At 45.3% G+C, this 142,291-nt stretch overlaps 4 protein-coding genes across 4 annotated transcripts in view; 2 read left to right on the forward strand and 2 right to left on the reverse strand.

The window, feature by feature from the left end:
- The first annotated feature begins 11,379 nt into the window (after positions 1-11,379).
- On the forward strand, positions 11,380-62,398 carry SPRED2 (sprouty related EVH1 domain containing 2). The gene is made up of 6 exons (XM_065739606.1): positions 11,380-11,740; positions 39,949-40,126; positions 41,362-41,530; positions 43,763-43,827; positions 58,119-58,268; positions 58,867-62,398. The coding sequence occupies exons 1-6, from the start codon at positions 11,694-11,696 to the stop codon at positions 59,515-59,517; spliced, it is 1,260 nt and encodes a 419-aa protein (XP_065595678.1). The 5' UTR covers positions 11,380-11,693; the 3' UTR covers positions 59,518-62,398.
- Positions 62,399-82,814: 20,416 nt separating this feature from the next.
- Positions 82,815-102,452, reverse strand: ACTR2 (actin related protein 2). The gene is made up of 9 exons (XM_065739604.1): positions 102,319-102,452; positions 98,350-98,460; positions 94,266-94,481; positions 90,868-90,940; positions 89,375-89,511; positions 88,482-88,631; positions 87,639-87,784; positions 87,085-87,217; positions 82,815-85,858 (listed from the first exon to the last, which is right to left on the reverse strand). The coding sequence occupies exons 1-9, from the start codon at positions 102,364-102,366 to the stop codon at positions 85,688-85,690; spliced, it is 1,185 nt and encodes a 394-aa protein (XP_065595676.1). The 5' UTR covers positions 102,367-102,452; the 3' UTR covers positions 82,815-85,687.
- Positions 102,453-125,474: 23,022 nt separating this feature from the next.
- Positions 125,475-137,026, forward strand: RAB1A (RAB1A, member RAS oncogene family). Its single transcript, XM_065739605.1, is given in 10 exon segments — positions 125,475-125,534; positions 125,536-125,673; positions 125,676-125,756; positions 125,759-125,821; positions 125,824-125,891; positions 131,781-131,853; positions 133,450-133,545; positions 134,835-134,930; positions 135,936-136,067; positions 136,212-137,026. Coding segments are annotated over 10 exon segments (1,005 nt in total). The 3' UTR covers positions 136,410-137,026.
- Positions 137,027-139,132: 2,106 nt separating this feature from the next.
- CEP68 (centrosomal protein 68) overlaps positions 139,133-142,291 on the reverse strand; it is a 3,968-nt gene continuing 809 nt past the window's right edge. The window contains exons 2-6 of the mRNA XM_065739364.1: positions 140,844-142,211; positions 139,999-140,121; positions 139,809-139,905; positions 139,388-139,545; positions 139,133-139,183 (exon numbers count right to left, since the gene is read on the reverse strand). Of these exons, the coding sequence (XP_065595436.1) occupies positions 139,133-139,183; positions 139,388-139,545; positions 139,809-139,905; positions 139,999-140,121; positions 140,844-142,211 (1,797 nt within the window). The remainder of the gene's footprint in view (positions 139,184-139,387; positions 139,546-139,808; positions 139,906-139,998; positions 140,122-140,843; positions 142,212-142,291) is intronic.

Raw genomic sequence — 142,291 nt, forward strand, 5'->3', positions numbered from 1 at the left:
AGCACTGGGCTAATGGGGAGATGGATGCTGCAGCTCTCCCTGCCACTCTGACTGGGAGGCTCCAAGGGTAGCACGCCATCTTGGGCTTTCTCTATCAGATATGATGCTCAGCTTGCTGGGAGCACCACAAGAGCAACTGGAAGCTTCTATCTTACAGAAAGATAAGAGTACTGCCAGCAGTTAATGGCGTGTATCTCATTCTTGTACACAACAGCCCTCACTCCTGGTGAGACAGGAATCAGGCACGAGCTGGAGGATTCTGCTTCTTGCAGGTCCTTCTCTCATTGTGGCAGGGTTCCCAGCTGCTGATCTTACCATGCACCAGTCAAAATCCACCCTGCTGCTATCTTTGGCCTCTGTGCTATCAAATGCTGATTCTGATTCAGAGCCTCACTGCTCCCAGAGACAGTCGCAAGGCAGCAGGAAAACCCGACTGTGTGTCCACCCTCATCCATAGCGTGCTTCAGGTTGCGTGTAGAGCCTCTGCTACTCCCAAAGCTTTCAAGGCAGAAATCACAAAATGTCACCACCATAGAGAGTAAGAATGTAACCTCAGCCCCAGTGCGCAGGCCAGCGTCCCCCCTTCCCCCCTGAGGAAAATGGTTTCTGTGTTAAACTTTCACAACTAAACCTGAAACCCAGCGGTGTTTGCTTTAGGTTTTGTTACAAACCTAGAACACGGGCCAAGTTTGAAAAAAAAAAAAAAAAAAAAAAAACCCTGGGCAAAGTTTCAAGCAAATCAAGACCGATTTATGGTTTCAAGTGGAAACCATATTCACTTCCCTACTTTCACAAGGGTTTGATCTGAAACCAGGCACAATCTGGCAGCTGGGAGCTGCCTTTTGTTTGGAGGCCCAGGTTAAATGGGAGCCTAAAGCAGCACATCCCCAAGCACCAAGACTCTAGGATCCCTGCAGGAAGGACTCACACTCGCAGATGCTCTGGGGATCTACTGCACAGTCTCAGTCACACCAACTGTAACTCATCCCATGCTCAGAGAAACCGCAGATCTGCCTTCGAGACAGCTGCAATGCACACTGAGAACTTTTGGTATCAAACACATGGCAGAATTCAGATTCAGGTTTGGAATTGTCCGCTTGTGTTGTGGAGGTTTGGGTTGTTTTTTTTTCCTGTTCCCCTTAATTGTTTGTTTTGCTTTTAATCTCTTTGCTGTTTTGGTACAGTTGACTTTTCATCAGATTGCAGACCAAAATTCTGCTGGTCTCCTACCAAGGGCAGTAAGTCATCACAGCAATTGAGTATGCTGCTGCAGCACTGATAGCAACTCACCAACTTTACCGAGCGATAAGGCAAGTGCCTTATGGTGTGCACGTACCACATTATCTTTGGGCTCTCTCTCCCTCTGCCTAACACTGATACTTATGTATGTTTTAGGCCTGCTTTTGAAATATAAAACAAAAATCTATCTGAAAAATGTGACAGCAACTGTACCATTGCTGAGGGACAGTGCAGCACAGGCAGAAGGCTGGGGGAAATAATGGACAACCGTTACTTAACAATCCTGTGCCTGGCTCCAACAATCATGTCACATCATTAAATATAATGTCTTGCTTGTCCCTGCCAGCCCTCCATTTCCCAACTCCTACTTAATGCCTTGTAGGTCTAGACAGTGGAGGTTTATGTGTCCCTGAGTCTGCTGAGATGCTGTGGACATGCAACGACAACTTCAACACTGTTAGGGTTGTGCCATCCGTGTCACATCAAGATGTAGATTTGTGCTTGGCTATACACTGGCAGCAGATTTCATGGGATTAGCTACTGGGAATGTTAAGTGCATACTTTAGTTTCTGTGGGACTGGCAGGCGTATCGAAACAGATACATAAATGCTGGTTTGCATGTACCCCGTCCCCCATCCTTGTATTCGAGATTAGACTTTGCAGAAGCATATTATTTCATGGGAAAAAAAAAACAAAAAAAAAACAAAAAAACTCAGCAAGGAACAATCCTTTGTAGAGGAGATCAAAGAACCAGCTTGAGACGCGGTGGCAGACAAGTTGGCAGGGGAGAGGTGCAGCATCCCCAGCCACAGACACTCCCTGAGCCAGCAGGAAGCCTCCCAGTTCTTAAACAACACTGTAAAATAGACGGAGAAAGACTTTTTACACAATGTCAGTGATGCCACCATTCAGCTTGGGCAAGTTAGCAGGCCGAATTCCAAGAGAAAGGGAGGTTATTCCAGCAGGGGCAACTCTTGCTCGCTTATGCCAGCCACTTCTCAAATCCAGTTTTCCACTGATATTTTAAGTATCTTCCTCAGAAGAGAAGCAAATGAGGCTGTTCTACTAAGGCTGACCGGAAAAAATGAAAAGAGAAAACTACTCCAGATGATGCACAGCTGGACCGCTTCTCTTGCTTGTATTATTGACTGCCCTCTGGGACATAAAGAAAGTTCTTGCTCCATTGTTCCAGTGACAGAACAAGGCCTGCTGAGACCCCACCACTTCATCACAAAGCATTGCATGCTGGAGAGACTGTAAAGGACAACAGCTGGCCAGCTGTGGGAAAGCCAGAAAGAGAATTAGCTAACTTCAACTGGCACAGATTCAGAATTTCTTTCTCCTGCTACTTGGAGTGCACAGCATCACTTTTTGTAAGGACATGAGCACAGTTTAGAAGTAGGATTCAGTAGGTCAGGTTGGTGGGTGGACTTGATGATGTTAAATGTCTTTACCAACCAAGGTAGTTCTGTGATTCTATGATGTGACCATCACCTGTGCTGCTGGTTACCTAACAGCTGGTTTTAAAGTGCTACTGTGCTCACATCAGGTATTACAACTGGAAAGGGAAGCCCTAGGACATGGCTGTCCAACCAAAGATGTGTTTGCTCCTGCAGAGGCTCTGTGGCCAGGTATTTGCTCTGGTCCCCCCAGACCAGCTTCCACCCACCCATATCCACAGGTGCTAACAAGCCTGGAAAACACTTGAGCTGCAAACCACGCGGCACCTTCAGTCGTTTGCTGGGGATGTTCCCCTCTCGCCTATCAGCATCACGTCTCTTATCTGGGGTGAGCACAAGGCACTTTCTTCCTCTGCCCATCCCCTGCCTGTCTGCTGCTGGGCAAGAAAGCCCCCAGCTCCTTTCACACGACCGTGCACATCTATCCGTGCATGACCCACCAGCAAATCAGGAGAACCTCAAGGATGCTGGGACTACAGGCAGTACTATGAGCCCCATCCAGAGTGTCCAGGATACAAGTTGAATGAGGACAAAAAAGTGAAAAAAATGTCCATTAAAAATTGCAAAATCAAACCGTGCAATTTTGGAGCTTCCAAACTGAATGAAACATCACAAATGCTTTCAACTGTACCCCAAATGTAAGGGGAAAAGGCATTCATATCTACAATCTTTGGAAAAAAAATGGTTTGAAAATGCCACAGCATTTTATGGCAATGCTTCTTAAACACAACCCTTTGGTGTGCTATTTTGAAGTGGCATTTTCCACTCAAAAGAGACCTGAAATAAAAGAAAGTGTGAGAAGCAAGAGGGGTGACTAACCTCAAAACAAAGCATTGCTTTCAAAACATGATTTGGGTTGACCCCAAATAACATGTTGGGGTTTTTCTCATTTCCCCCGAATAAAACAGAAAAACGGACATTTATTTCCCTTTGACCCAATCCATTTCTTTTTCTTCTGTTTCCCAACCCCTGGAGGCAGCTATTATTTTCCTCGGATTTTCCAGGCTCTTTATGCCTCCCTGACATGCAGTGCCCGGACAAACATAGGACAAGCAACAAAGACTTGTTCTGCTACTTCAGGGCAAACCTAGACTTCAGGTACCCACTTCTACTCCATGTTAACTTTCCCCATAAGGAGCTAATCAATATTATCAAGGCTGCCTGGCTCATGAATTTCAGGAGCATGTACAAACCACAGCGCTGGTGTACGTGTGAGATGCAGACAGGACAGGGAGAATCTGTTCCTATTTAATCTTCTCTCTGACTGTGGCCTGAAGATCTGCTCCCAGGGCTTGGTTTCCCTGACCCCAGGGCCAAGACAAGCTTTATCAGCACTGGAAGCTGCTGTGTATGCCGATGGGTGCACACTCCTGAAAACAACAGCTGTGCCGTTGTGCAGCAAAGCCTTCCTCTGCTGCAGCATCTCCAGATCACAGAAAGGCTTTTAGGGTCTCCACCTAACACGTGTCTCTTTCACCGTGTTATCCTGCTTGTAAGATCAACCAAGCATCAATAAAAACACCTTCTTCCTTCCCCCCTTTCCCTTTTTCACACTTTTGGTGTTTTTACATCCTCCTCAGTGGGTTTCCGGTAGTTCCTTCCCACCCCACAACAGACAGCCGTGCTCACTGTACCTGTGCACACTCTGCCTTTTCCTCCCCGCTTTGTTTCATCTAGAAGATAAGCACGAGTGCTCGGAAATCCTGTTCTTACACCATCCTCAACAGCCAGGATCTTGATGGCATTTTGCCCTTCTGGAGGTCCCACCAGTAGTTGCACCCATGCCTTCTTCAGCCCACCCAAACCTGAAGCAAAGCCTCCCCCAGCACTGGAAAGTCGGTGGTTTTGCTGTGGCTGATCTCACTTTCATTTTCATGTGGCACATCCGAATCTTGGCTGGGGAGCCCTCACACCAAAAGTCATGGCACTGAGTATCCCCAAGAGTTATCACCCCAAGAAGAGGGTGCAGAGCCCCCTGGGGCTGGGGTTTCAAAAGCACCAAAGGAGCCTCCTGAGGGTCTGATTCGGCCATCTTCTCCTTCACATCACAGTAACACTTCCCAACACTGGCCCTACTGTATTCATCACAAGCATGTGCAAATACACATTAAAAGACAAAGCTAAGTGCTCCTTTCCCCACAGCTGGCACTGAGTACTGTGTGTCAGACTGTGCCTGTTCCACTCCCACCAAAAGAATACATGTATGCATTTTTTTCCTAGTTTAGAAAAGCAAAAAAATATTTCTCAGGCTTTTGTTTCAAAAATCACTATGCTCTGGCATTTTTCAGCAAAATATTTCAATTAGAGCTTTATTGTTCTTTCTGTTCTTTTCCTTTTTCTTTTTATTTAATAAGACAGATTTAGCAAGGGACAGACTCAGCAAGGGACTCAATCAGAATTTATAGGATGCTGGCAAGTATTAAGGTGGACCCACCCAGGTGGCGAGCAAAGATTTAAGACTTATCTGAGGACATGGAAGTAAAAATAACACAACCTTTCCTTTGGCTCCCATATTCACAGCTTCCATCTTGAGCAGCAGTGCCCTCCTGCAGCAGGTCCACATGGCAGGGGACCTGGGAGATGAAGCTGGGGAGGGCAGGAAGGGAATGCCAGGGACTGGAGGACCAGAGGCTGTCATACAGGAAACAAAATTCAAAATAGGAAAAGGGCAAAGGGCAACAGTGCCTTCCAGTTCAGAACTGCCTGTAACCACTGTTCTGCAGATGAAAATGTCAAAGGAGGCAGTGCCTTCCTGCAGTATTCCTAGATTGACTTGGTAGTGAGCATTCCCATACTTCCTCTTCCTTGTGAGCTTGGCCAGCATCTTGAATCAAGCCATGGGTGATGGGCCAGCATCTATCATCATAGCACACTGGAGAGCACCGCTCCTCCAAAATGAGCCCAGGGTGCTCTCCAGCCATGGTGTTCCAAGAGAAGGACACCCCAAGTCTGACGCTTGAAATGGAGATTGCAAAACCCTCCCAACAGCAAGTTGTGGGTGAGGGCTGCCCCGAATAGAGGCAGAAGAGGAAGGTGACCCCAGTGCCAGGCAGGGGTCTCACAGCCATAAACATCTCTCAGTCAGGGGGAATTCACACGGAATGACCATGTGGTATTTGGGCATCTTTCATGTAGCAGTGCAGTTGCCAGTATGAACACATATGCCACACCTCTTTATGGTAAGTGTGCTTTAATTTAGGCCCCTGTGATGCAAGGCACTGAGAAGAGCATTTCAAATTGAAAAGAGGATGGTCCTGGGCACGAAAGGCACAAATATGATACCACAAAACACTTTCTGAAGGGTGTGCCTTCTTCAAAAACACCTTCTTTAGAAGGAGTAAAATTCAGAGGAGAGATGGTGTGTGTCTGACAGTCATTATTAAAATAATAATAAATACAAAAAAGTGGGGGGGAAGTGTTGTAACTAGGAATCTAAGTTTAATTCTTTATCCGAGTTCCATGTTGGCACAAGTGCAAAGGAAAGGGCTCTTGTTTAGGCAGCAAAAAATATCTGAAGGTGAAAACACTTCTTCAGATTGCGAAAAAAGAATGTGTTTCATCTTTTTGGAAATCAAGATGTAAAGGATTTTTCTTAGGGTGACAATGCAGACTCGAGCAGAATCACTCAGGCAGAACCAGGTAAAAGATTACAGCCATGTACAGTCTGATGGGGCAGCTCCACAGCACAGTGCTGTTTTAATCTATGATGATAGAAACCGTGTAAGAAAAAGCAGTGTACTATTTAGCTTGAAACACTGTGTGATTCCAGAGTCCTCCTAAGTTTGGAGTAATTCAGGTATTTCTCGAAAATATGTTGGAATATATTTCTGTCCTTTCTGGTAATAAACTGAAGAGAGGATTTTAGGTGATTAAATTTGAACCTCAGTAATTAGACACATGTAAAGGAGCACTGGGACTCAAGCTCCAGGTTTTCCTGTCCTAGATGACTCCTGGTGCTCCAAGGCTGTCTTATGCCACTAACACCCAGGCATTTCCTCGTGCTCTCATTTATCCTGCTTTTCTTGTCCTAACCAAACACCGTGGGAGATACAAGTGACAATCAGTATGTGACACCTCATGTGAAGCTGCATACCATTTATGACCTGAGTCACTATCTTTTCTCAATATCTCATGTTCCTCAGTGATTAGCTCCCCGTGATACCTGGAAAATGACAATGAGAAAATGCTATATGTTGGATTTTAAGCACCAAAATCTGGATTGCTATCTTCCAGAACTTTGATCAGTTTGCCCAAGTCATGTAGGAGAGATTTCATGTTCATTACTTCCTTGGAAACAGAGTTGTCAAAGAGAAGACCCGAATCTCTTCAGAGCAGAAGCTGATCCAAAGTCACTGCTATCCAGAGCGCTTAATGTGGCAATAAAGTAAAAAGCATGGTGATGATTTTGGTACAGAAAGCAGCCTTTATACACTAGGCAATGTGTACAGAGTACGGGAGGAACACATCTGGAAAAAGAAAAGCAGCAAGAAAGGATAAATAAAGGAGGGGTCCAAACTCTGAAATACGTCTGTTGAAGACAAAACCAATGACAGCAGTGGGGCTGAACCAGGCAGCTATGGAGCCACGTGCCTCCTCCTGCACAAACCACCCCTCCAGCCATCCTTCACAAAGCTGCAGCCAAACAATCGTCACGTGTCAGAAGTACGTGCAGGAGGGGATGAAGTTCTCTCTTCCTAAACACAGCTTTCAGCACATCCATTTAACTGTAAGTGCTGGAGTTTATAGACTTGAAGAGAAAAACAGAATCAAAGGCAAATGTTTACCTGCCGTGGACCCAGGAGGTCACCTTCACAATCCCTGAAACATAAACCAAATTATTCCAAGGGTGGAAACAAAGCTTGTTCTCCACAATAGCTTACATCTGAAGTTTTTCAGCATATTCTGGATAATTCTTCTGCCACAATCCTTCAATGAAGTTCAATTGGCACTTTTAGCACAAAGGATACAACAGCAGGAAGAAAGAAGGCAGCCCTTTGGCAACCACTTTGGCACACCAATGCCTTGGGTTATCTCCCCTTGCTGGCCCATGCCTTGAGTTGTTTCATTTTGCTGCCCCAAAGCTTCCATCCCCTGGACTTGCAATTACAGGCTTCATTCATCACACCAGCAAGCGCTGCTGAAGATGTTGCTGGTGGTAAGTGCAAGAGGTTGCAGCCAGCTCCTGCAAAAGGCAGCACCTAACAGACAAAAAGGGAGCAGAGCCATGCGTCCCCATTCCATGTAGGCAGAGCTGAATACATACCAAAGCACATGTGCCACCCCAAAAGATTTGTGTGGGGTAACTAATTACGTTTTCTCTTCAGAAGTGGGCAGGGAAGCATAATGTGTTCACGATTACAAGGACATAAAAGCAGCCTGTGATTATTTTTCATGGGAATTCTTGGGAGCTGCGATGCAGGTGTCTCAGAGGATAGCAGGGCCAGGTATTGCTTTCTCCATGGGACTCAGACCTGCCCTCCCTGCCTCCTCAGTGTGTGCTGTGGTTTTACCCCAGCCAGAGCCATCCCATAGCAAGAGGGGCTCCCCAGGATCTTATTTCCTGGGCAATACCTATGGAGGGTACCTCCCCAGCTGGACCAGGACAGGGTGAGCCCCCCACTGAAGCTGCTCAGGCACTCAGCCAGGAACCTCTAAGTTTGGCCTGCAGGAAGGCAACTTTCTCAGAGTCAGCCCCTGAAGGGTTCAGGTGGAACTCAATCCCCCAGGAGGGGAAGAAAACATGAACACAGTTCCAGTGTCTTTCCCAGATTCATCCATTTCTGTGCTCTCTGAAGGCAGACCGTTCAGCATCTGTTTTATTCGACTCCCATGAGGCTCTGGGAACAGCTGTAGCATAAACGCAGGGAGGTCCCAAGGGTGGAAAGGCATCTCGAGGGAGGGCAGCCCTTCCCTGGTGCCACCACAGCCCGACTTCAGGACTAACCCCAGGATTTCCAGCGCATCAGTGGCAGTGGTTGCACACTCTCCTCTCTTGATGCAAAGCTCTGCCCACCCTGGTAGCGCTGCCTTCTGAATTCACCGGGTGTATTTTGGGGGGTGGAAGGAGGCTGAAGCACTGAACTCCAGATCAGAGCAGTTTCCTGCTATCTGTGCCACAAAGACAATATGTCATGTGCTCAAGAGATTAGAATTTGGGTTTTGTTATCATCCCCTTCTATCAAAAGGAAGTTATGCACACAAAGGAAACACCAAACCAGCGTGAAAGGAGGGCTATAAATCATTTACCGCTGAATGCTAAGAGAACAGCACAGAACCCAATAGGAAAGCAAGGGTTTGGAAAAGCCCCCTTTAAATCAATTAATTTCAACAACCCTTGCTTTTATTTTGGGAGAGGCTGAAAGAGAGTGCATGGTTTCAGAACTCAGAAAGCAGTGTGCTTCTTGTTTATTTGGGGGGGGTAAAGCAACAAGTTTGGCAGTGAGGACCCCTCTCTGCTCACTCATTCTGGTCTTGGTGCCCCTCAGAAGAACATCCTGGCAAGACTGTAGTCATCGCACATTGTTTCGGCACTCTTACATTCTGAGCTGTTGCAACAGGGGGAAAAAAACTGGGAGTAGATGCGGCACTGAGGGACATGGTTAGTGGGCACAGTGGGGATGGGTTTGGTGGTTGGACTAGATGATCTCAGAGGACTTTGCCAACCTTAACGATTCTGTGATTCTGTTACTGTTGCCTTTAAAACACGATTGCTGCTCAGAAGAATTATTGGGTGAGGGGTAATCGTCAGGAGAATGGTGTGATTCAGGGCTGCCAACTTCTGCTCTTCCCTCATTCCAAGTAACAGAGTGAGTCAGTGGAAAAGGCATTGAAATCAGTGTAGTCACCAAGGTGCCAGCACTCAAATGGGGGTTCTTACACCAGCAGTGTGGGAGTCTTCAGCCCAGGAAGGACACGTCGTCGAGGCAAGAACACAGGAAGGCAATGGTAAGCCTGCATTCCAAGCTCTGCCATGCCAAATTCTAGTGCTTTTCACCCCAAATCTGTGTCAGCTGCAGGTATAACAGCCCACAGGGAAGTCTATTTCCTGCCCAAATGTCCATGTTCTCTGCAACAGCTAAACTACTACTCTGCAAAAGGAACTTCCCATTCAAACATAAAGTGCAGAATATTCACAGCATGCAAATCATTAGTCTTGAAGCTCTGCCACCAACGGCTAATTAACTGTAGGTGCTGTAACGATCACATCTCGGGGAAAGGCTGTGTATGAGCAGTGCACGAGCAGAAGTCGCCCCTTGGCGAGCTGTTCCATTCAGAAAAAAAAAAAAAAAAGCAGTCATTCTGAAAGCACAGCTCAGAGGAAACAGAGTGGTAACCTGAACAATCAGAACGTACCATGCAATTCTTGTTCATACGGACGGCACATATGCAATCACAGGAGGGTTGCGCAGAGAGATGAATGGATCATTTAGCAGCACCCAAATTAGCATGTGAGTGAAAGCAGAGATCAAATGTGAGATCTCGCAAATCCACAGGAAATGACTCACGAAACGAGATCGGGTAAACCTACAGCTGCCACATCTGGGAAAGGGTGGCTGCTCAACACTGGGACACAAAATACATCCCAAGCACTGGGACCAGAATGCCAAGCTATGAGTGAGCTGCATACCCCAGTCCTGCCCAGTGGGACATGCACTACAGTGATCTTTTAGAGATGAGATTTTAGTGGTGGGACTGTACTCCACTGCTTTTACACGTGACCACGATTCTCCCCCTGCTGTGGCCCTGTGGGAGGCAGCAGCTAAATGCTCACTGCTTCACATGTATCCACGCGATGCTGCAGTTGAACGCTGAGGACTTGGGCATGGAGTTCACGAGAAATTCGGGATCCTGTGTAATCCCAGTGCTATCTGGAGACAAAAAACAACGCAGAGAAGCCCCCAGCCATGAAAGTCTAATACGGTGAGGCCAGCATGGCCATGGTCTCAGTAACACCTTCTTGGGGCAATAGCCCTACAGAAGGCCGCGGAGCTTGCAGGCGCTCTCAGGAAGGGGTGGCCCCCATGCTGCCGCCACACCGTCCACCCAGTTTTTCCAACTTCCCATTTCTGTTCCTGAAAAGAGAATTGATGCCGTCTGAAAACCGCGGCAGCAGGCATCGCCCCACGCGCGGTGGAGAGGCTGCGGGTGGGACAGGCAGGTCTGCAGGCACTGCTGGGCGGCAGCAGACCCACGCATCACCCGCAAGACACTTTGCTGTGGGCCTCACCCCACACCCACCGCGGGCTTTCCGCACGCCCCGACGCCTTCCAGCACGAGCCAACCAGGCTTACGTGCCTCCTGGGGAAGCGCCGCGCGGGTAAGGCCCCACAACGAGGGGTCGCAGCTCCACCGCCCGCGATCGCTGCCGGGCTGCGGGAGCCGGGAGGGGCGGGGCCGGGGAAGGGGGACGAGGGGAGCGGCCGCACCCCTCCGCCTGCGCCGCGCTGCGGGGCTCAGGGGGCCGGGCCGCGCCGCCACGGGGGAGGTGCCAGCAGCAGCCGCGTCCCCTCCTTCCTCGCCGCCGCGGCTCCCTCCTCCCTCCGCAGGTCCGGCGCTGCCCTGCCCGCTGCCGCTCGGCAGCGCCGCCGCTTCCTGCCTTCCCCCCCTTACCCCCCCGCCTCCTCTCTCCGCCGCCGCCCGCGGCGCCCCGCCATGGCGTGAGCGCGGCCATGGGGCTGGCCCGGCGCCGCCGCCTGCCCCCGGGCGCTGCGCCGCTCCCCCGGGCCCGAACCCCGCGCCGCCGCCGTCGCCGCCGCGCCCCCGCGGCGCCCTCCCCGCCGCCGCCTCCCCCGGCCGCCGCCCGCCGCCCAGCGCGGCCGTAGCGCCGCCGGCCCGCTCCCCCCGCCCCGCCCCGCCTCAGCCTCCCGCGCCGCCGCCGTCCGTCGGGCCCGGCCCGGCGCGGCCGCCAGCCCCGGCCCCGCCGCGGCGCGGCCTCTCCCGCCATGTGAAGCGCAGGAAGATGCGGAGGCGCAGCCCGGCCGCCCGCGGCGAGGGATGAGCCGAGACGGGGAGAAGATGACCGAGGACGCCTACCCAGACGAGTGAGCGGGGGCGGACGGGAGGGGGGGGGTTGCTCCGCGTGTGTATGTGTGTGTTTGGGGAGCGGTGGGCCGCCTCTTCTTCTCCCAACCGGGTACCCCCCCCTCCTACCCGCGGACGGACGGACACACGGACACGCGCGTGCGTGAGCGCGCGACCGACCGCCCGCACATCCGCCGCCATTTCGCGCTCCCCCCGGGCCGCGCTCATTTGCATACCGCGTCTTCATTCATAAAAAAAGATAAATAATAATAATTTAAAAAAAAAAGAAAAAAAAAGAAAAAGGGGGGGTGGGGGGATAATAAAAATAAATAAATAAATAAATCCCTCAAACCGAGACGTATGCGGGAGGGCTCCCACCGCTTCCTCTTTCCCCCTGCCCTCCTCCAAAAAGAAAAATTAATAAATAAATAAGCGGGGGAGGAGGGGGCCGCTGCGTGCAGCGCTGTGCCCCCGGGACTCAGTATTTTTCGGTGGCTTTTTTTTTTTTTTTTTTTTTTTTGGGGGGGGGGGGGGGGGTGGGCCGGAGCCCCGCCCCGGCCGCCGTTTTGTGAATAGGAGGCGGCCGTCACATGACGCCGCATTCATAAATCCGGTCACCGGCGGCCGCCGGCTCTCGGAGAGCCCCCCCGTCCCCGTTCCCTGTACCCGCCGCGCACCCCGGGCGGAACGTGGGGAGCGGTTCCCACCCTCCCGAGTTGAGCGACCCGTCTGAAACTCCCCCCACGCAGATCAGCGATGTGTGAAGGTGTCGGTGCAGAGCGCCGGGCTCGGTCCCCGTGCACCCTCATCCCCGGTTGTGTCTTGGGGGTTCTGTGACAGCCAGGGAAACGAGGCACTGCGTTGAGTGGGTGCCAAGTGGGGGTGGGGGGCTGAGGGTTGGCACCCACAGAGCCGGGATGGCTGGGGAATGGCCTCTGCCTGCACTGCGTGTGTGGGGAGGAGTGGTGCTTTGGGCAACTCGTAGGGAAGAGGCTCTAAATGCGCGTTTCTGCGACGCTTCTGACATTGTGGTTATTTTGAAGCTGGTGCAGTCCTTCCAGGAGAAGGAGCAGGTTGGGAGGTGCGGCGGGCTCGCTTCCAGCACGCCCTTTGGAGGGCTCATGGTTCCCTCTCCGATGGGATGGCACAGAGGTGGCTCTGGAATGTGTGAAGCCGGCAGCTGCTGAGGGACGTGGGCAACAGGCACAGTGGGGATGGCTTGCTGGTTGGACTACATGCTCTTAGCAGCCTTCCAGCCTCAACAGTCCTATGACTCCATCCCATGCCAGCAGGTGCCACCCCCTCGGTGGGTTTGGGGGTGAAGGATGCTCTGCATTCCAAGCAGAGGCCGTGTCAGAGCTGCTGCCCGGATCCTGGTGCTGCTGCGGGTACCGCTCCCTCCCATCCCTTCCCTGTGCTGCTGGATAGCACTGCTGCAGGTGACTCATGCGGCGGTGGGTGATCTTTATGGTGTTAGAAGACATAAGGACGGGCCCTCTTGATAAGTTCTCTCGGGCTGTCAGAATAACGGCAGCATCGTGTGCTATTTGCCCCAGATATCTGGCTTTGATTTGCATAGCTCTTCTCGTTGCATCGAGTGCACTGTGAGCAAATGTTAACAGGCAGATTACAGAAGAATTGCCGCGGCCAGCACTTGTTTAAAATCACTGCGTTGTCTTTTATCCTCCCTCCCGGTTGGCTTCCTTCATTTTGCTTGGGGAACGCTTCTCCCATATTTAGAGCATTGAACTGTTTGATGAAACCAAGGAGGAGAGATGATGAGGCTCTGGCTGCCCGGGCTCCTTCACGACTGCACCATTTCCGATCGATAGCCGGAGGTCGGTTTGTCATTGCTGGAGGACGCCTCGTTCTGCCCCTCAGGCTGCGTGCTGCCAGGGACCGGGCGCACGGCCGGCGTGTCGCGGCCGTATTTCTGGCTGCGAGTGGGAGGATTCAGCCGAATCGGAAGGCATAAAATGATTCAGTTACGCCCGAAGGCGGCCGCGGCACATCATTACGATGCAGGCTTCCAAGAAAGTCACAGGAAGTAATTAAATGGAAAAGGTCAGAGAATGAGGAAGTGTCGCTCCGCGGTGTTTCGGGATGGAGCCGGGAGCCCTGTGCAGGAGCTGGAGGCAGGGCTGCAGCAGGCGATGCTCGTCTTCCTTCCAGCAAAGGGCATGGAGCTGAGCTGCTCCCCGGATCCCACCTCCTTCCTTTGCTGCTCCAAGCGCTCATCTCACTAATGTAGCAGCTTGCCACTTACACTGAATTTATTTTTTTTCCCCCATTTTGCCCATTACTGCTGGTTTGGTTTTTTTTGCTAGCTGTCATAAGCCATCCATTCAGCTGTTGGTTTTTTTCTTTTCTTTCATGCTTGAGCCAGGGAGAAAAGCATGGGACATACTTTGTGTCATGACATTATTGCTCGCAAATAGGACAGGAAATGAAGGGTTGCCAAAATGTAACTGTTTATTTCTTGGCCTGAAAACACAGCTGTTTAAAATACTACATGTAAGTAGCTGCTTTGTTCGGTTACTTGAAGAATTTGCTGTTTCTAAGGGAATAATAGGTCTGTCAGATGGAAAAAGGGAGGGAAAAAAAAAAGAGCAACCCTTTCTGCTTCTGTCTTGGAAGCAGCTTGAAAAGCAGCTGTAGGTAGAGAGATTTTGGTAAGCCTTTTGTCGATCCACGTGGAGAGAGACCTGGGGAACGGGATTGCACTTCAGCCCAAACCCTGAGAAAACCCCAATCCTGCTTTTGGCTCAGAGAAACCTTAAAAAAAAAAAAAAACTTGCCTTTGGGCCAGAAAGTGGGGTTTTCAGCCAGAAGCAGAGGGTGATGGATGGTGCCCGCCCGTGGCATGGATGCAGCCGGGAGCTGCTTCGACCTGTTTCTGCAGCGTGTTGTAATCTCAATCTGGCGCGCCCTGTAGCGTGGGTTAAAAGGTGGCTTTATCTACCCGCTTAATTAAATCCCGAGGCTGCAAACAAAAGCACATTGCGCAGGGGAGGCTCTTCCTTAACGTGGACTCACTTGGCTGGTAGCTGGCTTGAAACCACAAAATTGTTTCCTTGGGGCCACCAAACCGCAGGGAGATGGAAGCTGTTGTCATTCTTCAGGACCAGGGTGGAAGGCAGGAGCTCGGGAATGAGAGGCAACATCACCTCTGGCTCAGTCACTCCATCACATACATGCTGGTGTGCTTGAAGAACTGGTAAATTCAATCCCATTTCCTCAGCAGAATAAGAACAGACTATCCTCTGGAGATACTGAACCTGAGAGAGATGCACTTGCCAAGCTCTGAGTGTCGTGGTTCTGTGCAGGGTGTCGGGTCCCAAAAGAAGTGCCATTGCTGGTGAGTTCCTCCCATTGGGTGGCAGCACCGGGGTTCTGTAGTTCAGGTGCCATGGCTCACTGGCCGGGGTGCACCATGCTCTCTCCCAGCTGCTGAGGCCAGCTTCGGCTGCAGGAATTGCTCCTTTCACCGAGCCCATCGAAAAATGTGCTTCGTTTTCTTTCTTTTTCTCCTCTTCTTCAGCTTTCTTAACAGTAGAAGATGGTCCTTCTTGTGAGAGATACTCAGGAAAAGAGAGGACAAAGCTGAGTAAAACCATAAGTACAGCTCTGGATGCAGCACTGATGAAACGTACCCTCTTCACTAAGCAAAGTGTTTGGTTTTTTTTTTTGGAGGACTTGACGCTCCTAAAGATGCACAGAAAATGGAAACAGTAGTTGGGAGATTTGTTGTGTGAGGGGTACAATCACATTACTTCTGCCCGTGTGCAGTTGCAAGAGGCTCTCTGATGTATCAGGTGTCGATGGAAGGAGCACAGGACTCATTATGGATGGGATCAGCATGTCAGTACCTGTGAGCATCACATCTGTGCTCTGTGCCTCCTCAAGTCAAACGAGCAGCTGAAGCACAATGCTGTCTGCCTCACACATCAGAAGTAGGTGCTTCCCCTTAAAAGCAAGCTGTGTTTTATCAAAAACAGTATTACAAAGTGTGCTTTCAAGGCTTCAAAGATAAGCATGCCAACAGCCAGCAGGTTCTACCTGTTGCAGGAGGTCTCGGGGAGATTTATCCCAAATTATTATTTTTGTCTCCAGTCTCCTTGTTCTTGGGCTCTTTGAATAACTTTCTTTGACTTTCTTCACTTGCAACTTGCACTTCAAGGACTGTTTTGGTTTTATTTCCATCCCCCCCCCACCCCCCGCTTTGTTCTCAACTCCTACATGTGCTGTAATCAGAGGAGAGATCTTGAGGCTGTCAGCTGAGCCCGATAGCTGATGGCTATTCCATCAAGGAAGGAAATTTCTTCCTACTGGCAGATGTGGGGAGGAGCAGTTGTAGGGATCCATAGCAAAGCTCTTTCTTCCCATATGTGTGCTAAACCTCCTTCCAAATGTAATGCTAGGACTTGCTACTGTGTACATCTTCCTAGGAACAAAATTGTGCTGGTAGCAAGCACTTCTTCCCCATTTATTTTTTTTTAACAAGGTCACTCTCATCCCTGTACTGCTGATCTGTGGGAGGTGTGCATCAATATCACCGAGAGGTGTGCTCTAAAACCTGATGGTGTTTCTTGATGTAGTGCACAGGGGAGAAAGGACCGTGGTGCAAATGTAAGAGCCTGCACTATGTGGGACACATGCATGTTGTACACGTGTTCAGATCCCAAGGAAATCCCAAGTGCTTAGGCTTTGTGTTGTGCATCTGTCCTGTGTGGCTAGTCCTATGGCTTCTGTTATTATTTTGCAGTCCTGAAGCCATTCATGCCTTAGCTTTTATTTATTTGTTAATTCCCCTCCTGGTGGAGGAAGGCAGTTTTGGGAGGGACAAAGAAATCTACCATGTTGCTAGTAAATATCATTTTAGGAGGGACTTCCTCCCTCTCAATATGCTGAGAGATGTAGGGCAATGCTGGCAGCTGGAGTGGCCTCCCTGCAGCAAGTGATGCTGCCCCCAAACCACCCATCCCTGTCCTGTGCTGGACACAAGCCAAGGGCTCAGTTCCACCTCTGTGTGCTGTATTTCTTCTACCGACATGCCTCAACACTCCCACCTGGCTTCTAAGCTCTCGTAAAGCCAGCTGGCTGCTTACATAGCTTGGGAGTGGAAAGGTATGCCTCCGAGCTGATAGATAGAAATGTGTATGTATGTGTGCTTGGGCCCCTTGTTTGCAAGATCTGTGCAGGGGCATGCTCTGGGGCTGAGGAAGGAACAGCTTATCCAGCTGTGGACATGGAAGGTGCTTTTGTATTTTCCTCGAGTCAAAGGGATGCAGTAAGGAGTTACTGGAAGATGGAAGCAAGACTGAGGAGTAAACTCAGCCGCTGCTGCGGGGCTTCTGCATCTGGCATTGCAAGTTGTTTACAAACAGTCTGGTTTCTCAAAATTACATGGAGATCTGAGAGTATCAGTGGGGCTCCTCCACAGCATGCTTGGAGTTTATTTCAGCTGCTTACCTCAATTTAGTTCACAGAACCACAGAAAGGTTGGAGTAGGAGAACACGCCCAGGTTCATCAGGCCCAGCCTTGCTCCAGCAGAGCCACCTGGAGCTGATGCCCAGGGCTGTGTTTAGGCTGCTGAAGTTCTCCAAGGATGAGCCCCCATGACCTGCTGTGTGCCTGTTTGTGTCTGTGGCCTCACGTCCTGGCACCACTGAACTGAGCCTGGCTCCATCTTCTTTGCACACAGGTCAGTGGACCTCCTTTGGGCCTTCTCCAAGCTGCTCCTCTCAGCCTCCCCTTGCAGGAGACGTGCTTCAAGCATTTGATCATTTTGGTGGCCATTCATTGTGCTCACCAATTTGTTCATGTCCTTTGTACTGGGGGGGGCACAGGGCTTTTGTTCACTTCTGTGTCACGATTCCTTTGACACCTAGGCCTTTGCATCTCCCCACTGTTCATCCATACAGCCTGGACAGGGCCCACAGATGTGAGTACAGAAGCAGGATGGGAGATGACGGTCTGAACCCTCAGAGCACTTAAGAGCTATGGGTCCTCACAGTACCAGAGTGCCAGGCATGATGAATGTGTTCCTTGTGCACGCCAGCACTGTTGAGCTCAGGTTAAATCCACCATGCTCCAAGCTGTGCCTGCAGCAGAAGAAACCCTGACCAACTGGATATGGGAAAATGCTGCAACCTGGCAAAGCATGCCAACTTTCCTCCAGTGGGGGAAGAGAGCCAGGTCCATCCATCAGAGACCCAGGTCCAGCATCCCTGTTAGACAGCAGTATGTATCCCTGCGTTTCAGAGCTGGCAGGCTTAGCCTTTTTAAGGCACGGGTATAAATTACATTACATAAAAACCACTGATACTTCAGTGATGCGTGCTGAGCTCTGTTGTGCTGTGTTTTTTTGCTGGTGTTTTTATTAATATTGATGAAATTACAGCAAGAAACTTTAATCGCTCAAGGTTTGCAGTGCTGCCAACGTAATTCATTCTTAACTGCAAGTTGGAATGGGAGGTGTTGGGTTGGTTGCAGCCAGTCCTTTCTGTGTGCGTTGCTGCTGGATGCATGGGTTGGGTGGCTGTGCAGACAGAAAGGTTACCGAGCTGGAGGGAGTGCTGGAATAGAGTGATCCCAGTGTTTGCACTGCCTCAGTGACCTGCTGCTTTTAAAAAGATATTTGGTGTTCAGTTGAAATAGGAAGAAAACCCAGTGCCAAGCTTGCTTTCTGTGGTTAAAACATTAATAAGAGGCTGCAGGGTCATTAGCCACTAGAGCTGCTTAAGAGAAAAAAATTCAGCTTTTTTTCTTTTTTTTTTTCCCTTTGTTTTTCTGCAGCTATTTAGTGTTTGGGGATGTAATACAGCATAAGAGTTCAAATGTTAAATGGCTGGAAGCTTATTAAGGAATGCTGAAGATGAGCTTTTTTCGCTTGTCTGAAGGCTGCAGTGTAGAAAGCTTAAATAGCTCAATGTAAAAATTTAATTAAGGAGGGGAAGAAAGGGTTCTAAATGCATTTTAAAGGTGTGCTTAAAAAAAAACTATACATTCTGCAGATAAGGACAACTTGCAGACTTTTTCCAAGAGAACTATGTCGTTAGAAGCTGTCCCTCTTCCCTTGCTCCAGTGGCTGGGGGGCTCAGAGCTCAGTGCCGGTGAGACCCCCACAGCCCACGTGCTCCTGGGGCCTCTGGGTGGGGGCTGGAGGGAGGCAGGCTGGCTGGGGAGGAGCTGGAGGCGTGCAAGGAGCAGGAAGTTCTAGAAATACCCTTTGTAAACACCGCATCCTGCAGGAAGGGCGCCCGAGCCCAAATAAACCGTTTTCCCCTCTCTTTCTGCATACGCACAAACTCTGCAGGAGCCTATCGGATTGGCAGTGTGTCTCTTTTTATATAAAGAGAGCCTCAGCCAAGTTAGGGGATAAAACTTCCTGGGTCAGCAGGCTTGTTCGTCACGATAAGTTCCCATTTTTGGTTAAAATGCTTGAAAACACGGCGGTGCACAGCTCGGAGCTGAAGCGAGCAGGGGTAGGTGGGCACTTTGTCCACTCGATTTGATGCAGGCACTCATAAAAGTTGTGTGTATGTGCAGAAACAGCTGACAGGCAGGAGAGAAGGGGGAGCAAGGGCAGAAGGAGGCTGTTTTGCTGCTTGGGGTTGAACTGCACAAGGGTTTGTAGGTGCTGGGACTGGCCTGGCCTGGCTGCTAGGCTGGGCAGTGCTAAAATACCTGCAGATGTAGCATGGTGGGCTCTACTGAACTTCTGTGTTTGCATGCTAAAAATACTCTTGCTTCTCTCACAGTTTTGATGCTAGGTCCTAGAAATGCTTGTGTACTCAGAGGCTGAGATGTGGCCGAGGTCTTCCATTCAGTTTTGGGGTTGGTTGCTATAGTGCAGAGCTTCAAAATCACAGCCCATGAATGCAAAAAAAAAAAAAAAAAAAAAAAAAGACTGCTTAAAAATCTGCCACCACCCATTCATTTGGTTTCATTCTGCAGGCAGATCTTTAAAGAAGGTCATTGAAGTAAATCTCCAGAGAGGGCAGAAAAGCCCCCCTTTTCACTCTCAGCTCCCGTGGGTGACAAAAAAGGCTGTTCCCCAAAGTCAGCAGCCTTGTGGATTATTTCAGAAATGCTGTACAGGCAGCATAAAGGTCTATAAATTGAAGCATAAAAAGCCATGAGTGAGACATCTTATTTAGTAGGAAATATTTCTACTGACTTTATTGCTGGTAGGGTTGTTTTTTTTTTCCCCTCCCCTCCTTCTGTGCTCTATCTGTAAGGAAGTGTGGGCTACTTTTATCGGAGTATTGGTGGAATAGCTTCCCCAACCTTTCATAAGGTCAGATAAAAAAACAAACACTCCTCCTCGTGGGAAGGAAGGGATGGGGAAAGAAGGGTGTTTTATGTACACTTTCCCATTCATATTTTGAAAGGTAAATATATAAACTTCTGGAGCCAGAGCCGCCTAGCTTATGCAATTGTAGGAGCTGAGAATGAGAAGCTTAATTGCCGTCTCACTGCTGACTTAAAAACAAAGCCAAAGTGGAAAAGGAGTGAGTGCTGGCTGCTCTGCTGCTGTTTTGCTAGACAAAATGTGCATCAAGGTCTCTGGTGACTTCAGTGATATGGTGGCTGGGTGCTGATTGCAGACGTCCGTAGGGTTTACGTGTTGTCTGAGCAGAGATGATGAGGAGATCTTTGTGTCCTTTGTTCCTGCACTTAAATTTTGAGTTTGCAATGAAACGCAACTTCTCTGGAAACTTTGTCTGAAGGAAAAAAACAGTTAAATATTGTTAGATTGTTTCCTTCTTTTGCTTCCCCTCTGCTGCAGGAATAGGAGGAATAGTTATTCACCAGATTGTTGCAAGGTTGTGATTCTGCCATTCTGAAAACACTGGACCACAAGCGGAACAGCTAGATCCAGCACTTCCACATACGTGTATTTGGAAGGAAAAGAGCTGCTCTGATTTATTGCTTGGGGTGTGAGTGGTTGAGGTGGGACTGGAAATCAGTCTCTGCTCAGACCTTCTCCAGATGGTTCTCCCCCTCTCATGGTAAGCCCTCCTCTTGTGCTGCAGATATTTAAAGCAGGCAGGTTTTTTGTCCAGCTCTCCTAACCTTGGGCACGCGGCAGGCTGTCTTCCACAGTTCCCTTCTTTGTATGAGAAGGGAAATGCCTAAAACCCAGTAATGCCCGGGTGTCCGTGGGACTGGTGACAAACAAATCCAAATTAATGGCCATAACTCAGGATAGCCGCCTGCTCTCTAGAGAGCACTTTTGCAGCTGCAGCAACTGCTTTTACCCTGTACACAAAAGAGAGAAAAGCATCAGCATCATCCTTAGGCTTGGCGTGTTCTGTCTCTGGTGGGATGCTGAAGTCATTTCCTTGCACGCGTGCCACTGGGCAGGTCTGTGTGTCCGCTCCGGAGCAGTTCACGTCCGGCCAGGAGGGCTGCTGTGACAGAGGCTTTCAGAGAGGTGAGCAGGGCTTCCTCGGGGGTGATTCTGACTCCTCTTGACTTGAGAAACCTACTTCCCAACAACGCAATGCGTGCTCAAAGTACGTGTTTTGCCAGCATGCTCTCATGTCAATATATAGCACGTGTGGTGTGCCTCATCTTAGTATGGCATATTAGAACTCTGTAGGGCATCAGATTGTCTTTAAATACCATTGAGTGTTTCCCAGAGTTCTCCCTTGTCCAAATGCATTGCCCTTTCTCTTGCCATCTAGCTGTGCGCATCTGCACAAGGACGACCCTTCCCCTCTAAGCTGCCGTGGAAGATCTTGTCTGCTCCAGCACAGGGAGCCTGGATCTGCTCTCTGATCTGCCATCTACAGAGCAGTTGGAAATAATGTACAACATACGCTGAGTGTCTCAATGAAAGCCAGAAAGGCTCGTTCAATGGACTCGCATGGATCAAGCTGAAAACGCTGCTGGTGTTTGCGAGGAGTATGTCTGTGCCTGGAAGAGGTTGTCTCTTCGGATCATTAACTTTGTCTGGCCTTCAGCTGTGTGCTCTGAACCGAGCGTCAAAGAGAGATCCTTCATGTCCTTTCTCATCTTCTCACAAAAGTGACAGCCCAAATATTAGGATGTCCTAAAAAAAACTGATAAATAGCTTCCAGCGTTGCTTTTTTAGTAGTCAGTACTGGATTGTTTTGGAGTGTATAAGGAAGCAGCATCTGTGTGTAACGAGGGTGGTGGGGAGAGAGGGCAAGGGTGGGATGGCAGAGAAATTTGTTGACGTAAATGGTGATGGGTCAGCAGAAAAAATACTACTGTACTGATTCATTCCAGCTTGTGGTTTTACAAACTGCCGTAACGTGAACCTGGACCAATCAAGTTAACCTTTGCTTCAAGGGCCATGGGCAGGTGGTGACTGTGTTTTCTTGGAGCCGTGGAAGTGTATCTTCTCGGTGTCTGCAGACAAGATTTTCCAGTGTCAGAAGGTACACACCTTCCTCAGCTCTTAGTCTAGAGGCATTTTTCTTTCCAGAGGCAGAGTCTCTGCCTTTATTCTTCCCCATTGTGCCTAGTGGTATGCTGTTTTCTGGCTTCTGGTGGCACATGGATCCCAAGCAGGATGGCAGGGATGTGCTGTATGCCTTGTTACATGAAGGAGCCCTGTGCTGTACACAGCCTTAAGCAAATAGCTGGGAACCTGTGACTGAGGCATGAAGGATGGCTGGACTTGGCAAGGAAATGCATAGGGCGTGAATTCCATGGTGCCAAGAAAACAGTACAGTGAACAATGCCACAGAAAATTCTGGGCAGAAAATATATCTAAAAGTTTAAAAGCCTTTTTTTGAGGAAGTGTCACACAAGCTTCAAGAAAGTCCTTCCAATGGCTTGCACTTTGCTAGGGTGTTGAAGAGACAAGAAACCTGGTAGAGTTGTCCTTAGGTGGGTCTAGTGGGCATGTGGGGAACCTGAAAGCTGAAGCTGAAGGAATTGTACATGCTCACAGCAGTATTTTATGTTTAACTTCCACTGAAAACTGTAGACCTTAAAATTTGGGAATGGAAATACTGAAAGGTTAAAATCCAGTCTTTGTGTATTCATTTTATTTTGGAACATCTTGAATGCAGGAACTTTCCTGCAGGAATGTGACTTTGTCATTCATGATCTAATTGAAATGCTAAATACTGACCTCCTTTGTGCTTGAGGAAAATATTTGCTGCTATATGATGTAACTTCCCATTGCAGGTTAGCCTTGATTTTGTCAGCCTGGCTTGTTGCAAAGGTCAGAAGGTGGTTACTGTCTTCCCTCTGATCAAACACACACAGTCAAGCATGGAAAAAGTCTCTTTTAGGTTGGGCTGTTTGGCAGTTTGTACAAAAGCATGTGCCAGCCTGCCATGGGGTTGCTATAGCTCAAATGTGGGTTTTGCAGTGAGCTTCCTCAGTGTGTCAGTGCCTGATTTTCCTCATGCACTAACATAGGTGCCTGGTGCCTGCTGGTCAGTGCATGTGAACTCTAAACTGGTGCTTGTTGGGTCACAGCTATGTGGTTTTGATTTTCTCGCTTTCATCTCGTATGCAAGCCAAGAAGTGAAATGAAATCATTTGCTTTGCCGTGGGCACAGCAGATGCACATCGTCATAACTGGGATGGATTTGGTATCTTCAAGCGTCATTGCATGGTGCAGCGGTTTTGCATTACATCGTCTATGACTGTGGCTCTGATTTTGTGAATGCTTTTTGCCATTTGGAGCTCTTCAGTGTTGCAGATCGTGCATAAGTTAATCCACCCATGTCGTGTGTCAGGACCGGATTGTGACAGGGTGGATTTTCATTTTATTTTTATTTTTTAGGCAATGTGCTGAACACATTCCTCCTCTCAGCTAAAATTAAACCTTCTCCCCACCCCAAACAACTCTCCCACCCATAGACTTCTACCACGCAAGGCATGAGAGACATGCAGAGCACACCGTAGGTTGGCACAGTGTTTCAATTAACCATTGAATGCTTCAGCTTGGTGCATGTCCTAATTAAGCTTTAAGAGCTGGCTTGCTCCGAGGCAAATAGAAAGCTTGCCCTAACAAGCACTGGGATGCTAACCCCAACATTACTCTGTATCAATGGAAAAGCTTAACTTCAGTCTTGTAACTTAGCATAGATGTTCAGCTCTGGGACTCTGGGCAAGGGAGGGAAGACTCCAAAACCTGAATGTTTGATAAAATGGTGGAGATGAGTTCTTTTCTCAAATGGTTAAAGGATCAGCCTGTAAAGGAGAGCATTCCCTTATCTCCTATCCACCAGCTGGAGCTCCTGCCTAATCTTGCCTGCTGATTGCTTGCCAAAAGGTCACAAGGAAGCCCCAGACATTCTCCAGGAGTGAGATTTTTGGAATAGTCCCTGTACCATCCTCAGTACTGGCAGCAGCTGCTCATTGCAGACATGATGGACATTGGAAGGCCCTGGCAGCAGAGCTCAGCCTCTGTGTTTACTGCCTTGGCTAGGTGGAGAATCTGCAAGCTGAAGGTGTCACGAATGTTTTCAAAGCCATTTGATTTTTGTGCTGAGTTTTTTTAATATGAAACTTAATAGAGAGCATCCTAAGAAGAGCTTGTGAAGATGGCAAAGCATCTGGAGGGCAAGACGTGTGAGGAGCAGCTGAGGCCCCTGGGTTTGCTCAGCCCAGAGTTGAGGAAGCAGAGGAACCACCAAAGCTTGGAAAGCTGCACTGGAGACAGCATGTTGCTCTCCTGTCAGAGTGTACCCATGGTTTTATTGTGTGTGGTGGTGTTGCTTCATGCTATTTTTATGTGATCTGAATAAACAGTTTTAAAGAGCCAATTTGTGACTTCTAAAAGTGTTCATTGGTTCTTGGCAGATGATGGAGGAAAAATAGATTCTCTGGCATACACTTGATGAAGTGCTGTAATGGCAGAAGACTAAGTTGCATGTTTTTATGGAAGTGTTGTCCAGTTTGTGCTGGAAGACTGTTCCTTTGTAGCTAAAGAGGTAAAGCCGGAGTGTCACTTCAGGGTTAAAACATCTTGCAGTGACAGGGTTGAAGCGTGCGTTCATAGGATGTGACTTCATTCTTACTTCCAAGCCCTGTTTTCAATTAATCAGATGTAGCATGAACCTGGCTAGTTCTCAAGGTGACTGGAAGCAAGCATTGGGTGCACAGTGCAGCAGCCTGGGTCAGTGCAGTGGATGCAGGTCCTCACGACCACTTCAAATCCTTCATTAGCCACAGAGTGGCAGTTTCTTGATAGCTGCTTCCTAGAAGCTGATGCTCAAGGGCTCTGTCTGTGTCTATTATTATTATTCCTGTTTCTGCCTCTAATTGATTTGTTTAATTACCAACATTGTCAGTCAAAGCGGAGAGTTACAGGGCAATGTAAAACATTTCATTGTGCTGCATGTGTGTGTGAAACTCTGCTAATGTGCATGGGAGACAGAAAAAAATGAAAAGATTAACAGCTGGTCTACTTGACCATGCAGCAATAAGGCAGGATTTTAATTAAAATAATCACTTGAAAAGGGAAAGTGAATTAGTGTAAGGCAGGTAGCCATAGCTAGCCCAGCTAGCTTGTGTGTGCTTCTGGGAGCAGACCATTGCTTCTCTCTTGTCCCCAGGGAGTGTGCTGTGTGATGCTCTACAGCATTGCAATGGCACTAGTGTTTCTCTGATCAAGAATAATGTGGGTGAATTGGACTTGGAAATAATTGTGGAGGTGTATGGACCTTTGTCTTTCTATTTAATTTTACTGCAAATTAATCAACAGTGCTGTCGTTACTGCTAGTTGGTGCCATGTTTGATGCAGGCAAATAGAAAACATGCAGCTCAATGTATGTTCTCTATGCTGGACAAGTAGAAAATGCTTAACATTTGATAAAAAGTATAGAGTGATATCTATACAAATGTTCCATGAAGTCAAGATACAGGTAGCATCTAGTTCTTCATTGGCATTGTGGAAGAGATAAAACTCGAAGTGGAAAGTTGAGTTGATAGTACTGCTCTTCATTATTTTTTTTTCTTTTTAAAATGTAGATCATTTTAGCCCACAGTGGCATCCCTTAACACCTCTTAACTAGCGTGGAAATCTAATTATATTTCTTAAGCGGTGAATGTCCTAGTTCAAAGTGATTACTTGTAGCAGACATAAATAATTAGGCAATATATAGCATTAAATATAGGACTTACAGGAATGTTTCAGGGGGATAAGTATTTAAGCAAACCTTTTTGAAGTTTAAGTTGAATATCATTCATGGCTTGGGAATTCTGCAGGTAGAGCTCAGCTTAATTCAGCTTTTGGAGTAGCAGTTCAGTGTTTATGTGTGGCACTGGTTGTAATGAGAGTTGTCCAGGCTTCTTGCATGCTTTTGCAAGGAGGTAGAGAAGTTGCTTCAAAGAATTCTTGGATGAGGACAAACATAGGCAGTGTTCCCTTTCCCTCCTCTGCTCACTTCCTTAGGGGAAAGCAGCAGACCCTGAGCATCTCCATATCTCAGCCCAACTCAAGGGCAGTCCTTGAAGGGACAGTAATTCAAAAAGATGGTAGTTTCATTTTCTTTTAAACAAAAGCATAGGCAGGAGAGTCCAAAGCAACTTTTCTTTATAGGGTTTTTGTTGATGTGTTTTTGTTGTTGTTTTTGGTTTTTTTTTTTTCTGTCTGACAAAACTTTCCACAAATATTGCCTTACTGCCTTAATTGGGTATTGTAATGAATATACTGAGGTGTATCTAGAGGAAGGAATGCTTTTCTCCAGTGGTTTATTGGTATCCCCTTCAGAACATTGTGCGTACACTGGCATCCCTTTCAGTGCACTGAAATGACTTTAAAAGGGGCAAAAACCTAAAAAACAATGTTGGATAGCATAACATGCAGGATGGCCTCACCAGGCTGACAGCTCTGGGGACCTGGGTGAGGAAACTCTGTGCAGCTGCTTTTGTACAAAGAATGGTGTGACCTGCAGATGGAGGCTTCTGCCGGTATCTTGAGCTTCAGAAAAACAAATATTCACTCAAAATAACATAAAAAAATAAACTTCCACTTCTTCCTGTTTTTATAGTTTGCTTGTTTCCTCAATGTCATGGTTTTGTCTCCAGTACTGTAGATTATTAATCTTCAGAGGATCAGGACCTTCATAGAAGTATTTCCTGTACATGTTTATCTGTCTTTTTAACAAATTAGTATCTACTAGTTCTCTTCTGAATTTTCATGCAAATAATAGAAAGCTCTCTCTCAATAATAAAGCTTTTTGCTAGAAAAAAAATGTCTAGATGAATCATTGCCAGGGGTTAAAGTACCTTTTGTATGACTGAGTCAATGGCATCCTTTAGGACATCTGCAAGTAGCCCCACATTCCAGAGGTCACTGCCTTTGTGTTGGTTTTGGCAAGGCATTGTTTCAGCTACGCTTCATTTCTTTGGTTATAAGTGCATCTGGAAGTCTCCTCTCCAAGTGTCACCTGGAATGCTGGAAAAGGGATGCTGCAATGTCTAGAGCCACGCATTTCCACCCTATCTCTTAGAGGAAGAGGTCTGCAGGGCAAGCGTTGGTTGTTGGTCAGCGGAGGAGTCCCTACTTTGTATGTCCAACCATTGTATTCACTTGCTACAATGGGATGCAGGAAGTCTTTGAAGCTGCTACACTACTAAGTTTGCTACTTGTAGCTAAAGTTATCTGAGTTTTTAAATACATGTATTAAGTATGTTTACTTAAATAGATTTCTTCCTTGAATGAACGCTAGTGGTAGGTGAGGACTCAGTCCCCATGTTCTCAGCAGGCTCACTGTGGTTCAAGTACGGGCTGAACAGGCTGAAGCAAGGATGTGGTTTCTTCCTTCCACCCTGGAATTGATGGTGTGAACATTGTGGGTCACTGCTTGCCCGCTGGGATTGCCATGAAGTGGGGGGTGAGTTGCAGTTCTGAATTAACCGTGATGTGCAGTGACTTAGACTGGAGTGGAAATGACCTTGAGGAGTGTGGCTGCTTCAGAATACAGTTGCCCATCCTCAAACCAAGGCTCTTCCTACCTAAATCGCCTCGTATTCCAAGATCTTAGTGAGAATAACTTAAAATGAATCCTAAACAAGCAAGTCAGGTGCTCATAACCTAGTTGGATGAGTCTGCCTTCAGCAAAAAGAAAACCGAGTTCTTAAATGGTGCATTGAAGGATAAGCTTGCATCCTCTGGGGTGGCTTGTTGATTTTGTATCCTTGGTAAGCTGGAATTAAAACCCTAGTTAAATCTGAGTTGAAGTGAGGGGAAAAAATAAATTATGGTGGAGTCAGATAAATGCTTGTGGTTCCGTTATCATCTGCTGCACACACATCTAGTAGCTGTAACACAGCTTGAGAAACTGAAAAACAAGTGGGAACTTGGAAATAAAAAATCAGTGTGTGCCTTCATCCTCCCTTCCTTACCTGCATCCTTTATTGGGGGTCAGCAGAGTATTTGCCCAAATATAAAAGTTAAAAACCTTTTTATCACAGGTCTTCAACAGGAGGACAGTACAGCTTTTCTCAACTATTCTTTTTTTTTTTTTTTTATGTTCTTAAACTTCTGGGGGATTCAGCATGCTTAGAGGTCCAGCTTCTCAAGTGAGTAGACCTGTGTAACCTGTTACTCGCTGTTTTCAAAACTTGGCTTTTGGTGCTCTGTGGGGCACTGTTCATGGGCACTGGTCACCTCTAAGCCCAGGAGATGGAAGTTGCAGACCCCAGCCAGTATTCACTCCAAATCCTGGTGGGAATGGGATGAGAAGCTTCTTCATCACCTGCTCTGCAGAAAGACCACCAGAGACTTCAGTTAGCTTCGGATGGGTCTGGGACTCCTGAAGACTTATCCAAAACTTTCTTGGAAAGGGTATTAGCATGAGAATAGGAACATGCAGCATGTTGGACAACTCAGCCTTATCCCTCAGAATGGTAGAGGATTATGCTGAAACGATCTTGCCTGATGTCCTATCCTGCTGTATGTGAACAGTCTTTCTCACCTATGATGTTTTCTGCTGGCACTCCCCACCATTACATCTCAGAGCATTGAAAGCAGTTGCCCATTAAAACACACTGTTGGAAGTACTAAGCTTTTAAATGGAACACAAAATGGGGCTGTGCTGAGGACAGCAGTGGAAGGCAGGCACACCACTTGAGGAAATGTTTGTTTGTTTGTTTCAAGCGCATCCTGCTTAGCAAGGGATGCAAAGGCAGAAATGTGAACAGGAAGGCCAACTGTGGTGAAAGCAACGTAGAAGTTAGGAGATGCACAGAGTTGGCTGGAGGAAAGCAAAAGTGCTGGTGAAAAACTGCTGGCTTCTCTAGGACATAAAGCCATCAGAAAGCTTACAGATAGTTAATGGTGGACATAGAAGTCCTAAATTAACAGTATAATAGTTCCCATGCTGCTAAAAATCGAGAGAGAATTGCTTCAGACATCTCGCAAGTCTACAAAACAGTAGCTTGCTCTCAGGGGCACTGAACAAAGCTGACTGTTGAGCGCTGCTGCCTCTGTCCAGCCTGTGAGATATCAACCTTGGTACCAGAAAAACACACGTGGACATGAAAAGGATATCTCCCTTGAACTAAATGTTTAAATTCTAAATGAGGAGGAAGGTCTTGGTTTTTACCAAAAGTTCTCAAGAAAATGAAAGTATGCAGAAAAGAAGAATTGACGTTACAAGTTGTAAATCTTGTTGGCCTTTTTCAGTCAGTTTGCATAAAGAACTTCCTTGGTTTGCACAGTTTGAAGCAGAAATGCAGCCTCTGTATTGCCATGCCTGTGTAGCATCTCCCTGTTTTATGAATGTGAGTGCAGTGATGTGGTGCTGTAGGATGCCTGTAGTCCTCCAGCTTAAATGCTGCAGTCTTTCTGTGGTTTTATTGCAGTAGTTGGGATGTGTTTGTATTAGGAAAGCATCATGTCTAGTGATACTTAATATTCGTGTGAATTCCATATTGATAGATGCATAAGCACAGTCAAGCTGTGTCATGGAGCAACCTGATCCAGTGGGTGGCAACCCTGCCCACAGCAGGGCATTGTAACTGAGTGATCTTTAAGGTCCCTTCTGACCCAAGCCATTCTGTGCTCAGAAATGGACATTTGTAGGCTGACCATCCTTGTCACATTCCTTGTTTGCAATCTGGACCAGTATGGGAGACTTTAGCATTTGTTATACATACGGGATTTGCCACGCTGCAGCTGGAAGAATCCGTTTGGCTGTTCTTTCAGTGGTGTCCCTTTCTGCTGCATTTTTGTTTCCTCTTCTCTCTAACACCAACTTCTTCTCTCTATCCAACTTGGATGAAGGATTTAAAACAGTGTTGTGGACTGAAAAGGTGGTGTGAGTGAACTGGGTCTGTCTGAAGTGCTAGATGGAAAGAAAAAGCTATGCTGAACATGTTTATCAAGTCTTGATTTTGCTGGAGAAAAGCAACCTCCTTTGTGCCTCACATGGAGTGACTTCTTGCTGGGTTCATGAGTTGCTGGGGCTTGGTCTTGTGTGCTGTGCTGACCCTGTGCTGCTGAAGGTCAGCCTGTTAGGACTGGCTCAAGCAGGCCAAGGGGATTTCATCCTCTGAACTGCAGTTTCTCTAGTGGCTTCTCTTGCTCTGAGCACGGTCTCAGCTCTTTGAACTGTGCTCACAGTTGGCCAGGAGGCAGCAGGAAGCAGATCCGCAGCCTCGTTGGCCCTCTGGTTGCAATGTTTGCTAACAGCAGAAGCCTGCAGCAGCGTGCAGGCTCCAAACTGGGGAAAATGTTCCGGTATCAGAGCAGTTTCTCACCGGTTCAAGCCAGGAAATGCACAGAAGCACTGGAGGATATTTCACTGTAGCACTGAGATAGCAGCAATAGGCATGCTGAGGTGGTCTTGGACAGCGTGGAACTCAGGGGAAAAGGAGGGAGAAAAAAAAGTGCACCAGCATTGACACACTTGGATGCGAGGTTTGTTAGCTCAGCCTTAAGTATGAAGAATCCTCGCAAAAGCAAGAAGCCAGACAGTGATTCAGATTATGCTTACAAACGTCTTGTGACTTGATACTGGCTTCCTTTTGAAGAAGGCTCTTGGGAACTGAGCTTAAAGTGAACTGAATTAGGTGCTGCTGCTTCTTCTTGCCTGCGGCACTCACTGTGCAGAGGGAATGCCAAGTCACAGCATTGGTTGCAGCTGGGAGTTGAGCATGCTGACTTGTTGATAACAGGGAACTTTTCCACATTGTGTATTTTCACAGCATTTCTCCCTTCTTACCCCTGATCCATGTACAACAGCATGCAAGTGACATTTCAGAGAAGACCCAAGTCATGGCATGACCCCATGATGCATTGTGAGTTTTTAAGAGGACCTCTTAAAAAAAAAAAATAGAGCAGGAAGGCAAGAAAATGGGCAAATACCAATGAGATGTCAGTACTTAAACCTCTGTGTCAAAAACATGATTACAACATGGTTTATTCAAATATAATTTTGTCTTACACTGGGAGGCTAATTTCATCTTCCCTTGTCCCTGGAGAGAAAAACTTTAGAAACTGGGCTTGCAGCAAAACGGGTAAAGCATCTTTGTTTAATTCTTTTTCTGGCTGACTCGCTTTGAGCTCATACGCTGAATTGTGGCTGGAGGCAGCTGAGGACAGAGCTGGCATTTGCTGCATGGAGCATCTGAGGGTAACAGCAGCACTGCTACAGAGCTGGGAGAGGAGCACAGTGAGTTCGTAAAGTCATAGAATGGTTTGGGTAGGAAGGGACCATAAAGATCACCTAGTTCCAACCCCCTACTGTGGGCAGGGTTTCCAACCACTAGATCAGGCTGCCCAGGACATCCAACTGCTCTGCATCCTTGTGCTGAGGTTAGGGTAGATTAGTTCAGAAATCAGGTGAGTATTTTTCAGAGCTTGTTTCAGAGACCCAGTGTCCCAGATTTCGCCCATGCACCTTGTGCTGAGGCGATTCTTGAGCAGTGTTTCTTGCTGTAAAACACAGAGAAAATTCAAGGATGATAGCAAAACTTGTTGGGCACTAGGTGAGCTCCCCAAAAGCTTCCACGGGGCTGGATCTAACCTTCTGAAGAAGCTTTTGGGGTGTGAAGTGCAACTAAGGTGACACCTGTGCTCAACTTTGTACCTGTTTTCCATTCTAGATATATCAGTGACGTGCCCCAGGGTCTGGTGTGACTTGTGACAGCCCCAGCTTGTGACAGCCCCAGCCCCAGCTGCTCTTACTACTTTATGACAGCCACACCGCCATCGTTTGATTTATTTTTTATTATTATTATATCTTGTAGCCTATCACCGGGGTGGGGAAGCAGGGATCTTTGGCCGGTCGGCACACCACGAGCAGGAGGATGTTGCCAGTGAGTAATGATGCAGTGGGACCATAGGCCACAGGATGGCTGGGGGATGAATCAGCTGGCACGGCCCTGCACATCTGTCCAGGAGGCAGAGAGAGAGGAGGCTGAATCATGCGGGGGAAGCCGCCCCGCAGCCTCCAGCTGGACTCCACAGAGATGGTGAAACTCAGAGACCTGGGGGCAAGATGTAGAGGAAATGGCATCCCCCGACAGGTCTGTGTGTTCTCTCGTGGCACCTCGTTGCTTTTCCAAATCATATTTCTTCTTTCTCCTCCTCCTCCTCCCATCTGCCTCCTGAATCATTTCTGGATCAGCATGTGGTTTGTCAGGGGATATGTACAGCTTCTATGGAGTGCAGGCTGTTCTCCTGTGGATCTGTATCGTTTTTGCAGGGCTAATGTTTAATGCACATTAGTTACCGAGAAGGAAATGGATACTGCTAGGGAAGCCACTTCCCTTGCTGTCTTTCTCCATGGAGGTGGGTACGTGAGGACTAAAGGAGGTGCAGGGCAAGCTTGTGTGCATGCTCATAGTTAAATTTGCAGCAGGAAGCTTACAAACAGGAAGAGAACTGACTTCTTGCATTGTCTGAGAGTGAGAGAACAAGGGAGAGTAGCTTTAAACTAAAAGAGGGGAGATTCAGGTTATATATCAGGAAAAAGTTCTTTACTCAGAGGGCAGTGATGCCCTGGCACTGCTGCCCAGAGCTGTGGGTGCCACATTTGGCATCACCACTACTGTCACAGCAGGCTGCAACATGACAGGGGAACAGGGCCACTTGGAGGTGGTGTGGTCTTGTGCCTCAGTTGAATAGATTGATCAGTGACACTCCTCTGGGGCTTTAGGGGGGCAGTATCAAAACCCTAGTCTCATTCTATAGAATAAAGTGTGATAAAACTTAGAAAGGTAGAATACAGTTGCTGCACTTATTAGTTTTATTTGTTGCATTTACTAAATATCATTCTTCACTAGTGGAAGATAGCTCTAATGGTGTTTATGATCAGTATGTATTAGAAAAAAAATCGAGATGGAAATTGATTGTGGCTTAAAAAAAATCATTTCAGGATACAGATCTCCTGCAACTACCTGTTTGGCTGGCCAGACTCCTGTGTGCTTTTTTGCTTATCTTGCATGTGATATAAAACAAATACCATCTGTCACGCAATAACTTCCTTTCTCATTACAGTAAATGATAATACTAATTAGCTTTGCTTGGAATCTGTTAATATTTTATACCCTTGCATGAAAGTAGTAGGACTTGGGTGTGCAGCTTTTGCACATGTTGCACACCTGTTCAGTGTGCCACAGAGTAAATTATTCCGAGTTACCTTAACAAAGTGGGTTTTTTTGTCTTTCTCTTCCTTACAACTTTCCAAGAGCTACTGCCCTCAGCAGCTGTAGTGACTGACTGATCCTTTGAATGATTTTGAAGGGAAATTTGCAATCACTGGCGAATCAGCTGCCCTGCTAAGCTGAGGGTTGTTCAGTGATCCATTGGGAAAGAGAGCTGTTGGGGTTTGGAGGTTTTCCCCAGCTCAGGGGTGCTGCTCGCTCACTGAACAGTTTCATCACCAAGACAAAAGCCCACATGTGAGGTTTTGGGGCCTTTTGGGGAGCTGCAGAGCCAAGGGCTAGGTCTTAGTTTGCAGGGGTCCAGGTCCCTACAAGCAGGATGGAACTGTTTCTCTTAAGCTGAATGAAATCCCACATCAGTGCTGACCAAGGGTCGCTGTGAAAGGGCTGCTTTGTTGGCTGCTGCCTTGTTGCTGGAGGGAAGCACGGAGGTGGGTGGCTGGGGTGTTGCAGGTGTCTTGGTCTTCCAGAAATCCTTTTCCCTCTGAAGACAAACAAACACAACTGCTATTAGCCTTTACTAGGAAGGTTTTTATGAGCTTTTTAGCTGTGCTGCAGGGCTGGAAGCAAACCAGGGCCTCAGCCCAAATGCGGCCAGTCTTTATTCTGCCTTTATGGAGACCCAGAAAGGCAGTAAAAAACAAGAAATCAAATCAAAAGGTATCCTCAGAATTGAATAAAGTCACGTCATACTAAGAGTGCCTAATGGGACGTGTGCGTAGCACTGTGTGTGTCTTGTAACTTCCCTGTGCTGGCTGGCAGTGGTTTCCAAATGCTGCTTCCCTTAGGGCAGGATATTCCCCCTCCTCCTCCTGCCTTGCTGCCTGCAGCACAGGGCACTGCTGTGGCTAGCAGTATGCTTGGAGTTAATATGATCCTTTTTCCTCTTTTTTTTTTCTTTTTTCTTTTCCTGAAATGGTGGATCAGCATACATGCCAAGTATGCTGCCAAGCTAGGTTCAGCAGCTTTGCTGTAGGTGTGAGTTGTCATACCACATGGTGTTGGAAAAGAACAGCCCTTTCTGGTTTTAGAGAGAAGCTGAATGACGGTATTAAATCCCAGTGAAGTTTTCTTGTCCTGTTTAGAGAGAAATGTGCAGAAGGAGAGACTGTGAGCTTAATAGTACTGTAAGGTAAAGTCCCGCAGGACATGCGTGCTGCAGGACTGGGCAAGCAGTGCTGGAGTAAGGCATGCTGAGATCGGTTTGATTCATCTCCTATTCTTACTTTGAGATGGAAAGAAAAATTTCTCAGAGCAACTTTTTATTCTGTCAGCTCCAGATTTGAACAACAGCAAAAAATGTTATGAGTTTGTTGTACTGGAGATGAGTTCTGCAGCGGTGCTTGGGTCTTGGTGTGATGGATTGAGGAGCACACAGACAACTTTCTGGGTGCATGCTATCAAATCCTGTCCTGGTGAGATGGATAACCTTGTATTGAAATGGGGGAGGTTTCCCCTGGCTTTTATACAGGTTTCATTTTAACACTATTTGGTCAAAATGGCACATGTAGCAATTTTTCTTGCTGAAATTTTAATGAAAAAGTGCCAGACCTGCAGGAAATCTAAATGGTATCGAAATATCAAACTGTATTTTGCTGTAGCTCTGAAAATACTTTTTTTTTCTGACCAAGAGTTGCCTGATGGTTTTGAGAGAAAATACCGGTTGTAGTCTGCAGCTTCCTTGCTGGAAGGTTCAAGAACCAAGCAAGCTTTAGATCTAGAAGATTGGCCTCCAAAAATGGTAGTTTGTCATGGTGAGATAGGTGATGCCTCATTTGCATGAGAATTGGTGAGAATGTGGAAGTGTTAAAGACAGGAGTTTGAATTTTGAAACCCATTCAGTGCTCTTAGGTGGAAGAGAGCTCAGTGCCACTGCTGATTGCAGCCTGCTGGTATCTGTCCAGCAATGCAGCCATACCAGAGCTCTCTGTTGGGATGCCCACAGGTGGTGATAAAAGGATGGAGGAGGATGGGACCATGATGATGATTTTGGGACTGCATGGCCTGCTGTAGGAACTTGAATGGGAGCTAAGAGTGAAGGCAGTGGGCGAGGAAAATAAATATCAGGTTGGACTTTCATTGCGTGGTTACTTTTCTGCCTGAGACATGAAGATCTCCTGGCCTTGCGAGCTTGGAGGTCAACTGGGGAGAAAGAACTGAGGTAACTTTAGGATGCATTGGCTTAGAATTTGAGAGATGATATTCCTCAAATACTTCCTTGTAGTTGGCCTCTGAAAATCTTGTGGTGATGAGATCTAGTGAGTAATTAAGTTTTTCTCCTCATCAGTATGGATGTTTCTTCAACTTGGTTGACTCTTCCTTTGTTCAGGTGCAGTGGCCAAGGGGACCAACTCATGCTTCATCCCAGTGGTTTGACAGTCATGTCTCGAGTTTATTGGGCATAATGGTGATGGGTTGATCATGATATTGGAGGTCTTCTCCAACCCTTGTAATTCTATGGAAGTTAATGAGTTTATGCTCGGCTTAATAAGCCATGCTAGAGAAGAATTGTCACCTTCTGAAAAAAATATGCTGTTAAATTATAGCAGGTGTTTGGAAGTGCTTGTAGAAGGCTAGGCCCAAACGTCTGTTTCTTCCATCCTCATACCCGATGGGTGCAGTTTCCCACCCACCAGACAAAGGAGTTAACTCACCACTGGGTCAAGGCCAGATGTTAAATGAGGCTCGGGATTTTTCTTCCCCATTGGCTTCACTGCAGTGCAGTTGTTTAAGTACCATAGGCTGCAATAGACTGTGCTGTCTGTGCTGCACTGCAGTTCTGGCATGCTGCAGGAAAGCACTGCTCTTCCCTGTCACTATAGTCAGTCTCTTAGATGCACTTCTAAAGAACGTGCCTTCTAAAAGTTAGGCTGTAGATAAAGCAGCCACGCTTCAGTTATCACAGCAATAATCATTCAGTCACTTCATGTTGAGGAGAATTCTCCATATCCTTCAGAACAGCAATTACAGGGTTTTTTTAAATATATTTTTCTACATACAGATACACGCCCACAAGCTATAATTTTTAAAGGGTTCCCCTTCCCTTCCAATAAAAGCAGCACGTGGCCTGCTGCACTACCTTTCCTCCCTGGGTTCATTATGGTTTTTGTTCTGGGTGGGGCCATCCAACAACCTGAGACAGCCCCAGCAGCAGCTGGCCTGCTGCCATGCAGCTGGGTGATCTGCAGATGCTTTCCTCTGCAGCTCTTAACACTGCTGAAGACAAATCTGTAGAGTTAAGATAGCAAAGGACTCCATTTAAGAGCATAACTAAGAATAGTTTGCCTGAAAGGCGTAACATGCAGGCCATAAACCAGACAATTATAACCACCTTAAAGTTTTAGAAGCCAGTAAAATGAGGGGAACTAAGGCTACTGCTGCATTCTTAGCTGTTTTTCTTCTAACTCAGTGAAAGACTTGTGTTATCTAACCCTAATAATAGTCATTATCTCATTAAGAGAAACAAGCCAGATGTTTTCGCCCACCTTGTTACTGAACATTCTGGAATAGCAGAATTGCCTGGCTGTCATCAGGCGGTGCATGGGGCAGGCTTCATGGTGTTCCGAGCCAGCAAGGAGCCTGTGGGGTCTGCAGCTTGATCCTGAGCTTGGGAGAGGTTGATGGCTTGCAAGTAGTCACAGCTTTGGTGTGTTCACATAAAGTTAAATCACGAGGAAAATAAACAGCTTCTATGCAAAGGAAGCAAGGTCCATATATGGGCCTGAAATATTGGAATACCTCCCAAAAATTTATCAACAGTGGTATGAGGGAAAGGAGTGTTGCCTATTCTAGAGTTATGGCTGGAAACTGCAGACAAAATTTTGGATTGATGGCAGCCTTGAAAATTCAAAGTGCAGCTTCGGAGTCCTGGTCTAGTGACTGCACCGCACTTCAACCCCTAATGTTCACTTTTCCTTTCTATTATTTTCCTGAGTCCGAGGGCATCGATCACATGTTGGGAAATGGGCATCTGTGTCTGGAGCCCAGTAAGAGTGGGTCCAGGCTCTCAGGGCAATGCAGTGTCACCAGTAACTTGATCACATAGGAAACTGTGCCAGGCGATTATATGAATGGAGCCAGAGTTGCACCCTGCTTACCTTACCTTGCCAAAGGCAAGCCCTTCTGTGGAACAAGGTCCATTTCTAATAAGGGTGCAGAGGTCTTCTTGCTGTGATAGGGGATAGAAACTAGTTTTCCTTGCTTGATAGGTTGTGGTTCTTCAGACTGGGAGAATTGTATATATGGTGTTTTGGGCATCTGGAAGTAGCAGACAGCATGTAATAAGGAAAAGAGTAAAGTTCTAATACTCTTCTCACAAATCTTGTTCCTCCAAGTTCATCTTCCACCATGCATTTTTGAAAAGCAAGAGGTGATTCTTCAGTGTCAGTATGTGCGCTTTCTGTTAAAACAAACTACTCATTGTTCTGTTTGGGTCAAAAGAATTGCCGATCCAGCTTGTTTCCCCACCCCTGACCATCAGTCCTTGGCCTTCTGTCATAGGCAAAGCCTGGTCCAAAACCTCTCCTTAGTGATTCCCAAAAGCCTAAACTGGGTTCAGGGAGTATCGCTGCCTGAGGATGCCTCACTGACTTCCAGAAGTTGCCACTCAAACAATTAATTTTTCTTTTGAATTGACAAAGTGCCTATCGGGTCCCCTAATTAGAGTCATATCTGGCAATGCAGATGTTGAGCACATGGATAAAATTAGTGATCTTGATAGCAGAGGTTGTAAAAGAACCGTAGGCTGCAGAATCAGCCTGCATGAGAAAATGAAAAGCTGGTGGCTCAACATCCCACCACATATGTGTGGTTATAATGTGCAGTGTTTAGGTCAGAGCACCTAAGTTATACACATAGGCACCCAGTAGTATGCAGAAATAACTGCAAGCATAGAGAAATGACTGAGAGCTCATGGGAGTGCAAATGGTGGAAATTACAAAGTCCTAAGTAACTCCTGATTTCTTGATTTTTTCCTTTAAATGGATGATTTCTGCAGCAAAGTAACTGAAGACGGTGTTACTTCTGGGATAGCCAGAGGCTCCCATAGGAGTAGTAAATGACACAGAAAGCTGCATTGCAAGTGGCAGTTTTCAAGCCTGGTTGGAGGAGCAGCAGTTTGTCTAGATGGCTTTTGCAGGAGGATGAATAGGACGGTTGTATCTAAAGCCTTTGACCTCAGAAGAAAGCTTGAAATTTAATGGGACTTCTCCAGAAGTCTGAGGAATCAGTGTAAAAACAAGACCAAAACCAAGCCTTGGAAAACAGAAGATAGCTGAGACAGAAAGGCACAGTTGGTTTTCTTTGTTCTTTATCTATACAGACTATATGGGAAGGGTACACAGAAGAAGAGAACACAAGTTATCCTGGATGGAAGCATCTCAGTTTTCACACATCAGGAAATTGGCTGGAGTATGTTGCTTAATTGTGAGCATCAGGAAGCCAAGGGATTAAAGTTACCATGGACCAAGTCAAGAAAATACAAAGTTAACTGGATACCTATAAGGGCACGTTTACCTCATTTCCTGTACCGGAACACTACTTTGAGGACTCAGATAAAAAATATTGTTAAAAACTCTGTTTCTTGGTTCTGTGAGCGCCTGGCACGTGCCAGCTGCAGTGCAGGTGGCACATCTGAGTGTGCTGAAAAGCTTTTTATCAGACTGCTCCAAGTCCTCAGAGCAATAGAGATAAAACTTGAGGATGTGTGTGCTCTGCTGAGAGGTTAGCAGCTTTCATTGTCTAGGACCAGCAAAAAGGAAGGAGCATCCATAAAATAAAATGAGCAAAGGGGAAACTTCAGGGTGTTCTTTTGCCAGATTGACCATGCTGCAGAAGGTTGGCCCCAGGCATCTCTTGATCTGTCCTCCAATTGGGTACAGGTTGAGCTTTTTCCTCCCAGTAAGGAGCCCCCCTGGGGACCTGGAGGTGGACATATAGGCCCCCACGGTAGGGAGTCTTAGTGACCTTTCATGATGAGCAGCTTCTTGCAGAATATTTTTGTTGAGAGCTTACAATGTACTGCCTTTGAAAGCCCTTCAAAGAGCTGGTGGAGGTTTTTTAAGAACATGGCGTGGTCCTCATGGTTCTAATGATCTGAGCTGAGCTGATTCCTATTTGCTTCCATCTGAGATACCAACTGGAGCTGCACTTCTGCTTTTACTGCAAGGCTGTCCTAGTTATGGGGGAATTTCTGAGGGTGATCTTCCAAGCTCCACTTGGCTCCCTTGAGTTCCTGGGTTACGTGAGCTCCATGGGTCTTCCACCACTGTGGAGACATGTACCATGTGGGTGTTAGCCTTGAGGCTCCACTTGGCTCATCCTGCTCTCCTTGTCCCCATCTCTGATGGCATACCACGGGTTGTTTGATGTCTGTGTTGACATTTGGAAACTCACTGGAGCCGTTCCTTGTCATTGGTGAGTCTCTTCCGAATGGGGGTCTTGAGCACTCAAGACCACGCATTGCAGAGGCAGATTTCCATCTTGGCCACAAACTCTGCAAATGCATTGCGGTCGGATCGGTGCTGCCTAAATACCACCCTCAAGAAAAACACCCTGATGAGAATGTGTGATGCTCACAAAAGGTTCTGTTTTGTTTTGTTGCCATTGCAGTGACAGCTATATTGTGCGAGTCAAAGCTGTGGTTATGACCCGAGATGACTCCAGTGGGGGATGGCTGCCGCAAGAAGGAGGCGGCCTCAGTAGAGTTGGCGTCTGCAAGGTCACGTACCCAGAGGGCAATGGAAGAAGTGGATTTCTAATCCATGGTGAAAGGCAGAAAGACAAACTGGTAATAGAACCTAATTCAACTTTTGTCTGTTCTTATAATGAGAATTATCCCGTATCTGATGCTATTGTGTTCTTGTGCAAGATATAAAAAATTAAAATAAAAAAGCCATGTACAGATAGAGCCAGATTGTACGAAGCAATCCCATCCTCATCTAGAAGGCTGTTGAGTTGCCATCTCTCACTGTCCGGCTGTCGTGCTGCCACGAGCAGGTAAATTTTTGACAACCGTGTGCGAAGAACCCCCCTCTGATTCCTTGAGAAAGGGCCTGCGTTTTTCTCACATCTAGCAGGGCTATGTGAGAAGTGAATTGAAGTGTAAAGAATCCATGAAGCCAGTCACACTGCACTGAGTAATGCAGCGCAAGACTTTAAAAATGGCAATGAATTATTTATGCTGCATGCTGCTCAAGGTTCGAACAAGCAGGGTGAGAATATGAAGACAAGTTGTCTCTTATGAATTGACGCACTCGGTTTCTTCTGGTAGCTGTTTATCTGAGGGAAAAAAAAAGAAAAAGACACTTTTCTTTCCTGTACAGAGCAAATTAATAAAGCCTCTTCCCTATTTGCAGAGTCTGGTTTAGCTGTTGTATTTTGTTACCACATTTTTATATATTTGATTCTTCTGAAATCCACTCTTAGGAAGAGATGGGCTGGCTTAAAAATAGGCTCCCCACACAGGCTCAGGAAGCTGAGTGCTTGGGAAAATACATATATATATCACTTGAGATGGAAATGGCCTTGCTCTCAAATGATCTGGTGTTTTAAAGCTGTTTAAAGTGCAGCTCATCTTTTGTGTTAACTGTTTTGCTTAGGATGCTTTTTTTTTACGTTATTTTCGAGCAGTACTTATGGTTTTGGGGGAAACAAAGACTTAAAAGCTGTTTCTGTTTTCCTTGAGCATCACCCTATAAATGATTTTTGGCACAGCAGTGTGGCTGGGCTTGAAGGAGGGGAAAGAAAAGGGGGGAGTGTAATAGCACCTCCTAAATCTGCCCCAGTGAAAAGTACCTACTCAAAGCCTAATAAAAAGATGAATGTGTGATGCTTATGAGAACAATTAAAGGATCTGGTGTTTATTAGTCATAATTTAGTAGGGAAGGATGTTCTCTCTACCAGCATAGCACGAATCATGACTTGGCTTGCTTTTGAGGAGAGGAAGGCGCTGGTTGAGGCTGAAGCGGTGACATCTGTGTCCTTGGTATGGGAAAAGTGACTTTGCTCCTCTCCTTCTCCCAGGTGGTGCTAGAGTGCTTCGTGAAGAAGGACCTGGTGTACACCAAGGCGAACCCAACCTTCCACCACTGGAAAGTGGACAACAGGAAGTTTGGGCTCACTTTCCAAAGCCCCGCTGATGCTCGAGCCTTTGACAGAGGCGTGAGGAAAGCCATCGAGGACCTCATTGAAGGTACCAGGGCGTGTGGAAACTTGAGGAACTGTGTTGAAAACAAGGAGATAGGAAGATGTGGGGGCTGAATATCAGTTGTTGGGCTTGAAAGTCTCTCTGGCACTTCCAAGCTTGCCAGGCAAGCTCAGTTCAGAGAGCTGTCTCTCTTCATCCATTAAGGAGAGAAGGGATTTAAGTCCAAGTATTCTTTCATCCTGTCTGGCTTGGTTTGCCAGGATCTCACCCATTCGTTGTTGTGTGGTTATGACTGCTTTTTTGATAGGCTTTGGTTTCGTGCTAGGGACAACAACAGCCCAGGCTCATCTTTATGTGTAGCTGAATCAACTTACACTGAGTCTTTGTTAAATCATCAGAGGATGAATTCCTGCACGGAGCTGAGTTAAAACTTTGTTTTGTTTTTGCAGTAATTACTTTTGTCTGTGTCCGCTTGGCTGAGTGGCCGTGCTTGAAGACTTTGTTGTGTTTGTTGGGTTGTTTTTCTTTTTTTTTTTTTTGTAATTCTTTAAAAATGCATTTGAATTGCCCATGCTTTGAAGAGGTCATAAATTCTTCCTCTTCACATCTCACTGCAATCAGTCATAATACAGCTATAACTCAACACTACTTGATTTCATTTATATTAAATCGGTTCTCTGAGTTGTAGACGTCCCACTTTATGTAGGGGCTCAGTGCCCTGTCCTTGCTTTACCATGCAAGTGATAGCTACAGGGGTGGGAATTAACCCTCTATGTCTCTTTCCTTGGTTGAGGACAGATCTTCTCAACTCCTGGTCATTCACTTTTTCCTGTTTGTTTGTTGACCTGAACGAATCACGGCTGACCCTGTGCTTTCTTCCTGCTCACTAAAAGTGGGAGGTGTTTTGATTCACAGAAGTGACATTTTATAGAAATGACACATGGCCAAGCAAATATTTTGGAGATGCACCTCCTTTTTTTGATCCATTTTACAATGGAAGTATTTAAAATCAGGTTCCTCTGCATCTCACATACTTCAAATCAGCAACTCTATATTTATCACATTAACAGCACAGACTGATCCTCATGAATGTGCTCCTACTTAACTTCCAAATAAGGCTTTCTGAATGAAAAACAATCACTGGCACGTGCACATGCAGTAATAGGCCTTGGCTTTCATTTGCTGTTCATTTTTTGTTTGCTTCATCAAATTCAGCAGGTAATATTAAACAGGGCAAACTGTGCATCTGAAACTTGGCTTCGTGAAATCACTGCTCTTACCAGTAGATTATTTTGTGTTGCTCTGAATGTCTTTAAGTTTTGTGCACAGATACAGTAATCCTAGGCAGCATTGTAGAGAGAGTCTAGGTTTTTTTTATTTTAAAGCTAATGTAGCAAACTGCTTGAATGTTTCCACGTTACTTTGTGTTTTCAGTGGGCTTTCACATGTAGCTCTGCACATCTTTGCCATTATGCAACTGAATGCAGCCAAGGGTGGCATGGTTTAGCATTATATAAAGTACATTGTTTAGGAAAAATTTCCAGAATGAAGGTGCTACAAAGCATGTAACTGTTCTAGTTAGGGATGCTACATGGCTGTGACGCAGTGTAATGAAGCATCTCAATTAGGGAGGCACCCATGCAGTGAGAGGAGAGATCACGGGCCAGGGTTGTGGGATACAATTTCCCACTTTTTGAGGCAGTTGCTGGTATTTCAGTCTTTTTTATGGTTGTATAAATTTCAGTTCCTTTCAAATACATTGCATACATGGGGAAAGATGATTCTGTGATGAATGGCTGATAGCAGAGATGTTTGCTTTATTTACAACTTCCTAAACTGCAAGAAGAAAAAAAAATCAAAAACTTCCCTTTCAGAGTAAGGTTTCTTTTTCAGTAAAAAAGTACTTCTTCAGTTTTAGGGCATTCTTGAGGAATAACTCATAAGTGGTGTCTTGACAGCTGAGGATCTGGCCCTAAGCGCGTAGCTTTACCATTACTCAGAAATGAAAGCCTTCTGCAACTGGAAATGCTGACTGCTATTTTTAGCAGAGGTAATTAGCATTGGCAGCCATGTAGTTACATGTCAAGAAACACTTTCAGATTTTACCTTTGCAACACAGCTAACAGCAGGTGTTTTTTCTTCCTAAAAAAGCCACTTTATTATGTCCATCCAACAAATAAAGTTGTTAGCCTCCAAGCACTCACCAGCCTGGAAATAATAACAATTGGACAAGTTGCATGGGAGTGTCATATTTTTTAAAACACTGTTTGTTTCTAGGGTCTACTACTTCCTCTTCAACGCTTCACAACGAGGCCGAGGTCGGTGACGATGATGTCTTCACAGTAAGTGCATCTCCCTTGAGGTCATTCTCCTTTGTGCTCTTGTTTTACATGGTCACGTTTGAAAGTTTTAAGGGTGTTTTTTTGTTTGTTTGTTTTATTACCTGGGATTGGCTTCCGGCTTTAATTACATTTGTTCAGTGGGTGTGTTTTATTTGATTGAGGCATAAACCCTGCAGAAGGTAAACTTCTGGGTCTCTTTTGGTCTCCCATCACCACGTGAAAAGCATGACAGAGCAGAGCAGATGTTGTCAGGGCTGGAAGTGAGCAAATAATGTCCCTCCAGTTTAATACACCTTGGTCTGAGTGGTGTGCACTCCTCTCCATATAGAAGTACAGTAGGTAGCTGCTTCTCAGGTGTGCTGTCAAGGAAATGACATTCTGAAAAATTGCCTTTATTATTGGGAACAAAAGTCAGTCTTGAAGGCGTTCTGTGCATACATGAAGGTAGAAAGTTCAGCAGCTGGAGGGGAAGGCACACTGACAGCGAGATACCCAACCAGCAGTGGCTGAAGGACTGAGCAGTTCGTACTGAATTTGTGGTAATGTATGAAATGTGTTTTGGAGCTTTTTTCAGACAGAAGCAGCTACTGTCCTGTTGTACTTTAAAAAGGAGGGAGGAAAAAAGAAACAAACAAACAAAACAAAGCAGTGAATATATCAGATGAAATTGTAATCTGATCACAGATATTCCGTGGATTGAAAAAAACTGATTCTCACAATGAATACTTTGTTTTATTACACTTATTTACCTGGCTCCACTCACAACCCCCTTCCTTACGCAATAAATGCCCTCGTTGTGTGGTGCAGGCGGGGGTGGGCTGCCAGGTGGGATGTCCTCATTCAGGTCCTTCTCTGGGACACCCTCCTGCACCTAGAGGGAGCAGGGCAGGGCTGAGGATCGGGAGAAGTGCCATTCAGACAGCCAAAAGGTGGCTTTGAGGGGTCAGCTGGAGTGGGACAGGGCTTTGTGCCTTACTCCACACTCCGAACCAGCTGCTGGCATGTCATCTGGAGCTCAGGAGGCAAACAACAGCAGGCAGGGTTAAAAGGTGACTTCCTGTGCTTGGCAGCAAACCCATCATTAGCAGCTGCTTCCCAGCTACCTGCCAGGGGTGATTTATAGGCCCAGAGCTGGGGGAGGCCCCGCTGGAGCCTGGGCAGTTTACCAATTTGCGCTGTTTTGCCCCCAAAGCAGGGTTCTTCTGTGCTTGTCAGGGTGGGGATGATCTCTGAAACACACCTTACATGGGCATCCACGTGTCAGCTCTCACAGGATTAGGCAGTGAAATGCTCCATGTTAAAGCAGTGAAAAGCAGTCTGCAGAAAGAGCAAAGGAGATGTGTTGGTTGAGCGCTCCTGTGTTTCTCCACATACCCAGTCTTAGGCTGATTGTTAAACTCTGACGGTGCTTGTTACCAGGAGGAAGCTGATGCCTTTCAAAACGTGTTGCATTACTGTAGGGAATCTGGATGAACTGTGCACCCAGCCCACTCAAACTCCCACATTCCACCAAAATGCTGGGGCTCTTCCCTCAGCCTCACCCAGGTGTTCATCACCCAGCATCTTGGCCTGAATCTCTCCTTTCACTGTAGTCTTCAAGTTCTTTGAAGATCTTGGCTTGCCATTTATCTGGGAATCCTGGTAGATGATAGTGGAACCTGAGATCTGCATAAGCCAGAAATAACACACTGAAGTGTATAAGGCTTTTACACTAGAAGAAATTGATGTGCAGTGTTTTTTGGGGTTTGATTTGCATTTTATTATTTTTACCCTTCTGTTTCATTCTTACTTTACACTCCTTTTAGTGTTGTATCTGGTAGTCCATTTGGTCCTCCTTGCCCAGAAGACATTTATTACAACTCTCCTGTAAATGCTTTTCCCCAACCACAGCAATAGATTTTTCGGGTTTGGTTTTTTCGCTCTGTTTTAAAGAGAAAGTACATTTGCTCTTTTTATTTCCTAAGGTAGTTATTAAAATCTTCACAGTCCTCCCCCTCTCCCACACATGGATGAATAAACTTGACTGCGTGCGGCAGAATTTTCAGAAGCATCTGCATGATTGAGTCATTTAAGCAGTCATTTACGCATCTCTGAAAATCCCGGCCGCCGCCGCTGCCTCCAGTCCTTGCTGCAAGGTCCTGCCTCTCCTTGAAGATGTTGCAATCTGTTCGACCGCTGCGGTCCAAAATCTAAAAGGGCTTTGCAGATCACTGCCGCAGCTCGGGCAGCACTGCCCTGCCCCTTCTTTGTGGTACATGCTCCCCAGGCATCCTTCTGAAGCGTGGATTGCTCTGCCATTTGATAACTGTGTGCTTTAGACCTGTGGTGACGAGAGAAATCAATACAGCCCTCTGTTCTGAGAGCCCTACCTAAGAGAGCAGAAAGCTGAGGTGTATGGAAGTAAATGTCACTGACTTTGGGGAGCAAAATGCTGATTTCTAAACTGAAGTCTCCATTTAGAAGTTTAACAATATGTAGTTGTGTTTCTTTAATTCCAGATCCTCAGTAGAGCCCATAAATGTTTTCCATATGTTAGCAAATAAATTTCTCCTGTCTTGTACATTATAAATCGTCCTCTCAAGAGATGCAATCTGAGTAAGACTCGCCATCCGTTCCGTCTCTGCTGGGGGAAGCATTGTCTTTGCAGCAGGCTGAGATTGTTCTGTTTGTCTTCATCCATCCAGCCTGCATCTTCAGGCTTCTTTAATTAACATTCACTTTGCAAATACCATTTAATGAGGACCGAATAATTCTCCGGTTCCTCAGCCACAGAATTTGCTGTACAATTGAGTTCTTCTGCAGATTTTTTCCTTAATCTACACTTTTACTTTCAATTACAGATAATAATCCCACATGACCATGAAGTGAAAAATGTGAATTGAGTCCAAGGAAAGAAAGGTCAATGTCTTCCAGAGTCTGCAGAGTGCCTGAAACAGTCTCTTTTTAGCAACCCATCCAAAAAAGCAGAGATGTTCATTCTGAAACCCCATGGCTAGTGCAGCTGAAATGCCACTCGTGTTTTTCAGTGTGTTTTTCGTGTGCCTGCTTTAGTGCTAAAGACAAGGCTCCCACTGGCAGGAGGAACGATGGCTCCTGTGTCTTCTCTGCTTTGAGATCTTAAAAATGATTTCCAGGATCTTGACTATAAGCTTGCTTGCCTCCTTTCCCCAGATGCAGAGCAGGGCAGATGCTCTCCTTCAATCAGGGGACATGGACACACCTTGCTGCTACCAAGTTTTTTCTCTCTCCTGTGGATAGCTGGTGTTCTGCTGCAGGGATCCATACCCAGAGGCTCCAGACTCGCACTTCTCCCACAGAGCTGTGTGTTCAGGGCTGTCCCACACCCCTCACTCCCCTTTCTCAACACAGAGATGTTCCCCTGTTGCTCAGGGATGCTGGAGCCAGGAAGCTTGTCCCACAGCGTGGATGCTGCTGGCGTTCATTGCTGGGACAGACACGATGCTGGCGGTACGGGTTGTTGCAGATGTTAATGTTACAGCCCTCCTCGCATCTCTTCTGGTTTCATAATTAAAAAAACAGATTTCTCCCTGCTGCCTTTCCATGAAACCTTTTCCCTACTTTCATCTCCCATGTGGGCCTCAAGTGTGTTACAGCCTCACTATTAAAATTTATAAGATTTACGTTAGTTAGATAAACACTAAATCTAACTTTTCTTGCTGGCTTGGTCGTTTCATATTCAGATGGTTCTTTTAAAGAATGACTAGCTCATTTTCTTTAAAGTACATGCATAGAGACCCAGCCCAGTTACTTTGGATGGCTGTACTTGTGCATTTTTGAGTTCTCTACGAGGCTGGAGCATCCCTCATCCTACCCCTCTGTGAAGAAGGATGTTGTTGAGCATCAAGAAGCACTGAATTGCAAGATTTATTCCTTCCATGATTTGCACTTGGGGTTTGAGAAACAGCAAGAGCCTGCGATTTTCTTGAGGCTAAGATATAGGAACAGAAAGGAAAAGCTTTTGGAGGAGCACAGCTCTGGATAGTAGTTGTGGGGTGCAGTGGTTCGGTTGTCCCTATGAGCAAAGCAGTACTGATTTCCCCGTAAGTCCAAGCGGAGTGACTGGGGACCCATCACAGCAGTAGGGCAAACCATCAACCCATCCCCACCGTGCCCACTAACCCATGTCCCTCAGTGCCACATCTGCCCTTTTCTTGGAAAACTCCAGGGATGGTGACTCCCCCACCTCCCAGTACAGCTGTTCTGATGAATTACCACTCATTCTGAGAAGAAATGTTTCCTAATACCTAACCTGAACCTCCCCTGGTGCAACTTAAAGCATTCCCTCTCATCCTATAGCTGTTACATGGGAGAAGGGGCTGACACCCCACCTCACCACAAATGTTTTTTTATCTTCTATTCCGAATGTTGACTTTTTCTCTATGAGTTTATGTTGGTCAGTGGAACAGTAACACTCAAAATTGGTTTTCAGCAGGGAGAATCAAGTGGAAAGTTTTTCTCTGGTTGGCAGGTCTTTATAGCGATGTGCTTCTCCCTTTCCTTCAGGTCCTCCAATTTCTTTTATGTGATACTGGAAATTAACCCCTTTTATTCTTGACCTGTATCTGGCTGGTTGCTTTCCCACACAGTCTACAGGGAAACAGGTGACCTGTTGTTCCAGCTCTTCTGGCTGGAGGGAGCAGTCCCTGCAGTGAATCACAGCCCGCTCGCAGCCCCAGCAATTTGGGGCGTGTGTGTGAAGACTAGCAAACAGCATCTGTTGTTCAGCAACAAATTATTAAGCAGATAATATCTGTGTTGCACTCCCCTGAGCCTTGCTGTCCCGTAGTTTTCTGTGTAGCTAATTAAGAGTGGTGATGTGGATGTGTTAAACTGCTTTGCTGAGGGTAAGTGATTCCTCTTGTTGCAATTCTTTCTCTGAGTTCTGTTTTTATGGTGTTTTCTGGCTTCGTCCCATTCCCATGTACAAACACAGTTGGTTCTGCAGTGGGATTGGGATATATCCTGCAGGAAACTGAAATCTGATCTTCTGCTACAATGGAAGTTTCCTTATAGCTGCATCTTGCCAGAACTCGTGTTACAGTTTGTGCACCAGTCAGGGATCCTTGTGTTCAGCTTGCTCCTCTTCCCTTGCTCCATCAATACAGAGATTTTTGTTTCTTTCTGTTTTTAGCACTCCTTCTTTTCCCCATGATTAATGATGATGGGATGGCATAGTTAAGTGTTCCTGCTCTTTGAGTATTATCCTCGCTTTAAGTCTTGTGCTTCACATAACCAGTCTTGCATTCATTTAAGTGATCTCCCAGCTTCCAGAAGCCTGTTTCCTTGTAATATACTGTCCTTGGAGGCTTCTGGATGGGCAGGGTATCAGCAGCCTGCCTGTAGGACTTGTTGTCTGAAGGTGAATGGAGCGGTGTGCTGCCAGCTGTAGTTTGTAGCTAATGAGTTCTTGCTCTGAGCGTGTTGCAGCACTACTTCTCACTTGTGTTCAGCCAGCTGAGAGTTTGTCTTCCAGAAAAATAATTTGGCTGCATGGTAATATACTGCAACTATGTGATGAGTTAAAGCATGAAGCTGTTTATGAGCACTTTCCCTTCTAATTCTTCCAAGTGAAGTGTGCAGGTTGTTTTGCCATCCAGAATGGCAGCGAGCATGGTGAGATTTGACCTTTGGGGAAGGGAACACACAGATCAACCTGCCCTGCATGTGAGGCATCTTGAGTTTCCCCCACAATTCTGCACTGTGATCAGGGTGAAGCAGGCACTTAGCAGGAAAGTTTAGCAGCACAACTCGTCTCCAACATGTTTGCAGCACAACAGCTTTACGGATCTCAGCTTTTCAGTGAAACTGTACAAAATGAGTTGTTGGCCTCTGATTTTGGCCTTGCTTTTGTTCAGCACTGCGTGTGGGAGCATAGGTGAGGGACTCGATTCTAAGCAAGAGGCCCAAAGGATGCACATTTGGTTCCCCAAAATGTGAGCACCATACCCAAAACCACTGCCAAGAAATGCCAGCTTCAGATAGCTGCTGCAAAGCTGGCAGAGCAAAGTGGGGCCCTTTCTGTTTGCCAGCATGGGAAAGTGACCCCAGAACTGTGTCTGTAAAAGAAAATGAATCCTTTTCCAGTGATTTAGCTCCGGAGTTCAGGGCCAGCGAAGCTCTTGGCTGGACCAGACCTCTAGCACCTTGCTCGTGTCAGTCCTGCACTGCCAATGGATGTGTGATGCTCTGCAAAGCAGCTGGTGGAAAACAGCCACATAGTTCCCCCTGAAAACGTGGTGGCAGTCCCCACACTTTGTTTTTCAGGGCACTTTTTGTACTGGTGGCCACACGGGGCTGATGGGGATCTCAGCACCACTCTTTGGCAGAGGGGCTGTGATTTCCACACACTGTGTTTCAAACACAGGCAAATGGGGTCAGAATCCCATTGCCTCATGTAATGGGTACAGTCAAAAAATGAAAGGGAAAAAAATAAACCATTGTGGTGAGTTTGGACCGCGCACCCAAGTTTTACTAAGTCTAACCATAAGTTGGTTTCAACCTCTGAATTTTTCTTTCTTTTCTTTTTGGTTTTAATTTTCTTGGAGATCTCGCAAAGAGGAAGGAGTTTAGGAAAGCTAAACAATGCAGCGTACTCTCACATGAGACTCCAAGAGCGATTGTTCCTTTAAAGCAACAGCCTGCCCCTTTTTAAAAATGAAAAAAAAAATCAAATCCTCCAGTTGACCAAAATCCTGCATCACGATGCTGCCCACACCCCCAGCCTTGCACTGGTTTTAACTGAGGTGCAACAAAACCATTCCCCAGAATACAAAAGCCCTGGGAGCTCAGTGTGGAGCTCTGCCCATTGCAGAGAAGCATTGTAAACAACTGCATCTACATATCAGTGTTCCCACCCCTCACCTGCCTAATGTGTTTTGCCAAGGGTCTGCTTGTCCTGCATCTTGTAAATATTTCATGAAAATCAAATCAGAAGTGATTACAGCGAGCAGTTCATCTGTCTCTGGTTCTGTCTGCAAGAAGAGATGGAAGGCAGAAGTCCAGTTAAGTGCCGTTGCGTTTTTAAGCAGAGCCTGACATATTTACAGTGCATATGAAGAGGGTGTTTTTTAAGTTTGCATCAGCTGTTGGGTTCTATTTTAGTGATGGATTCCAGCTAAAATAACGTGGATGCTCAGAACTGTGTGAATAAGTGACCCCTAACTGACTTCTTAAAGTATCGTATCAGTCTGCTGTGGGAAGTCCGCATGCAACTGTTTTTCCTCTCTGTTTGCATCCGAGTGTATTATATAGGAGCAGCGTGCCTGTGAACTTGGAGGCTGACGTGTTTCATCTGTACATAGCAAAGAGATGAATGATGGACTGGAGGCTCCAATTCTTGCAGCTAATCTCGTTTTTGTCAGCATATCCCCCTTCCTTAGCCTTATTTTCCCCCTCCCTGAGAGTTTCTGCATGGAGGAGCTGGGACTCGGTGCTGAGTTATGTGGAGCCATCTGTTCCTGGCTGCCCCTGGAGCTGCACAGGCTCTTGCCATCCTCTCTATGCGTTGCTCAGCACCCGCCAGCCGAGCTTCATTCCTTTATTTCCTAGCATCCGCATCCATCTTCTTCAGAGGAAAAACCTTTTCGGCAGTGCTGGATGTGATAAGTTCCCTCTTAGCACCTGAAAATGGGGAGTCAGCTCTTTCCTAATTAATGGCAGCCATGCTGATAGCAAGCTTGCCAAAAACTGAAAAATTCAAAAGAGGGGCTGGGATCTGCAGAGTGGTGTAACAAGGCAGTGATCTGCTCCCTACAGGTCCGCATCCTGCTGTGAGGCAGGACTGCCTTGGTCTGAGCTTTTCACTAGCCACGTTCTGTTTTTCCCTTCAGAGTACACAGCGCAAAGACATGACATGGTACACCAGCCCAGTGCTGGAATGAGGACAAGGTGAGAGATTCTGGATGGGAGGATGTCCTGTGGATGTTGTGTGGCTGCAGTCTTTCAAATGCCTGCCCTCACAGAGCTATGTCTGGTGCCTTGTATCACTGGCAAGCAGTTAAACTCACAAATCTCCTCGAGGTTTCTCCTGCAGCACATCTGATTGCTTTATGTATCATTTTAGCCATGTCTGGTTCTCGTGTGTTCATTTCAGGCCTTGCAGTGAGCTGCTAAGCCACATCTGTGGAGCATGCCGAGCCGGCCAGCAATGCCAAGAGAGGCTTTAGCACGAGCTTAATAGAGATGATCTCGTGCACAGAGTCCTTGTAAATGCTCCTCCAAGTTTTGCTGACTTAAGTCAGCACAGCCACCAGGATGTTTCTGGCACTGAGTGCCATAACCACGAAAGTTAAAAGAATGAAGGTAGCAGTAAAGTGTCTGCCATAAATACACAGGGCACGTTCACTGAATGGAAAACATGAAATCCTTTTCTAACACTTGAATAGGGAACAGTAGGCATTGAGGGAAGAACTGAGAGGTTTGATCTTCCCCTCTCTGCGACACTCTGAAGTGTTGTATGTCTTTAGGCTTAAACACGAAAGCTAGAGGGGAGAGGAAAGAATTGGTCTTGCAAGATTAGGCTGAGGGAGTTCTGGGAGACCATATTTTATCTTAGTTTCTTTGGAAAGGTGGAAGTTTCTTTGCCGTGTGTCCAAAATAGCTCGCAGACTTCCTCTTTGTAAAGTTCATAAACAGCAGAGGCTTTGCAGATAAACCTCAGCTTCAAGCACAGGTCTGTATCGTTAGCTCTCTTTACTGCCCCACGGACTTTATCAGTTTTCCTTTCTGTATTCATAGCACAGCTGTGTTTTCCCTTTCTCCAGCGAATGAGAAGGGCCATGCACAGTTGTGCTGGGGCTTCCAAGCAATTGTAAATAGGCAGAGCAGGCAAACAGCAGGCTGCTTGCCTGTTTTTCAGGCCCATCCTCAAGCTTTGATTTGGTGACCAAGCAGGGCTTCTTTTCCTGAGGATGATTTTTTGGATGGTGAGGCATCAAGCAGTTCCCCTTCAAGCATGCACAGGCTTCTCACGGCGAAAGCAGGAGCCACCACGGGGAGGTTGTGCTGCTGAAGTGTCTGTCTTGGTGAAAGTGAGACCCATCACATTCTGTGTTTCCACGTGGGCTGCGTTCAGAGCCCCTCGGGTGGGAGTGATTCAGCAAGCAGATCTGCTGCAGAGCAGTGTGTGCAACAGAGAACAGGTTAGCTCATAGACAGCTCATGCTTTAGGAAGGCCAGGCTGGCACAGATTTTCAATTCAGAGCTGTTGCTTGCAAAACTACATGTTCAACATTGTGATGCTTCTATTCCCCGTCGCTTTCTCCATTGCATGTAGCTGTGAAAGTCCTAGCAAAAGAACAAACCGTGTTGTTTGACCAGCAATTGTTCTTGACAGCAGACTTGCTGTAGCTGGCAGAGAGCACTTGTGGAAGCTGCATGCGACGGAGCTCCCATAAATTCCCTCAGGCAACTGATTTCTGATGAGCTGCTTTGTAATTTGGAGATGAACCGTTCTTTTTCCTGGTCACTCTGGATATTGCACTGTACAAAGAGAAACTGTTCTGTGAAGCCCTTGGAGGCAAGGTGATCCATCCAGATCAGTAGCTGGGAAAGCTGTTTCTATTTCTCATTGGTTTTTATGATCGATACTTATCTCAGAATATTACTTAGGCACCTGATTAGCTGGCTTTTCTTGTGTAACAAATCCATTTAAATGAGAAGGAAACTGCAGTAAATTATTAACATAATCTTCTTTACTAATGGCTAGGGTTTTTTTAATTGAATGAGTCACTTCTTAAATTGTGAGAGGGGAACAAGGACCAAGGGACATTTTTCTTTCATTTTAGTGATCACAGTACAACCATTTGCATGTAGAAATGCAGCGTTTTTTCTCAGAGCAGCCATATCAAACATGCAGTACGTGTGCTAGCTCAGATACGTTCAGCTCACTTGCAAAAGGAAATGTGTAGCACGGGTTTTATAGAATTACTATTATGGCCATGATTAATGATTCTGTTATCCGAGCAGCAAAACCACAAGCCTTTGCAGCCACCATAGCAATCACAAAGCTCCAGTACGTGCCGCACAAAATTTGCTAATTGAGCATCGAGGGCATGTTGAAACGGCGTTTCTTTGTGGACTCGCTGTTCCAGCAGCTTTAGGTTTGGGTTCATTTCTCTTCTGTGACTACTGGGCATGTTTTCAATAGTTTTTTCTCTCTCTCTCTCTCAAAAACCAGTGGAGCCAGATTGGTTTCAACAGGCTTTAGTGGAAGACAGCGTTTCTCTCAGAGATCAATGGTTTGGATGTGTTTTTCCATGAGTGAAATAGCCTGACTCTGGAGACCATGTGCTTTCTAGATTTATTCCCATAAGCAAGTGTGTTGTATTTGAGTGACCTGCAGTTAACCACTAATGTCTTCCCCTCTTTTCATCCTCCCCAAAATTTTCTCTGCAGTGGTAGTTGCAGAAGTTGTATTGGACAGGAATTGTTTGCTGTTTCCATCACCAGTTAAGTCTTTTCTTTTTCCCAGACTCATCCTTTACCTTGAAGATGGGTCTGACTTTTACCAGTCTCCAAGTTCAGGTTCAGTTACAGCTGAGCAGTAAAGGGAGCAGCACAGCTTAAGGGGCTTGAGCATCATCCCTTTGATTCTCAGTCACTTACTTTCTTCTGAGATCTTCTGTGTGGCATCTTGAACCACACTGTAACTATAATCTCAAGTCCTTGCTTCCGTTTGAGCCGCATCTGAGCACGTTCCTGTGAATGTCTTGTGTTTTCTTCCAGAGAATATGAGAAGAATAATCACTTCCTACTCTCCTTCCACATGGGACTCATGGTTCTAGACTTCTTCCTTCCCATCTCCATGTTTCCTGATGTTATCTCTTATCCAGGCTGGAGTGACCCAACTTCTTTTAGTTATCCAGTACTCAGAAACCATGTCTCTGATTGTCCTGACAATTGCTGTGGGAGCTTTGCCATGGTGGAAATACCCTTATGAAGATTTCTGTGCTGCTCCTTATATATATATTTTTTTAATCTTCTGTGGAGCTTTCTGTCATGGAACTGCCTGTTTTAACCCCAAGACCTCTTTTTTCAGCACCAATAGTCATTTCAGAGTACATGGTTGTACATGGCAGACCAAGGTGTTCCCATCAGATTGCATGTTAGTGGCACTTAGAGCTTGTAGTTGTTGTTTAACATCTGGTCCTTCAGCACTGTAAGATTCTTCAGCAAGTTTTCAGGGTCAGCTTTCATTTTTACTCCCCTCAGTAGCTTCATTGTCATGAGAAGGTTTTATCATCATGCTGTTAACTCCATCTTCAGCTTATTTATAAGTGAGCACACTGGCATAGGTGGAGTTCTGGGGGCTTCCTCCATGGTCTTCTTCCCGCTCTTCAAACCATTCATTCCTAAGTGTTGACAGCCTTCTTCTTTCTTCTACCAAAGTTTGATGAGGGACCTTTCTGGAAGGTAGCAGTGCTGATTTTAGCTGAGAGTCAGCAAGACAACCCTGCAACCAGTTGCCTTCAGCCTCATCAACCTGGAGGCAGAGCAAACTTTTTTATGGAAGAGTGAACAGAGAACTAGGCTTGGATATCTTTCTACCTTTCTTGGTGCTCAGAGCAAGTGTTTGCATGGGCACGCTGCCCACTCTAATCCGAGGACACTGAACATGGAAATGAAGCAATTTTTAATATGGTTAAAATGAAGGCCTGAGCCACAGCCTCTTTGGTGTGCTGCAAACAGGTTTTGTAGCCATGTTGACACATGTGGAAGGAGAGGCTCAGTTGCCCTGCTGGCTCTGAAGGAGATGAAGGCGTGGAGCAAAGGGTAGATAAGAATCTAGCTTGATAAAAATCACTCCAGCCTCTCTTCCAGTTGCCTCTTGCAGAAATATGGCCTTCCCCATAGAGTTTTGTGTGCGTTCAGCAAACAGCACGCTTTGTGGGGGCTGGTTATAGCCTCCAGCTGCCACGCTAAGATTATCCAGCAGTTATATCCAGCTCAGGACTTCTTTCCATCTAGCAGAGCAAGATGGTTGCAGGCCAATGTATGCCACCTACTACAGCTGAGTGAGTTTCCAAGGCTTCTTTCTGTTCACCATGAGCACCCACAACATAGTTGGATCATACCCACGAAGGCTTGTCCCAGCAGGGCTTGGCTGTATTTGCACTGAAGGTGAAGGGTCCTGCTGGCTGGCATGACACTGTGCTAAGTCCTTCTTCCTTTTTTGCTCATGACAGCCAATGTTTTAACTTTGAGAACACGCTACAGAGCAAAAGTGCCTGCAGTACAGGGTATATGCCTTTCTGTTCTAAGAAGCTGATATTATAGCTCTGCATCCAGGTCTACACTACATGCAGTGCTGCAGAAAGGTGCTTGTAGGAGTGGGCTGTTGTAACCAAATCCTACCTCTTCAAAGGTTTTCAAAATAGCCTGGAAGCTTGATATTATTTTGAAGTACTTGGTTGTAGAAACTGCTAATTTTGTCTTGAAGTGTCCACAGAAAGTGCTAGATATAGTAGGGCTTGAAGTTACAGGCACAGAACTTAACTTTGATGTGCTTAAATCCCAACTGTGAAGTGCCTGCATCCAGTAAGACAACTGGGATGATGAAACCATTAAAAAACCCCTGTACACCAGTGCATAGGTGTTATTAGTATAACTTAAGGCTTGTTCTAACACTAAATATGTGATTTTAAAATAATTGGGGAAAATAAAAACCGAAACAATCTCACATGAACTAAAAGATGGTTCACAGAGAGTGGGTCAGCCATTCAAAACTCAACCTGCTTGTTGCAATTCTCAGGTAACCCAGTCTGACTTCACATCACACTGCAAACAGATATGTGTGTTTGCTTTCAACAAAGTGAGGTGGCAGCTGGGTGCTACACCAGTCAAAGCAGATTGACAAATATTTTGTGTTGTAATGCTTTAAGGTGTGTTCTCCTTTGGGCAGCGTCTTGCAGAGTGTTGTTTTGAGAATAAACAAATAGCCACAATGACTGTTCTTGTCTTCTTGGAGTAAGAGACATGTTAAATACGATTCACTGAAAAATAATATTTGGAGAGTGCATTCTCAACCAAGAGAGTGGGTTTTTCAGGTAAAACCAGTCTTCTGCCACTGTTGATATAACCACCTCCCCCTGTGGAGTTTGTGTCTCCACTAAACGTTATGGCAGATGGAAACCTTTTTATTGGACTTGTCTTCGCTGCAGCATGGGTTGCTAGTTGAAGGGGGTGGAGATTTTTCTTAGTTTGAAGAACCAATATTTTTGGAACATGTAATGCAGCTTTTCTGTCAGTTGTACCCATGGGCAAAAGGAGCCATCAAGGGGGTGTTCATTTAACAACTGTCCTTTGATGTTTTTATTAATGTGAAAACTAATGTAAAAAAATGTCTAAACAATCAATGAAAGGAATTAATGGGCCTGAATGTCTGGATATTGGAGGGAAAATACAAAGGTTGCATCCGAAAGTAATGCCTCCTATTTTGTTCACCGTCTTGATGCACAACATCAGAGGTGGATGTTGATGGGAAGGAAGGGCTGTGAAGAGGGGATGGCTAAGACTGGCTCATCCTGCTGTGCATTTCTGCATGAGGTTAGATAAATAAATATGTAAAGAAGCTACAAGTATTGGCAACACCATGTTATTGCATGGTATTTTACCCTTTCATAATCATAGCTGTGCAGCAGTGTAATTAATGAACATAAAGAAAGCACAGTGAGGGAGGAATGTATAAAAATACAAGGAACATTCATTGCACAATAAGGATTAGTGACAAAAGGAGAAGAAAAAAACTAAAACTTTTCAAGGAAAGCTGAGAATTTAAGTAGCCTGCAATGAACTGGAATTCAGCGTTTGAAGAATGTTGAAAGAAGTTTTCGGGCTTAATGGGACTCCTGAAGGCTAAAAATAAAACCCAGAATTTTGCAGTCCTGTGTGCGCATCAGGACATAAATGACAGCAGCATTTGAAGCAGTTTAAATGTGTGCTTCAGAGGTAGCTTGCAGTGTGAACATTCACCACCTTGCAGTGCCCACTGCAACAAATAACGTGCCAGCCGCATACGAGTGGTGTTAGTGAATATGTCACTGGTGGGCTATGGCATACTTAATTTTTCCATGTGTGTGGCAGCACATTTTATGGCCTGGCAGCAGACCTGCCTCCTTCAGGAGTTTTGTGTGAAACCTGATGAAGCTGCCTGCTGTCAGGTCTTGCCAGTATCGCAGGTGTGTGCAAAGTCAGCGAGCAGCAAAACGTCTCTTTTAAGTCTGTGTGCTGTAGCAACTGAACACGTTCTTTTCCCTTTCCATTTCAAACAGAATGCAACAGATAGCTCCTCCAACTCCTCTCAGAAAAGGGAACAGCCTGTGCGAACTCTGGCTTCTCCAGCATCCTGCGAAAACAGAAGAATTTGCACTCGTGGGCACCTTCATGACCATTACAGCTCTGACCACTACCATCTAGAACAAGTAAGGCACTTCTCACTGTTAGGACACAAGGGGCTGTCTCTGTCATACTTAGATATGTCCTCATGGTGTATGGTTCCTCGCACACCAAGAACACTCAGAAAATCCCCACTCCTTTCACCCTCTCTGCCAGCTTTAGTTTTAAGTGGCATCTAATTATTAACAAAATAAATGTTAACACTGATTTAAAACGTTAGATTTTATTACGTTCCTTCCAGTACTTAAAAGGAGCTTATCATCAGAGGGAGACTGACTTTTTGTGTGGTCTGATAGTGATAGGACAAGGGGGAATCATTTTAAACAAGAAGAAGGGAGATTTAAATTAGATGTTATGGGAAAATCTTTCTCTCAGAGGGCGGTGAGGTGCTGGCACGTGTTGTCCAGAGAAGCTGTAAATGCCCCCAAAATCACTGGAGGTGTTCAAGGCCAGGTTGGACGGGGTGCTGGGCAGCCTGAGCTGGTGGGGGCAGCCCTGCCCTCAGCAGGTGGGTTGGAACTAGGTGATCTTTAAGGTCCCTTCCAACCTAAGCCGTTCCATAATCCTACGTGCAAACAGCTCATTAATCTTTTCTCCTCTTTATCTCCATCCATCCTTCAACAGTCAGTACCACGATCCTACCGGCATGTCAACTTTCCCGATGACGATGAGGAAATAGTACGCATCAATCCTCGGGAGAAGATTTGGATGACTGGATATGAGGACTATCGCCACGCCCCAGCACGAGGAAAGAACTTCGATCCCGATGACGTGGACTCCTACGTACGTTTTGCCAAAAGCGAGTCCTCAAAACACGAGTACACTTATCCTTACGTAGACAACTCAGACTTTGACCTGGGTGAAGATATCAAGGGTGCTGTGATAAAGACTCAACCTGTCAAATTCAAGCCCAGACGAAAGGAGGATGGTGAGAGGTCACGGTGCGTGTACTGCAGGGACATGTTCAATCATGAGGAGAACAAACGGGGTCAATGCCAGGATGCTCCGGACCGCATCAAGACTTGCATCCATCGAGTGAGCTGTATGTGGTGCGCAGACACTATGCTCTATCACTGTATGTCCGATCCGGAAGGAGACTTTACAGATCCTTGTTCGTGTGACACCAGTGATGAAATGTTTTGCCTCCGGTGGATGGCCCTTATCGCCTTGTCTTTCATTGCTCCATGTATGTGCTGTTACTTGCCGCTTCGGGCTTGTTACCACTGTGGGGTCATGTGCAGGTGCTGTGGTGGAAAACACAAAGCTGCTGGATGACTACAAATGAGTTCAGTGTGTGATGTTTTTCCTGTAGTTCGGGGAACACATTGGTTTTGGAGCATTGAGATCACTTATTTTGATGCAGCCACTGTGCCCAGCAGCATCCAGAAACCACCAGTTTGGATCATTTTACATTTGATCGTCTGGGGCTCACACTGCATTGATTTGCTCATCAAGTGTTCTAACTAACTAACGTACAGCATAGACTTTTGTATTATTAATCTGTAATCAAACAGACTGTCTTGTACATGTTTATATTATTATTTTTTTCAGTTAAAATGAGTTTAAGATCTGCTTTAAACGGTGGTGGATTGTAGAACATCTTCAGGTTGTGTCCGTCTTGCCTCTGCTCACACGGTACCATCAGTGTGTTAGCAACTTTTGGCATTTCTCTGAGCGGGGTGGTGTAGTGAACGAGATCTCACTTGGAAGATATTGTAACTTGCTCTCAAGTTATTGTGTGTATGGAAGGTGTGCTAGTAACAAACTTGTACCACAACACAGTATTTCTGTCACTGGTTTTCTTTGGTTTTGTTTTGTTTTTGTTCTGTTTTCCAAAGCTGAAATAGCCATGTAAGCTGCAGTTTCTCTTCTAGAGTCCATCGTCATTTCCTTCAGCAAACATCTTAAATTATTTCTCTGTTCTTAAAGCTCTGTGAACGAAAAAGCAAAGCTCAGTTACCATAGTCACATAACCATTGAGAATCTGGTAGTTCTCCTTACCTGTAATCATTTCAGACCACTACTTGAAAGGGAAACTTCAAATTTTAGTGTTTTCTTTTTTTCCCTAAATAACTTTGGAAAAATAAAACTGTGTTTTCAGAGTCCTGCCCAAAAGAAGGGAACTTTTTTCTTTTAGACAGCCGTGTCGTGATTAGAGTATAAAACACTACAGTCCCAGATGAGGAAAATTGTTGTTATGCAAAGAATTATTAACAATGCAATGTCAAAAGCACTGTTGTAATCCATGTTGATTCTGGGGAAATGCTGCATTAAGTGGTGGATTCTATGGAAAATAGTCTTTGTTTATTTTTTTTCTGTATAACACGTGAGCACGAGGACACGCGTGTTCACGGTAGAAACTGCACTTGGCAGTCTAAACAGGTATTTCAAATCAAAAGCCAGGATGTTAACCACCACTTTCATTTCCTGACCTACGGTTCCGATCCTCCAGATGCTTACAGGTGTCCAATGGAATGCATATGCAACCAGCATTTGTGTAATTCTTTATGTAGGATTAATCACGGGAGTCTTTGCAGGAGCCAGATCCAAGCGTGTCCCTCACTTTCCCCTCCCTAGTTCACCACCCAGATTTATCAAGTGGATACATAAGGTGCATACAACAGGATAAAATTACTTTAATTTTTTTTTAAATGTCATGTTGTCTTGTGTACAAGGCTTGTAATTAGCTGGAAAAAGAGTATTTTTCTAATATATTACAGGAATAGCCAAATAATTTTTATTAAAAAAAAAAAAAAGATTTAGTGCAGTGAGCTCTAATAGCATAGTACAATCTGAATACTTTGAGGCAGCTAGGGATTGGCTTGTCAAAGCTGGCACTGCTGTTCCTGCCATAATTTCTTTCTGCAGTAAATTGCCAGTGAGCGCATGTCCTTTCCCTCCCTCTATTGCACATTGACATCAGTCTTAAAAGAGAGGATTTTTTTCTTTTTTTTTCTTTTTTCTTTTTTTTTTTTTTTGCCAAATAAATGTAAAAGGAACGCTTGCCATTTTTTTCTTGGTGGAATGTCCCAACAGTTCCTCTGAGAGTTAATCACAGCTTTTTTAGTAAACCATGAACTAAGTATGCAACGTGCTTATACACTATAGAGTTCGGTAGGCTTAATCTGTAGCAGTTGCTGGGGATCTTTTGGTTGGAAAAGAAAATAAAAGGAAAAAAAAAAAGAACAATACTGCAAAAGGGATGGAGTGTTACACTCTCAGTGATGTGTCTGGGTTTGCTGAATGAAATATAGATATTTTTGTGCCTAATAGCAGTTGACAAATCTCTCAATGGTGTCTAATAACCATCAAGCCAGCCTCGAAAAAAAAATTCTATGGAACAACCTTTTCCTTTTCTGTTCTCGGAGTTGTTTCATGTAAACAAACATCTGTAAGATCTTCTCTCTACAAAGCACAACACTACAAAAAAGATCTTACAGTTTTTTGTCCGGTTTTGAAGTGCCCCTATTTATTTAAGTAAACTAGACATACTCCAAGCCTTTCTGTATGTCTGGAAAGAACAATAAAAATAATAATAATTAAAAAAAATCCCTCATTATTATTTGTTTGGGGTTTTTTTTAAGTTTTTCCTCCCTCCTCCTCCTCCCTCTTTTCCTATTGGGTTTTTGTAATACTTGTAGATTTTTGCTGCGTATTATTTGGTTTGTGAAGGCAGTGGTGTAAGGGCACAATGATAGAAATGGGTGGGTTTTTTTTGTAAATATTCCTCCTTACTTTCCACACTGCTGCTGAACAGTGTGTAGCGTTTTCCCAGTCAGCTTTGCAATACTGACATCAATCATTCGAGAGAAATTATTCAGATTTTATTTTTGTATCTGTGGTAACAAAACATTAACCCAATTATTTTTTTTTTCTGTCATGGAATGTTTTTGGTTTTGTTTTCCAAGCTATCGCTCACATTAACAAATTAAAGTGCCTGAAGCCTCATCATTATTGTATCTATATACTAAAAGTTAAAACCCTGTTGTATTGATTTTTATAAGCCTTTTTACCTCTGTGTAAAAAATATATATACAAGTGTATGATGTACATTTTAGTTCTTAACTTCTTTTTTTATTGTTTCTAATATGTATGATCAGTGTAGCTATTGCTTTAAAATGTACCATGTAAATACAAATACATCATATCAAAACGATGCTGTTGGTGTGGGGGTCTTTTTCAGGTGTTGGTGTGTTTTTGGACAAGCACACCATGGCAGTGGCTGGGCCTGCCCTTCCCCCACCCCCAACACACACACCCCAAGGAGCACTTTTTTGCCCCGTGTTGACCAGTGTGATTTCATTCAGCTTTTTGGGGTTGGGGGGGTGTGCAGCTGCACATAGTTTCTCAGCTTGCTGAGAGCTAAACCTTGCAGTCCTCTGGAGAAACATGCAGCCTGGGCCTGGTGTTTCACTTAGCAGGACCCCCATGGCACACAAAATCCTGCAGGCTGATTTGGCATTAGCTCCACCTGCAAATAAATGGAGGGCAAAGTGACCTTGACAGCCTGCTCTTACAGTTCATTATGCTATCTTGACAAATTAGGGCAGGAAGCCTTTAGCTCCTGTAGCAGAAATGCTGAGTCACAGCCTGAAGCAGTGATTGAGCACCTGGTGGGAAGGCAGGGCCAGCCCAGGGAAGCTCAGGTGCATCTGTGTGAGCAGAAGGGCTGGAACCAGGACGCACCCCTTCCCCAGACCTCATTTAAGGGCTGGCAGGGGAAGGTGAGGGTATCTGGAGATCCATGTCTCCTGGGGATCCTCCAAAGGTGTTTTTTTTTTCTTCCTTTGTGTCTGTGGCTGCTGCTGTGCGTGGGCTTGTTCTTGATGCTGCAGCCTCCAGTTGTGCTACCCTGCTGTTCTTCCTGTACTTTCCATCACGTTATAGCATTGCAGTTCAATTCTCTGGCATTTCACATTCAGCTTGTCCTGCAGATAGGCCTGGGTAAGCCTCATTGTAGCCTGCAACATCTCTCATCTTTGTGTATAAAAGAGCATGGGCGATCTCCAAGCTGAACCAGTAAACAGTATGTTTGGGCCCCTGAGGTTGCTGGAAAACGCAAGTTTCAGCAAGATACAAGGTCCTATGGAAGGCCATCAACCTACTGCAGTCTCATAAGGACAGAGCTCCCTGGCTTACTTCTGTCTGTGATGAGAGCCGTCCTCTGGGCTGGAGGCAGCTGGCAAGGTGGAACGTGGGGAAGATGCAGACCTGCAAGTTTGCAACCACATTAAAAAAGTGAATATTTTATAGCTCTGAAAGAAATCCATTTAGCTGCAAATTACATTTTTAGAATAATTTTTCACCCAGGCTGTGTTTTAGGTGTTGCCAAAGGTGGTTTGGCATTTCAGAGTGAAGCAACTTCATGCCAACTTGATGCCAAATGTGCTGCTACCATTACCCAGGTCAGACCAGACCTCCCGCCCTTTCCTTTTCCTCTTGATAGCATCAGGAGCTGTACACACCCAGTTCCTAGCCAGGCCTTTCTCATGGGGAAGCATCCTTGGTCTCAGACAGGTGTTAATACAGTAGTGTGAACTTCTGTCCTTCTAGTCTGTGAAACTAGAGAGAGGCACAGATTTTCTTGGCTGTGCTCATTCAGGAAACCTGCAAGTAACTGTGACAAGCCTCTCCTCGTAAAAGCAGTCTCAGATGAGGAAGGAGGCCCAGCCTGGCACTAAGCATAAGCAGCAAGTTGGTGGGGATGGATGGAGGAATTATATGGGGAACGGAGGGTCGCTGTGAGGATAACCAGTATAGGTTTCTCCAGCTGCAACAGCTCTGTGCTCCTGCAAGACAATGACAACATTGTCATATATTTCTCAGGAGTGACTATAAATGCCTCGACTTGCTCTCCAAAGCAGGATTTTGGGATGAGGAAGGCTCACCCAGACTCCCTCAGCTGATCAGTGATAAAGCTGTTTTAATCTCTTCTGCTCATTGAGCAGTAATTTAACTCAGACAAGTGGATCTGACCCCACCGTGAAAATGGGTAAGGCCAAGAGTCTGAATGACTTGCATAATGGCACGTGGTGGCCCGGAGCAGGACTGCCCTAAGCACAGTCTTCAAGCCAAAGGTCAGCTCTGTCTGAAGGTTAAACTGGGAGGTCTGGGCTTCTACAGGAGCCTCTCTGCAAGGAGCTCGAGCCAAGCAGTCCCCATCAGCATGGAATGTGCAAATCTCCTTCCTCCGCTAATTCCACTTAGAAATGCAAATTGGAAGTAGCTGTCAGGAGGGCTGGAAACAAGAGGTATCGCTGCATGTGTTCCTAATGCTTATCACAGGCGGAACTTGGCTTCTTGCAAGGACCAAATGCAGCCTTTTTATGTCTCCCTTGAGAGAGAGCTTGCAGGAGCAGGAAGTGCTTTCGTTCCTTCAGCACACGGAGCTCGATGAGTTAGCATCCTCGCACCTTGTCCCTTTCCAGGATGTGCAGCCTTCTGCTGTTTTCTTAACGTACTGAGCAAGGGGATTAAATTCCTTAGCATCTCGGTGGCATAAGTGAAAATAAATAGAAAAATGCTTGGCTTCCACCCAGAGACAAGATATTTAAATAGTGGAAAGTATGTGTGTATTTTTGGGGTGGTGTACTTGGATCTCTACAAATATTTTCAGTTGCTTCCCTGCACTCGTGCGCAGCTATTCCGTGCCATTCATCTCATTCTCCCGTTCCCCACTTGTAAATTCATTTAGGAAGAGCAGACAGACTTTGGTTTGGCTACTGTGAGACTTCAAGCCTGCTGCCTAATGCTGTGTGAGACAGGATCTCACTGCAGTGAGCTGTGTGGTTGGGTTGTAAAGAGAAAGGTTTCTGAGGGCTGTAACGCACCTTGTCATTCAAGGCCAGGTTGGATGGGTCCTGGCAGGTCCTGGCAGGGGTTGGAGCTCAATGATCTGTAAGGTCCCCTCCAACCTATGCCATTCTGTGGTTCTCTGCGTATGTGATCCCTGTTCCATATGCTGACGTGTACCTTGAGATAGCAAAGAATATAGGAAATCATATGTAGACAATATAATTTCTCTAACAGAGATGTAATGCATCTAGTAGTGACACAGGGAATTACTGATGTTAAGAGCTTGTATCACTGCGTGGGGAAGCTAGAATTAATGCAAATTTGGGGATGGCTAGCAAATTATCAAGTCATACCCAGCCTTGAGCTTAATACTCATGTAGAATTCTTAATCAGTCTCTATTATAGTTCATACTGCATTCTCTCTGACATTTTTGTCCACATAACCTTAGATACGTTCCAATGAGCTGCAGAATTGGCCGACATCCCCTTTAAGGGAAATGATGAGGCTGGCATCAGACTCTCCACCTCAAAAAAGCATTTCTCTGACTTTCACACTCTTAATTCCTTTGTTTCAGTGTTGTGCCGATATTGATGTGAAATTTCAACTTCGTGAGAAGAGAACAGGGCTGGGGAACACAGTATCACAAACTGTGAGATCTTTGATCTTCAGCTGTCAAGCTTGATAGTTTCCCAAATGCACTCAATCTCTGAACTTGAGATTTCCTGTATTCACGTTACACTTAGCTCTGACTTGATTCAGAAACTAAAAGCTCAGACACTTTTAAAATTTGAAGCATTAATGTCCTTGTGCTCTTGAGGGCTGTTTCCAGCCTTAAAAGCCAGGTTCCAGAACTACTGAACTCAAGTGATTTCACTCTAAAAGTGCTTACTCTTTACAGCTTCCTGAGAGTGATGATAAAAGCCAGGTTAGAAAGTCTAACTTCCAACCACATTTTGCAGGCCTTCTGGCCAAAACTTAAAACAGAGAGCATTTTTATGTGCACAGCCAAAAGAAGCAGCACTCTGCTGTTTTCGTTCATGAGTCTGAGCATTGCAGAACTCAAATCCCACTAAATTTGCTTCAGGAAGCTGAGTAGCTAAAAAAGACAGAGTCAAGGCTAGGGGGTATGTGGTTCATCCTGGATATGAAATACAAGGGGAAATGCATCCAGCCTTTTTATTTTTTTTAAGGGTACCTAAATGATGCACACAGTGGGACATCGACACAGACTGTGATGTTTGAGCTGGGGTGCCCCCAGCAGTGTCTGTGTGGGGGCCTGTGCTTCTGAGAGGAGCATTCAGACCCACAGTGCAGCTCAGCCTGCTGAGCAGGAAATATACACGCACACGTGTATCCTTTTGGAGCAGAAATCTGAAATTACCGAGCTAAAAAGTGACAGTTACTCATTAAATAAACAAATGAACAGGTAAAACTGCAGCTGTGTGGCTGTCCCTGGTGGCTTGGCAAGAATGAATGGGGTTTTCAGTGCAGCATTCCCAAGTATTGGGTATTGCTGCAGGATTTCTGTGTTCACTTAGTGAATAGACTTCAGTGAATGTCCCCATCTTGGGGAAAACCCCAGAACCCCATTAAGTGGTTGAGCCAGTCACAGACATGGGAAGACTTCCAGAGCAGAAAGGAATAGCTGCAGGATGAAGCTCAGAGGAGCATCTGCTGTGCTGTGACTTGAGAGCTGTGAGCTGAATGGTCAGCAGAGCTGCTTCTCTGGGGCTAGTGTCTGTGCAAGTGGGAGAGTGACACGGAGGGGCTGGGGCAGCCCACTTGGCAAGACTAGTGCCCCTTTGCAAGGGGTGCCAGCCATGCTGTTTAGATCCAGTTTCTGCCATCTGCCACAGAGCTGAGACACAGCTGTGCTGCCATGTGTGGGCAAAGGCACCGCAGGCCCGTGAGCAATGTCCTCACACTTACACCTGGCTTTGCATTGAGCTCTGCAGGGCTGTGATTTGTTGGGGAGGTAGCAAAAGAACATCATTTCTACTTAATTTAAAAGCTCCAGCATGCATCGCATCTGCAATGCTGGAATTGTTCTTCCCCAGACTTTGAGTCCATTTGAAATCAGGTAGGAGAAGACTGGGAGAGGAACAGCCTGTTGGATGCCAGGAGTTCCTATTTTTCAGGCTCCTGGGGTAAAATCCTGGCTCTGCTTAAGCTAGTGGCAAAAAGAAACCCTTATGTTTATGGTGAGCCAGGATTTGTCTCCTGGGATTTGCAGGTTTTGACAGGCAGCATCTCGAGGCCTGGCACCTGAAGTGCCCCCTTCCCTGGTGACTCCTTAAGGCAAGCTTTCTGCAGTCTTCTTCCTCCCTCAGCCCCATCAGGAAGACACTAGACACAATAATGTCAGCTTTGGACCATAAAAAGAGATTTATTATCCTGCACTGTGTACCAGCTCCCCAAATCTGTCTCTAAAGGGCTATGTTTGAAGCAGGAGCTATGCTGCACAGTCACAGCGGGTGAGTGAGGAGCAAGAGCATCCTGTTGGCAGCTAGGACAGCCTCCTGAGGATGGGATGTGGGTAGTGGGGCCTTGCTTGTCCCACTTCAGCCATTAGCCTGGCTGAGAAGTCATTTCATTTAGAAGCTATTCCTTGGAATATTGATGTGGAGACAGAGGAAAGGCATGCCTCCAGCAGGCTGCTCATTCCTTTCTAAGAAGTGCCATTTCCACTGCCTCCTGACAGCAGGAGGACCCCAGCATTGCTCATTCTAACCTCAACTCATAACCTTTTTTTCCTATGGCCAGTGGTCAAGTCATTTCCATCACTTGGACCTTTGCAAACTTGCCTGGAAAATAATATAAATCTAGAACAAGCAAGCAGTTCTGACTTTAAAAATAACAAACTGGCAGGGACGCTCCCTTAGCCACATTTCATTCATTTTTGTCAGCTTCCTGGGTTTCAAGCTGGCAGCGGTCCTTTCCTATACTAGGTTGAATTTCCAAAGATTAAAAGGCTGAAGGGGTGCCTATGTAATAATGTACGAGAGAAGAAGGTCCTGTAACAAAGAAGTGTCCCTGGAAGGACTGTGCTTTTGGAATCCACTCGTATACATAACATTTTAAGAGCTGTCACCATCAGAGCTTGTTTTATGGCTGGTTCCTGAAGGAAGTGGTTGTAAAGATGTGGCATGAAGAGCAGAAAATCCAGGTGCTGAGCAGAGAGCTTTTGAACTCGCAGCAAATGCGTGATACTTTTTTCTAACCAGAACAACTGCTGTTTGTGACCATCTGAACTTTGAACTGCAAGAAAATGTCTTTGGGGTTCGTCAGGCTGATATCCTGTCTCTAACCACAGCCTGTACCAGACACTTCAAAGGCAGAGAATACAAGAAACTCTGTATTGAAATCATCTGCTAACGGGGGAAATTTCTTCCCAGCATCAGACGGTTTGTCACTGATTTATCCCCTCAAACAAGAAAGTTTATATGCCTCTTTGGAAAAGAAAAAAAAAATCCGATTGAATGCAATAGCAATGTGAGTTTATTCATTAAGCCTAACAAATTTTTATGTGAAATGGATTTGATTTCTCTGAAATGCTATAGCAACCCTTTGACTGTTTGCTCTGCAGACTCCTGTAGTGCTGGATTGGTAGTTCGAGGGTTTTTTCCCAGCCTGTTTCTTGTACAGATAGCCCCAAAAAAGTGATGATATTCAGGAGCTGTGGCCCTGTAGCAGCCATTTTACAGATGATAATGTGTCGTCCAAAACCTCTTCTTGGCAAGTGTTTCTAATCCCCTTGTATGGATCCTCTAGGTTTTGTTATTGTTGTTATTGTTGAGATGATACTGTGTTCTTATTGGTGTTAGGCTTCTCTGAAGAGAACAGATTTGAGACTATTATGCAGGCAGTGGAAAGAAAGCAAATAGGTTGTTTTCTGTATTTGTTAGACTGCTGATGTGGAAATGGATTTGCACCATTTGTTGACAGGCAATTTCAAAGGCAGCTGTGCTGTAGCTGTGAATATAAATTAGGATAAATTGGGTGTCCATGCTGAAGGTGTGAAGTCCTTATTTAGGCTCCTGAGTAAGGTGTCTTTGTTCTAAGAGGTGTTGAATGTCTTTGCTTCCTTCTGAAACACATCAGGTTTCCTAGATGGTTAGGTGTAAAATACTGTATCCGCTGAGGTCAATGACAAACTCACTTCTAGCTTCAGTAACATTTAACTGCCCCCAGCACGCAGTCAGTGGACTAAATATTGGCAGCTATCTTTGTAAGAGCCTGGCTAATGCAGAGAGCAAAACCAAAATGCCTCTTTTGTTGTCCTGTTTCGTGCAAAGCTCTTCCATGCATTTTCACATCTCCAGTGAAGAAATAAAAGAAACCTCTTCAGCTTGAGTTGCCATCACAGTCGGAAGGCCACCTTTTCAGTCGCAGCCACAAGGCACACAAGCAGGAGAGCTGCTTTGGGTGAAACGAGGCCTTGCCAGGCTCGTAGTTCAACCACGTTGCCAGAAGCAGATCTGCTGCAGAAGCTCATTGGTTGATGTTCAGATCCTACCTTGACCCTTCTGATTTGATTGCTTAGCTGGGTCTAACACAGTGTGGATAAGACAGGCAGTAGATAGCTGGAACTAGTTGGTAAGGGATTTTACAATGTGGGTCCTGAGGCTATGCACCTTGTTATATTTAATCACAGCTTGGTGTAAGAAGGTGCACATAAATTCAACTTTGGCTTGCTTTCTAAAGGATTTGTATTTGCACAATTAATCTTCTGCTTGTCCTACTCCTGTAATGGTTCTTAAACCTCGCGGCTGGTGAAAAGCAAACTGAAGTCCTGAAGAAATTAATTTCCTATGGGCTTCATAAAAGTAAGCAGCTGGGCAAAATGAAGAGCTGTTAGTACTGTCATTGAGGCAAAGCAGAGCACGAGCTCATTCCTGATTAGACAGCAGGAAAACAGTGTGAGGAAAGACTTGTTTTGAGTGCCCTACCTGTGGGTAAGCCCTCAGCTGGCAGTCCATGCCTTACTGGGAGCTGGAGATCTGCTCCACAGGAGCAGCTTTGCTTTTATACCATATCTCTCTCTTAAACAGCCAGTCATGCTTAGACACATCCCTTGGAAACCAAGCCCTGTTGTTTTCATCGCTTGTGGATTACTTGTTTTAACATATACCAGTGATATCTATGAGGGAAGTGATGTGTTTTCCCAATCAGGGCAAAGAAATGTGTCAAGTAATGCCCTGTTTTGTTTTTTTTTTTTTCAGTCTGGCTCTAGCAGCTAAAGGGTCCACTTCACAATTTGTTAATTCAGCTGAGAGTGTTGGCTGTATCTCTGCAGTGCTGTAGGTGGATAATTTGCTTCTTTTTTGTTGCCAGCTTGAAGTCTGCTTTTACCTTTTTTTTTTTCTCACACTCATCTACATCAGTGCAACTCACTTTCCATCTATGAAGTGAAATTATTGTAGTTGGAAAGTCAGTGATTACGAGAGATTACCTATGGCTTTTACTTGCACAATGAGAGAGATTCCTGGGCTCCAAATGGCTTATAATGTCTGAGTCTTGCTAATAATAACACCCCAAAGGGAATGGTTCCACTGACTGTATGTAGGCCAGGCAATACATTAACACACTCAGCTAATGGCATAGCACATAGAGCCAAATAAATATGATTGCATGCAAATGTAGCCACTGGCTACCAAAGCTCTGATCAGCTTCACAAATTAAATAGCACAGAACTGCCAGTGCTTAGACTTTCCAGAAAGCCACACTGAGATCAAGGGCAGAAGTGATTTCTGGAGAAATGTGTCTTTCTGTTAATATCTACACCAAAATGTGGCTCGGGGCTCACTGATCTCAGAAGCAAACACCTGGGATGGGGTTCCCCCTGGCTGAAGCTGTACCAGCCTGCAGCCTTGAGTTGACCAGCCAAAGTCAGTGGGACTACTCCCACATTTGCCTTTGTGGAGCGGATCCCAGCTTATGGGAATGTTGCTGCTGACTTGGGAAGCTCCAGCCGCTCGCCTCTCTGCATTGTTCAGGCTCATGTGAGCCCAAGTTGGCATAACAGCTTCTAAAAAAAAAAAATGTGGGCCTGGAAATGTCAGAGGGAGCCCCCTTTCATGTGAAAGATGAAAGCCACGTCGTCTTGGCAGGGTTCCAGCATCTATCCTTGTGCGTTCAAGCAGACGATGGAGGTTTTCTTGTGATGGGTCCCGAACCGGGTGCTCGTTTACAGCTGATAAAGCTAAGTTGATGTGCCTTCATTTTGCTGTGGGCTCAGCGTGTACAAAGGGCTCACAGTGAACTGCTAATTGGTGGTTGCCTGAGTGCATGTGTGAGCCCTCACTTTGCCCATCTGTACAATGAGGGCACTAGAGGGGTCCCTTCCTTTTTGACCCTTTTGTCTAGTCTGGCTTGGCTGTAAGAGCTTCCAGGCGGAGATTGTTACCACATGGTTGCACACTGTCTACTGGGATGGGGACCCTGGTCCCAGTGGTAAATAACAGCCTTCAACAGCTACTCTCATGTTAATAAAATACGGCCGGCAGAGCCATCTGAGTCATCTATCAAATAACCCACAGCTCCACCCGCATGCAGCTCCTCCATATGAATCCTGAGGTTAATTAAAAGAGTCTAAGGAATGGTGGGCTCAGGGTGACTTTGGTTGAGCGCTGAAGATTGATGTATCCTCACAAGCTCTCTGTGCTGTTCCTCTGGGCTGGGGTTTTGTGTGGTTCCTGGCCAGGCTCTGAAAGGCCGGGGCTAGGTTCCTAGCCATGCTGTGTGAGCTGTGCCAAACTGCAGGTTTAAATATTCATTGCATTCTTCACATGCCAAATCATCTAAGTTGGAAAGCAGGAGCCTAAGATTTTGCAAAGCTGCTTTTGCACGTAAAGACCATTAAAAATTCATCAGGACGAGGAAAAAACAACAACATTGCCAGTAGTAGAGAACTTTATGTTGACTTGGCTAATGCTGTGTGGGGCTAAGTTGGATCTAACCCGCATTAATCCACTTAAATGGAAGGGTGAGCCTGATCCAGTAAAAGCAATAAATCCTCTTTAGAGCTGACCAGACTATAGGAGATCAGGGCTGAATTACAAACAGTTGGCAGGAGGTAACTGGATGGAGCCTGAATTTCCAATGTGCCAGGTAATTTAACCCACGGCATCCCTCTTCCCCCATCTCTCAGGACTGGATCCCAGTGCCCCTGGCCCCAGAGGGGCAGTGATAGACTGTGGGGAAGGCATGCTCAAGGCTGAGGCAGAGCTGGAAAGCTCTAAGCAGCTCTTCCACATGGCAGGGAGTGGGTACCTGGGTTAACCCAGACAGCTCAAGCAGCAGGGATGTGATTCAGGGAGGAGAGATGGAACTTACTTACATGAGCTCCTGCCTTGCCTTGGAGGCAGCATGCAGATGCCAGGAGAGCCACGCACTGTCTTGCTCTGGGTGAAGGTCTAACTATGTCCATGTCTAAGGCTGAACTGGCTCAGGAGCAAGCAGACCTACATGCCTGGGAAGTGTCTGCAGCTACCAAAGAGCAATTTTCTCAAGGCTGACCCAAGGCATGGAACTAAATCCAGCCGGGGTGAATATCTCCGTTTCCTTATTCCTCTGAGAAGCTAGGCCTGAATTTAAAAGGCTGTTTAACACTTTGAAGCCACCCACAGTTCTGTCTTTGCCTCCCACACAAACTCCAAGGAACTGACTCATTCCCACCGTATTTTCAGCTGCACATAGATCCTGCTCTCAGCTGGGAAGATCCCCATGCAGCCGAGCAAATGAAGTCACATTGTGACTTCAGTTAGCTGGGCTTGAAAAGGTTTCTCTATGCCGACTAACAGTCAGCAGTGTCTGAAGGCATCTGGCCTGTTCTGAAGTAGAGTAGGAACCATATTCTTTGGTTAGATGTGTAATTTATGCCTTGCCTGCTGCTCCCTACTCATGATGCTTCCTTATGTTGACTGTTAAATAGCTGTCTGTGAAAAGTGATGCTGTCATCCGCTGTTAAATGGAAAGAAGTTTGCTCCGTGAGCGTGCATTCACCTCTCCCCCTCTCTGTGGCAAACATGTTGCCTCTCTCTCTGCATGGACTCTGCTTTAGGTTTTGCAGCCCTTTAAGAACGTGAGCAGTACGCACAGCTCTCGGTGGTTCCTGACTGAAAAAGCAGCAAGCCTTTCCTGTGAGGGGAGACACTATGATATTCCCCTGCCAACCTGGTGAGCTGAAATGCTCTTTCCAATTTGGACAGAAATCCTGAGATCCCTGGAGTTCTAGCCTGCTAATTCTCTCTGTGCTGGGGAAAACAACTCACTTCTTGCTGACATCATGCTGTCCTCCAGCTATGTCTTATCCACTGTGAGTCTTTACAGCTTCATGCTATGCCTGAACAATTACACCCACGTTTTGGCTGGGAAACAGAGACAAACGAAGGCAGCTAGAAGTAGGACATGGGAGACCTGCCTTGCGTTTTCCTTTTCTTCTCACCAGGCTCATTTCTGCTGTGTTTCCCCCTGCTTGTTAGAGGAGCTCTAGCAAATACCTGCAAGGTCACTGCCTTGCACCTTTTCCCTGCTTCTCTGCAGAGCTATCTCTGGACTGTTTGGACTCTGGACCGCTTCTGCATGCCATGGCACTACAACACTCTTTGCAAATTTTTGAGCATAATCCTGTTCACTATATTGTTATAGAAGATGGGGAGCACAAACACCCTCTCTAATGCAAAAGAGGTAGCAACCAACTCAGAGAAGGAGGAGATGTGAAATGGTACACACTATTTTCAGCACGCTGCATTTGCCTTCCTTCACTCAACTTGTTGAGTGTTAGTCCCCCTCTGCAAAAATCTGGGGCAAAAGCCCGGCTCCTGTCTGCACTACTAGTTGTCCAACTCAGGAATTTACCTCTGTCACCACCTGGGAACTGAGCAATGTGAAAGCCTACTCCTCCATCCCATTGGCACTGAGCTGGCTTCCATCAACTGCAGGGAGCTGCTGAGAGCACAGAGCCCTGACCCACTCACAGTGGCCACTATGTGCTGGGACATGAATAAACAAGAGCAGAGATAAAGGAGAAGCTGGGCTGAAAGCAACAGCTGTTTCCTATGGACTCATGAGTAAATTCAGGCTCCTCTTGTTGAGGGGCTGTGCTTTTGTGCTTATGCAAAGGAATGAGCTGTAGTGAGAGTGCCTTTCCAACAGGAGTGGGATTTGTTTACCATGAAACACAAGGGAGCAGCTCAATAGGGTTTAAGAAATAAAAACATCTCTTTTAAAGTGTATTTCAGGTGGTTCCAAAGCTTCTAGCTTTGTTATCTTGCTCCAGCTGTGACTCCAGGAGCAGAATTACACCCTATGCTTGCATATGTCAGTGAGGATGACAAAGAGCAAAGTCCTTGGCCCCAGACAGACTTTTGCTGACTACAGGTGAGCTCTGCAGTAGATCAGTTTGAAGCCCAACGCAGTGTTACATAAGCCATTCAGATTAACACCTATGTCAGTAGAAGGAGCAAAACTTGTAATGTAATTAAGCAAAGTTTTGTTTTGAGCCTGTTGCCATAATGCCTTTCTAAAGCCAGGCTTGAGGGAATGGTTTTGCTCTCTATCTGTGGAACTGGGAGCTTGGTGAGGAGAGGTGGATTTTCCTGGTGCTTCCCTTGTGTGAGCTCATTCTGTTTGTGTGGAAATCAAGCGCTCTTCTTCCGCACGTGGACAGAGCCTTTGGGTATCTCCACAGTAAGAGGAAATTCTGACATCATGATCTGGGAACCAGATAAGTACAACCTGTCCTGATGCGACAGCATCCCCTTCAGTTACAGCATCTAAAAGCCCTCTGCCAACTCTCTTCTCCTAAATTTGTTGAGGAAGAGGGCCATTCTTGTGGTTTTTTTCTTTCTTTTTTTTTTTTCCTTTTCTCAAAGGGATGATTGTTTTGTGTTATGCTTGACAAAGCATCCTCGAGCTGATGTAACAAGGCCCCAGACTGTCTGCCCGGCCCGGGCCACTTCTGTTTACACGTGCAAAACCTGCAACAAATTTGGATTCCAGATTACTCTGTCCCTATTCCCCTCTGCCTCCCAGCCGCAGGAGAGTGGCTGCATGTCACAGCCCTGTGCTCCTGCCAGAGCTGGCATTGTCACTGCACAGACCTTCCCCACCAAAAAAAAAGAAAAAAAAAACAGATTGAACTAGTCCCATTTTTAATTATTTTTATTTCTTTTGAAGGACATAGTGTCTGTTTTACCATTTTAATTAGCAGACCCTGGTGCCTCTGCCTTGCTGAGGCCCTCAGCCCCAGCTGCAGTGCAATTCAGCACAGCTGAGCCTGCTGGGCAGCATCGGGTTGGGGCAGCCACAGCTGCACTGAGTTTGAGGCTCTTTGGGGTGGCTGTGGGGCACTTTTGCTGTCAGCACATGGAGTATGCTGGGACAGCAGGTCATCTTGGTACCATTTCCTTGCTGAATGTGCTTGTGAGTGACACACTGGAGCCTTGATACTGTGTTTACTGTGTTAAAGTTGTCTATATCCTCCTTTTTTTTTTCCTTTTTAGATAGAGAGAGGGGAAGTAAAATCCCTGGGAAAGTGAAATCCAAGGGTAATCAAGCCTTAAATGTTTTGCGCTTTGTATGTTTGAAATGTCTGCTACGTTGCTTTAGAACAATTTAAATGTATAGAAATAAGAACCTGATAAGTTTCTAATGATGTTCTAGAATGGAGTTGATAGGTTTTTTTTCAGGTTTAACATTAGCTGGAACTCAGATAGATCCCTTCAGCATTTCCTTTCATATTTCTCATTTCTATTTTTCACCAAGTCTTGCCCATCTCTGCTTTCCTGAGGCTCTTTTTTGTTTATCCTACACGATTTCCTTCCTTCCTTCAAGTCCAGACCCCTTTGCTCCCCTGGGGCTTCCTATGATAGCTAGGCACTAATCATGTACTTCTGCCCCAGAAGCACAGATAGAAGCTTTCCTCCCCCTGCTTCCAGTCAAAGGAGGATGTAAGGCATAATGGTAATCTTAAACAACACTGCTATTCATTGTTTGGGAGATCTGGGAAATATCCTTGAATTCAGCTTGCTAAATTAGCTGCTTCTTGAGTAACCCACAGCTGCTGTGTATCTGTCCCGTTACATTTGACAAAAATGCAGCAGTTCTCATTACATGCAATATTCTCTCGACATATGGACCTTCCATTAGTTTATGTCTCTGTGTCGCCCCGTTGCCATGAATGTATACACAGAAACATTTTCTTTTGTACTTAAGAAAAAAATACATAAAAAAATCAAACCCACCAGTTCTTGAGAACAGATTAAAGACAGGCACTCGCAATTATTCAGATGGAGGAAAGATGTTGCAGTGCCTCAGAATACAGCCTCTGTCGGGAGCCAATACTTAGATTAAAATGTTGCTTCTGGCAGTAAAAGTGCAACTACTCGTGGTTTCCAGGCTTCGTCCTGCACATGGATATATCTCCCTTGAAGCTGGCAGACATCTTCTTGTGCATGCAGATACTGGAAGGCAGACGGACCTGCAGTGTAAGGTGATGCACAGACATCTATCTGAGGTGCCTGAGGAGGCAGCAGCATTTTTGGACTAGGCCTTGTGTCTTTTCTCCTTCCCAGTGGTTCAAAGAGTAATGTGGTTTGAAGGAAAATGGATTTTTTGCATTAGTGGATTTATGTTCCCTACCCTTTAACAACTTCTCCAGTATGAGAACTTGAACAAACCTTGGGGAGAAAGGTTTTCCTCTCTCCTCCCTCTTGTCCGCTTTTCTTGGCTTTGCATCTCCATGTGAAGCTATGCCCTTGTTTTCCTCAGACCCAGACCTTCATCTGTGCTCTGCTCCCCTTCAAACAGTGTAAGCCACAACGCACCCATTACTTTAAATAAAAATGCAATGCTGGAACAAGCAAAATCAAGTCTTCCTTAGCCCCTGGAGCACTGATTTCATTTCTTTCAGGAGTCTGGCCAGGGGCAAGCAATGTCTCTGCTCTATAAGCAGTGAGAAAGTGCCCTGTGGCTGCAGGCTGATTGCTGCCACCTCTCATAGAGCAGAGGAGGGCAGCCCACAGCCTCTGAAGAGCACATTCGTGCTGCGCTTGAGCACCTGCGAGGGCCAGCAGGTATGTTTGAGGTGGCAGTCGTGACTCTGTTACCATGGTCAGTAGGCCAGAACCACGTGGCTCATCACTGTCTGTCCACTTACCACAAGCTCTGTTTTCCATTGCTCCATCTCTCTGCTTTATTCTTCTTTTCCTGAGCCTCTATCTGTGCAAGGATGTGCAGTTGGGGAGCTGCCTGTGCTGGAGGCTGCTTTGTGCTGGTGCATGTGGGATGGGGTGCAGGGGATCCCCAAGAACTGTGCCCAAACCTAGCAGGTGGGAGAGGCTGAGGATGCTGCTGTGGCTTCTGGAAGTCACAGAGCAGCTTAGTCCTGTGTGATAAGGGGCTGACTCCCTCCCTTAAGATGAGACCTCCTTCTCACAGAACAGAAGGTTTGGGTTTCCTTTTGGTGGCCTCTAAATGATTTGTCCAGAGCCCAGAAGTGTCTCTTCCTGGAGTGGCTTAGGCCCATTCCTTTAGAAGTCATGTACAATTGAGTTAGTGTTTGTGCATAAATGAATATTAATGGTAAATGTGGTCTGACTACTGGGCCCGTTTCCTCCTGCAGCTGCTTTTGTGTGAGACCTGATCCCCAGACATCTTGTGTGCACATCTTGCAGCCTGGCTCTCCAGGCGAGCTCGATGGGGAGCACGTTGCCTTGCTGGTGAGGTCTGTTGTGGTTTCAGCATGGATAGTGCACATAGCTGCTGAGTGCAGGGTCTCAGCAGCCCTGTGTTTGCCTCACAGCAGACATTTAGGTACCCAGAGAATTTGTGTTTCGACTGGAAAAAAGCTCATGTGCCCAAGGCCTCTTGATGTGAGCGAGGCTGTAGCTGAGCTTGGGGGGGGCTGAATGTTGGGTTTTGCTGCTTCAGCTGGCAATGATGGCTCACCCACAGCTCAGGGGGCACTTTCAGCTCTCAACCTGAGCACCAGCATCCAAAATCAAGCATTGAAACACCTGCGTGACAGCACTTCTATTTGGGTATGGCTCTGTGCATTTCTACCTTTATCCTTTTGTGGATTTATTCCAGAGAGATTGCTGGGACTGAGCCTGGGACTGTTCTCTGGGCCCCTCCCACATTCCCAACAAACAGTTCTTAATCATCAAGCGAGCATCACCTTATAGATTATGCACAATAAATGTATTTAAGTGGGGAATTCACTGTGTGACTCTCATGTCCAAACAAATTACTGCTCCTCTTTTTTGATGTGCAGTCTTCACAGCCTGTAAGCAGCCTGCAGCGGATGTGTGCTCTCAGAAACCCTGGAGCGAGCAGCTCTGGCCTTCAGCACGCTGTTTGCACAGTGCTTGTGGTGGGGGGAGGCCTAACTCAGGGTGGGCAGCAGAAAGGTTCCCGCTGCCTGAAATCAGTCCCAAATCATTTGCCTGGCTCTTGGTTTAAATGACACGATCCAATTATAACTTAATCCCATCGATATGAAGTAAATGTTCCCACCTTTGGTAATTTGGTCTGTGTGGAAGCTGCTCTGCAGCGCACAGCCCCGTGCCTGTCAGTGAGTCTGCATGTTGTGTTCCTGCTGCACGAGGGGAAGGGGGGCAGAGGAGGATGGCTGGTGAAACACACAGCTTGAAAACCCTTCTTTTGGCCCAAAGTGGGAGCGCACTGTAGAGACACTGTCACGGATCCAAGCAGGCTGGGGTTAAATGGTTTCCTCAGCTTTTCTCCCTAAATCAATTTGAATATTCTTGGCAAGCTCTGTTACTATGCATGGTGGGCAGCTGTGATTCAAGCTGGGATTTTTTTCCCCCTTTCTACTGTCCCAGTCTTCCTGTCTTGTGCAGATGTGATCCTTTCTCTCTGTCTGCCTAACAGCTAATTATTTTACCAGACCAGCCAATAGTCTGAAGAAAACAGACCATGCATATTCTTGAAAGCAACAACTGTGTTACAATGTCACAGGGAGGGGGGAAAAGGGAAAAAAAATAAGAGCCACTTCCTTCTGACCCACTCCTTAAGCAAACCTCCGAAAATAGCACATGTGCTGATTTATAAGGGACCCATCTACCTCCCAAGTTAGTTACCCACCTTCAACAGCAGAAATATAGCCTGAGTATCTGGGGAGAGTTGGAGAAAGCCAGCTTGAGTGTACAAGTCACCTCACTAAGAGCTCTCATCACCAGCAACTCAGAAACCTACGCACCCATGTGACTGCGAGAATGTGGACAGCACATCAGCTGCTCCCCACAAACTGCCAAGGGTCCCAATCACTTACAGGCAATTAGGCCCTTCTGATTAAAATAATTAGCCTCTGAGTCTGGAAAGGACTGCACTTCATGTTCTACTTTTCATGTTTGCTGCTGTTTGCTTTTTCGTTTGTTTAACACATCGGGAGCTTTTCTGTTGGGGTGGATATCCGGACCTTGCACCCTGCTGCAAAGCTGTCTGCTCTGTAAAGCTCTGTCCCATCCCAGGTGTGAGCTGTTGAGCTACTAGGAGCACCACAATCACACAGTTGTGTTTTATGTCCCACAGCCTGCTTTGAGAATGCTACAGGTTTTGCTGGTGCAAGCGGAGGAATCATTCGTTCCCAGACCCCACAGCAACCATCACTTGCTGCTGCAACACAAGGAGAGGTGTGCTGCCCTGCTGAGCCTAACCCCAGGAGGACGCCTGTCTGCATCCTGCAAAAGCAAAGAACAGCAGCTCGTTGGGGCTCACTCTGCTCTCAAGAGAATGGTGCATCCCTCAGGATGTTGGTTTAAGCTGTGAGTGGTTGGCAACTTCACAAGTGAATCAACAGCATGTGCATCCCAAGGGATGGTGGCTCCAAAGGAAAGCATGCTCCTCAGGGTGAGGTGAAAACCAGTCGCTACTGATTGGAAAGCGAAGTTAGAGTCTAGGGTGCTAAGTGCTGGTGCATTCAGATTGAGGTCTTTGCAGAGGTCCTACCCACTGGTACAAAAGCTGAAACAATGCAGAAAATTCCACTGCTTTTTGGACAGGCCACTTCCCAGGTGATAACAGCAACAACACAGGGTAAAAGCCAAGGCCCTCTCCCACCACGTTTCATCCACACTAAAGGATCAGGCGCACAAGCAAATCCTCAATTGTAAATGATCATCCATATTGCACTGAAGGTAAGCAAGGTTCAGTGTCAGCTACTTTCATGGGTAAGCTGGCTCAGTGAATCCTCTTTACTGCTGAGTTGCAACTCCAAAGCGGAGTTGTTTTTGAGTAAGCAGTCTACTCTACTCCTAAAAGCAAATTCTTTGCCTCTGCAACCCCCTGTAGCACTCAGAGGATCAGTATGCAGAGTGCTATATCCCTACCAGACTGCCTCGTTCACTTCTCAAGGGACATGAGGAGTGGAGCAAGAGCCATAGGAACAAATCTTCCTCACTTCTTGGTTACCTTTTAAAAAGTGGTAACAGTTTAATTAGTTTTTCACCCTCCAGGGCTGCAAGTTCTTGTATAATCAGATAATGGGCAGTGATCACACAACGTTTTGTTCTCATATGGTGTGCAGGTTCCATCACTGATAGTGTTTCATAGGTTATTCCAGTTACAGCTCCAGGCTATCACCCAGTAACACTGTGGGAAGCCCTAACCACCCACCCACCCCCCTTTTACAAGACTTTCTTACAGATATCTAGCTGCCAGCATTACAGGTGCTTGTATAAATCCCCCCAGCTTTTACCAGACTTGCCACAGGTTAGTTTCAGGTAGTGTTGATGTACACCACAACAGGAAAACACAAAAATGGAATATTCCAGGAGGTTGAGGGGCTGGGCATTTCCCAAACTATCGCTTCTCATGTCTTTAATGCCACCCTTGGCCTTCATGCTTTGGCAGGAAAGCCAACATCAAGTCTAACATTGAGTGATTCAGAATTTATTGGACAACAGTGAAGTTTAGTTTTGGCACAGCCCCCCAGAAGGGCTGCTCCGCTGAGGGATGAGCCTGATGCAAGTCAGGGCTTACAGGATGTACCTTATGTTGAGGTCAGCAACTGTCAATTAATTAATTAATTAAAACACTTTGAGAGATTTAAAATGGGCACACAGTGAAAACACGCATGCGAGAGGAGGATCCTGAAACCACTCAAGCTTTAGGGCAAACAAAAACCTGGGAGATGGGTGCGGTGATGAAAAGGTGTAGGCAAGGGGCCCGTGTCTATCATTACTCCTGCAGCTACAATTTAATTACTGCTCCTCTTTTTTTTTTAAGTTACAGGAAGGAGCATGAGTTCTGCGGTTGGAAGATGCCCCTCAGCATCATCCTAAATCTGTTAGAGATGCGTAATATGCTTTATTCATCACTTAGAATAGAAAATGCTTCCCTCAACTTTAGTGTTAAGGAACTGCTTTCAAAAAAAATTAAAATTAAGTCCTACGCTTCCTCTCCTCCCTAAGCATCTCCTTCTTGCACCAGCAACACCACAGAACTCTGCACGTGGCACAGCAAAGGCAAGGAGCCCTGCTCCAGCTCTTGGGGATCAGCAGATGCGCACTGCAACCTTGGTTTGTGCAGTTAGCTGCCACAGCAGGATGCAACAACAGGTTACAGAAAGGAAAGCTGCCTGGCTGGGGGATGCTGTGTGGAGGTTATCTTAATGCTGTAACGTAGCAGAGGTAAGAGGCTACAGTAGCACCTAGTTTTCAGTTCAGATTTTAATACTCACTGAAAAGATCTGAAACTATTTTTTTTTTACTTACCAGCTCTCCTGGTTGCTAATAATACAAGAGATATATTTGGATTAAAATAAAGAAAAAAACAACCTTTAATTTTTCACAACTAATGAAGCTTGTTTGTGGCAAACAGATGGAGTATCTGTAGGGAGGAATTAACTATTGAAAAAGTTGACAAGCAGGCATTGACTGAGCTTTCCCTACAAAAGCTATGTCAGGCAAACCAAGCCAAAGCAGGGAGAGTGGGGAACAGAGGCTAAGCCTTGTTTTCCCCTCCCCAGGAATACAGTGATGGAATCAAGATTGTAGGGAGGAGCTTTTTTCCTCCTCTCTATTGAAATCTACAATCACCTGTATCTAAGATGGCACATAGTTGGCCCAGCCCTTGAGACAGAACCAAACTACACTTTGGGTTACTGTATGAAAACCAAAGCCACTGTCCTCTGGAGACATAATGCTTGGGGAACATTCTTACTGAACAGCACATACGATGTGCTATGATGAAGAAGCTGAATGAGCTTGCTTCAAAGCCAGATAAATGCATCACAGTTAGTGGGCTAGCCACCAATCCACACAGCAAGAGAGGATTAACAAGATTTCAGGTGCAAGAGCTGCTTCAAACCAGTGCCTCTTTCTAAAAACTACAAGCCAACCCCCTCATACAGTTCTTTTATCAGTTGAGGGATGCACATGAAGTAGCATGAGGTAGCAGAGCTGAATATTATCCACAACAGAACACCCTTACGTGGCTACCACGCATAGCCAGGGTCGCTGAACTCAATCAAGCATAGAGTTTGAACTAGGAAAGATTCCTCTCCAAGGTTACACATTAGTATTATATACATAATTTAAACAAACTAGGGTGGAGGGAGGGAAACATTGGCTAGGGAATGGAGATGGGGTGCTTTTCACATTCTATGACAGCAATCAGTAGGGAGCGTGCTATTTTCTCATGTCACGTTTCCTCAGCATAAGCAGCCCATGGTAGTTTCATGATGAAAGTTATGTTGGAGAAAAACCTGACAAAACTGTCATTTCCCAAAGGAAGCAAAGCAAACGTAATCTACTTCGAAAAAAATCTGATTTTATTTTTATATTGAAAAGGCCTGTCAATTTAAATAGATGTTTATTTCCATTTGTGGTCTCAACCAGTGCTGCGTGTTAACATGCTGTTCAGAGTTGTATAAAAAAGCCATTTGTGTTACATAGGTTAACATCCTAGAACACTGGGGGAGGGGTTTGAAGCAGCTTAACATTAAAAACAAGATAGCCCCAAAAAACTTACATCTGATGCAGCATCTTCTAGTCTAATTTTATAGGAGCTGAAGCACATTGCAAATATAACCAAAGTTATTTGGCCTTGAAAAAAAAGAAAAAAAGAAACATTAAAACCAGATTACTTTCATATAGTGCTTCAAGAGTGAAGCTGAGAGAACAAGAGAGCATACACACACTCGTGTGCAAACACACAGAGAACCACACTGAGCCCAACTGGAACACCCCATTCAGTTTGTGGATATCATATTCATTCTTCTGAATTCACGACAGCTGTAATTAAATATGCTTTTTCTTTCCTTCCCCCCCTCCTCCCCCCAAATAAATACACTGTTTCCATGAAATCCTGCATAATCAGCTGACGTTTCTTTCTAAAGGTGCCGTGAAGTTCTCTTGTGAAAGGGCCAAATTCCCAAACCTTTATTGAATGTAGGCACAGACCTAACCGAAGCCAATGGAAAGGGGAGAATGTGGTTTAGAAAAGGGGTTTGGGGTCAAGGTCTGGATTTGTACAATTGATCACGTGGCAGACTGTCATTTAAAAAAGGTTCTTAAGTCATTCTTTGGTTTATTTACACGATTCTCAGTGCTGTCCAGAAAGCCCAGACATGAGAAACCATAGCTCTAAAGCAAGTGCACAGCATTTTTAAATCTTGTGTGTTAACTGTTCAGAAGACTACAGGAATTCAGAATACCCCTTACATTCATGTCCCCAAAAATCTACTAACTGCATAAGTGCATGCACTGAGGCACGACCGGCATGCCTGTAAATCCATATTGTTCAAGTTATGAGTAAATATAGCTGCAGAAAACCCCACCCACCTATAATTAAATGGTCATTACTAGCAATACTATAGCATCTGTCTTGTTATTAAAGAAATGCAGACACGGTCTCTGCCTGTTCGGCTCTGCTGGCCAAAAGGAAGCTGTCTGCTGGATTTAGAAAGAAAGAATCCAAGGGAGTTTAATACCTCCATGTTCTCGAGGTCAATTATTAATGTAAAGATGTAGACATATGAAAGCACATCTCGTACATTCCAAGGTTTGGAAGTCAAAAGCAGATCCAAACTTCCTCACGTTTAAATGTTATGGTAGGCTTGGAAAACCAAGTAAGAAGTGACATAATATTTCCATGAAAAGCAAATCAGAACTAAATCTTACTGGCGTTCATATGCGAGCAGTTTTTGCTATGCTTTGTGTAAGGCAGATTTCGTTGCACTGATAGTTACCAGTCTGCTAACAGGAAAGAAAACACAGGCAACTCTACTTGGAGAAGATGGCTGATAATTACTAGGGACAACTTCTATTTTTCAGTACAACTCAGCTTTAATGTACTTTCTGGAAACAGCATTTTCGTCATTGGTTTTCACTTCCTTCCCCATCCCACCTAAAGTATCCAAAAAATCATGACTGGTCAAAATGAGTTGCAGATATTTACCAACCACCATCTCCTATCCCAGTGCTATTTTTAACTGGAACAAACACAGGTCATTCTTTATAACCTACCGCCAGTGGTTGTTTATAAATATCTGCTTGCTGCAATAAACACTGGTCATTGAAATATTCATTCGCAATAACTACTTGGCACTAGGTTAATATACTCGTAAAGTTTAATAGAAGTGCTTCTGATGTACATAACAAGCACTTAAAACATTTTAAAACTCGGTTTGGGGAGTTTTAATATCTTTAATTACAGTTTTCACAAGCATTTCTGAAAGTATTAAATCTCTTTAGAAGTTCAGAGGCTCCTCTCTCAGCACATCTTAATCAGTTTCTCAACAATTACAGAACAGCTAACGTAACATTCTCGCTCCCTATGCTGAGATAACGTGGTACCAAAATTTAGCTACAAGAAGAGGCATTTCTGGTCAGACTGACCTCCAGCTGTCCCTTGACAGGAAAACAACACAGCTCAAACCTGTCTCCTCCCTCCAAAATGAAAAATCAAAAGACATCTAAGGCCACAAATTTACCTTTGCCAGAATATCCGGTGTTCCCTGGTTTGTGGCAACTGTGTACATGCCCACTTAGAGAAATACAGCATGGAAGCCCTGCCACCTCTAAGGACTCTGATAAACCACCTCAGAAGCCAGCTGTAGGCAGCAGGGCATACGGAACCACACGACATCGAAACAGTGTGTTAAAGCCATTCCAGCTAGTTAATTAAGCTAGTTTCTAACTATCTTTAATCAAAACTCCTTATTGCAGGAAAGAAAAAAGTCTTAATGTAGAGAGAGGCAAAAAGATGCAGAAATAACCACCACGATGACCCAATAGCAAAAGCTCCAGTTTAAAGGTTTTCTTATGCTAAAAAAGGCACACAACCCCTTGTGAACTAGAGACAAAAGCTAGCAGTACTACAGCAATAAACCCAGAAGAAAAAGCCTACCAGAATTACCCAATTGCCTACTGGGAAGGAACAATGAAGTAGACAGGCTGCTCTTGCTCTGTTTTGTTTGCAGGGAAGTGGTCAAATTTAATAGTCAAATTTAGCCACATTAAGAAACATTTAACAAAAGCTACCCCAAGAAACCAGAACAAAACCTGACCTTTGGGTCAAAGGCCACAGACAGGCCTTTCCATAGCATGTAGCTGAGTGAGTTCAGAGATTGGCAATGAAAGAAAAAAAAGCTTTAGCCGTGATGGGAACAAGCTTTGGGATTTATCGAACAGTCACACCAAGCTTCTCCAGCACACGCACTCCCTTTTCTTGGTATTCTTGTCTGGTCATCCAGAAGTTGTCTTTGTCTTTCATGATGTCTGCTAGAACTGCGCCGCCCAAAAACACCATGTGCTTTCGGCGAGGTGGGTCCTCAATTCGGATCTTAAATTTCTAAGAAAAAATCAAAAACAAAAGACAACAAAACTGGTACCAGGGTCCCTGAAACAAAGCCTACTCGAATACAGTTGTGCTTTCTGCCAGAACAATGAAATGCAAGTTGTTCACAGTGTGAGAAACACAACCAAAACGCTGGAATGCTAGCACAGGGCACTCTGCTTGAGCTTCCAGCTCGCACAACCGAAGTGAAATAACTACTTTGCACTGGAAATTAGAGAGGGCTATTGACACGTCCCCAGAATTATACCTTCTGTGTATCTACAAAAGGCCCAGAAGTCAGAATAGAAAATTAAAGACCACATTTTTGCATTTTATGAACACAGAAGAAGAGTTAAATACTTGCTAAACTTTGATGGCTAAAATTAACACGAGTTTACCAGATCACACAATGTTTTAGAATTATACCAAGTCTGAGAAGGGCAGATGGAACAGATTCTAAATTTATACAACCTAGACCAGCTTATCTAATTAATATTCTTAATAATTTCATGCCCAAGCTCTAACTGCAAGAGCAAAAATGAGCACAGTCAAAGCTACGTGTGGTTCTGTGATCCTATTCTGTGCAAGTGAGTCATTCTAAATAGCTGTAAGAGATCTTCAGAGAATACCATATTCAAAGCTGAGGAAGTTCAATTCAGTTCAACGTTAGAAACATCGCTCTGAGAAATTTCTTCCATAAATATCTCCTTTTTGAGAAGCATACAGCATTGTTACTAGATAGAAGGCAACACTACCTCCGTAATGAGTTTGGCTTTTGTCTGCAGGTGGACAAGGAAAATTATTCCACTTGAGGACATGCGAACTCCAACTTTTAAGTTCTGAGCATTTCATCTACAATGTGTAGCATGAGCCCAGGCTCTCAAAGATAGAAATGATTTTTGCTCAGTGATGAATTTCTGAAGCACAAAAACTCATTAGCATCCTTCATTCTTTATTAGAGTCATATGCTAACATTTAACTGCGCATTAACTGCTCAGACTAACCCAAGACTTCAGGAATTACTTTTTATCAGCACGGCCAGAAGTCAGCTTCACTGCATATATATGCAAAAGCCACCAATATGAAACACAAGACTGTGAAGAACCAGGATGCACCAAGCTTTTCAAGCTGCGTGTAGGGTGAGCCACAGCTTCAGTCATTTCTGACTACTTGGTTCCCTCTAGTGGAGATTCAGGATAAACCCCCGCCCCACACAAACACAGCACTGACTCAGAACTTACTGAGAGTTTTTCCACATCTCCTTTCAGAACTCGTTCCAGGTAGAGCTGTTTGAGTTCCCGCTCCAGTCGTGAGGGCAGCCCAGGGTACATAGTGGACCCTCCAGACAGCACAATGTGCTTATAGAATTCGGACCTAACCAAGAGAACAGTCTTTTTAGTGTGCTGCAGAGCTTCTGGTAGGACAGGTAGGTTACCTGTACATACAGAGAACTAAATACAGATCTATGAAACTGTCATTACACAAACACAAAAACAACTTCTGCCTGAGTTTGGCACACTTCCTCGTGCTTTTCCAAATGTCCCAGAGAGCAGCAATTACAGAGAAAAAAAAACACAAAAGAAACCCCACACTTCCAAAATTTAATCCTTGCTTGTTTATATAAACTAGTCATGTTTTCAGACAACACATGAAGTTTCAAAAAGCCATCTGATACTGACCCCCAGTCCCAGTACACATCTTCACACAGCTGTGCACACAGTGACGACTAAAGCAAAAAATACATTACTTTCTTGGAAAGCAGTGCTTGCGTCACAAGTGAATGTCCTTCTCTTACCTGGTATCAATGTCAGCAGCCTGGATGGTGTTGAACAGCAGTTCAGCTACACCAACTCCCTCCACATTGATTAAGTGAGGCTGGAAAAGAGCCTCTGGTGCCTCAAACCGTTCTCCACCGACTTTGATAATCCTGCCATCTGGGAGCTAGTGAAAAGAGAGAGCACCATACAGGGGACTGCTTTTAGCCAGGCAGATACAGAACAAAACAGGAGGAAACGACTTACATTGTTACTTACTGTTTTAAAGCAGAAAACTGTTGCTTATTGTCACCACAGCAAGAAGTCAGTACTACTGAAAGAAGATACTAACTCTTCAATCGCAGTGTGATTCACTTACTTACAGAGATCAAGGACCAGATATACTGATACTGAAGCACCAAATGCTGCCTTGCAATACAGCTCTTGATTCTGATTTTAAAGATGAACTTGAAGCAAGAAAAATGCTATTCTGAAAGTCCTCTCATGTGCTATTACGGTAAGTCTCCTAAGAACAAGTTTACCTCTCTTCTTACCAGTTACCAGTCTCAGCTGTATCACAGCTAGAGGGATGAAGCTGAAACAATCTGGCACAGTAGAATAAGTCCATTTTCTCTACAAGTTTTTGTGTTGTAATATTCAAATTTCAAGCATCTACAGTTACGAAAGTCAGTACAAAGCTTTAAAGAAACCCCTAAAAGTCAACTTTTCAAGTTTTCCCAGAACCAAGTAATGTGATTCTACACACTTTTATGTCTGGGAAGTGAACTAGTGCCAAGAAAAACTTAGAGGGAATCAAAGATAAACGCTGCCTGATTTTAGACCTAATAAATTTAGGTCAAGAAAATCTGTCTCAAAGCACTCACCGTGTACGATTCAACCAGTACTGTGGTCTCTAATGCCAGCTTCTGCTCCTGCTCAATGTTGTATCCCACATAACACAGCTTCTCCTTGATCATGCGAACAGTCTCGAAATCAGCAGAATGGTTGAAAGCATACCCTCGCAGTAAGAGGAGCTACAGTGAACAGATGAGATTAGCCATAAATGTGAGAAACAGTACAGATCTCCTTATCTCCAGTGTGCACACTCAAAAGCTTGTCAAGTTTGCCTGGCATTTCTAACCGCAAATTCAATATTAAGTCAAATATGTAATTGTATCCATCAGAAAAAGGAAAAAAACAGATACAAGATCACTGTGAGTTGGAAATTTTCCTAAGAACTTCCAGTATAATTGTTAGAGAAGTGAAAGATAACTACACTAATTCTCATACTTAGGACTTCACTTCAGAACAGCACAGTACTCCAGTTAAGCAATATTCTGGATTAAAAAAATCCAAAGGTTTATACATTTTTAAAAGCAAGCAATCTATAAATTGTGTTATTTAATAATCAGGCAAGAATCATGACATTATTATTTTCCACACCAAAAAAGATGTTAGAATGCAGACTTGTTTTCATTTTACATATCAAGAAAGCCAAACTTGAGATTTTCCTTCCCAAATACAGAATGAAGTCCCTTCCCTTCTTAGATTGCTACTAGGAAAGTGAGTGATGTCTGAATAATATCAATGCTACCACATGATTCAGATGAAGAAACAAAATACAGAAAGGCTGAAGCAGTACGGAGAATACTGGTGTTCTTTACGTAATTAACATGAAAGGGAGGTGTTTAGCAGCTATTTTCTTGCTATCAAGGCATTTTAACTTGAACCAGGTGCACCACAGGTATCAGCCTCAGCCTTTAAGACTCCAGCTCACCTTAATGAGGTACCTGGTGATATCCCTCCCAGCAATATCTAACCTCCTGGTGAGATGAGGGAGAGAGAAACCTTCATAAACTGGGCAAATATGAGTTACACCATCTCCAGAGTCCACAACAACACCAGTCAACAGACCTAAGAGAATGGAGTGGAATGGGGGAGAAAGTACAACTTTTATTAACCTCCATAAACAAAGCAGAACAGTTTTAGCATTGTAATCATAACCTTGTTGGTATCCTAGAAGAACCTCAGCTCTAATGGTCATACTTTTGGGAAAAGTAATCAAAACTTAAAATTCAGTTATGTTCATTCACCTAGGTTTTAAATGTAAGATTTTCACCGTACAAATGCTCATATATACACATTAAAAATGGATCACCCTCACTCTTGCCTGGCTGCTTCATTCTCTACCATTCACCATTTTTTCCAGTACACTGACAAATTGCACTCTAATTAAAGACAGTAACTAAGATAATTAAATGTTCGTTGGGTTATGAATTCCTCAGCAGACCCAGCTATGCATGTGCAATGTGATATTAATTGCTCAGATATGAAGAAAACTAGAGGTATTCATGTCACAAGTTTCTCTTGTTAGAATTATTATTAGAACTTGTTCATGATGTTTTCATATTGAGTATCAGCCAATGCTTCCATAGGGCAGAAACTATCTGTTCTTCAGTAGTGGACTGCTCCAAGTTGGTTTATATTTTATTGTTCAGAGTAACTGAGCACTATACAGTAAAATACATATACAACTACAGCAGAATTTAAGACAGTATATTTTTGGGACAGATAGAAAGAAAAAAAAGAATAATTAGCAAATAAAACTAAAATCCAGTGTGAACTAGTGAAAGAGTGCTTTGGGTTCAGCTGCTTTTAGCAACGTGCACAGTAGTCCCTCCCTTCCACTTTTCGTCTTGGACACAGAAACTGTGATGACATATTCATGAGTAAGGATATTTTAATGTCCTGACACACAATGGTTAAGCACACCAAGCCACCAGATGCAAAAAGTCATGTTATTAGAACCCATGTGCTTGAATATCCTACATCAGTGAATCTGTATTTTTCTTCTGAAGCTGGCAGCTATTTATTCTTGTTTAGATACAGCAGAAGAATCAACATGTTCTTGAACTGAAAACAGTCCAAAGTCACCTAATCATCTGCTTGAAATTCACTCATGGTAATAAATCTTTTCTTTATCAGAAAGCCAAAAGCACATCATTCAGAGCTGGAAAGATGCTGAAGGCTAAATGACTACACCTTGAAACAACAACAGTTTGGATAAGCTGGGTTTTACAAGTACACCTGCTAAATGCATGCACAAAGATAACTCAGTAATTCCCAAGAACTAAAGGCAAACCTTTAAGACAGAATTAATTAAGCTTGCTTACAACAGCATCAAAGTAGACCCAAGTCTCATTAACACCATATTAGAGCTCTGTCTCAGCAACACATAAATTAAACATATTTTAAGTTATCTTTGCCTACCTTGAGCATACAAAGTAAGGACAGCCTGAATGGCTACATACACTCCAGAAAACTGGTATGTCTCAAACATAACCTGTAAAATGAAGGCAAAAATTAATGTCCAACAAAGGTCATCCTCATAGATGCCCGAAAATAGTCTTTTTGTCATTCTCTATTTCTGCTAATCAAAATCACTTTCCAAGAAATTCAGAAATATTGTAGGCAAACATTAAAAACCTACTTGCTTTAAGTAGCACTGTCAGGTCTATACCATACCAGTCCATTCATGCAAGTTGAGACATCTCAAGGACTTAAAACATTTCACATCCACTCAGCAACAAAAATCGAATACTTTCCACAAACCTGTACGCCAATTCCTGCAATTTTACCAAGCCATTTTCTAAAGTGCCTATCGAGTACTTGCAGGCCAGCCAGCTACTTCATTATTTGTGTGATTTGGGAACTAAACATTTGGTAAAGCTGTAAGTTCTAATTCTCATGAGCTTCAGATTTTTTTCTTCCCCATGTCAGGGTCACCTGCACACCCAGAGATTGTCACCTCCTCATACTGGTCTGGAATCAGCACAGACTGTTCTGTGCATTTGGGCCTTCTTCCCTTCTTTGAAGCCCAAGAGATGACCAACTTCTAGAATTAGCTTTAGTGCAAACCTCACTACAATGGAAGAAGTACATCCAGAATGACTCAGTTACCACTTTCAGAACAACACAGGGTTTACAGAACAACTCTTATTAAAACGTGAAAGGTAATTGCCCATCTCACAGACTAGGCTCCCCGAAGCACTAAAACTAGCTGCAGTGAAGAAATGGTTTAAAATTAAAGGATGTCCAGTTTACAGGATCTTGTCCTCTTTATAAACACAAAGAGGACCAAGTAAACAAGTAATGCACAGCAGCTCCCTCCTCCAAATTCTTTATCAGGAAAAAAAAAAAATGATGAACTCTGATCATTCCAGCATGAAGTTCTGTTTCTGCTCTTCTACAGCCTCCTGAGCACTTCTGCCACTTCCAGGATTAGAAACTGATTAAATCCTAAGCACTCCCACAGTTCAAGTAAAATATATCTTAAAGATCTTAAATATCTTACAGGGGAAAAAAAAAAACAACAATGCCTGACAATTTCAAAGTTCTGAACTATTTAAAGACCCTCCTCTGTTGGAGGAGCACGTTTTTAAATGTCTGTTCCACATCAAAATCCTGATCCTTGCAAAGTCAAGTTAATTATTTCATAGCTATATTGAGCACATAGCAAAATCCCTGGGAAGACAGACTTCCTTTCTTAGAACATCTGCAGTGAGCATACAGTATGACAGAAGTTAGAGGAACGTAGAGGTGGTAACTGCAGAGTGCCTTGCCATGAGAACAGTGTTCTTTGGATCTTTACAACCCTCCTATCTGAACTGCAAAAAAACCATTGAAGCTCATATGCAGAGATTTGGGGTTTGCTGTTTTGTCTTTCAAGACATCTAGGTCCGTTCTCCTTCACTAGAAAAATGCCTCATTGCCAGATGAGCACGTGAAATAATGTAAGATGTAAATATAGAGCACAATATTCTCCCAAAAAAGATTTTCCTTCTAGCACCAGCTGCTATAGGATTAGCTAGTGATGTTCTAATTGGGTCTAGGAAGGAAGAACTAAGAATTGGGATAAAGAGATAAAGAAAACTAGACTGGAACTAAGAGAAGTGCCTATGCCAGAGTATCTCTCTAACACTACGTGACATGCCATGAAAGTCAAGCTGCTCCTAAGGGTATTTCAGAACAAGGATGCAGCAAGCAACAGGAGACAAGCAGCAAACATTACATTAAATTGAATAGCAATCTGCGTCTTGTGCATGCTACAAAAGAAATATCACTTTATATACGTATAGTTTACAATGTTCACATCACAGGAACACTTGCTGCTATTGCTTTGTAGCTGTGTTTGATGGAGAAATGCAGTGAGGAAAGAAAATCAATGGAACCAGAAGGAAGTACAGCATATGTAATTATCTACTATCTTGATATGATCCAAGGGACTAAGCTTTTTCTTCCAAAATACTATTACTGCAACACATCACAAAATGCAGAGATTTACTACAGGCTTTAGGAAAATATTAATTTGATTCCCTGCTTCATTCTAGGCTAGCCTCCATGAAAGAGCCTGTGTCAAAATTGGAAGGCAGACAAGTGTAAATAGGTTGCAGTTAAAAATTAAATATTCCTAGTCCTTGTAATGCTATGATCCATTGGAAATATTAATAGAAACAGTGAAGTCCTGTTTAGCCCAAGTCTGAGTGTATGAAAATGGATTCTGGTTCTCCTAATACTCTGAATCATGGTTAAATACCTACAGTCTCTGGAGTGGTTTCAAAAGGCACATGAGGCAATACAAATGTTTTCTCAGACTTCAGAAGCTATAGGAGGCTTCTCAATTTATGGTATAAAATTACTCAGTGCCAGAGTAACTAAAACCCAGCCTGCTGCACTTAGCAGGACAACAGAAACAAGTACACCATTGTGGGCAGCGGAAAAGCAAAGCAGCCTCAACAGGAAATTCAGCCATTCCCACTACACAGAGGCAACCCAGAACAGTCCACTATCTTCATCACACCACAGCTGACAGATAACAGATAACACTCCTAATGTTGGTTTACACAGCACTTAGGTAACGGGCCACTAGTGTCTATAAATGCTAGAAATTTTTCAATTTAAAACCTGTACAGTTTGATTAATCTTGAAGTTTTTCCACCTTGGATTTATTTAGCAAGCCACTGACAGAAAAGATTACTGCAAAAACATCCACAGTCACAGTGCAGAAAGCATTACTACAGGTATGATAACTGCTGGTTTTTAAAGGAAAGTTAGTGGGTAATGATAAAAGGAAGTTCTTATTCCTCTAACCAACTGAATTCAGATGCAGCTCGGGCTGCCCAGGGCAGCACTGTGAGATCCAGGATCCACAAACCTAGCTTTCCTTCTAAGAAGGATTTCATTGATAATCCTTAGCATTAATCAAAGAGTGATGAATTGATTGCCAACACACCTCTGTCTCAGCTACTTCCTGCAACACTGCTCCATCTGGTAAACATCATCTTGTTTCAGAAGAGATTGTAAGCCAGTGATGTTCAAGCCTCAGAATTAATTTAAATTAATTAACATTCATCCAATACCTAGTAATCAAAAATATCTTAGATACCTGAGTATAAACATGGATTTCTAACTCTGTTTTGTTGGTGACATGGCTTGAGACACTCAGTCTGCTTATTAACTTTTATTTAAGAGGGACTGTTAGAATTTGGCTGCAGTAGCCTTTATAACCATGGCTGAACTGTCTTGCCTCAGGAGAATTCAAAGGAAATTCAAGCATCTTATCCATATTTCCACAACAACACATGTCAGTTTCTACTCAAGAGACGTACCTCCACAATCTTCTCTCTGTTTTTAGTTGGGTTCATGGGAGGCTCTGTAAGTAGTATTTTACAATTTTTTGTGTCAATATTAAGTTTCTCTGGTCCAAATGTGTAATCCCAGAGGTGTTTCATATCATCCCAGTTCCGAACGATGCCATTCTCCATTGGATAATTAACTTCCAGCATTGAACGTAATTCACTTGCTTCATCTCCAACCATGAGATCCTGTAAGATGTTAATGCAGGAGTATGTCAGTGTTTGCAAAGTCTTCTAAAGAACAAAATCCTCAAACAGTGACAGCAAGCTGTGCTAGCTCACATCTATTTGTGTTTTTAAACAATGCCCACATTCAGAATCGCTTTCAGGAACTGTGCAGAGAAGCAGAATATACCCCATGCAGTATTCAAATTGGGCAGTTATCCATCCCAAAACTTTTCCAAAATGAACTTTAAATTCCATTTTCCAAATAGCCCCAAACACACCAACAAGCCCCACTAAAGCTAGACACTGCAAAGACTTCTGTAAGTGTAGATGTTTCTCCATTGACACCTCCAAAATTTTCCCATCAGATTTCAAAAGGCAGAGATGGAAAAGGAAAGGAGGTGGGACTGCATGCTGTAAGTTTCTGTGCACAATACCAAAAAATGAATACTGACTTGTTCATTAGCAAACAGAACAGTAGCAAAAGCAAATAAGTGATTAGAAGTTCCACACTATACATTAAGAGAAACAGTGGTTTACAGATTGGGGTGTGAAGAGGAGAGACATCTAAATATAAAATATACCCTGTTCTGTTCCATGCTGAAGTCCCAAGCCAAAAACCATGGTAGTGCATTCTTACACACACACAACCAACTAATGCAGTTTGTACAGTCACTTCCCATTAATTAAGCAACCTGTTTCTTAAAGTTAGTTATGCAGTTATGCAAACATGGCACATTCAAATTAGTAGCACTGTATCTTCTCCTTTCCCACGTACTTCCCAGAGAAGGATGCACAATATAACATTGTGTTTGTACCCCACTTTATCTCATATTTTCCTAAAGAAGCCTTAACTGACTTGCTGGCATCTAGCCTCTAAGAATATACTTCTGGAGCACTGCTTTCCCTCTGGTGCTACCTTCATGTCACTGCAGAGAGCTGTCTGCTCCATACAAAAACATGCCAGTCACCGTGGCACAGAAAACTTAAAGCAAAGGTTATTCAATCTACTGTTCAGTGCAAGGGGTTAAAAAGACAGAGAAATCCAGCATCAAATCCATAAACGCCCATTTCAGTAGCTGTTGGCAACCAGAATAAAAAGGAAGTGTATTGAAGACAGTTTAAAATAAACTGTTCCTCTCCCATCCCTTCTCCCTGACAAAGTGCTTCGTTCGCTTTCCCCTGCACAGTTCATCACACCTCTGTTACCCAGACTGCACAGAAGACAGAAGTCAAGGCTCTGCTGTTTTAAATCAAATGTACTTCAGTGAAAACATACTCCAGGAACTCCCACACACACCACATTACGCCATCAGAAACCCCAGCAGTGAGAGGAATCAGCAGCCTTTTTTTGAGTGCTGTTCTTGGAGGCTTTGTGCTCCTGGACAGGACGTAGCCCAGGAAAAGCCGGTATTCAAACACACAATCAAGTCACACCAAACCTCTGCGTCCTGTTAATGTAACAAAGCTGAAAGGCAGAAACATTGTTCTCAGGGCACACAAACAAACAACACGCCTGCTGGGTGAGGGAGGGCAGTGTACACAGTGTCACTGTCGTGACATTCAATGTTTCCACCACTCTGGGACTCAGTAATATTCGTCCTACTGGACATGGAAACTTTTTTCAAGCCCTTGAAAAAGGTCTGTAATGTTGAGTAAAGCAATTTCCACTGTTGGAGATACTGAGCTCACATTGGTCTTACAGTGTTATTCTTGCACCTTGCAAAACCACAGGTTATGTCACACTCAAACACGATACATAAAATACTCATGAATTAGTTGCTAGTAAACCAAAGCATTGAAAAACATCCAAAGTTAAGTACATATTCAAATGCAAAACATAAGGCAAGAACAACAAATTGCTTCAAAAAACAGCAGAAGAGCTAGAAGTCCCATCAAGCATAAACACGCATGGGGAACCCCACTTACCATTTTTTTGTTATTCTACTTCAACAGGTCAAGAAATGTGAAGAAAAAGTAGAAGCAAGAAAGTCAGAAAAAGCCTAAATGAAATTCCCCAATTATTTCAAGCACACAGTAGAAATAAGCTGAAAAGAGCCATAGGCACAGCTGGAAAGTATAAGATATGAAGTGAAGTAGTAACAGTAGGGCCTGCAAGTTCTTTACAATAGCAAACTATGGGTGTAGTAAGATAGAAAAATTAAAGCAGATGGGAAGCATCCTGGAGTACAAAGTACTGAAATTATACAAATTATTACAAAATGCTGAAATTATACTGGGGTCATTTTCATGACTAGTGAGATTCTTCCTCCTTCAACTGAATTGACACAAAAAATATCAAAAGCCAAAAAGGTAACTATCAGCACTATTAAAGCAAATCCACCTATTGTGTGAACTGTGTCAGAGGAAAAGTGTTCACAGTTTGTGGCAGCTGCCTTAGCACAGGCAGTACCAAAGACTGGTCAAAGCATGGCCCCTTTTCCTCATTTGAAATCCAGAGAAAGACCAACCCCCTGCCATGGGCACAGTTAGTCAGATAAACCAAGTGTCACGCCTAGGAGTTTGAAAATAAGGGACAAGGCTGGACAGATGCACATATTTTCCCCTTCTATTATGCTACTACTCAGAAGCAACGGGAAACGCCTGCATGTGTGAGGTTCTACTTGACCTTCACTGGCTGAAATCATAGAATCATTGAATTGCTCAGGCTGAAAAAGACCTTCAAGATCATCAAGTCCAATTGCAACCTAACCATACTGCCCTAACTCTAACAACACACTGCTAAATAACGGCCCTGAGCAGCACATCCAGGCAGTTTTTAAGCACATTCAGGGATGGTGACTCAACCACCTCCCTGGGGAGCCTATTCCAGTGCTTAACCCCTTCCTTAAAGAAGTTTTTCCTTACATCCAACCTGAACCTCCCCTGGAGTAACCTGAGGCCATTTCCCCTTGTCCTGTCACCAGTGAGAAGAGACTGAGGGTTTCTACAGTTCTGCATACACTTCTGCTTAACTTTCAAGTTCCTGCTTCTGTCTTGCCCTCAAACTAGCTTTAAGAACTGTGTCAAGAGGCAGTCAAAATTTACCTGTCAAAGAAATTCCTCTTTTTCAGCTTTTTCTGCTCTCTAAAGTGGCTGAGTGTACTGCAGCACATTAGGGTCAGGATGAAGTGAGAATGTGCAGCTAGAAGCACAAGAGACTGTGACCCCAGCAGGGCCAAGACTGAAGCCTGAATTGCAGAAAATTTCTAACAATTGAAGCATTGCTCTGTAACTACAAAACAGTGAGAAATGACAGCTCCCCCAAGACTTCTGAAGATTTGGGATCAGTGGTTCCCCCACCACCCCATGCCCAGAATAACATGGCAAGAAGTTGTTAAAATATGGACCCTTGCTCTCTAACTGATGGTCCCAGCATTGCATATATCAACAATAAAAAGAAAACAAAAGCAACAGAAACAATGAAATGCAAACACAAACAAGCTTAAACCTCTCATACAACATCACAGATGATTAGCTGTGATCAGAAAGCAAAGAGCACAGAAAGACCTTGAATTTTCAGAAGCTCTTCAGCATTGTCTCACAATCTTAAAGTACAGCTCAGTGACAAATACCAACCACTTCTGTTTGATTTCTGCCTTCTAATCTTGACAGCTTTTATATATTAGCATTTCAAGTCCCTTTTAGCCCAGAACAACTTGAGCTCTATCTGTTGGTTCCACAATTTTAGCAGCTGAAGGACTCTGTGGAGCGTTAGACCACCCTCTTGATTTCTTTGTAGTACATGATGGGCTAAAACACAGCATGGAAATTAATCAAGAGACACAGAAATGGCATAAGGAAGAATACAGAAACAAGCATTTCCAAACACTGCGTAAGTCAAAGGATGTCCTAAATTTTATTTGTTAGAAAAGAATAAAAAAAGAATTACCTTGATTTCAATGTTTCCCACTTTAGCGGTTGATCTTATAATAGGTCTTCCAACCAAAGCTGGAAATATGTGCTCTGGAAAATTTGAGCCTGCATAGCCACATTTCACAAACTGAAAAGAAGAAATAATTTTATTAGAGCACGTATCACTTTATTTTACACACAATGATCTGTTTGGGAGTAAAACGACACGTTTAAGAGCATGTGTCCTACGAGATTTATACTTTCAACTCACTTCTACACGAGTTTCAGATACGTAGATATACAATGCTGAATTCAAGTACCTTCCAGAATGTTTTCTAAAACAGACTTTCAGATTTTGCAGAAGCAATATGAAAATGACTAAGTACACTGAGAAGTATAAAAGAGTGTAGTGTTCAAACCTGAATTTCTTGCCACCTTATGAGAAGTTCCCCAGCAAATTAACTTACCATTTTGAAAAGGATGGCCTTGTAAGTCCCCAAATTACTTTGCCTTTCCAATTAACACAAAGATCAGCATAACAAATGATAAGTCAGAAAACACAAAAACCTTGTGACCTCGGCTGTTAACTGTTCTAGTTAACTTTGGGCTAAAAGTTAAGAGTGGAGAGGGAACTGTTAGTTTTTTGTGCCCCTCTTTTTTTCCCCTGGCTCAGAACTCACACTCTACAAAGGCAGAGCTGTTCGGAATACCAGCAGAATTACCACGTGTAACATTCATTTCACTCATTCCATTGCAATCCATGCTGTCTGTAAAGGCAAGTACTAACTGACTCTTGCTTAAGTTAAGACAAAGAGTACAGGGAGTTACATAGATCTTATCTGTGTATTCAAGAATGCACTGCTGTTACAGAAAAGCAAAGAGCACATTTTTGGATCACACTCCCTGAACGTGCCACAGGGCTTCACCAAAAGTTTTTACACCTCAGGAAACATCTGAGATATTTTGGAGGTCTGAGCTGAGTGCAAATAAAGGTTTACAGATTCTTTTATATATATCCTTTCTTAACAAATTACTGCTTTCAGAGCACTGCACGAGTTTTCTATGCCAGAATACTGTACCAGCAAGAAAGATGAACTAGAAAACACTAAGCTGCAAAAAAAAAAAACAAAAAACCCTAAGTTCTTACCCTTTCAGCTGTAATTGTAACTTCCAGTCCATTTAAGCCCTAAGGCCTTGACACACCTTGCTGGGATGTTGCGTAACAGAAGGATACTGGCAATTAACAAATGTGATAGCTTAGACATTCACTGCCTCCTCCCTCAATCTTACTCATTTTATTGTGTGCCAACTGAATCCAGCTCCCTCTTCCGGTTAGAGCCAAGAATCTGTACAAATGACATTTCTGCAAACTCTGGTAAGCTCTACATTGTTAACCAAACAGAAGGGGCAAAATTTTCTTTCTGCCTTTCTCCCCTTCAAATCCATCTTGCTTCCCCAGGCTACATGAATAATTAGTGAGTACCAAAGGCAGCCTTGTAGGGAGTGGGAGATGCTGAGCGTTCTCAGGGTAGCATTCTCCCTGCCACCAGGGAGAGCATTCAGTTGGTTGGGCAGGCTGGTGATGACGTAGTGTTAGGTACTAAGGCTGAAGAAGGAGACTTGATCAAACTACTAAGAGATAACTGATAACAGGTTAAGTCACCTTAGGAACAAACACGTATTCCTGCAATAAATCCTGAACTGCCTGGGATTTCCCTCCCTTACAAAAGATCTTTCAAAACATCTGGTTGAACATTATAAGTTAGTTCGGAATATAATCGTCATCTGGAGCCAAATCTAAAATACTCTGTGTTCTTCCCACCCTCATTTGAAGCCCTCTGTTAAAACTGAAGTACAGTGTGCTTATTTCTCTGCCACCCGTTCTCTGTACAGCCCTTGGAACAATTAGCAAATGATTTCAGTACAACACTCAGCACACAGTACAGCTCAAAGAACAAAATCAACACTCGATGTATTTAAACATCTTGGCAAGGAAGCCAAAGTTCACCATCACACATTTTTGCAAGTGCCTGCTCTGCATTCAAAATGCTTTAAGAGAAGCTACTTAGTTTGCCTGTCCGCATGGCCATTTTACCATATATAGTTTCTTCTCCATTGCTCTGTGGTTTACACGGGTTCTTTCACTTCCTACTGAGTCATCAAACAGCAAGAACTTCAACGTATAAGTATTCTTTTGAACTAAAGAATGAGGAAGCTCACAGATATCACGTGACAGGCTTTACAATGAACATATTAATATTCTCATCAGGAGGCTGTGCTTGGTTCCTTCAGTTGATGTAATTCTCAAACAGAAACCCTAAATACTACCAGAGAAACACTGCAGGCCACTCAGTTACTTATTGCTCACCCTGTAACAAACATCCACCTCTAATGCTCTTGCTGTCATTATGCCACTGCCTGCCTCCATTCTGCACTACATGTTGCAAGAACTTCCTCCCAGTCACCTCTTCCTCTAAGCAGCAAGCTACATTAAGGTCATATTTAATCGTGACAAGCGCAGTAAATTTCACACAAGTTTAAAGCTGAAACTGCATCTGAGTTTTCTAGCCTCTATTTTGATGTAATATTTCTGGCACCTGACAACAGACTTAATTTTGCACATTAATTATGACATATCAGAAATCCATCAGATATAAAGTAGGTCCTCTTTGTCACACATAAAAGCAGCTATCATGAAAAATACCCCTTTGACATTGTAGGACTAACCTGATGTATTCAATTCCCAGCTGAGGTTTCAAAGACTTGCTGATGTCAAGAACAAAATTCTCTCCCGGTTTAATTCTCCCAAATTGACCTAAATATTTCAAGCTGACCAATTTAACAATCACATCCTGATACCTCACTCTTGCACAGAGTTGACTCTGCAGGCAGGATACCTCCAGACATACACTGTTCTGCTTGGAGGTAAACACAACCCAAAGCAACAGAAGCTGAAGTGACACTGGCCCCTCCTGCGGGCCCCAAAACAGCAGCAAAAAGGCACCTCAGCCTGTTAGTATATCCAGCTGGCATAGTTCAGAGAGCAAAAAGTGTAGCATTCTAAGAAGTCACTTGCATGAAGCACATATACCTACCCATCTGTTACACTGTACATAATGTAGGTTACAAATACAGCTTGGGAAGCTGTAAGAACAATTACTTCTACCCCAGGCTGCAGCAGTGTGATAGCTCCAGCCAAGTACACTGCCACAAGAAGAGCAGCACTGAATGATGGAGAGGGATCCTGAGATACAGGCCTCTTGGGATAAGCCTGACAAGAAGAGCATTTAACACTTATAAAAAAAAAAAAAAGTGGCAGTCTTTTTTCTTTTATATACTTCCTTTTTCTGAACAGTACCATGGGAAGCACCCAGCCGAAGCTCAGCCCTATTCGAGACCACTTCCCCCAGAAGGGGGAAACACGAGAAGGCAGCAGAACCGTCAGACCCTCGCTGTCAGATGGCGGCTCTCACCGTTCCAGCCGCTAACTGCACACTCCGCAATTCAGGACGCCGAATCCCTAACAACGCCATCCTTTGTCTCAGCTACTCCATCCTCGGCTTTATGTGTGCTTTTTCTTTATTTTAAGCGCTGATTTGCTTATTTATTTTTTGTAATACGTATATATGCGTACGTCTTTAATTATATCTGGAGGAGGGGTGGGACGGGAAGGCGCACACAGGAGACACTGCCACCCCTCCCCAAGGGTCTGCCGCCTCCACCACGCTCTCTCCGCCACTTCCTGCCTCCACGTTACCGAGCGGACGACGGATTCCTACCGTGTGCGCGCACGGAAAGGAAAGTGGAAGGGATCCCTGAGCGGGGAGCACCCGGCGATCGCAACGCCGCCTCCGCGCCTCCCGCGGCCCATTCATTCCCGGCCGCCTCCTGGCGGCGCAGGCCCCGTCGCTGGGCCGCGCTGGGCGCGGCGGGCAGACCGGGCGTGCCGGCAGGAAGCCGGCCCGGCGGAATCGCCCTTCTCCCTCCCGCCTCCCGCGGGACTCACCCCGGTGCCGTTGTCGCACACCACCACCTTCCTGCCCAGCGTGTCCATCCCTCCTCCTCCGCCGCCCAACAGACGCTCCGCCGCCTCCCGACCGCCGCACCGTCACCGCACGACGCCGCCGCCGGGCCGCGCGCCCGCCCTGCCGCGCGCGCACGCCGGAAGCCGTCAGCGCCCCGCCGCAGACCAATCGGAGCGCCGCAAGCGCCTCTTAGCCCCGCCCACCTCCGTTGCTATGGAGGCGGCGAGGTCTGTTCGGGGAGGTCCGGAACGCTTCGCTTCGGGACCCCTCGCGGGGTCCGAGGATGGCTGAGGTTGGAGTGGACCTCTGGAGGACGTCGAGTCCGCCCTTCTGCTCCCCTAGAGCCCAGCACTGTGCCCAGGGAAGGAGATTCTGTACGGCCTCAGCCGTGCCCCTCACATTGAGGCCTGAAAGAGTGCCCCTTCCCAGGTGGTGTTGCCCGGTTCTGCTTCGTGTCCTTTCAGCCGTCTCCAAATAAAGCAGTGTGGTCCTCAGCGTTCCACCGATGGCCGAAAGGCTCAAGAAAGCAGGAGCGTGCCCCGCCTGGGAGGCAGTGCCAGGTGTGCCACGTGTGGGACAGGGCCCAAGAGGATGGCATGGAGCTGTGTCAGGGGAGAGTGGGGCTGTGAGAAAGGATATGCCTCAGAGGGCTGTGGGCACAGGCTGCCCAGAGCAGTGGGCAAAGCACCAGTGCCAGAGCTCAGAAAGCACTGGGACAGTGCTCTCAGCCATTGGGTTTGGGTGGTGCTGTGTGGAGCCTAGGGTTGGGGTCAATGATCCTATTGTATCCCTTCCAACTCGGGTTATTCTGTGGTTCTGTTCCTCTACGTTATCATCCTCCATGCTGACCCACTCTGAATGGCAGCACATTGCAATTAGGTGTAGCAGAGGTGATATAAGCACATCTTTTTCTGTGTTGTTACTGAGTACTTGAATAACAGCTGTGATTTTTTGTGCTTTGAAACATAAGAAATAGCAGAATATGTTCCATAAAGTTTAACTCATTAAAAACTATGAATCACATTCAGATACTGAGAACGAAAAGAACACAAGGCAGCTTTCTGAAGCATTCAGCTATCCAAAGATACGTGAGTTAACCAGCACAATGCAGGAATAATGGAAGGACTTCCTGGTCATTCTGGAGCATCAGCAGCTTTACCTGGATATTAATTGCTCTGTAGTAGGTAAGTTTTGCATTAATACTTTCAATTTTTCAATGTGTGATGTTTTCATGAAAGTGAAGGGTTTATGTCGTTACTTGATGCGTGTAACAGATACATATAACAACTGCCTTAAAAGCCTGTTCTTTGTCCAGAAAAAATAGTTGATCTGTTTATCTAAAGTCACTCATCTTGCTGAACTCATTGTAAAGGGCTCAGACTGAGGAAGTGTAGCCTCTGCCTCCTGCTCTACTGTTAGACTTGCAATGTAATTCTGGACACACCACATAGCCTGCCCAAATCTGAGTTTAAAGAGCTGGATATGTACTATGTCATGTGATGCTTATGCTCATGAATAAAGCGCCTGAGCTCCATGAATGAGAAGTGTTTCAGTTTGGGTTCTAATCCTCTGTTGATCAGTCAGGCAGAATGCTTCCACTACACTTCCTTGCATAGCGAGGCATTTTCTGCTGAGATAAAATAGGATTTATTTGGGAGACTTAAAGAAAACAAATGAACAAATAATGCATTTGCTAATTTTTCTGAGATTAAACATTCAGTAGAGCTCAAAGGACATGTTTATTAGTTTAATTGTATTAATATACAATTAATATAGAACCCCGCAGGGTTTATTACAATGTCTTTTTCTACCAGGGATTTAATCTATTAGTTAAGGAAACACAAGGGACTAATCTGATAGCTGCAGTCAGAAATCACAGTGTGATTAAAGTCACCCAGGAAACAGTGACACTGAAATCTGACAATCCCTGCAAAACAAACGGTTAATTTGCCGCATCCAGCATAGCATGTGAGATGGCACATTAAAGGGGTGCCAGTTCTGCACCAGAAACAGGCCTGTTAAGGAGGAACTTGTGTACTGCACAGTGTAGCCATCACAGTTCTTGCTACCAACTACTGCTGTCTGTTTTTGAATAGCCTTAAAAGTTTTCAGTGTTTTATTGAAGGTCGCATACAATGCAGGAGAGGAAGTATAATGTGGCTTGCACTGAAGTCTATTTTAAAACTTACTTAACTAATATAGCTGGACCAAGATGTTGCTTCATGTTCAAAAGAAAATAGAAAATGCAGTGTCTGTAAAAAGCAAGTTGCAGAGCACTGGAGCAACCTTTTTAGTAGCGGGGTGAGACGTTTTGTCATGGTCTGTACTTGTCAGTGTCATTTGCTGCAAGCAGAGTAATGGAGAGCATCTATTGGTGCACAAGTGGAGAAGATCCACTGTCTGCATGAGTGGCATCAAGGAACAACACTGCATTCCATGCAGAGTGATTTTAGTGATGTGACATTTGTGATGTGCTTGAGCCATTCTAATAGCACAACACATGCAGGAGAGATTTAACTATATCCAAAATACACAGGGTTTGCTATTTCTTTTGTAGGTAAGTCTAATGATGTATGTTCCAGTTAGTGCAACTTACTTTCAAGGTTGTAAAGAAATAAACAACAAGAAGAAAATAATGGATGTATTTTTTCTATTGTCAGAGTAAATTTGTATATATACTTTACAGTTTTGTTTTCTTACAGTAAGTTGTAAAGTAACCTTCACATAACATTGTGTAAATGGAAGATTTCTTTGTCAGAAAGCTTAAGCCCAGTATCTGTTGCTTGTAAAGCCCCAGAGAGAACTACCCACTGTTTCCTAGGAGGAGATGGTGCAGTGACTTGCTGTGGCTGTAGTGAGAGGGCAAGACTTTGTGATAGAAGATAAGCAGAGTATGTTGACTACATGGAGTGCTAAAGATTTTGAGATGAAGTACTGCATCTGTCTTGTATGGAGTTGAACAGATTTTTAGGAACTTGACAGTTAGGAGACATGCCTTTATCCTTATGTGCAGACATAGAGAAACTGTATGAACAGGGGCAGGAAATGCTTAGAATAGAAAGGGAAAATGAGCAACCGATACACTCTGAGCTCTGCTCGATAGAGCAAGCATAGAAGGGTCCAGGAGGAACAGAAGACATCTCTTTCATTTCTAATGAGCCTGAGAAAAAGCCTTACTAAACAACATGGCAGCCTGGAGAGTATAAAAGCACAGGAAACAGTGCATTTCCAGTTCTACTCTCATTTCTTACTGAGCCATTGCAGTGCAGGTGCGTAGGAGTTGCCCGTGCCAGCTCTGTGCAGGCTGGCAAAACTGAGACCAGACCCTATGTCATTGAGACTGATTCCAGTGCTATTTGTCAGGTTGAGGGAAGGACACCCTACATAAGTGTTGGTATTAATCCTTTTCTCTTAGCTAATCTGATTTGTTTCCTATTGAAGTGTTTTACCTTTGCTTCTAAATTATTTCATTCTTTGTCAAAATCAAAAGAAAATAAAGATTCAAAGAGAGCACCCCTTTAGAATAAACACTGAGGATTATTTGTTAGATGTATGAAATAAGGGAAACAGGAAGTTAGAAATATTCAGGAAGTCATTATGCATCTAAGTAGTTTATGGTTTAGGGGGCAGATAAGCCCTCAACACACCCACCCCCAGCACTGCATGGCTACATCACCAGCATTAAGAGATTCTGACCTTTGCAAAATTTTTACTATCTTTGGTTATCAAACCCAGACTCACTCGTGTGCCAGAGGCAGCGTGGTACTGGTAGCCTGTGCAGGATCATTTTCATGACAGCTCATGTGTCAAACTGTCAGGTGAGAGTGCTCAGCAGGCCTCAATTTCTGCAGAGAAAAAGGACTGGGTTCTCCTCCCTCTGAGCACCACCCAGTCTGAGTCATGCAAGCTGGAAGCAGTAGTGTAGTTGCAAAACTTCCGCACCTAGATCATGCTATCCGGTGTAGGCTGCACTAGAATTGTTGAGTGAGATTTTTGGATTTATAATTAATACACTGAGCAAAGGATTGTACTGTGGGGGAAAACATTTTTCCTCTGTAGCATCGCAGGGTCACAGAGTATAAACATTTATTTTTTGTTGATTCATTTCCAGACAAACATAAGAACACATTGTAAAAGTCGCATTTTGCTGGGTTTAGTTGTAGAACTGTAAAACAGTAGAATGGCTTAAGACAGAGAGAGCCTTAAAGATCATCTAGCTCCAACTCCTCTGCCATGGACAGGGCTGCTCTCCAGTATCTCAGGTGCCCAGTGCCCATCCAACCTGGCCTTGGGCACCTCCAGGCTCTTGGGCACCTAAATCTCCCCTCTTTTAGTTTAGATTTCATGAAGAATTTCAAGTGTGTTTGGCATCTGCCATTCAAAGTACAAAGTTATATTATAGAATTCAGATATTTCAAATCATAATGGATTTTGATCACGGGATATTTGATGCTACTTGGTCACAACATCCCAGATCCCTGTAGGACATATACTTCCATTGATTTCACTGGAAGTTAGGGGCCACAGAGAGCTTTATGGTAGAGAAAAATCTCTTTTCAGCTCTGGCTCCTTATTTGAAGCACTTTCATTTCTGACAACCTCACCTGAAGCACAGAAATATGCAGACAGGGTGTCCTGGGCATCGAACACCTCACTCACAGTAAGACTGTGCGTGCTATGAACTCTACTCCCCACTGTCCTAAAAGATTTGTAGTTGTTTTGGTATGTGCAGTATTCATAAATTCAAATTCTCCACTATGCCATCGGTAACATTTTATGGATGCTTTGCAGAGCACCCAGATAACAACCACCATACAGACTTCTGGGAATCTGATCTTCAAAGATTGTGAGTTCTTTTCATACCAGCTGAAGTCAATGAAACCACCTTCTGAGTATGGGGTTCCAGATACTACATGTAGCAGGCAAAGCTGGCTTATCCCAAATTAAATGTCACCACTGAGAATGGAATGTAAGTTATTATGGCATAGTGGAAATCTAAGACAGAGCCGAGACCAGAGTGTAATTATCTGATGCCAGTCCAATGCATTAACCACAATGCTGATTTTTGATTGCTGTGAGGTTGGATACTGAATACTGTGCTTCTGTGTAGGAATAAGAACTTGGTTAAAGGCATGCAACCCAGCTCGTGTTTCAAAAATAATGATGTCAAAGTTTTTCTTGTTTTTTTTTTTTTCTTTCTGCGTGTGTGTTTGTATAGTTGGGGGGTTTTTGCTGCTTGTTGCCATAGTGATTTTTCAGAGCTTATTTGTCCTGTGTTTCAAATGAAAGAAAGGAAAAATAGTTGGAAGAGGAAAGGAAATAAAGGCAAATTTTTTTTCCGAATTTCAGCTGAAAATTGGGTGCAGCCTGAACTTTTGCATGAGGATTTCTGTGCTTCCTTACAAGGAGAATGTCAAGGTCTCAGACTGGATAATGATGCAGAAATGCACACTGACAGTGTTTCCAATAGCCAGGCTCACAGAAAGAGTCTCAGGTGTGAATGAAAGGCCGTGAGGCTGCGTCTGATTGATTGGAAGCAAAGAACTCCCAGACAGCTGAAGTGTGCAGAGCATAAGGCTGCCCCCTCATTTCTCAGTTTTAGCAGTTTTGTTGCCACTTGAAGGTAAAGCTGGTATTAATCACTGGGGGAAAAATGCAACCTTCCTCTCTTTGATCTTTCCTCCTTTAATCAGCAGTTTCTAAGTACAATAAGACGTTTCGGATGTTGGCAATGTATTTTTATCTGGCAGTTGTTCAATGTGTATCCTAAAATGGAGAGGTGCGTCTGTTAAAGCACACAGCATAGTGCTTCTTGAGGAGGAAACCATCTCCTTTCTGGGTTTGCATTGCTCATTGGTCTGAGAGCTTTGGATATCCACGGAAATATAACCATTCCTAAGATGGATCCTACATCTTGCACAGTTTTTCTCCTTCCGTTAACTCATGTAAATATTGGTGACTAATTATTCTCGAAGAAACATCCTTTCTGTGTGGAATTAACTTTGCAAGCAAAGGAACGTTCGAAGCAGCACCCTGACCCGGTCACTAGGCAGCCACGCAGTGAGCAGGGATTGCAGGCAGGAGGTGGCAGCCTCGAGTAGCAACGCGCTCTCTCTGCTCAGTTACACTGCAGCTTAGATATTGACGATGGGAACAACTTTGTCCCCTGTGCCCAGTAATTAAAAAGGTAGCTAAGTTCCTATATAGTTGCAATGTTGGGGTTGTATGCGTTTTCTCAGATTTTTTAATACTTTGCTCAATACCTTCAAAGGGAAGGAATGTAGCACTCTATTTAATCCGTTCCATTTTAATCTGGGTTTGATTCTTCATCCAAAGATAATCATGTTGCAGGCAAGAATAAATACCCCCCCCTCCCCCCATAATACCTAATTGTTTTGCTTGTGTGTTTAATTCTGGAGCCCCATCTTGGAAAGTTGGATGGTCCTCCATGGCCTGGCTATGGCCCACAAGGAGATCTGTCAGATACTTTTGCCTCCCTTGTGAACTCCAACAAAGTAAGGGCAAACAAAACCACTTTGATTAAAAATGTCACTGACTGAAATGTTCTAATCAACAAAACCTTGCAATTATCCCCTCTCAGCAGAGAGGGGAACTTGATGACATCATTGTTTTTTCCTTGTGAAAACGCTTAGTTGGAAAAAGACAAAAAAAGATGCAGTGAATCACATGCCACATCCCACTTGGAATGTTTGAATAATCCCAAAGAGTGTCATTCACTGCAACAATCAAAATGTTGCCAAGAGAGTTCTGCAGCATTGCTGTTTGCCCACCGGGTATTCATGGTAGAAGTTTTACTTGTACATTTTATTGTAAAATCTGTGTATCCCTTGATTGTTGTTGTTTGTTTTCTTCCCCAGAGTCCCACCTTTTTTTAAAAACATCTTTCTTTAAAAGCTTACATGTAGCAAGTGTTACATCTGACATCCTTCAAATAGAATCCGTTGCAGATCTGTTCTGCACATAAAGTATACTTGGGTGTAAGCATCAGTTCATGACAACTCATTTCCCAACCATACTCTAATTTTTTTCTCCTGCAGCTGGAAGCTTTCAGTTAAACTGTGCATGCACCAATGTGTTCCCCACAGCGACAATGGTCTACCTGGACGGCTATGAATGCAAGATGGGGCTTTCTGTAATAGTCCGTTAGTGTTAGATGTGGAAGACATTGTCTTGAAACGTTTTGTTTAATCTTTCCATTAAGCAAACATTTTTGTAAGTTTGCATAAGCAATCACCCAGCTGTGGCTTCCACACATAACCAGGAGGGTGTGGTGATTAAATTTCCTCAGAGACTTTCCTTCCATCTCACTACCAAAGAGTAATTCATTCCTCAGATAACATCTTTTGTTTGCTTTGTCTCTGCAGCCTTCATCTACATTGGTGAGTTAATAGTGGTCTTTCTAATGCGAAAGAGTGAGGGATGATTTGTTGAGCCAGAGTACCTAAAGAAAGAAGGCTTATGTGCACATATTCTGTCTATCCCAACGTTCAGCACTAGTAACATGGCAGCCCGTTGGCCAGTTCACTTCAGTATGAAAAAGAGAAGGCTCCAGTTTTCTGCCATTCCATCAGTTTTATGAAAGGAGATGGCTGGGAGCAGGAAAGACATAATGGCATTTATTTTTTCTTTTACAATATATGCTATGTTTCAGATATCAAAATGATTTATTTGGAGTCAAGATGAGCATCTGTCTTTGTGTGCATGTGTTTATTTTTTAAGTGAGGCCACTGAAACTGTGCAAGGATGTGCACAGCTTGCTTCATACAGCAGAGCAGTACTGCCAGGACTCTCAGCTGAAGGGCTGAGCCTAACAGCTGTTCTGAGTAAGTGTTTGAACACAACTGTTTAACTTTCACTCCTTCACAGCCGTATTACTGAAACAGGAGAATGTGCCAAAAGATGTTTTGCTCAGTGAAAATGTGCAATAAATTTGAGCCTTATTGTGTCTGTGCTGCTGGAGAAATCTGCTTTCCTTTTTTAAAGTGTTCGGAGTCCTACAACTTCATTTCTGTTTCTTGATTTTCTTAACATAACAGTAGCAGCAGCATTGCCTGGTGTAGAATGTCAACAGAAGTTTTGGTTTAGATCCAGATATCCAGAAGATTTTTCTTCCAGAGCCTTGTGGGTCCTTCTAGCTGTTACATACTGACCTGTCACAGAAGAGGTTCTGTGAGTTCTCCTTAATTCATATTAAACACAATTGGGTAGATTTTATTAAGCAGTATAAAATCCTGTACTGACATACAGCATCTGTTTTTGCATCACTTGAATTAGCAATACTCCCACAAACTCTTCTCTAAGCACATCTGAAGAGCATTAATCTTATCTACTGGTATTGCTAGATATAAAATAAATCATCTGTATGTGATCTGAAGCCCTGTTGCTAATCCACAGGCTTATAGCATCACGGACATGGCTACTGCCTGTACAAAAGAGAAGTTAATTCTATTTGGAGGGCTTGAATATCCAAGCTTTATGAACAGCAAGAAAAGGACTGACTCATATAGAAGCCAACGTCAATGAGCAGAATCACATTTTATGTAAGGCCACTTAAGCAAGTGGTTCCCTATACTGAGAAAAATGGCACTTAGATTGATATGCTGTGTTAAAAGTATGACTTTGTGGTTGAGGGCACTAAGGAATCTATTCCAAGTGTGGAAGAAGTCTTCACTGCACATGCACTGGAGGTTCTAAGAAGAAACAATGGTTGGAATGTAAGGGATAATCTTGAGCAGTGAATGGCATGAGCAAATGTTTAGGGTACCCTAGCTCATGAGCAATGGAGTCAGTGAAGCCTGATTTCCAATGGATTTGTGTCCCATTCTGGGCTCTTTCACATCTGATCAAGTGCAAGATCTGAGCCAAGCTTTTCCCTTGGTCTGGATGGTCTTTGTGTCTGCCCTAGCATACCATGTAGTGAACATGGATTTGGTACATCCTTTCCCGTGGCTGGAGGTGCCATTGGACCTCTTCTTCACAGTTGGCTGCCTATGTCCACTAAACTTGTGACAAATTTGTATCTTAAATTCTTTGGTTCGCTTTCAAATTTGTTTGAAAAGCACACACTGGATTCAGAAGTTATTTAAAGGGGAAGTGAAAACAGCAGCATATGCACTCAGACACAAAATATGATGACATAGGCCTTCTTCCTTAAGAAATCAAAACAGTTAGAGAAGGTACTTCCCCCAAATATGGTGATTTCCAGCACTGGTGATGTGATCTCAGAGGAGAGGGGAATGGGGAAAAAAGAGAGTTTGGAATATAAAGGGTAAATGGAAGCATCACTAAAACCTGCTTTCACTTTGTGACCTTTGAAGTTGTTCTGCAGAGAGTTGGAATACAATTTTTCAGCACTGTGCTTTTGATAGGTTTGTGTTTTAATTTTGTCCTCTTTATTTTGAAACTCTGTTATGTACTGGGTGAGAAAATGTATAGTCAAAATCCCAGATTTCATCTAAATCTATGCACAGATTAATTTTTTTTAATTGAGTATTTGTTAGTCTGACATTATCGATATGATTTGTTTTGTTGAACCTGTTTGTCATTCCAAAGTAATATATATAATATATATTTTTTTTCTATGAAAAATCTGCAGCTGGTATGTATGGGAAAACAAAATCCATGAAACAATCTATCCAAATGTCTATCTAGATCCATTTTAATAGGCACATTTTGTGAACTGGAGAGATTTTTTTGTAGTTCTTATCAACATTTTTATCAAATCTTCATCCAGAAGGTCAGAACTCCATTGTTTTTCTGATGCTATGTTTGATTTGAAAAGTAACCTTCCTTTTATTTGAGAACCTGTAGTGAAATATGTGGTAGAGGTAGGCTGCTCTTTTGTCTTAGAAAAGAGAAGAAATGCCACAATGGAAATAGAATAGTTCAAGCAGCCTTTAGTAAGTGTTTGTCAGAGCGGTCTAATGGCATTTCTTATCCAATGATATTATTTTTAAATCTGATTAATTTAATGTCTATTCATTGCTTTTATATAATTTCTTATATTATTCTGTGAAATAGATTTCCTCGTTTGGTTCATGCTATCCAATTGTTACTTTTTTGATCCTGCAGGGCATGAGCCCTCCTTTTAACAGTTGTAGTTGATAATATTGAACAATATTGAGGTAGATAGATTGGGATTCCCCTCTGTAAGGAATTCAGGACATCATGAAAGCCACAAAATGACTCCTTCCCAACACTGTTCCAGATCTCATGGCTGGTATGTTCAGCTGACTCTTGTCTGAGAGTGTTTGCGGGGTTGTAAACTAGCAGTACCTTCCCTGTTTGGCCTGTGTTTGCATTGGCTTAGCCAACATCAGAGTCTGCTCGAGGGATAACAAAGGTAGTAGAGGTGGGGTTCTTTGGAGTTTGTTAGGCCATTTTCCTGATACAATGTTTGTTGGCAGATTAGAACTGAACCTTGAGCATCATAAATGAGTTGGCCATGAGCCAGCACTGTGCCCTGGTGGCCAAAAAGGCCAGTGGGGTGCATTCAAAAGAATGTGTGAGGGAGGTGATCCCCTCCTCTACTGTGCCCTGGTGAGGGCACACCTGGAGTACTACTTACACTTCTGAGCTCCCCAGCTCAAAAAAGACAAGGATCTCCTAGACGGAGCAGAGTGGAGGCCCCGAAGATGGTAAAGGTTCTGGAGCATCTCCTGTATGAGGAAAGGCTGAGAGACCTGGGGCTGTTCAGCCGGAGAAAAGATGACTGCTCTAGCAGGGGGTTGGGCTTGATTATCTCTTGAGGTCCTTTCCAACCCCCGCAATTCTGCGATTCTGTGATTCTGTGAGTTTGTGAGTGACTGTGTACAGTATAAAAAGAGCTATCGGACAAAGAACTCCGCTTTAGTTACAATTTCTCAGTGGCAAATCCTTACATTTACCTCAAAGATATTCTCCTTCCTTTACAGTGTATGAAAAAGGCCTGACAGTTTATCCCTGAAGTCAGAGGAGGAAGTATTGGCCTGTACTTTTGCCTTTTCCATAAAAAATGTTAAACTGATACCAGTGGCTGGATGCTGCACCACAGACCTGAAAAAAATAGAACGACTGAATCATTAGAAGCCCTTATTCCCAAGTATTAACTCCTTCACGAGGGTTCATATTTTTTAATTTAACGAAATATTATTCCTTACTCAAAAGCTCACCTGTCAAGTTACACTCTTGTAATTCCACTGCTTTATAATTGCAGTGTTCTTTCAGTAAGGACCAGAATTTCTTCTATATGAAAACAAGCTTGGGAAGAAAAGAGAATATAATTTGAGGCTTCCTTTAAATACCATTAGGATTAAATGCCCCTTTTCTGTTTATAGTAAAACTTTCTATAGCATGTGAATGAGTATTTTGGGGGTATTTGTTCTTAGTGCAGTGAATGAACAAAATGATCCTCTTGATTCTGTGAATGGAAAAAGTCTTTTCTGTGTGTGTTACCTTGGCAGCAGACATAAGCATGCTCATGGATGAAGGAAAGACAAATGATTATGGAAGCTGGAGACTGGGAGAGGACTTAGAAGATGTATCACAACATGCTTACTCTACCTTTAACATGCTTCCCTTGATGCTAAGTATTTTAGAAGCATTATCTGGATCATGGAAAAGATGTCAGCTTAACAAAATAAGTATTGCTCAAGAGTATTTCACTGATGAATGTCTAAGAAAACCTGAAAGTTACAGCACACATGCAGGACAATTTTTCATTCTGTTTCCATTTCTTTCGTCCTTCCCATGTTTTTTCTCCTTAAAGCTAGCCAAGCCACACGTGTAGGGATTTTTACTCTCTGCTCTCATGCCCTGAAATATAACCTCATCATTCCAGACCAACATGTGGTAGTCATGTAGCAGTACCTCTGCAAAATATGGGAATGTTAACAAAGCTAACAAAAAGCATGTAGTTTAACTTCCAGAAGCCAGGCTAAAAATTCAGTGCCAATGCAAGGGACATCTGCTTTTTTTTTTTTTTTTTTCCTGGTGAAAATGAATAATCTGAATTACTGAAACAGTAAAGATCGAGTCTCATGATGGTATTGTGCACTGCTTTGCTTTTCATTTTGAAGAGAACTCCAAAGTAATGGACAAAACAAAGTGAATCACCCTATATTTCATCCATCTTGTCTCAGCAAATGGTCACTAGTCAATAAGGAGAAGCAGGAACTTCAGAAAATGATTGTTCCATTTATCTTGGAGACCCATTTCAGGGTAGAGGAACTCATCCCTCAGAAGGAGGAAGGCATACTGTCTCGTATGTGCAGCTGTCTTGCTTAGCTTCTAAATAAATTCTACTCTAACTAGCCCACCTAACCTGTTTTTGCTACTGGAATCAGATGGAAATACAGTCAGTATTTGCAAATGCAAAGCTCTACAGAAATAGTATTCATCTTTCTATATTTCACCCTGCTTCACAGAGAGGCAGAGAAGGTTGTTTTTTTTTTTCATCTACCCACTGAAAACAAAGTGCTGATTTGGCTCTGTGGTTCTTGGAAACTGTCTTAGCTCTGCTATTTCCTGTTATTTTCTCAAGCTGTGTATTTTAGATGTGAATGAGGACCAACCCCAAATCTCTTGTTGCTTGTAGCTGTATGACATGTTGCCTTGGACAGATGTAGATGGGTGCTTCTTGATGGTGAAAAAGGAATGGAAAATGAAAGCACGGTAGAAAGTTTTCTCATTTTAGTTGTGAGGATTCACTCCTCACTGTCTATGGTAAGCCATAGTAAGGCAAACATAGTAAGGCAAACACCTTCACTAGTGCTGACCTTGCCTGACACATTGTGCAGAGGCTGCACACCAGTTCCCATCCCCTGGTAAGACCTCTGACACTTTGCATGGTTGGTACTTGTTTTGTCCTCAGACACATTGAGGACCAAAGGCAGTGAGTGCTTGCTTTGGTAGCACTGGCAGTGGCTCTCAGCAGCTCCCCTCACAGCTCTATGCTGCAGCCTGAAATTGTGAAGCTGCCTGCAGGCCAGGCAGTGCTGCAGGACAAGCAGACACTTCTAAACAGCATTCCTGGCTGCGTGAACAGGCGATTATATTTAAAGATGAGGCATTGCCACCATTCGTTGGAATGACTGCAGTGCCTCAGCATATTGCTAGTGTTTGTTGACATATGTAATTTATAGAATTTGACTTGTGTGTGGTGGGAAGAGGAAATACATCGTTGCGGTGATCTGACACCTCATCTACGTTGGTGGCCTTATATCATACTTTTTTGCATGCCAAATAGGATGAAGTGCTCTCAGAACCTGTGGATGATCTGGCAGGAGCTGAGTGAGTGTCCTTAAAACCATTAGTACTGTTGTCCCTTTGTGCTTTCTGTTTTGCGACCTTGGCAGATCAGCGATTGGGAAAGTTGCTCACATGCCATCTGCACCTGCTACTTTTGCAGTGCAGCAATAGGTCATTTCCTTCCCAAACATGACTGGCTTTTGATACCAGTGGGAAATTGGCAGCTCTTCTATGAAAGCAGATTTCAGTTTCTTCTTTTGGCTTTTCACTGAGATAAGAAAGGAGTTGTTATGGTTTTGGCCCCAGCGCTCTGTGTCAGAGCTCTCTTCCCTACCTAACTGCTTTTTCAGTCATTAAAAAACAGTTTGTCAGTAGTATGTGGCATCATATCTTGTACTGTACAATACTGTATTGCCTTGAGATAGATATATTTTTTCCAATATCATAGTCTTAATTCTAAACAGAGCTGCACAACCTACAGTGAAAATGTTTCCCTTTTGTCTCGTGGCCTTTCTTTCTCATTCCTATTAGAAGAAAACAGTGCAGAATAAAGTTGCAATCTTGACTTCTGTAGTATGACTGAAGAAGCAACACAGCAGGACTGAACTGTGCCATTCTCTGTCATACTGAAAAGATGAGATGAAGGAGTGCTCGTTTCTCTTCTAGTTCTCTTTTCCAGAGATGGAAGCTGTTGCAATTCTTCCTTATGAGGTCTCTTTAAAATCAGCAGGTAAGGAACCACCTGGTTCTGTCTCCAGCCTCAAGGATCACTTCTGCAGGGAGCTGGAAAGGAGCTGTGCAGCTGGCAGGGAGTGACAGGAGGTGGTGAATTTAGTTTCTACTCTTAACAGCATTGAAACAGCTGCATTGGCTTTACGTGTGATTCAAAGATTTGCTCTCTCTGAAAGTTAGGGTAAGTTGTTAGTGGCATACAGTGTGCGCCTTAACAAACGTACAGTCTTTTTCTTCCTGTCAGCAATTGGAGATGGGGACAGGATCACATGTTTTTGTCCATGCTTTCACGTAGCCTTGTTAACGAGACAGGTAATCCTATTTGTCTTGAAATCAAGGCAAACATCTCTCGTGTTCTGTCCATCTGTTCCAGACACCAACAGCACGCTCATCACCATGGTATTGGAACAGTCTGGTACACAAATAGCAATCAGCAGCTATTAGCATAATATTATTACTAGATCCATAAAGCTAATATTGGCAGAGATAGGAGGTATCGTGTGCTGTGAGCTAGTTTCTCAGCAGATGTACTGCCAGAATGTGATAATATTCTGTATAAAAATCAGTAGAAAGATACAATTTTTAATTATTTCATGTAAGCAGCATAAATTGCCCATATAATATAAGTTAACAATTTCTTTTTCCATTCAGTAATTAGGAATCCCTTGCTGGCTTGTAGTAAAACAGCATTCTTTAGGAAGCAAAGTTCTGGTTTTTTTCAACATGCATTAAATCAAACACTGAAAGCTTCTTTTTTTCCATCCTCCTACCCCCCCAGTCATTGATGCAGACTGATACAGGAGTGAATTTTTACATGCAGGAGGTCCCTCATCCCAAAAGTCCAGCAGGTGAGACAAGGTTTACTCAGCATGAGATCTCCTGGTGCAATGTTGGAGAGGTGGCATGTCACTGCAGCTCACCAGGAAACCACCAGTCAACACTCTTTCTGCATACACTCCCAATGCTTTCTGAGAGAGTGAAAGTTGCTTTCTGCTTTGCTGGCCCACAGAAGGAACACAGAACTTCCAGATCAACATTTTCAGGCCTCAAACCTTTCAGATTACAAGGGAAGCAGATTGCAGATCCTTCCGAAAATCCTAGCTGCCCTATAAAATGCAGCCATTCTCTTCCTGTCCTTACACCCCTTCACAGATCTTATCTACATGAATTCAAAAGTCCAGCTTCAGGCATGTCCTTTTCATTTGGTCATTTGGCTTTTCGTATTGATATAATGTAAAGATTTATTTTGGAGCCACACTTTTTCAATCTCTGGTATATAAATCACTAGTTAAAAGAAGCAGATTCCTCTCAGGTGGCATATTTTTGCAGATTTGGTTTAACAAATAGCTCATAGATAGATAGATAGATAGATAGATAGATAGATAGATAGATAGATAGATAGATAGATAGAGATATATATAGATATATGAAGCTTTTCTTTCCTTTCTTAGTCAGAATATATTCCTGGGAGACCAACTTTGCAAGCTTTTCTACTGAGACTTCTGTAGAGAAAAGAGCAGACCGAGCCTTTTCAGATTGCAGCTTCACAGTTGCAGTGTTGAAAGCACGAAGCAAAAGTGAAACTGAGCTATTACAGTTCTTAGTTTTCATAAACAGCTTTTCCTTGCATTTTTTTAGCAAATTCCTGCAGAGCTAACGTTTCTGTTAGCATGACAATGCCCGCACATAGGCTGCTGCAACTAAAGGGAGCATCTTTGAGCTGGTTGTGATTGTGTCAAAAGAAACAGATCGTTGTCTGTGTCAGTAGTTACTCCTCCACTGAACATGAGACTTCCATGGCACTGCTGTTGGTGCAGTCTCCATTTTCATATTAATAGCTTTTTTGATTTTTAATCTCACTTAAAATATTGCACGTGTAAAATAAACTAATGGAAAATGGAAGTGGTTCACTAATGGTGCTGCTGCCAAGCTGTGTGTGGACAGGAAGACAAGTATGAACTATGTTATCAAAACAGTCACTCCTTGCAGTTCAGCTCTGCTTTCCACACAGCCTTTGCCTCAGCTGTGGAAAGGAGTCTAAAGTGCGGGATGACATTAATACATGTTAGATATGGGGGAGGGCAAGGGGCAGTATTTTTATCCTGTCTTTCACTTTTATCAATCTCAATTAAGCTAGTGGTGCAAATTAGCATTAACCTTGACTTCAGCCATCTAACAGCTATTTCCCATTAGGCTAACTGAGTGCTACAGTAATTCTTGTAGGGTCTGCATCTCATGGATGCATGCCACAGTGCCCCTCCAGGACACAGTCCAGTCAGCAGGAAAAGAAATGGGTTTGAACTTGGCATAACTGCGATAAACATAAAGTTCAGTGTATTTATTGAGGCTGAAAAAACGATAGCTGGACTAACTGCCATAAGCACGGCTCACTTTATGTAGCTCTTTTTGCTGTGGACATGAGTGCCCACTGAGAGAAAATGAAGATGCATCACTTTCATTTTTTTTAATGGTTTTGTTATATCTGTGAATGGAAAACAGCAGCGAAGGTGTGTGCTTTATCTGCTCCCCTGGCTGCAGCATGTACTGCAATGTGTCATACTGCCACTGCAGTTTTCCCTCAATTTCTTAGTTTCAGATAGGCTGCATCCTCCTCAAAGGTCATTCACGTTCATGATGTGAAGCTCAACACAAGTAGCCACTAAATGTTATTACTTTACATGACTTTGCTCAATTTTGAATGACACCCCAAGACAGGAGTTGGGGGAGAACCATAGCCTCATAGATTTGTAGAAGTGGGTGCCTCCCCACACTGAGTTAGGGCTCACTAAATCTGGCAAGCAATCACATTAGTACGGGGCTTGCACTAGAAAAGAGCAAGGTGTAATGCTCTGAATTAATGAAGGATGCTGGGGTCTCTGATAATGTTAATTACATGTTGATGGAAGGAGCAATAGTCCACTGCTCCTTCTGAACTCTGCTCTTAGAACTGACAGCAACTAAAAATCAGCTCAGCAGAAGCTGTTGCCCTTTTCCCCATGTGTTGTATCTCTTCCATGTGGATCTCAGCTGTACAGCCAACAGCAAAGCAAGTGTGGCTGTTCTGATTTTCTGTTCAATTGCTACCTCAGATAATAAGCCCGAGTGATTTTCTGACCCACTCAACTTTGTGATGCTCCTGATTTAGCGATGGTTTTACTATGTCTTCTGAACCATTAGCAAGTTTTGTATTTGGACACTGAACACCAGCCACGGAATGGATATTAAATGGGACAGTACTGTGCTAGATAGCAGCAGAATCTGAATAATCTTGTGTGTTCAAAATATGACCTGTTTTCTCCACAGTACTAAAACAATCTTGTTAATGAACATAAGCAATGTGTACAGTGTATAGGGATCGATTGTGTTTAATTGTTAATTACTTCATCTTTAAGCAGCTGTAAATAATTTTAGTACCTGTGCTTGAATAGCATACTTTCTAATTACTTTTCACCACAGTTACCAGTGGAATGAAAATATATGGTTAATTTATAGCTCCTAAAGTTCTATATCTGTTCTGTCTCCTTTTGTTTGCTTTTAGGGAGAAGCTGGAGCTGCCTCATCAGTGCCATTTCCATACTGTATTTGATCTCAGGAGAAGGACAGCATGGATGAATTTGTACTCTCGTATGTACAGATAATAGGAATGATGAGATTTAGTATGAAATAATAGGGATGATACTTAATCCTCAACTGACATCTGAAGGATTTGGAGGAAAGGTTGTCAGTTACAGATCTGTAAGCTCACATAGTCTGCGCTGTGTTAGGATGGAGATGAAGGCATTTGACTCTTAACAGACACAAAGCCTGAGCTTTCTTTCTGCCTTTTTGTTACATTTAAGGACTAATGCTGAATAATAATGATAACAGATGAATCCCATCTGGTTTTCTGTTGTTTGTTAGTTCAGTTCAGGGTATGACCATTCACAGTTTAGTCTGCCAGCCAAGGAAGGTGTGCAATTATCAACAATACTGATAGGACAAGCCAGTTATGTAAGTGTATTTTCAGGTCTCTCCAAGTTCCATAATACTCAACTAAGTAAAACTCTTGAGGTGAAATGCACCTGTTTACAGAATGATTCAGCATCAAGAGGAGCTGTGTTTTAGAGCACTGTGTAATTAAATGGCCTTGCTGACTGATCCTTTGCCTTCCAGTTGATCTCTTTCCTTTTTTAAGCATGAAATACAGCAGGAAACAAGAAAAACACAGAATTGTAAGGAAGATCTTTGTATTTGGAAGACTGTGGGGCCCCAAGCATGGCGTGCTCTGTGTTTGGGGGGGGGGTGGTCTCATTAGTGCAGCACCTTTGAGCTGTAAGGTATTTCTCCAACTGTGTATCCTATCATTGATCTGGCAGGAGTCCAAAACAGTCCTGTGTGGGGAGAGGAAAGTGCCTGTGGAGCTTGGCTAAAGTTGTCTGTCCTTTCCCCGTGAAAATATGGGTAGTGTGTGGGAGGTGGCTCCTCCTTCCTCCCTGCAACTGTAGCCACGTGAAAACAGATAATTCCAAGAGACAGTCAACTATGCAATCGCAGATCCACATTTAATCACAGAGCTCTGAGATGCTCTCTCTGAACACACAGCTAAGTGGTACACACGCAAGCAAGCAGCCTCACAAACTTGCTAACAGAGGCCCCAAACCAAGTTAAGTGGATGAGCAGGGAGAATGATGTCCCAAAAAAGCTGATATTGAAGAAAAGGGATGAAGCAGTGGAAGATGTAAGAAAGTAAAGCTGCAAAGCCACTGATTTGATTTGCCATTGTCTGCTGGAAATGTATGCTTTTGCACACTTCTGGATGCCATACTAATGTTTAAGTAAATTACAGCCTGTCAGCCTAACTGGGTGAAGCTGTCCTCCAGAGCCCTGGCATCAAAACCCAATCAAGCAACCTTTGGTATTAAATCAATGTCAGTGTTAAATAACATCTGTGCCAAGCAGGGAGATGCCAGCCCAGTTGGATGAATACATGCCAGAGCATTTAGATGATAACTGGTGTGATGAATCAAACTCTTATGCAAATAGACACCTAGGCAAAGAGCACAGCGACCAAATTCCATCATGCACTACCCTGCTATCTCCACTGGGTTGCAAAATGCATGAGTCAGAGGCAGGAGACAGCCCGTGGCAGTATCTGCGGAAGAGTGCTATGATCCCCACTAAGCAAACCAGTGTGGTTTTACTTCCTGATGTTTCTGGGCCCTTTTCAAGCATGCTTCCTAGGAGTACTCTGCCCCGGTGTTTATGTGGCAGTCAGCTGAAGTCTGCATCAGTAAGAAAGGGTTCATTTCTGGAAGGGAACCGGGGCTGTGGGCAGGGCATCAGGTTCTCAGGAAGCTGCAGTCTCGGCATCCAACCTGCTGTCACACAGCTGTGGACCACAGGCTGAGAAAAACAACAAACAGAACCCATCCTTGGATGGCACAGAGCCACAGACACCAAGCACGTCAAGTTTGAGCTCTGTCTTCTTTATCTTTTGTGGCATGGAAGATGACGATTAAAAGATGGCCAGGATGTAACTGATTAATTAAAATGTACTGAGTTCACCAGCAACCTTATCTGAAAGCCTGAGCTGCTTAATTTATCACTGGAATCATTTAACCACCGAGCTTTTTTACATTTCTTGTGGGTGCTGTAATAAATGGCCCAAGGGAACACAAATTGCCACTTCTAGAAGCTTTTAAGAATAGTTATTTGGATTGAAATAGATAGTTTAGGCAGAGGATACTGCTCAGTTGTCTCTTGGTGTCTCTTCCAACCTAATTCTTTCTGTGCAGGTGCATTCAGTTGCTGCCCTGAGCTGGCTGTGCTCAGCTGCTTCCAGTAGTCCTGTGCAGCTCAAGCTCTAACGACCAAACACACAGCTTCCTCTGAGGGAGCTCATGCAATACTAAATGTGGTCTTGTCAGTTTTGTGGAAGGTTGGGAAATCGAGATCTGAACTGTGCCCATGGTGCAAACTCAAGAACAATGTAAAGAAAGGTACAGAATTTATAGGTATTCTGTTAAAAATAATCTTCTGTTTCAAATCTGCATGGCAGTTATGCCCAGAACTCCCATGTGCTCAGCACAGTGCTGAAGCAAAACTAGGCCTAGATTCTAAAGAAAGGAGACAGAACAAGGTGCTAGAACTCTTTCCAGGAGTTTCCAACTGAGATGGATGCCTGCTCCCTTGGGAGAACGTCCCTCACATCCCATTAAATGCTCTCAACACTTGACCCTGCCTGTACGTACTTCGTTTCTGACTGCAGCAAGAACTGAGGTAAAACCTCTGGCTCCGTTGCCCTCACTGCAGGATGAAGAAGCACAGGCTGTATGAGGCAGAAAGAAGAGGTAGGGCTGGTGATTTGCAGACCACTAAGTTCCATTACACCATATAGTTACCTATCTCCTCTGAGAAGCAATGTGTGATAGTGGAAAGGTCTTCGTTAAGGTTCCAGAATACCATTTCCCTCCCCAGTTCTTTTCTGTCTTCAAACTACACCTGAGTATGTGTTCATTGATTCCTTCCCTCTCAGAGGCACCCACTGGTCCATCAGCAACACACTTCTCCCTTGACCTTTATTCACAAAGAGGAGAAGAACGAGCCAACACCACTTTCAATCTACTGCCAGCACACCTGAAATGGACTGCTTGTATCGTTAGAAAAGCACTGCAGAGAAATTAAATGCACGGGAGGTCTGCGAGCAATACAGGAGAGACATGCTGCTATTGATAAGCCCAAATCAGTGTGTGTTTGTTCCTCAGGACTCTCAGTATCAAAACAGCCATTTGCAACGTCTCAGCTTGCTGTTGTGTATCCCTGGTACCTGACCTTCGCAGTCTGGCTGCTGTGCATCTGTTAGCCTGTGACCTTCCCACAGTGTGTACCAGACTCTGAGCAGGGGAGGGAGAAGGAAGAGCAGAGAAAGACAGATGGAGAAAGAATTTTATGTTTTATTTTCATTTTATGCAAGGTCAGAGGCCAAATGATATCTGAACGCCACTGTGTTAACATGGCAGCTTTGTGGGAAGGCAGTGTTTGGGTCACAGGCCTGATTCTCCCTACCTCTGGTTCAAGACAAAGGTAAAAATTGTTTTAAGGCTGGTAGCAGACCTGAAACCATCCTCTTGCAGCAGTAGCCGTGGGCACCTTTTTTGGCCTAGGGATGAGAGAGGAGGGAAATGAGGATGGCAGGTCTCAGCTTGTCACTCAAGTTGGGACAACAGGCAGAACCAGCAGAATTCAACCTCAAAAACAGGAGTTATTGAGTCAGGTTAGTGACCTAAGCACACAGAACCAGGGAGGGAGATTACAGTTCAAATCAATCTATTATTATTCCTTCTCCTAGGCTGCCCTGGTAGCACAGTATAGCTAGAGCCAAAGGAAATTCTGCAGCTGATTTCACTAACAGGATAAAATCAGCCCTATTTGGCACAGGCAGAATTCAGCCCTGAAGGTATATGAATAATGTTTCCCCAGCCAGCATATCATATTGCTGCTGCTTGCATTATGCTCCTTTCAGTAAGAGACAAGGAAGGGCCCCTTGGACCATCCAGCCCTTGGCGGTGTTCAGGACACACAGTGAATGCCCACTTAATGAAGGAGGAGGAACAGGATACACTGTGACTCACAGACAATAAATCGTTGCTCAGATCCCAGCTGGAAAAGAGGCAGTGGTCCCAGCCTGCTCATCCAGTCCAACAGGTACAGAACTGTGACAGCAACAGATGACCTCAGCCTGTAACATGGGCAGCAGAAAGTCATCCCTGCACCTCCCAGCAGACACCCAGCTCTAGTTCTGCCCTCCCAGAGCAGATACGCAGCGTGGAGTGACAGATTACCTTGCCTGCTTTGCCACTGCTCTGGTCTTACAGATTAAATATGCTTTTCTCAGTCACGGAAGCTATTATTTCTCTGCAACGAAGCAGCATCCCACACTCTTATTAACCTGTGCCCTACTTCAGAAGCAAACCTAATTTGCAGCTTTCATAGTTTGCTAGTGCCAGAATTGGTTTGTTCCTGTGTCTGTTCTGAGTTTGCTGATCCTGTACTATGCCAAGTAATGGCAGAGCTCTATTTTCCATGGCCTGTTACTCCTCAGAAAAACAGAATAAGGCGTTGGGGTGGATGGAGCTGTTTGTTTTGACACACACACACACAAAAGGCAGAAGTGTTAAAAAGGTTGATAATGCAAACATTGTGTCAGCAGAGAGTGATCTGTCTGTATTCTGTCTGGGATATTCCTACACACCTGGTCACCTCACCCTGAGCATTTCTAATATGATATTTGAGAGAAACATGGGAGAAAAGAGAGAATTTCAAAGGCTTCACTGCGTTTCTGGTGGTGTGCACTGAATACAAGAGGGGGAGTATTGTTTCACACATGCACCAAGTAATAGAGGAAGGGAAGTGGAGCCTTCCATGATGGCCACAAAAGCAGAATGCACAGCAGCTCGTGTGCCAGATTCACACGTTGATGGCTGCCTGACGGCAATACAATGAAACAGGGGAGACCCAAAACTTCACAAAACCACGCTTGACATTTCCAGCCTCACTTGGCACGGTCCGTTGGTTTCTTTAAAGGAAACGAGCGTAACCATACTGCCAACACGGAGAAGCGCGGAGCACGAGTGGCTTTTCACTGCGGGGGAACAACAGGATGAGAGGACGCAATTTCAGTTCCTCCGGGATCCGAGCGCTGCTGCCTCCTGCTCGCAGGGGTTACGCAGATGACAGCAGCACGGCAGCAGTGGCTGAGCAGCTGGGTGCTGCTCACCTCCACGGGATGGAGGCAGCAGCGCACAGGCCTGCACCCCGTCCACGTTTCATTCCATTTGAGCTGCCTGGGAGATAAAACTTTGGTCGATGCCCTTTGTAACCGAGGGACGCCAGGAGGGGATTTACATTCCCGAGGCGATCAGCGGAGCCGCTGGGACGCGCACGGCTTAGCAGCACCGAGCGAGCCCCCGCGGTCCCAGCCGGGAGGGGCAGAGGGAACACCCACGGAAGCACCGGGACGCCGTTCCGGAGCCACAACGGGAGCCGGGCCTCGTTGGGCCCCGCCCCGCCCCACCGGCTCAGCCCGGGCCTGCCACGTCTGCCCGCCGACGTCACCCAGACGGCCGCACCGCGGCCAATGCGCCGACGGGGCCGAGGGAAGAAAGGCCGGCCCGCGCGCATGCGCCGCCGCCGCCGCGGGGGTCGCCGGGAAAGTGAGTCCGCCGGGCCCGGCGCTGCCGCCCGCCGATGTCGGGAGGAGGGAGGGGCGCGGACTCGCTTTCCCGGCGCGCCCCGCGGCTGCCCCCCGGCCATGTAAGCGGCGCTCGGCGAGACACCGCCCCGTTTCCTGGTTGGGCTCCGGCGGCCATTTTGGGCTGAGGAGCGAGCGCGGAGGGCCGCGGAGCGGGCAGGGCGCCGGCGGAGGGGCAGGCCGAGCCGAGCGCCGAGCGAAGGCGGAAGCCGTTGGACGCCTGCGAACGCGGAGCGCCCGCCTCGGCGGCGGGACGTGCCGGGCCGCCACCGCACCCTCTCGCAGCGCGCTCGACGTCCATCGGGCCGCGGGCCCCACGGACATGTCCAGCATGAACCCCGAATAGTGAGTGCGGGGCGAGGGGGCGGCGGGCGGGGCTGTGTGGCGGGGCTGTGGTGTACCGGGGTTGTGCACCAGGGCGAGAGGGAGTGGGGGGGCCGGCTGAAGGGCGGCGGTGGAGCGCCGCGGCCCCATCCGGGTGTGCGCGGGGCAACGGCGCTTTGTGCAGGGCGGTCCGGGCCGGCCCGGCGGGCGGAGGTCCGCCCTGCGCTTAGCTGCGAGTCATGTGTGTGTCACATGGCTCTTGCAAAACACTCCTCAGCCGTGCTGGTTTTGCAACGCCGGGGCTTGGTAATGTGAACGCTCTAAGGGGCCAGGGGGGGGTTGCCGGGACTCGAGGCGTAAGTGTACCCCCCCCTCCCCCCACATCCATCCCTTCCTCCCTTCGCTTCCCTCCACAGCCGCTGGGAGCGGGGCTGAGCCCCGGGCCGGGGGCTGCCGTAGCCTGGCAGCGGTGAGAGCTGTGCTCCCCTCGGGACCTCGGGGACCGCCGCCGTCGCTCCACTCGTGGCTCTTCTTTCGAAGACTGGGAGGAGAGACTTGGGAAGAGCTGAAAAGGCGTTTCAAAGCCCACTACTGTGCTCTCAGGGCTGCAGTTCTGACGAGTGCTTTTTAGGGTTCTTGCACTTATTTGCCAGCATTCCGCTTGCAGATGACAAAGCTGCTGCGCCCTCTGATGTAACTGGAGTGGCTATGGTGTTGAGCTGTGTGTGTTGTGTGGTGCTCCTGCTCCAGAGGACACTCAACCAACTTCTGTTCTGAGCTTGCTTTTCCCACAGTGTTGCCTGCTGGCTTCTGTGGCTTTGTGCTCCCAGCAAATGGCAGCCTGACTGCAAGCACTCTGTGCCCATTAAATCACCTGAAGAGCAGGCAGAAACAGAAGGCCAAGTAATCATCATCTAGTTCGAGATAGTTTGTGAAAACCAAGAGGTACAGCCAGCAACTCAGATTACATCTTGGCAAGGTTACGTAACGAGCCTGCTGGTGTGGGTTCAGGAAACATGAAAACAGCAGTGGGATGCAGCCGGTGGGTGAGTGACCAACCAGGGCTGGGTGCCTCTGTGGCCATGAAAACTCCCAAGATCCCGCCTGAGTTCATCCCACACACCAGCAGAGTTTGGAATGGGAGGCTGCCTGTGAAGTGCTAGGCCAGGCTGTGTAGAGCTGGGGAGGAAGGGGCTCTTCCCATAGCTTTGTGGCCTTGGGAAGGCTCTTCACTGGAGTGGGGGATGGTTTTCTGCGGGGAAGAGCTGAGTGCTGCTCAGAAGATGAGAAAATATTTTCGGGGAGACTTGGGAGCGTGTGTTTGTTCCTGATGTGAGGGCTGTTGAGCTCTTGAAAGTAGACTGGAGAGGAAAGGCTGTAGCTTAAGATTAACTTGTGATGTTAAGGTGTCACTTCCTGACAGGGCCGACTCTGGCGGATGAGGATAAGAGATGGGAAGAGTACAGTGAGATTGACAGATATTTTCTTTCCCTATAGTGTACTTTGATCAGTTAAGACTGCTGGGAGTAGAACTTTATTTTTTTTCTAGTTCATCTGCAACAGGTGCAGGTGTCTGTCTTCCTAGCAGTGCCTCTCCTGTAATGTATGTTCATTTCCTTAGCACAGCCCCACATCCTCTCCCTGGCATGCTGGAGCTCCAGCAGGCACCAGTGGGTCAGATGGTTTTTTTTAGTAAGAAAGACTTGCCTTCACTTTTTCACTTGAAGCATCATGAGATCAGAAGCACGATGTCAGAGCTTGAGGGGTTTTGTGCTTCTGAGAGCCTCCTTGAAATTTCGGTGCTCCGAGGCAGCTTAGTGGAATAACAAGTGTGCTTTTTCCCTTCAAGTGAAGGAGGGCTGGCTGAGATGTTGGTGCTGGTGTTTGTGAGGCCAAGTTCTCAAAACATCGGTCCCACCGGTGCTGGGCTGCATTCCTGCTGTGTTCCTCCCCCGCTGCGGTGTTTAAGTAAGCAAGGCGTCAGTCTTGACTTCAGTGTCAAGGTCTTGCCAGGCTTGGTGCTTCCTGCCCGTTGTGCAAGCTGTGTGCAGCAGGTTGGCTGGTGTAAGTGCCAGAGGCTGAGCAGGTCAGCAGTGTTGGGAGCTAATCTTGCTGAGTGTTTCATTCTAGGGATCTGTAAGGGGAATAAGGAAATACTTTTTGGAGTAAGTTTGCATACAGTGCTCAGAAGTGTTACCTAATACCTGTTTGGGCTTTTCATTTTGTGTGCTGGAACTTGGATGATGACTGACAGCTTAGGGTTGTCAGAGACATCTGGAGTCACGTGTTCTAACCTTTCTAACCACAGTCTGCGTTGCAGAGTGGCATTGTGTCTTCTGGTTCTGTTTACTTCCATGAGCAGAGTGTAATCAGGCAGTCGTGCTCCTCTTCAGAGTTTCTTGGGTGCTGGAACAAAGACAAGATTGGAGGCTGCTGTGAGTGTCTGTTTGCAGTAACCCTGCTGTTGACATCCATGATTAAAGCTGATTCCAGGAGCTCCCTGTAGGGGATGGATGACTACCTTGTCTGTTTTGGGATAAAACCTTCCTGGTGCTGGGAAAGAAAGGATGCTTCCGCCTGTGTGAACAGCAGCATCACAGGCATGATACTTGCTCTGCCCAGCTTTGTCCTCATCTGTCCTAAACTCTTCTTCCTGGCTGTGGTGTGGGGAATGTGTGATGGTACTACTCCCCACTCAGATGTGACAGTACTCTTTGGAGATCTCCTCTTTTGCAAGAGGCAGTTAAACTTGGAATTTCCCAACCCTTCTCTTTGTCAAGAAGCAGTGCATCCTCTTGCTGACAAGGAATACAGAAGAGCCTCCCTTGTATTTGCTGTACCTGTATGGGTGCAAGTGTGCCTGCTTACAGGCATAGTGAGAGATGGCTGAATGATCGCTTGCAATTCGTGCCACCTTGAAGTGTTGTGGAGAAGCTGTATTGTGCTCAGCCTGTTTTACCGAGGCTTGCTGTGCTCTCAGGGCCAGCGAGCAAATTCTTGAGCCCTGAAAAGCAAAACTCAGCTTCAGAAATGGTTGTTGCTCTTTGGAGCCAACACCAAAATTAACTTGTGTGACTTGGACACATGAGAGCAGGGAAAGCTGTTTATTCTGTCAGCTGTGTTCGGTCTGGAAATAGACTTCAGCAAAGCTTTGTAGTTTGCTTTCATTTTTGGTGGATTTAAACTGCTAGAAGTGTAACTTCACACCCTGTGTGGCACTGTTCATCTGGTTCCCAAGGTCCGTATATAGGCACCTCATGTTCTAAAGGCTCCCAAAGCAGCTGTACGTAGAAATGCAGTGTGCAGTTGGATACTATGCATGCAGTAGCCATAGTTTTTGAGAACCCAAAAGGCAAGGTTCCACTTTCAATTATCCTCGAGTTCATGCAGGCCTGAGCTTCAGCCATGCTTATCTGGTGAAAGTAGGTTTATGACACAGCACCATTTCTAGGGTAGGAGCTGCTTGATAAGGGCCATTGCGTTGTGCTGGAGCTGCTGGATTGCTGCTGGAACAGTGAAGTCAGGGAAGGCCTTAGAGGTAAAGGTGTCAAAAGTAGTATTCTTAAGTGCTGCTTTTGGATTCCTCTTGCTTTAATTTAACATTAATGCTGAATAAGCTGTGACAACACTGCCTTTCTTCTCGACTGTAAATGCTTGCATCTGAAATGGAAGACCTCATGGCAGGGTAGAGGTGGCTGCTGGCTGCCCTGACCCCCAGGAGAGGGGGAGGGCAGGCTGCGTGGTGCCTGGGGCTGAGGGCACCTGTATCTTCCTGATGGCAGGCTCGCAGCTGGAGCCTTATCTATGAAGAAGGAATTAATGCTTTTCTACTGGCATTAGCAGCAATGTTTTAGTGAAAACAGTGGTAATATTCGTATGATACTCTTCTTAGGAAGATTACAATGTGCTGCAGGCTCTCATATTTTCAAGTGTATTAATGCTTTCCAGAAGTAATAATTGAATCTTGCAGGAAACTTAAGCTTTGCCAGGAACTTATCAACCGAAACACACTGTGAAACCTGAAAGCTGAGGCAGCTGTAGCTTCAGTTTGTGGTCATAGGGAAGGAAGAATAGGTTGAATGGCAGGCCAAGTCTGAGTGCTGTGTGCCTTTACTTCACCCTCTAGTCTATGTCACATGTCTCTGCCATTCCCAGGGCAGTAAATCTTTGGTGGTGGTAAGGAGACTTGTGGGAGGTGGCCAAGGGAAGTGCTGAGCTAACTGTAAGGCTGGCCATGCTGTCCTGCTGGCTCACTGTCAGGCCTAGAGAGCATCTTGTGATTGAGTACAGCAGGGCATCCTCAGCTCACAGCTCATTGCTGTGGCAGCTTCTGCAGGTGGGTCTGCAGCACAAAGGGATCTGCTGTCCCAGAGGGCATGGGGAAGTGCACAGGATGCTACTGGGTCAGCTCACATTGAGCCCTGAGCTTTGTGAGTGGCCTGTCAGTGCTGTCCTGGGCAGCAACCACCAGTAAGAGCTGCTGGTGGTAATAGTGCTCCTGGTGAGCAGTAGTACTTCATCTGTCCTGAAGCTGTTGAGGTAAGCGGGTTGTGATGCAATTCAGCTTGCCTCTCCTGAACTATTTGGGTTAGTAACTGTCATTTACCAAAACCATCTTGCCTTGTGTCAGTATGTGACTTGATAGTGGTGAGTTCTGATGGCCATAAACTGCTGAATATCCTTTAATTAACTTTGATTTTTGAAATGATGTGGAGGAAACCTGCATTTCTGGAAGATCAGCTTATTAGCTGCTACATTTTAGCACTTCTCTCAAGGCAAAAGGCAAGCCAGCAGCACTGTGAAGATGAGTGGAAGTCTCAGCTGAACAAATTCCTTCATCCTGGGACCAGCCAGGAAGACAAGTCACCCAGGCACGTGACAGAACTGCAGTGATGTCTGGCAGCTGACCAGTTTGGCTGCTACTAGCTGAGGATGCGTGCAGGCTCCTGCCAGCTAGTGAGGTGCTGCTGAGGAGTAATAGGTAGAGACAGTTGTTTTCAGACACTTGGGTGAATCTTATCTTCATGTGGCGGCACAGAAAGCTGTAAGCTCATGGCTAAGTGAGGTAGGATGTCATCCCGGATGTGGTGGGGCTGAAGAGCCTGGTGTGGGTTGGTCTGACACAAGTTGCCTGCTTGCTGTAAGTGGTGGTTCATGTCATACCACTGTGTTCCTGAGCATGGATGTGTGCTGATACCACACCTCAGCATGAGTGTATTCCCACCTGGCAATGGCTTGAGATTTCTTTCCTTTCTGAAAGACTACTGAAGTATGTGGCCCTTCTGCTGTAAAGTCTGTGACAGAAGGCAAGTGTTCATTTTCTGTCAGCAGGTCATTACGCTTAATTTAGGCGTTCAAGCTATTAACACTGTGCACTCTGGCTTCTGCTGAAATTCTGAGTTTGGGCAGTTTGAACAGAGAAGAACAGTGTGCTTTCAGGCACCTCTTCTTGGAGCTACACAGTGGCATCAGGCCTTGACTTACAGATGGTGTGGAGAAGGCTTGCTGAGCACCAGAACTGTTACTTCTGCCATCTGCTGCTGGAGTTGCTCAACCAAGCAGTGGAGCTTGCACTTAACTGGGAAGTGTGGCTTCAGTGTTAGCAGACCACAAAGGGCTGAAGCAGGACTGTCCTGCCTCGCTGATAGGCTCACGTCCCTGGTGGAACTTCCTAGGAAGAAGTGCTTCTATCCAGAAATGCTGCACTCAGAACATCTAGCTCACACTTCCCTTACAGAGTAAATTAAGTGACTTGTGAAAGCGTCTAAACTGGAAAGAGGAGTTTGGAGTTGCAGGTGCCTGTTCCCTGGCAGTGAATTAATTTACCCAGTCAAATATAACATACTGCTTTAAAGAACTTGGCTGTCAATAGCATTATTCATTAAGTCCTGTTTTTTTTTCTCCTTGCAGTGACTATTTATTCAAGCTACTTCTGATTGGAGACTCCGGTGTTGGGAAATCTTGCCTTCTACTTAGGTTTGCAGTAAGTGACTGTGCTTAAACTTCATTTAAATTCAAAACAAAAGCCTGCTGGGGGCTTAAGAAGAATTCTCTGCTCTAAGAACTCCTGGTGGTAATAATACAGGTCTGGTGATGCCAAGCCATAATCAGAGTATTCCAAAGCCCTCCTGCCCTCTGCATTTACTACTTGAGGATGCACCAGCTAGGAGCACAGACAGCTTGAGGATGTGCAGTTCAGTTTGACTGTTGCTCTCTCACTTAAGAGAGGATATCCTAATCCTAGGTGTTGGTGCTATTGCAGATGATGGTGGCAGTTCCTACCTGAATAGCTGCTCTGGGAGGAGTCTGCTGTGTTGCATGAAGGTTGATCTGCTGTGCACCAGCACAGGTGGAAGCTGTCAGTGTGTGCAGTGCTGCTTTAATAGGACAGGGTAATGTGAAAAGCAGCACAAGCACTTGGTGTAACATGCTCTTCCCAGATCAGTCTAGCCTGTTTTTCTTGCAGATGCTTTTGAATGCATTTTGTCTTGGTGTGAATCGCCCAACTTTTTGATAACAAGCTCCAGTTTGTGCTCAGTTACCTGGTATTTCTGTATCTAAGTAGTTTTTTTCCTGTGGAAATCTGACTTTTTGGCCAATCTTTTTTTTCTTGACCTAAGGAGCTATGGCAGCATTCATTTACTCGTGCTCCTGCTGTCGGTTGAGCAGCAGCAGGCTTTTCAAATGTACCTTTCTGAGCATTTAAATGTTAAGGATGTAAATGTCACATTCTGAAAGGTTTAATGCTTTATTTCTACTTTCTGCTCTTCCAGGCAGATGTATTATCTGAGGTGTTTTCCATTCACAACCCAAAGAAATCCCTTTTGTGCCAGCTGCTGGTTATGTCAAGCCCTTTGTGGCACGTTTTTACCTTAAGTTGTGCCCTCCTGGTACTTTTGGGATGTAAACCTCCTTCGTGCCAGTAGGCTTGTGGTCACTAGAACATAGCAGTGAGCCCAAGGTTCCTGTGCCCCCTCTGGCCAGCTGGGGCTCAGAGCAGCTGTGTGTGCTGCTGAACCAGTGCTGCTGTTGGCTTCCTGTGTTTACTTGCTCTGTGCAGCAGGGGACTCAACACAGGAGCCCAAGCTGTAACTCGAAACTGCCTTAGCAACCAAAGGATCTGAAATTCAGATATGGAGCCTCACTGAGGTGCAGCTTTACCTTGCTGGGGGTGGCTGCTGTGTAGCAGATGAGGAAACCTGCAGGGAAGATAAAAACTTGAGGCGTTTTAATGACCATCATGGTTATTGTAAATAGCTCCTCAGTCTGCCAGCTTGAACAAAGGCTGTCTTATAAGCCATGGCTCAGGAGGGCTTAATGCTGTAGTGTAGCTCAGGATGAGTTTTACTGACTAGTCTTGGAATGTAAATCTTGTTCTATGCCTTGCTTTCAAATTGGTAAATTTCTGGAGGGTAAATACTGAGTGAAGAGGTGCAGATAACCGTTGGACTTTGCAATGGATGGTCAGACCATGTTTTGCTGGAGAACCAAGCACCTTTGTTTGCCTGGTGTTTGTCTGTTGCATAATTAAGTAGGTGACTGCAGAAGGGTGGCTTGACTTATGTTCACTCTTTCCTAGGATGACACGTACACAGAAAGTTACATCAGCACAATTGGTGTGGACTTCAAAATCAGAACTATAGAACTAGATGGGAAAACAATCAAGCTTCAGATAGTAAGTAGTATTTCTCAACTCCTGGCTACCTTCATCTGTTAAAGTGTGTTTACCTGCATGATTACCAGTACTTATATTTGATTCTATTTTAATGATGAAAATAGTGTTTTTCCCTGTACCAAGAGGATAGGCGTTTGTTGCAAGACTTCCTGTGGCCTGATTCTGAAGAAGGATGCTGATGAAGCCTGCCTGCCCAAAGGGGGAAATGAATTGCTCTCTTTTTCTTCCTCTGGGAACAAAAGAAGGCTAATTGTTGTAAGGCACCATGGGCAGTGAGCTGGAGGGGGGTAGTTATAAGGATTAGTGCAGGGACATAGCACTGCTGCCCCAGGTGCCTGATTTCTGCAGCAGCTGTTTACAGCTGTCCGTGCTGTTCAGTGGTGGCAGTGTGCTTTTGTGCATCTGAAAGGAGAAACTGACACAAATGCTTGTTAATTGACTTGCCCAACTCAACGTTGGCTGTCTGCTGGTTGTTTGGCCTTTCCCTTGGAACAAGCAGGGGCAGAGACTTGGCAGCTTTTTCCTCTAATCTTGAAGCACTCCAAAACAGTGACTTGTGTAATGAAATCTAATATCTGTGCAAGGTCACACAATCCTTGTCAGCCATTGCTTCCAGCTCAAGCAGAGGCGCTCAGGATGGGAAGGCAGTGACTCAGGGATTTCAGGCTGTGTTGTGGAGCAGCAGTCAGGTCCACAGCCAGGAACCTCTGTGGTAGAGCCTGCAGCCCTCCAGAGCCAGGAGTGCTGTCAGTACTGAAATCTGTCTCTGAGTCTGGCTATTTTTAATACATGCCTAGCTCTGCTCCCTGGGCCATGTTGTGAGTGCTGTTCCTGCCCCAGCAGGGAAATCTGTCAAGAACCTACGTGGTTCCTTAATGAAGGTGGTGGTGGTTTTGCAGCTCCCGTACCAAGGAAGCTGAAGGGATTGATGATGTAAAGAGATGTCCAGGCCTGTCTGATCTTAACAGGTTTTAAAGCCCTGGCTCACGTGCTCGCAGTCCTGAGCACTGCACTGTGGCTTCTGTTGAGGTCCAAACGATGTGAAATGTTTTCTTCATTGAGATCCCTTCAGTGCACTTGTCCAGCAACCAAAGAAAGGGGCTGTTCTACAGAAGCACCTCCTGAAGCAGCTAAAGCACCATTATCTTCAGTCCTGTGTGTTTCTGTCCCTATGGCTGTGGTGTGGCTGCTCCTGCAGCTGGAGGGCTGGTCAGCCAGGCTGCATTTCCATAAGGCTGTGTGACACTGGTACAGCTACGCTGCAGTAACTGGTCCTGTTTGTCTTGCAGTGGGACACAGCGGGACAGGAGAGGTTTCGAACTATCACTTCCAGTTACTATAGAGGAGCTCATGGCATCATAGTTGTGTATGATGTTACAGATCAGGTAAGGGGTGAACCTGTACCTGGTGTCTTCCCGTGTGGATTGCACTAGGTTGGTATGTAAACAAGTGCAATCCAATGCTTTTTGCACTGCATGGGGTCTTAACAGCTTAGCATTTCGTAAGTATACAAGTGGGATGTTCTTCTGCCTGTGTTAAATGTTGGTGTCCAGTCTGGGGCTAAACGTGGCAATAAAAGGGCCTTTGGGATATGTGTAAAGCAGAGGTATCCTGGGCTTAACCTAAGCTGTGCTGGGCAGGTAACAGATGCTCTGCCAATAGCTCTCAGCCTGCCTTCAGCAGCAGGAAGTCTGAGTTACTGATGAAGCTGTCAGAAGGTTTCTGAATGTACTTGAACTTTGCCCTGCAGTGAAGACTGGAATTTGAAACAAATGTCAGTGTGTGTGCAGTGTACAACCGGGCCAGTGTTCTCCGTGCATCTCTGGAGATCAGTGGTGCTGCTGTGCTGCCTGAAGGGCTCTTTGGAGGCGTCGAGTTTCCTGAGCTAATAGAAGAACAGTTGGGTTCAGTCACCAACCTGGATGTCACTTCAGCGGGGCAGTTCTGTACTTCTGGAGTCAAGCAGTGTTCCATCGTCTCTACAGCATGTGGCTTGCACCTCAGAGCCACTGCTCTTAATGCCTGGGGTTCTGCTTTCAGCTCTGTGCCTGTTCTCTCTGCTACAGGAGGAGGACTCCCGAGTGGCGTATGCTGATGTTTATGGAGCAGGGAAATCCGAAGGGGTGGAGAGGGAAATGCAGCAGTGGAGGAAGGGTGATCGTGCAGGGCTTGGAGCGATGAGTTCTGGAGTTTTAGATCCTGTGTTGGCTTCCTTAGCGCTCCCTGATTATCTCAGGATGTGTTGTGGATAAATACAGCAGCGTTCTTGTTCTGTCCCTTGTGGTTGTGAAGCACACTAAGCACGCTCTTCATCTTCTCCAGTTACTACCAAGTAGTGCTGAACTCTGCTCACAGTGAGGGGCCTGGCTTACAGTTCTCTTGTCTCCTAGGAGTCTTTCAATAATGTAAAACAGTGGCTGCAGGAGATAGACCGTTACGCCAGCGAAAACGTCAACAAGTTGTTGGTGGGGAACAAATGTGATCTGACCACAAAGAAAGTAGTAGACTATACAACAGCAAAGGTATGTTGACAGTATCCTTGCACGGCTGATAGGGTTGCAGATGCAGCAGGTGTGCTGCGTGCAGGTGGCTCAGGTCGGGGTTGGGAGCGGGGCCTGGTGGCTCCTGTGCTGTGAGCTCACTGTCGGCTGTTTCTCGGTTTGCAGGAATTTGCAGATTCCCTTGGAATTCCATTTTTGGAAACCAGTGCAAAGAACGCCACAAATGTAGAACAGTCTTTCATGACCATGGCTGCTGAGATTAAAAAACGAATGGGTCCTGGAGCAACGGCTGGCGGTGCAGAGAAGTCCAATGTTAAAATCCAGAGCACTCCAGTCAAGCAGTCTAGCGGAGGTTGCTGCTAAAACTCGCCTCCCCCCCTTTTGTCTCACAACAATGAATTTGCAATCTGAACCCAAGTGAAAAAAAAAAAATTGCCTGAATTGTACTGTATGTAGCTGCACTACAACAGATTCTTACTGTCTCCACAAAGGTCAGAGATTGTAAATGGTCAATACTGACTTTTTTTATTCCCTTGACTCAAGACAGCTAACTTCATTTTCAGAATTGTTTTAAACCTTTGTGTGCTGGTTTATAAATGTGTAATCCTTGTTGCTTTTCCTGATACCAGACTGTTTCCTGTGGTTGGTTAGGATGTATTTTTGTTTCGATGTTTCTATTGGCATGTTTAGATGTCAGGTTTAGTCTTCTGAAGATGAAGTTCAGCCATTTTGTATCAAACAGCACAACAGTGTCTGTCGGTTTCCATGCATAAAATTTAGTAAGATATATGTAAGATCTGATTTGCTAGTTCCTTCTTGTAGAATTATAAATGGGAAGATCACACTATCTCTGATTAATAGTTTCTTCATACTCTCCGCATATAATTTGTGGCTGCAGAATATTGTAATTTGTTGCACAATATGTAACAAAACTGAAGAAATGTTTAATAAATATTGTACTTATTGGAAGTAATATCAAACCGTATGGTGATAAATATTGTCTTAATTTGTATTGGCTGAGGGGGAAATCAGGCTCGCCTTGTGCACGGAACATATCCTTGTGCAGCCGTGGCTCTCAGACCCTGTGGCAGGCCAGGGCCCCTTCCCTGCACCAGGAGCCTGAGCTGCTGTGCTGCTTAAGGCACAGGTGCTGTCCCAGGAACACCACGGTGTTCGTGGAGGCAGCGTGAGCTCTGAATGTACTGCTCTTCCCTAATTTATTTCTCAAGGACTCCACGGAGGGAATCTGTCTGCTCTGAGGGGAAGGGAGCAGTGTTTCCCTAACGTGGCTGATGTCAGCATAACCTTGAGGTGGTGTAACTTTCTACCACTATGTTATGTCTTTTCTATATACTGTTAATTCCATCCTCTTAATTAATACCCTCCTTCATGCCACAGCTTAAGTTTCTCCTCTGTTAGTGTAGGCAGCAGCAGGATGCAGTGGGGCAGGGCAGCCCAGGCTGTAGCTCCAGTAGGCTCTATTTCACCCAGTTTGGAACTAACCAGCAGCTGTGAGGTTTGGGCAGCGTGCGAGGCGTTGTACAGAGCTAATCAAGTCATTAGTGCCTGATGTCTAGCTAAAAGCCACAGGAAAGCTAGCCTATAACACTTCCTATACGTGTAAAATTGTCCAGCTTTACCTAAACTCAAACGTTCAGCCTATTCTGTAAATAGTCTCATGTTTGAAAGACCATGTAACATTCCCCTAGTAGTAAATACACCTGTGATAGTAAAAATATAGCCTAGGTATGTTGTGAGGTATAAACTAAAATTGGTGCAAATATCCTCTGATCTTTTTTTTTTTCTGGGGGGGGGAAGGGGGAGAACTTTGGCTAACAGCTTTCAACATAGTTGCATCAATCAACAGGCAATTGTAATACATAAAGTATTGTCATGGTTAAGTTGAACCTCTTCCACTTGAGACCTTCACAATAAAGTGATGTGCTTTCTATTAGAGATGTGCTTGTTGGTATAATTCATTACAGTGTGAGCAGCTCCTCCTCGAGGGCAGGAGCTAAGATGAGGAAGCGACCCAGGTGGTGTACTGAGGGCAAAACACCTTCCCTCCAGAGAACTGCACAAATGAACTTAAATGTCGAGATGCCTGCTACGTAATATCCAAAACGATGTTAATATATACAGTAATAAAAGCATTGCAAAACCAACTCGGGCTACACCAGTTGTTTGGTGGTGTGTTTTATTCTGGCTTCGCAGGGCGGTGCAGCCTTAAAAACAAACCCTGCTCCACTGAGCTGTCCCCTGGGAGCGCTCCCACAGCGCGGCCGTGTGCTGAGACCCAGACCCGCGGCTGGAACGCCTCGCTCTGCTGTAACTCTGCCATCCGCTTGCGCAGCGCTTTATCTGAGCTTTATCCGTCCTGTTCGTAAGAATGGGAGGAAATGATGTATTCTGCAGGAGAACGTGACTACTGCCATTGAGTTTAAAGGTTAACTAGCGGTGCCAACAGCCCGTGACTTCCTTTCTTTGGCTACTTACCTCGTGAAGCTGCTGCGGGCACACCCTTTTCCGTCGCAGAAAGGCCCCGGAGCCCCATTTTGATGCACGGAGCTGGGAGCGGGGGACAGCACACGGTGCTCTTCCACCAGGGGGCCGGCCCAGTGCAGCGCAGCAGCTAGAGCACAGCTTGCCGCCTGCCCAACAGCACAGCACACACCAAGAGCTCGCTCCCAAGAAGCAGGAGCTGCCAGCACCTGTTTCTGAGGGGCACCAACACAAACTGAGAACGCTGCTATTAAAATCACACCGCTTTACTGAGGCGTGGAGTTGCGCTGCACACCACGGATCACCCGGTTAAAAAAATAAAAGCACACTCCTGCCACGTGGAACAGACCACTGCCATAAGCGAGTAAGGTTAAGATACATTCCAAACAACACACACAAAAAACAAAACCGGTGAGGTACCCAGCTGTGCGCTGCTCACTCACAGAGCTCCCCTGCTTAGCAATATTCAACAGCAATACGAGGAGCCAAACAACTGCTGTGCAGTCCAAACCAAACCCAGTGGGCCCCGTGTTGGCCATTGCAGCAGTGGTGTCACTGCAGAGCTGTCCGCGCCACTGCTCTGCTCAGCCCTCCTGAGCCTGGCCAACGAAGCTAGGCTCTGATGGAGGCAGCACCTGCAATGAAACAGAAAGCTTAATCCTGGGCAGCAGCCACAATCCAAACACAGAACCAACCCCGCGCTGTGCCCCAATCGCCTCCACGCACACTCTCAGGAGTGTGCTGTAATGCAGTGTTACCCCCACAACGGCTGAGGGAAATGGGACCAGATTTACTGTGCCGTGATGACCCTCAGTCACCAATGCTCCCTCTCCCCTTACCCTGCTCTCCCACTGGGCCTCCGCTGCCTGCTGCGCACTGCCGCTGCTCTCCCCCTGCGTGGGACCCATGGCAGCCAGGACTGACTGGTACAGGCACTCTGCATGGTTCTCCAGCTCTTCTGACTGCTTCTCGATCAAACCCAGCGTGTCCTTTAAGGCTGGAAAGCAGGAGGCATGAAACAAGTGATTAACGTGAGCACCGGGGCTGTAAGAACAAAGAGGAGAGCCCCACTTGCCCCACACAGACTTCTGAAGGGAACATTTTCTCACTAAGCAAGCTGCTGTCTGCCCCTTCCAAACTGCAACGCAACATTACGGGGGCAGCAGTTACACCTCTGCATCAGTCCTTTCCTTAACATCTGCCTCTGTTCTGACACCAACAGCAAACTGCCCTCTCCCCCAGCCCCACCCAGCAGCTCACCTGGTGAACTGGAGGCCATGCACTCGAGCAGAGCAGCTCCACGCTGCAGCACGCTCTCTGTCAGGCTCCGGTGGTCGGCCACGTCCTTCCTGAACTCCTGGGGGGAGAAGGAGAGCACTGCTTAGCAACGCGTTGGGTGGCTGTGCAGTCAGAGCACAAAGCTCCCAGGTGTGCTCCAGGCAATACCCACCAGGTAACGGTGCAGCGCTGCCCTCACGCTGGCAGCATCGGGCGCTGGGGGCACCCATCTGTCTGCTGTGTCTGCCACGGTGTACAGCCAACGGATGAGCTCCTCCAGCTGGTGGCAAAACACCTGCATAACGAATCACAGCTGCTGCTCCACCAGCACCCAGACCCACGGAGTTCAGCTGCAGCTGCTCCTCCCCTGAAGCCTCCAGCCCTGAGCCAGGCCCCATCTGAGAGCTGAGCTGCTGCACTGGGTATAGAGAGCTCCCCAGACTGCCCAGCTACACCCCAGGTACGACCCTCATGCATCCCAAGTAAGGCCCTGTTACCCCTGTTCTGCAGCATGGCTGCCCCAACTTCCCAGCCCTCCCAAAAAGCTGCAACTGCTTTTAGGAGAACTCTGACCACCAGTGGGGATAACCTAGAGAGCAGGAATGTTGTGAGGACACAGAACTCCCTGCTGCCAGAGGTTCTTGCTCCATCTAAAGAAATTACCTGCCCCAGTGAGCCACCCTGCACACACTGAGCACCACACTGGAGGCAATGGGAGGACAGGAGCAAAACACAGGCCCAGAGAACAGTGGTGAATGGCTGAGAGAGCTGGGATTGATCAGCCTGGAGAAGAAGTGGTTTAGAGGAGACCTTCCTGCTCTCTACAACTGCCTGAAGGGAGACTGTGGTGAGCCAAGGGTTGGCCTCTTCTGATGAGAGATGATGGGCTTAAGGGCTTGTTAAGACCCCGGGGAGGGTCAGGTTTGATCCTAGTGGTACCAACCACAATGATTCCATGACTCTACACTGTAAGCAGGACCTTCCCACAACAAGCTTCAGCTCCTGGTCCCAGCCTACCTTAATGCACTGGGCAAGGGACTCATTCCACTGGCCCCTGTCTGTAGGACAGCCCGCAGCGTACAGCTTGCTCAGGTGTGTCCCCCCCAGCACAGCCCTGCTGCTGGCAGGGAGATGCAGAGGGTCTCTGTCAATCCTGCTGCTCAGCTGAGTGCTGTCCCAGCCACAGGAGCGACACAGCCCAGCAGAGCCTTCAGTTCTCTCCCTTTGGTCTCTGCTGCTCACTTCTCCAAAAGGAGCCCACTCGGATGAGTTCTCCGTGCTGTCGCTGCGAGGTGGAAGGTCCCAGTGGCTTTGCCTGGGTGTCCTTATAGTTAATGAAAGATCAGACAAAATCTGAGACAGCGTTTCCAGCTCCCGGAGCCGAGGAGGCAGGGAAAGGAATTCTTCATCACCATCCCACTTCTTTCTCAGGGGGAGCACTCGGGTTGTAGGTAGAAACCTCTCAGCGCTTTTCACCTTTCCTTTGTGACTGGAAAAGGGACTCCCGGTACACCAGCTTTCCCCATCCACAACAGAGTGATCAAAAGAACTCAGCCCGGATAACATTAAACCCTTCGCAAAGCCTCCAGCAGGACGTGCTGTGCCAGCGCTCCTTACTAAGGATGCTTTTGCAATGGGAGAAGGTTCATGGTGAGAGAAAGCTCCTGCACCGCCTGCTTTTGCAGCCACAGGGGTGGAGTGTCTCCTCGTGGAGGCCGCAGCTCCCTGATGTCTATTTTCTCTCCTTCCCTGATCCTGCCAACCTACACCGTAGATGCTGGTGGATCTGAAAGTGCCCTCGGGAGACAGAGAGAAGCTGTCCAGATCCACTCCCGAGTCGTGGAAGAAAGGCTCTGGAGCCTTCCCAAGCTTGTGCTTTGGCTTCAGTGGGTACGTATAGTCCAGCAAGTCCTCGTACTCTTTATTGGGGTTCCAGTGGGGAGACTGACGGTCTGGGGATGGGGGCAATGAATCGGGTATGGCGCACGCCCAGTAATCAGCCTGATACGGGGACATCTTCCTGACGCGCTCCGTGGTGACACAGTCAGGCAGCAGGCGGCTGAGGGCCCTGCGTGCCTGCAGTGTCCTACCTCCCGTGGCACCCTGCCGGCGGCACAGCTCCCACGTGGCTGCAGAAGGCACGTCCAGGCTGGCTGGTGAGCTCTGGGACCGCCTCCCCTCCTGCTGCTCGGAGACGCTGTTTTCCTCTAAAGAGAGAGTGGAGAAGCTTGACCTGGAGCGGCTCTGCGCTGGGCTCTTGGGGCTGGGCAGGGTTTGTTGAGGCAAGGAATCCAGGGGGGAGGAGGATGGAGAGCGGGGTGCCTGGCTCCAGCGGCTGGAAGAGACGTGACGGACATCAGCAGTGCCACTTTCTTCTGTGGAGCTCTGCAGAGACCCAGGGAGGAAAGAAAGGAGAGAGAGGAGCGTAAAGTGAAGCTAATCACGCGCCTGCTCAGCTTACAGCC

This window comes from Cyrtonyx montezumae, unplaced genomic scaffold (genome assembly GCF_038088225.1).
Source record: "Cyrtonyx montezumae isolate F1298 unplaced genomic scaffold, pur_monq_1.0 scaffold_24, whole genome shotgun sequence".
In the NCBI taxonomy this organism is placed as follows: Eukaryota; Metazoa; Chordata; class Aves; order Galliformes; family Odontophoridae; genus Cyrtonyx; species Cyrtonyx montezumae.

What these genes read in the sequence shown, in the direction of transcription:
- SPRED2 (XM_065739606.1), top strand. Translation starts at nt 11,694, where the DNA reads ATGAGCCGAGACGGGGAGAAGATGACCGAGGACGCCTACCCAGACGA. An exon ending in CATCGAGGACCTCATTGAAG is followed by an intron (nt 41,531 to 43,762) that starts GTACCAGGGCGT and finishes GTTTGTTTCTAG; the next exon opens with GGTCTACTACTTCCTCTTCA. An exon ending in GTGACGATGATGTCTTCACA is followed by an intron (nt 43,828 to 58,118) that starts GTAAGTGCATCT and finishes CATTTCAAACAG; the next exon opens with AATGCAACAGATAGCTCCTC.
- ACTR2 (XM_065739604.1), bottom strand. Translation starts at nt 102,366, where the DNA reads ATGGACACGCTGGGCAGGAAGGTGGTGGTGTGCGACAACGGCACCGGG. An exon ending in TGTGCGACAACGGCACCGGG is followed by an intron (nt 98,461 to 102,318) that starts GTGAGTCCCGCG and finishes TCTTCTTTTCAG; the next exon opens with TTTGTGAAATGTGGCTATGC. An exon ending in CCTTACTTTGTATGCTCAAG is followed by an intron (nt 89,512 to 90,867) that starts GTAGGCAAAGAT and finishes CCATTCTCTTAG; the next exon opens with GTCTGTTGACTGGTGTTGTT.